This window comes from Silene latifolia, chromosome 3, assembly GCF_048544455.1.
Source record: "Silene latifolia isolate original U9 population chromosome 3, ASM4854445v1, whole genome shotgun sequence".
Classification (NCBI taxonomy): Eukaryota; Viridiplantae; Streptophyta; class Magnoliopsida; order Caryophyllales; family Caryophyllaceae; genus Silene; species Silene latifolia.
This window is the reverse complement of record NC_133528.1, coordinates 13383301-13506126: the sequence shown is the minus strand read 5'-3', so window position 1 is coordinate 13506126 and position 122826 is coordinate 13383301. Positions and strand designations below refer to the sequence as shown.

Sequence of the window (122826 nt, the reverse complement as noted above, 5' to 3'; positions counted from 1 at the left end):
CTCGTCTTCATCATCTTCATCTCGTCACTCGCCATATTAAGGCTTTGCTACCGACCGCCATTACTACCGAGCTCCCGACCGCCATTACTGCCGAGCTTCCGACCTCCATTACTACCGAGCTTCCCACCGCCATTATCCTCCTCAACTTAGGTACTTTCGATTCAATAGGTTTCTTTTCAATTCATCCGTAATTTTCATTTCGTCTTCTCTGATTCATCTCATTTTCGCCATTATCACAGTCCTTTCAATACTAATTACTTTGTTTTCATGCAGGTTGTAATCGTCATTGATCATAATCAAGCACAGTCGATTTAGGTACTTTTGATTCAATAGTATTCATTTCAATTCATCCGTTATTTTCATCCCGTGTTCTCCGATTCATCTCGTTTTCGCTATTATCAGTGTACTTTCCTTCCGTATTTTTCATTCTAATGATATCTTTTCCGAATAAAATCATGTACAACCAAGTAACAATATTTATTTGACACTAGTACTAGATAGTAGATACTCTAGTCTCGCGTGATGTGAGTTTTCGTTACGAACTCTGTTGATGCTCATGTTCTTTTTCAAGAAAATTTAACTTGGTTATGCTTCAAGTAATCAAGATTTGCTTTCTTAATGTCAATGACACGAACAGATATATGAAGCTTAAATCACCAATCAATCGCCCTATTTCATTCGTTACATTCAAGCTCAACTAGTTTCATTACTTATTAAATTGTGAATCCTACAGCTTAATTTGTGAATCCTACAGCTTAATTTGTGAATCCTACACCTTAATGTTTTAAATTCATAATTCGTGAATCCTACCCTTTATTTTGTGAAACTTGGACTTTAATTGGTGAAACTAGAAAGTGTTTTGGTGAAACTTGAACTTAATTTTGTGCAATTGTTTACTTACAAATTTTGTGAATCCTACAGCTTAATTTGTGAATCCTCTAGCTTAGTTTGTGAAATTGGATAGTGATTTCGTGAAACTTAAGCTAATAGCCTAAATGTTTTCATTACTACTAATTGTTTGTAATCCTACAGCTTAATGTTTTCGTGAACACGTCGTTTGAGGAGCAAGGACAATAATCACAACCAAAGAAAGGTTGCCGACTTTGGGTCATCTAGGCTTTTTGGTGATGCTGACAAGGGTTATGTTACTACCCAAGTCAAAGGATCTATGGTTTGTACTTCACCTTCACACCTTCCTCATTTAAATGTCATTTTGCTAGTTACTGAATTAATGGAAGTCGAAATAAATCGACTAAAACTGAACTGAGCATATGGTCTTTTTTTACCGATGTAGGGATACCTGGACCCTGAGTATTTCATGACGAATCAATTAACCGAGAAAAGCGACGTGTTCACTTTGGGGTAGTAATGCTAGAAATGGTAACAGACGAAGGCCAATACAAGGAGGGAAATACATAGTCAAGATAGTAAAGACCGCGATGGATAGAGAAAAAGACATGTATGCCCTTCATGAAGTAACAGACCCAATGCTTATATCATCATCAACAACTCAACTGGTTGGTTTTGAGAGATATGTGGATGTAGCATTAAAATGTGCAGAGGATTCAGGAGTTGACAGGCCGACAATGGGTGAAGTGGTAAAAGAAATCGAGACAATTTTGAAACAAGCTGGTATGAACCCGAATGCTGATTCTATGCCGGTTTCACAGAGTTATGAAGAAGCCGATGGCGAAATTCACATCATCCTTACACTGATGATTCTCTTTTGCAGTATGGTATGAATGTTCCCCTTACAAAGGTTGTGACTGTATGATAGAATCTCGAAACAAAATGAACATGTAAATAGATGTAGATGGTCCTGTATTTTTTATCTCATTTTGAGATTAGTAACTAGACAGAAATTGATACTTCAATTCTTTAGAATGGTTACATTTTTTCGTCACATTCATTTGAATTTTTGCACTCCTGAATATCATGGTTTTAAATATTTCAGATGTATGAACGATTTATCAATGTTTTTCGAGTTTAATGTGACCAAATATTAAAGTGATATTAACCGCATTTAGCAAAAGTATACCATAATAACCAATCTTAAACATTTCAAACAAACTCGCTTACCCCAAAAATATCCAAAAAAAAAAAAAAGATGCAGAGAGCTCCAAACAACGGCACAAACTTCCCTTAATAGTTCATTTAGATTTAGATTTTCACAATGTATATACTCGAACAAAGAGTCTCTTCTAAACATTTATTTAACGAAGATGAGGAAGATCATCAAAAATACAATCAATACGAAGAAGAATATCGTGATCGCCAGCCATCCGTTTGAGGAGCAAGGACAGCTAGATTTTCGCAATTGTTGCATATCTAAAGGCTATTAGCTTAAGGTTCCCCTTATTTAATCTTTGTTATGTACTCGTATATCTTAACGGCTATTAGCTCAAATGGGAGAGCAATGTGCAAATCTTGCACAAAGGTATGAGTTCGAATCTCATATAGCCTAGTTAATTTAAGAATCTAGTGTATTAAACTTAAATACAATAACATTGAGGATGAGTTAGCCAAATCCGTCCTCAGATGTGCAAAATTGCGGATGAGTAGAAGAAGCTCAAACTTAGATGTGCACAAACGGCGTGCATAAGCCAAAACGTCGAGCCACTAAAGGAGCAAAGGATTACAATTTTGAGTCCTTTGTAAAGTCAATGTTAGAAATTATCTAAATTGGGTGCAATTGGACATGACAAAAAAGGCCAAAACCCAAAAGTCCACTACGAAATACCAATTAGGCTTTGAAGTAACACTAGCAATCAATAACCAACATGGGAGTCGAACCCACACCTTGTGCATTGCACAACGCTCTGCCATTTGAGCTAATTGGTTTTAAAATAATTAAATCATTCCACTAGTTTTCATCATGTGAGTTGTTCCCTTACCTTTTTCCACCTTCATGTTGAGGAACAAAATTAATTGCGGTTTTTTTGAATATGTGCTACTTTAGTTCATTCCATCTTGAAAGAATGTGAAAGAAAATCATACCCCCATTTATTTTAACCACTTATGATGACCAAGTTTCACAAAGTAAGGTTTGAGATTCACCAAATAAGGAAAAGAGCAAAAACGTGATTTTAACCACTTATGATGACCAAGTTTCACAAAACAAGCTCTAAGATTCATCGAACAAGGTCTGAGATTCACAAAACAAAGTCTGAGATTCACCGAATAAAGAAAAGAGCAAAATAGGTGATTTTAACCACTTATGATGATCAAGTTTCACAAAACAAGCCCTAAGATTCACTGAATAAAGTATGAGATTCACAAAATAAGGTCTGAGATTCACCAATTAAGGAAAAAAGCAAAAAAGGTGTTTTTAACCAAGGACTGAGATTCCTAACACTTATGGTGACCAAGTTCTAGAAAATTATCTTACAAGTTCACAAAACAAGTTCTAGAATTCACAACACAAGGACCGGGATTCACAAAATAAGGCAAAGAACAAAATAGGTGATTCCTAATACCTACAATGACCAAGTTTTAGAAAATTATCTTACAGGTTCACAAAACAAGCTATAGAATTCACAACATAAGGACCGAGATTCACAAAATCAGGAGAAGAGCAAAACAGGTTATCTCTTATCATATCTTAGGCATCGAGGACAAGCATCCAAATATTGATTAATAAATGAGGAGGTAAGCTGTTATAAGATTCGAAATGCATCAACATGTATTATCTGTGCACATTCTGAATCGAAGGAATTTCCATAATGTCCTGGGAGTAATCAGAACACAGAGCATACCTAGCATCATTCAAAGGCGAGCTGATCCCACAAATACACACAAGCAATTAAGTCACTATGCAGCAATCAAAGCATTGCTTCTTATGAGAAATGAAGCAGGAAAACACGATATATATAAACAAGGCGCAATCGCATCGCAAAAATGGTAGCCTGGAAGCATATACACCATACAATCATTCAATTCCAATAAATGCAAACTGTAAACATGCAAAGATACGCCACTTTCCAGCCAGTGGGGGACTAATAAACCTTAACACAGATGTCACTGTCTAAGATGTGCTGAGAAGTTCTAAACTCGGAATAAACCAAACCTCAAATCACAAACCGCATCAAAACATCACCATTCTCATCTAGAGTAAAATCCTTGAGAAAGTTATGCACAGATACGATAACATAACCGCGATCATACACTTAGATCGTAGAATCCAGTTTGAAGTGTGACATTCTAATGAATGATGGCGCAGCAGATAATAGCCGTATTTACAGATACTAGGCTAATCTGGAAACAATTTGAATCATGAAGGAGCGTGAGCAGAAGAAGGTTATGAATTAAGATGATGAGTTTATAAGATGTGGCAATGTTGCAACCTCGGCATTCATGGCTGGAAACAAATTCTGAAAGTATTTGCTAATATTTGTTGAGCAACTAGTGCAGTGCAGTCATGAGTCAAGTATCAGGTATTTGTAAGTTGTAACTTCAATTTGTATTACCTTAATTAGAAGTCCCATGTGTTGATTTCAAAGGGAAGATTGAATTTGAAAACAAATAGGGAGTAATAATAATAATGTGTGGCTAAAAATTCATGAAAAAGTAGTCAACTTTGCACCTAATTTGTGATCACCATTGGTGGTTCCCTGAATATTAGTCCGTATTATTAAAGATTATTAAGTTTGAGACATAAAAGTAATCTACTTTGCACCTCCCTAAGATATGATATAATAATAAAATAAAAAAAGAAGAAAAAGAGGGAGATAGAGATAGAAAAGATACAGTTGCAGGAGACAGGATTGGAAGGAGCAGAAGGGAAAGGCCATTTGGTTGAATTGAATCGCTACAATTGATCTGAAAATGCTCAATTGATCTAATTGATCGAAAAAACGCCGGAATTGATCAAATTGATCGAAAAAAAAATCTGGAATAGATCAAACTGATTGGAAAATCGCTACAATTGATCGGAAAATCGCTGCAATCTACGAACAATTGCTTCAATTGATTAGGTTATGGAGATTGATTTGGGAAAGATGGCTGAGAGGAGTTTTGATGATGAAGAAAGAACGTTGTTTGTCGTGTGTTTGTAATAATGTAATTGAGTCAATTTTGATCTAAGCCCGCGCAATATATCACAGTCCGGTCAACATGTATCATTTTGGTGAGACCGGCCGCCTCGCCATAATGAGGTGTCTCACTTTGATCCGCCTCTATATATATATATATATATATATATATATATATATATATATATATATATATATATATATATATATATATATATAGAGAGAGAGAGAGAGAGAGAGAGAGAGAGAGAGAGCAAAGTTCTCCTAAGTCCCTTACATCTATTGAGTCCCTTAGTCCTATTATGGGCCTTTGGATGAAAGGGATAGAAGGAGGAGATTGCATCTCAATGGAGGGTTAGAAATTAATCTGGCTAATCTCACTCCATAATCATTCCTAATCCCCTCTCTTTTTCCACTCCCTCATCCCTCACTAATCATTCACAAACACAACTTTCATTTCCTCTCACTCTCTCTCAATAACAAAATCAAAACAAAACAAAACAAAAAAAAAAAACAACCCAACCCAAAAAAATTCCCCTCATCTCACCCTCACCCTCACCCCCAAACCCGACACCCACCACTGCTACCACCAGCCGACCCCACGACACCACCCTTCTGGCCACCCCCCCGACACCACCTTCACCCAGTCATCATCTCGACATCTCCCCCGACACCGCCTCCCGTCTCTTCCACCACCGCACCATTCACGACCACAACCACCATTCAAACACCACCACCACCACCGTCCATCCACGTCAAAAACCGGCACACAAGCCCACCAACCGCCACCTGCCTGCGTAAAAAACGGCACACCTGCCCACGCCTCCCTCCTCTCCTCCACCACTGCCGCCTCCTTCCTTCTCTCATCTGGGATCTTGGTTTTTGGCAATAAATTTGTTGTTGAATGTCGTTGCTGTTGTCTTTTGTTTTCTTTTTTTTTCTTTTTTTTTTTCTTTTTCGTTCCTGTCTTCTCAGATGTACGTGTTTTTTTTTTTGTGGTTCAAATATGGGTTGTTTTGTTTTTTGAGTTTAAATCTGGTTTTTTCATTTATTTTTTTTGGGGTTTTTTCCAGATTTATTTTTTTCGGTTTTTTTTTTTTATTTTATTTCGGTTTTTTATTATTTTAGATCTAGTATTGTTGGTGTTTTTTTTGGGTTTTTATTTTTGTAATTACATATTAATGTTACTATATTTGGGTTTATTTTGGTTTGGTTGGTGTTTATTTTGTGCTTATTTGTTGTTGGTGTTTATTTTCAGATCTCATTTTGGTTTGGTTGGTGTTTATTTTGGTTTATTTTGGTTTGGTTGGTGTTTATTTTGTGCTTATTTGTTGTGTTAAAACTTAAAACAAATCTCGCCTTGTTAATATCCCTTAAAATTACACTTTTTCTGTTAAAATTACACTTTTTTGTTGTTAAAATTATACTTTTATTTTGTTAAAATTACATTTTTTTCTGTTAAAATTACACTTTTTTCTGTTAAAATTGCACTTTTTCTGTTAAAATTACACTTTTGTTGTTAAAATTACACTTTTTTTTTGTTAAAATTACATTTTTTTTTTGTCAAAATTACACTTTTATTTTGTTAAAATTATATTTTTTCTGTTAACATTACACTTTTTTCTGTTAAAATTACACTTTTTTTTGTTAAAATTACACTTTTTTTTTTGTCAAAATTACACTTTTTTCTGTTAAAATTACACTTTTTCCTGTTAGAATTACATTTTTTTCCTTTAAAATTACACTTTTTTACATTAAAATTACACCTTTTTCGGTTAAAATTACACTTTTTTCTGTTAAAATTACACTTATCTCTATTAATGACTAAAGTTACACTCTTGGACTAAAGTTAGACAGGCTAATTTGGAATATTTGGACAATTTGGACTAACTAATTTGGACAATATGGACTAACTAATTTGGACTATTTGGACTAACTAATGGTTATTTACGACTAAATTGAATACAATATTTACAACTAAATTTGGACTAAAATTATACAATTTTGGACTGAAAATACAAAATTTGGACTAAAAATACACTATTTACGACTAAATTTGGACTAAAAATACAATTTTGGACTGAAAATACACTATTAACGAATAATTTTGAACTAATAATACACTATTTACGACTAAATTTAGAGTAAAATTACACAATTTGAACTAAAGTTACACAATTCATTTATTTTGAGTCATTGAGATTGTGCAATTTCAATCATTGTCCACTAAAGTGTAACTTAGTAAATTGATAGTGTGTGTATCTTTTATCATTTTATGAGTGTAATTTTAGTCCACAAAAATGTAATTTTAGTCCAAAAAAGTGTAATTTTAGTCTACAAATGTGTAACTTTAATCCACAAATGTATAACTTTAGTCTACAAAAGTGTAATTTTAGTCCACGGAAGTGTAATTTTAGTCCATAAAAGTGTAATTTTAATCCAAATTGTATAACTATAGTCCAAATTTGTGTATCTTTAGTCCAAATTGTGTAATTTTAGTCCAAATTGTGTAATTTTAGTCCAAAATTGTGTAACTTCAGTCCAAATTGTTCTAACTATAGTCCAAAAGCGTAACTTTAGTCATTGAGAAGGTAATCTTAGTAGAGATAAGTGTAACTCTAATAATAGAGATAAATGTAACTTTAATGAAGACAAGTGTAATTTTAAAAGAAAAAAGTGTAATTTTAACAGAAAAAAGTATAATTTTAAAGGAAAAAAGTGTACTTTTAACAGGAAAAAAACTGTGATTTTAACCAAAAAAAGTGTAATTTGAACGGAAAAAAGTGTAATTTTAATCGAAAAAGTGTAATTTTAACCGAAAAAGTGTGATTTTAACGAAAAAAAGTCTAATTTTAACCGATAAAGTAATTTTAATATATCCTAAATCACACAATACCAAAAGAAAATTTTAAATACGAAATTTGGCAAATATATATAATAAGACGGATATTAACAAAGTGATATCAACAAGAAAAAGGTAAAAAATGAGATTTCATAACTAATAGATTTAGTACTAAAATAAAACTATAATTTGTAAGAATGTCAATAACCGGAAAAAAAAAGACCAAAACATCAAAATTGAAAAAAAAAACGGAAATGAAAAAAAAAAACGGGTCAATGAAAATTGATCTATTTTAGTAGATCTAAGATTAAAATAAAAAAAAACTCACAAATTTGAAACAATATTATATAGCAAAACGATATAAGGAGAAAAAAATAGCAAAAAAATAAAAAGAACACCCAAACATCAAGTTTAAAAAAAAACAAAATTAAAAAAATGACGTCGGGGCGGCGGCGGCGACGGTGGTGGTGGTGGCGGCGGCGGTGGCGGTTTGCGACTGTGGTGGTTTCCGGTGGGTGGTGGTAGGTGGATGGTGAATGAGGAAAAGATGAGTAAATGATTTATTTGGATTTTTTATTTGTTTGGTTTTTTGGGTTTTTTTGTTTCTTGGTTTATGAGGAGATGTGATAATGAGTTGATGAATGAAAAATGAGGAGGATTAATGTAGTTAATGATAAAATTAGAGAAATATGGCAAAATTAGAGCATTAATCTTAATTTTTTTGTTCTCATCTTAGCCCTCCATTTCCAAGATCTAATGGCCCATAATAGGACTTATGGACTCACATGTAAAAGGAGGACTCATTTGATCTTATTACTATATATATCCGTATGTATATTTGTATAATTGTGAGTCATATCCGTATGTATATTTGTATAATTGTATTATGTGGTAATGTAGGGTACTACTTAACAAAGGTGGGTCAATGTTTTACTATTTAATCTATTTATTAATGGTTAGTGAGGTCCAATATATTCAAAATTAATTTGTGCACGCATGTCACTGCGTCCCCGTGTAAACAATTAGTCAAAAATGTGCAATATTGTTATATATAATTTATTAATGGTCATGGTTCTTATATTGAAAGATTAAAGAGAATTTGAACACTTTATAAAATTCAGAATATCTACTTATATTTTCAATTGGTTAAAGATGAAACGGAGATTAACAATGAAAGTACTCAACTAGGACAACACTAACATTGAGAGACGAAAGCTAGGGAAGCGAGATGCAGAGCCGAAGGTGCCATCCACTTCAGGCTTTGATTAGAGGTTTCCGCTTTATTTGAATGATTTAATACAAAGAGCCTCAACGAAGAAAATGCTAGTGAAGCGAGAAAAAAGGAATCAGAAGACGGTATCCGCGGGATCTTAAACTACTAGCATGAAAGTATTGACAACTACGTCCTCAAATTCTTATTTGTGACGGAGATATCCGTCACATCACAAATAAGAGACGGGTCAAATACATACCATATTGCATTAAATGGGTAATGGGTTGGATGTAGAATTTATAATAAAAAATTGTTAGTGGGGCATGATGGGAGAAATTAGTCGGCTGTGTCATCAAATCTCATTACCCCATATACTTCATATATTGTACTTTTTACAATTATTTAATATCCAATTGTTAGATTTTACTTCATGCATTTAATGCTCACATAGACAAACATCATCATCATCCAACATCATCTTCATCCTTCCAAACTAAGCAATTACCATTCACCATAATCTGTGAAACAACACCCTTTCTCTCCATTTTCCATTATTTACCTCTAAAAATCTCTAAAAAACTAATAATAACCATTACCAAAATCAATAAAAGTCCCAAAAAGAAAATAGCGGATAATGCCATAATTGATGATTCCATCATTGATGGTGCTATAATTGATCAAACAATGGAGGACACCAATGACGATGGTGTTATAATTCATGAACCTTTGACGAAAAAGACGAGTAAAGGTATTCTTGGGACATCTATATTATCGAGAATGAGAGGCATCTACATTGTCGAGAAATTAGGGTAGATAATCATATTATTATTATTTTTAATCAATCAATAAGATTCTATTGCATAATAAAGAATGAGATTTTCTATGGTATTAATGTTGTTAATTAGTGAAGTTTTTGTTGTCATCTTATAGAGTATGGTGTTTGATTATTCTTAAGTTGAGTATTATTGTATAAGTTTGAAGTGTAGTAAAATATGTTTGAATCTTATGGAGTATAGTTTTTTGTGCTAATGTCACCTTGTTAACTAATTGTCATCACATGTTGTCACCTTGTTAACTAATTGTCATCACATGTTGTATATCTAATGAACGTTTATACTTTTAATCTTAATGTTACTATGTCAACTAGAGTATAACACATTAGTTAAAAGCACATGTTGAATATCCAATAAATGTCTCCACTTTTTGTCTTAATGTCACCCTGTTAAGTACGACGGATTATGTAAATGCACATGTTGTATAGCTCATCATTGTCTTTACTTTTAGTCTTAATGTCACCTTGTAAACTAGTGTAGGTACATACTATTTAAAGTCACATGTTGTCATATATCTAATGAATATCTCTAATTTTTGCGCTAATGTCACCCTGTCGACTTGTGTTGGTACAGATTATTCAAAGTCACTATTAGGAAAGCAACTTCTCGTAGTGCGAACGGGCCTGGCACACCCGCATATATCATGTTAATGTCTCAGATATTTGATTATTTTGTTCATTGTTTGCAAGGACACTCAAAGATGAAGTTTTTGGTGTTTTAATTTCGTTTGTTCGTATCCTATTACATTTCAACTTAGTTTAATATGGTTCATTATGTTTATAGAATTGGACACTTTGTTACTACTTGTGCATATAACTTAGTTTAATTGATCATTATTAGTGAACATATAACTGAGAATGGTAATATATAAAATTAAACTCTTAATAGAGTGACCAGTTTCGGGAAGTTCTTGAGTCCTATAAAATATATCCAATTATCAACGGTTTGGGACCATTTATGATTTATGCATATGTGGTAACATATTATATCGATGTGATGACAATTTATACTCGTGAAGTGTATTTATGAAGTATATTTTGTGACCAATTTCTTTGAAAATATTTTTAAACTGAGATGGTTCCATATCCTGTTATAAAGGGTACATTTGTTACTACTTCTGGATATAAATTAGTTTTATTGATATTATTAATGAACATATTACTGAGGATGGTAACATATAAAGTTAAATTGTCATCATTTTGAATTGTTTAGTAAAATTGTGGAATACTATAAAATGTAACCAAATATCAACAGTTTGTGACCATTTATTCCAGTTGTACTATGGTAACATTGTTCTCTTGACGTGGTAACAAAATGTATATTTCAATATTTCCTTTCCAAATGAGTGCAGAGTTGAACCTAAACCTGCCACTGAGGATCCCAAGTAGAATCGACGCAACACTGATATATGAATATGTTGTCGTATATCCTAAGAATGATTATAGTTTTCTTCATTTTATCAGACAACAACAAACTACGACAAACTATTAAACTCATGTGTCTATTTGCTAAATTTTATGTATTTGGGACAAATGTGTTATATTTGGTATGATGGGAAAATATGATGACATATTATAGTGATGAATTGTTGAGTTAAACTTTAACATGTTGATTTAATAGTTCAATATTTCACCACTTAACCTACGTTATTAGATTATTCTAATGTCAACAATAATCCAAAATATGATGACATATTATACTGATGAATTGTTGAGTTAAATTTTAACATGTTGAGTTAATTGTTCAATATGTCACCACTTAACCTAGGTTATTAGATTATTCTAATGTCAACAATAATCCAAAATATAATGACATATTATACTGATGAACTGTTGTGTTAAATTTTTAATATGTCACCAAATGAAGAACTTCAGTAATTATTTAAATTAAATGTGAAGTTATAAACATCTGAGCTCGATATGGTAACATTGTCTTATGTCCCCAGAAAGCAGACATAGGCTATGCCAACGGTTCCTCTTTAGCCACATCAACATCTTCCTCTTGAGCCACAACCTTTCCTTTTCCCGCCACAACTTTCTTCTTTCCTTGAGCCTTTTGCTCAATCGACTCATTTGTCACAACTTGCTCAGTATCTAACAACACCAAAAGAATACATCAATTTAACAACATCAAAATACAACAGTTTAAGTCATGAAACATACATAAACTGTAACTGGTAAAATTCAGTTTGTGACCATTTTAACTATACAACAATGAAATTTTAACGAACAGTATAACCTATCTACATTTTTAACAAAATTCACCACATATTAAGCTATGAAACATACATAAACTGATACCATTTTAAGTCAGTTTGTGACCATTACAACTATAAAACAATGAAATCTAAAATGGTTACAAATAACATACGCCCAAATACATAACAAATACCTATTTTAACGAATAATATTACCTACCTACATTTTCAACAAAATTCACCACATATTAGTTTGTGACCATTACAACAATGAAACAATTAACTCTAAAGTGCTTACGAATAACACTTGCCCCAATTAGTTAATCAGTTCTTAACTCGGCTACATTTTTAACCAAACTGATAACATGTTAAGGTAAGAAACATACACCCAGTTTAACTCAATTTGTGACCATTTTATTTACACAACTTTGAATTCTAAACTCGGGACAAATAACACATTTGTCTAATACATAACTTGTACCTATTTTAACAAACCTTGTGACCATTTCAATTATTCAACAAGAAATATACAATTATTAAACCAAGAATCAGAAAAATAAACAACAAAATTGAAAAGTAGACCATTATCAGTTGCATGTACCATTATACTGAAACCAACAAAAATCAATTAAATGGTCATAAATCATCTTGTGTTGAAATATCCAAAAAATAAATGATTAAATATACAATTATTAAACCAAAAATCAAAAACATAAACAATAAAATCGAAAAAACCACCATTATCACTTGCATGTATCCATTATTAAACCATAAACAAAAGCATATACAAAGAGACTGAAAAACAACAACTGATCCATTATATGTCTACATGGATCACTTGCATGTGACCATTAATAAACGACAAACAAAACCATAAACAAATAAACCGAAAATAAGATCTATGAAAATTAGATTACCTCCTCTATTCCCGACATCATCTACTACCTTTGTTGCTCTTGTATTTTTCATAACTGGTTGCCGTCTCGCACCTTGTTTCGTTGGCATTTTCCCACTATTTTTTGATAATGTTCTCGAATTTGGTTGATTTGTATGATGATTTTGAAATGAGAGAGAAGGAGAAATTTAGAGAGAAGGAGAAATTTCTAGAGAGGAGGGAAGATGAAAAAGTGACGGTATTGTTTAGATAATTAGGTTAAAAGTGTGATTCAATTGTGTGTTAAAATTGCAGCATGAGGAATACAAACAATTTTTTATTTTTTTTTAATAACAAAAGGTCCCACATGTCATTAATCACTCTACAGTACCAATGCTCAATCAAATCCATACCCGTTTTACATTTAAATGCTACTATTCGCCCCGTCTCTTGCTTGTGACGGATAACCCGTCACAAGCAAGACTTATTGCAACTACGTCTACATTATTACTAATTTAGCTATGTTTAATTTCATCGCAATTGGCCTAGACCAAGCGTACCATACCAAGTTGTGATCTATAAGAAGGTTAGCTAAAATTTACAAACATTGACATAATAATAATACGGGCAAATAAGCAAGTTTGTGTATTGGGAACTAGCTGGCCATTATATAATTTTACTCGTATAATATTATAAGCATTCATGCTTTTCAGAAATCAAAATCACCTTTACTTGTGATAAGTAATCAAGATAAAGCGTACGACACCGTACATTGTACTAATTCTAACCAATTTTAGCAATTTAAGGCGTAACTTAGCTATCACGATTAATCCCCCATACTACTAAGAGAATTTTGTTTTCCCTCCAAAAGGCATCTAGCTAATTAAGGTAACAAATTAATTTTTTTTTCATTACATTATTATCTTTTCAATTAATATATTCTTATAATTAAACTCTAATCTTTAAATTAAAATTCATATTTATGAGTTATTCATTAAAATCCATAATTTATTATGCAATCATTTATATTTCCATAGATATTATTTTTCATCAGTTACACTCTAAAATTACGCAAACTTCTTCTTATGATTATTGTCATCACTTACACCCTAAAATTACATAACTCTGTTTCTTATATTATCTTTCATCAATATGGTGTATATTTTAAAGGACGTAATAATTTTGATGTATTTTTTTAATTAAAAAAAATATTAGTTTAATTATTCGTAAATCGTCTTTTTAAGTGCGTGGTATACTGTTTTTATCTGTTTTTGTTATAAGGTTTATACGTGTTTTAATTAAATTTTATGTTTTTACATCACTAAATTGTAATTTAATGTCATAAATTAGTTTCAAGCAATGATATAGCATTATAGAGTTAATTTTTATAGTAAAGTAAAAATGGTTTAAGACAAAAATAACTTAACTTAATGTGTCTTTTCATTGTAATAAACTTTTATTTTCTACCTCTTACTAAGATTATATTAGTACATTATTACATTAAAGGTACAGTTAATTTATGCAATTAATTTAATGAGAATTTCTCTTTATAAAACAAAACTAAAAAATACCGTGCTGTAGCACGGGGATCTACGCTAGTTCAGTACTACGTATATAATTGTGACCTTTAAATATGCATCATAGCCACTTTTAATGCTAATTTAAATAAAATATGTGTAGAGTGGACACACCATTATAAGATGCGTAAGTGATTTATTTATACTTTGTCGTAATATTGTCTACATTCAAGGTTGTTTCCATCCAAGAGAATAGATAGTCTCTCATATTGTTGTGGTTGACTATATTTTTTCCACATGTATTATTGTTTTTTTTTATTATTATTAGGTAATAAAACTAGATTGATCCTCCTAATAGGACCAACATATCTCATCATTTCGAATAATAAAGGTAAGTTGAAGCGACCAGTTTTCAAACTACCTCGAAAGAGTTGGACATGAATGTCCAATAAAAGCAATAAAGTTGGCAACTTTGTTGGCTTCACGAAAGCAATGTTTAGTTATCACTTCATCAAAGAACTGAAAATCTAATTTTACATCCTTGATAATACTTGAAATTTCCCAACGAATTTGCCAAATACTACGGATTGAGTTGATAACACATAAATTATCACATTCTACAATTAACTTCGAGATTCATAAGTATTATTGTTTTATTTGAGTGCTTTTTAGGTTTAAAGACTAAATATTGCACAAGTCTTAGAGGTTCCTAAGATTCGAACTTGGGACATTAGGGTTGAGGGGTGAATTAATGTATAGGGAATAGATCATTTGGCTTCTACCATAAATTTAGGCTTTTGGAGGAGACTGTCTTCTAATATGGTATCATAACTTTAATTTCAATGACCCAGAGTTCTCGAGTTCAAATCTTGGTAAGCTCCTATTCTCACATATGTAGTTTCAACAAAGCATACGGTAAACCTATGTATTTTTCACACTTCACGCCCACGAATTTGCATGGCCTACGGAATTTCCTGTAACACCCCCTCATACCAAGGTGCTTTACCAGGACCACCCTACCATGAAAGTGTGTTACCATCTCGGTTGCCCGAGGTTAGTATATATCAAAAACGTCTGAACTGAGCACATTTATTAAAGTACCATAAAGTATAAAAGTTTACATCAACCCAAATCCAAAACTGATTCACTAAAATAAATCCAATGTCTAACAACATGAAATCATAACAAGACTCGACGATGATGCTACAACTGGTGATGACAACTCTCCCATGACTGCCCCAAGCTCACCAATAGCAATACCTGTCAAGCCTGCTCACCATCCCCGAATGAATCACAGGAGATTCCTCAAACAACAACGGGGTCAGTATTACTCAATCAATATAAGACAAACAAATAAGGTAACCAGCTGATCATCCTCCACCCCCAGTCTCCCGATCTCACACAGTAACCGACTACACACCGAAGTGTGTAGCCCTGCCAGATTACCCATCGCAACAGGTAATCCTTGCCGTCAGTGGGTGACCGCAGCCCATCCCACCTAGTCCAGCTCATCAACGAGAGACTAACAATCCTTGTCCCTTAATGTGCACATCCCCTCCCGTGACGGGTTCCACGAAGGCCGAAGTAGGGTGTGAAGCCACTCCCGCAAGTGACTCCACCACAAACACAACATACCCAGCCTCACAGCTGTCACAACCATCACAACACAACCACACCAACACCATCACCTCAACATCCGTACACCGATGATCAACAGATAACGACAATCACAATACAATCAAGTCTTAAATCAATGAACAGTAAACTGAGTAGGGAAACCCTACCTTAGCAATCAACAGCAGTACGGAGACCGAACAGTCAGAAAGGCTCCTCTATGAAGTCTTCTCCTATACAATAACCATATAGCACAATTAAACATTGCACAATTCCCCCCCATATTCCCCAAATTCCATATATACAGTAACCCTAAAAACACAAATGACATGGGGAATGAAACTTACCAACAATAGGATGAGAGATTACACGCAAGGAGTACGACAATTGCACACACAAAGAGATTAAAGAATGATTAGGGAGTGATTAGAGAGTGATTAGAGTGATCGTAAAATGATTAGGGTTGAAATGACGTTTTAGAAACTAACTTTGAATATTAAATAACCCTAAACACTCCCGCATCAAACCGCTGAAATAACACTCGCCAGACCGGATACTCGGTCGAGTAAAGTGTATACTCGGCCGAGTATCCTCAACTCGGTCGAGTATTCTTCATACTCGGCTGAGTATTCCTCGGCATAACCAAAACAGGCTACACAATTAGCACTACTCGGCCGAGTAGGCTATATTCGGTCGAGTATTAAACTTAAGAAAATCCGTAGTATTACAGTCTTCCCCCCTTAAAAAGAACTTCGTCCCGAAGTTCACACACCACCCTAAAACAATACACCACAAAACACAAAAAGACTTCCCAAACAAGCATTTTTCAATGCCAAAGAACTACACAAGACACCACAAGACTCACTAATTACCCGACTCAAAAATAAAGCAAAACACACACGCGACCATCTCCTACCCCCCTAAAAAGACAATGGTTACGTCCCCGTAACCAAACATACCTGATCAAAAAGACTAGGAAAATGTTCTCGCATGGCTTCCTCGGGTTCCCATGTGGCTTCTTCCACATTGTGATTAGACCAAAGTACTTTGAGTAAGACCGTCTCACCATTTCTTGTCTTACGAACTTTGCGGTCAAGAATCTCTTTAGGAACCTCGGCATAGGACAAGGACTCGTCAAGCTCGATGTTCTCCACCTCAAGGATATGCGACGGATCACTCACATACTTCCGAAGCTGGGAAACATGGAAAATATTGTGGACTCTGTCCAAAGCTGGTGGCAAGGCTAATCTGTAGGCTACCTCGCCTATCCGGTCCAAAATATCATAAGGACCTATAAACTTCTGACTTAGCTTACCTTTCTTTCCAAACCTCATTACACCTCGCATAGGTGACACTTTCAAAAGGACCTTGTCACCTACTGCGAACTCAATGTCTCTGCGGTGCAAATCGCCATAACTCTTCTGGCGGTCTTGAGCTGCTCTCATTTTTTGCCGAATCATCTGGACTTGCTCCATCATAACCTGTACCAGCTGTGGCCCTAAAACCACAGCCTCAGAACTATCATCCCAACAAACTGGACTTCGGCACTTCCGACCATACAAAGCCTCCAAAGGTGCCATCCCGATACTCGTATGATAACTGTTATTGTATGAAAACTCAATCAGGTCAAGTCTGTCCTCCCAGCCGCCCCCAAACTCCATGACACATGCCCTCAACATGTCCTCTAAGGTCTTGATGGTTCGTTATGTCTGACCATCGGTTGCCGGATGAAAAGCTGTACTCATCTTCAAGGTTGTACCCATCAATTCCTGTAGTTCTTGCCAAAACTTGGATATGAACCTCACATCACGATCAGAAACGATATCCTTGGGTATACCATGTAACCGTACCACATGCTTCTTGTAACCCAATGCCAGCTGCATCTTAGACCAGGTATCTTTCATAGGAACAAAGTGAGCTGACTTGGTTAACCGATCAACAATCACCCAGATCATGTTATTACCTTGCTGTGACCTAGGTAATCCCACAATGAAGTCCATGGAGATGGACTCCCACTTCCACTCGGGTACCTCCAAGGACTGAATCTTACCCTGTGATCTCTTCTGCTCACCTTTGACCCTCTGGCAGGTCAAACATCTAGCCACAAACTGAGCTACATCCCTCTTCATGTTTGGCCACCAGAAAGTCTTCTTAAGGTTTTTATAAAGCTTGTCACCACCCGGGTGAACCGAATAAGGAGTGCAATGAGCCTCCATCAAGATCACTCTCCTCAACTCTGCATCCTTAGGAACACACCATCTCTCATCAAAACGAACACTCCCATCTGTATGGATAGAAAACCTGGAAACTGCCCCACTCTCCACTCTTGACTTCCATTCCCGAATCTTAGGATCAAGCGCCTGTTTACTCTTGATGTTCTCATATAAATCTGGCTCGATCGTCAAGTCTCCGATGGTATTCCCCTTCCTTATCATGAAGATCCCCATCTTAAACATCTCATCCCTCAGTTTCAGCAAGGTCATGGCCGTACATAGCGAATGAACGCTCTTCCTACTCAAAGCATCTGCAACAACATTAGCCTTACCCTCATGATAGATGATCTCCATATCATAGTCTCCGATCAGCTTCATCCACCATCTCTGTCGCATGTTCAGTTCTTTCTGAGTGTAGATATACTTTAGGCTCTTATGTTCAGAAAACACTTTAAAGGTTGCTCCATAAAGGTAGTGTCTCCAAATCTTAAGAGCAAAAACAACTGCACCCAGCTCCAGATCATGAGTAGGGTAGTTTTCCTCATATGACTTTAGCTGCCTCGAAGCATAAGCTATGACCTTCCCTGCCTGCATCAAAACACAACCAAGACCATTCTTTGAAGCATCGGTATATACCTCAAAGTTCTCGCATCCCTCTGGAAAAGCTAGAATAGGAGCTGTGGTCAAGCGTTCCTTTAAGGTCTGAAACGCCGTCTCACAACTCTCATCCCAAACAAATATGGTCTCTTTCCGCATCAAGGCTGTCATAGGCCGCGCTATAGTTGAGAAATCTTTCACAAACCTCCTGTAATAGCCGACAAGACCTAAGAAACTCTGAATCTCAACAACATTCTTCGGTGATTCCCACTTGGTCACGGCCTCAATCTTGCTAGGATCCACGGACACCCCCTTCTTAGATATCACATGACCCAGAAAAGCCACCTCCTCCAACCAGAACTCACACTTAGATAGCTTGGCATAGAGTTGATTATCTCTCGGAGTCTGCAAAACCATCCTTAAGTGCTCCTCATGTTCTTCCTTAGTCTTGGAGTAGACTAAGATGTCATCGATGAAAACAACCACAAACCTGTCCAAGAACGGTGTAAAGATCCGGTTCATCAAATCCAAGAAAGCTGTTGGTGCATTGGTCAACCCAAAAGGCATCACCACATACTCATAATGACCATAACGAGATCGGAACGCTGTCTTTGGAATATCCTCATCTGCTATCCTCAGTTGATGATAGCCTGACCTCAGGTCAATCTTGGAAAACACGCCCGCTCCACTTAGCTGATCAAACAAGTCATCGATCTTAGGCAAAGGATACTTGTTCTTCACTGTGACGCGATTGAGCTCTCTGTAATCAATTCACAGTTTCATACTCCCATCTTTCTTCTTCACAAACAGCACTGGGGCTCCCCACGGTGACACACTAGGCCTGATATAACCCTTGCTTAACAACTCATGTATCTGCTTCTTCAACTCAGCTAACTCTTTAGGTGCCATACGGTAAGGTGCTTTGGATATAGGACATGTTCTTGGTTTAAGCTCCACACTGAAATCAACATCCCTCTTGGGCGGCAAACTCGGTATCTTCTCAGGAAAGACATCATCAAACTCTCCCACCATAGGTATCTCAGCAGCTGTCTGCGGCTCTACTCGGCGATCTCTCACATGACAAAGAATCAAGGGGCACTTCTTCCTCAAACATGACTTTAAAGTCATGACAGCTATGAACTTACACTTAGGTTTCACCACAAACCCTCTATAGGACACCCTAACCCCCTTAGGCCCCTTTAAGGACACTTTCTTTTGTCGACAGTCTATCTTAGCATCATACTTATCCAGCCAATCCATCCCGACAATCACTTCAAACCCGTCCATAGGAAACTCTAACAGGTCTACCGGTAAATCTACCCCTCCAACCACCATAGACACACCCTTATACAACTTGAGACATGACACAGACTCCCCAGAAGGTATGAACACATCATCCTTTACAACCTCAAACATCCCCAAACCCATGGACAAGGCATGACTCTTAGACACAAAAGAATGTGTTGCCCCCGAATCGAACAAAACAAAGGATGGTACATTATGAACAAGAAAGGTACCGGTGACTACATATGCATCATCCTGCGCTTCCTGTTTGTCCATCATGAAGAGCTTCCCACTGCTTTTCTGCCCTTCTCCCTGGACTGAAGCATTGGAGGTGCTCGGCTTGGCTGCCGAATCCTGGGTGGCGCTGTTGTTCTGACGCTGATAAGATCCACCACCACTGCGGTTATAGCTGCCCTGGTAGCTCTGTCCCCCTCTGTTGCCCCATGATCCACTCGGTCGATTACTAGCAAAGCTCTGAGTCGGCCCCCAGAGAAAATTCCCGATGAGCGCCTGAACCAGACGGGGCCGTAACTCGTGCATTCCCGCCTCCTGTGGCCTACACCACCACAGTTGAAGCATATAAGGCTGGAGTTGTCACTCGACTCTCGACCTCCGCTTTCCCCGACCACGGATCCCCCGAGAAACCACTCCACCGAAAAAAAGCCTTTGCATGGTTGAAGTTTCCCTTCTTGTTGCCCGACCGATCGTTGCCTCCATTGTCACCTTCCTCTTTTTCAAAGAAGAGTCCTCTCACTAATCTCTATTGAGATATCTACCATTCTCTCAGCTTGGCCCGCTCTTAGGTACACTTCCTTAAGGTCAGTAGCAACCCCAGCTGACATACGGCTCACGATTTTGGCAGATAAACCCCTCTAAAAACGGAGAGCCAAACCTCTCTGCCCCAACTGCATGTCCTCAACATAGCGAGATAGCTTTAGGAACCGATGATAGTACTCAGTGACTGTCATCTCCTCCGACATGGTGAAGGAATCAAACTCAAATCTCATCTTGTGTCGGATATACTCCGGCACAAACTGCTCTCTCATAGCGCTCTTCAAGCCTGACCACGGAATAGCCCCCAGGCCCTAAGCCTGGTAGTAGGCTCTAGCATCTTCCTTGACGTTTTGCCACCACACAGCAGCTTCATCTCTCAGGTAGTATACTACCTGCTCAACGATCATGTCTTCGGGACACTTGACCATTTCCATGAGACTTTCAATCTCACGGTGCCATTTCTCGAGCAGCTTTGGTTCCCCAACCCCTTCATATGTGGGAGGGTTGAAGCGGGCAATGATGATGCTAAGCTGAGTAGCATCCACCGGCTTCTCATTCCCTTTTCCCACATTCCTAAGAGCCTCAAGGAGAGCCTCTTGTTGCTCAATCATACGAGCAACCTCATCAACTGTCATCTCAGAAGCTTGAATCATTGTGGCAGTTCTTTTGGGCGGCATTTTGAGCTGATAAGTGACAAGGAAATGTAAGCACAAAAGCCTACGGCTCAAAATGTAAAAATTCTCCGCCAAAGGAACACTCGGACGAGTACCAGATAGTACTCGGTCGAGTAACGACTACTCGGTCGAGTATCCCCGGTACTCGGTCGAGTAGTCGACTCCAGTAGCCGACCTCAAATTCACAAAACGCATACTCGGTCGAGTATAAACAACACTCGGCCGAGTATGCTCTACTCGGTCGAGTACGCCTAAATACTCGGTCGAGTAAACACATCCAAAGAGCAAATCGCTACTTATCGCTAAACTACACTCGGTCGAGTGCCTGGTTACTCGGCCGAGTACTCTCTACTCGGTCGAGTACCCGCCCTGCTCGGCCGAGTCATGCCAAAGACGGTCAAAAACAGTACAGGGTCTCTATCATGCTTTCTATCCCAATCGCCACATTATAAACACATAATCATGCTAATCATTCACATGCTAAATCTGATTCACCGAATTCATCTACCCGTCCCTTCTACTACTTTCCCATTCACCATATTTACGAATTCCACATACAATTTTCCGACCATCACTTATTATCACCATGAACCTTCACATACATGCACAAACATGACACAGCTCTCAACACACTCCCCCATGTGACCGGCTCGAGTTAATGAGGGCCAAATTGCGACTCCGGGATGTCTCCCAAGTCTTTGCGATAGCTCCAAACAACTCACCCCGGGTTCATTTGATTTAGACTCCCTAAGTTCATTATGTTCATTTGTTTTAGGTGCCGGAATCTTCGGCTCTGATACCACTTTGTAACACCCCCTCTGACCAAGGTGCCTTACCAGGACCACCCTACCATGAAAGTGTGTTACCATCTCGGTTGCCCGAGGTTAGTATATATCAAAAGCGTCTGAACTGAGCACATTTATTAAAGTACCATAAAGTATAAAAGTTTACATCAACCCAAATCCAAAACTGATTCAATAAAATAAATCCAATGTCTAACAACTATGAAATCATAACAAGACTCGACGGTGATGCTACAACTGGTGATGACAACTCTCTCATGACTGCCCCAAGCTCACCAATAGCAATACCTGTCAAGCCTGCTCACCATCCCCGAATGGATCACAGCAGATTCCACAAACAACAACGGGTCGATACTCAATCAATATAAGACAAACAAACAAGGTAACCAAATGATCATCCTCCACCCCCGCTCCCGATCTCACACAGTAACCGACTACACACCGAAGTGTATAGCCCTGTCAGATTACCCATCGCAACAGGTAATCCTCGCCGCCAGTGGGTGACCGCAGCCCATCCCACCTAGTCCAGCTCATCAACGAGCGACTAACAATCCATGTCCCTTAATGTGCACATCCCCTCCCGTGACGGATTCCACGGAGGGCGAACTAGGGTGTGAAGCCACTCCCGCAAGTGACTCCACCACAAACACAACATACCCAGCCTCACAGCTGTCACAACACCACAACCATCACAACACAACCACACCAACACCATCACCTCAACATCCGTACACCGATGATCAGCAGATAACGACAATCACAATACAACCAAGTCTTAAATCAATGAACAGTAAACTGAGTAGGGAAACTCTACCTTAGCAATCAACAGCAGTACGAAGACCGAACAATCAGAAAGGCTCCTCTATGAAGTCTTCTCCTATACAATAACCATATAGCACAATTAGACATTGCACAATTCCCCCCTATTCCCCAAATTCCATATATACAGTAACCCTAAAAACATAAATGACATGGGGAATGAAACTTACCAACAATAGAATGAGAGATTACACGCAAGGAGTACGACAATTGCACACACAAAGAGATTAAAGAATGATTAGGGAGTGATTAGAGTGATCGTAAAATGATTAGGGTTGAAATGACGTTTTAGAAACTAACTTTAAATATTAAATAACCCTAAACACTCCCGCGTCAAACCGCTGAAATAACACTCGCCAGACCGGATACTCGGTCGAGTAAAGTGTATACTCGGCCGAGTATCCTCAACTCGGTCGAGTATTCTTCATACTCGGCCGAGTATTCCTTGGCAGAACCAAAACAGGCTACACAATTAGCACTACTCGGCCGATTAGGCTCTACTCGGTCGAGTATTAAACTTAAGAAAATCCGTAGTATTACAGTCTTCCCCCCTTAAAAAGAACTTCGTCCCGAAGTTCACACACCACCCTAAAACAATACACCACAAAACACAAAAAGACTTCCCAAACAAGCATTTTTCAATGCCAAAGAACTACACAAGACACCACAAGACTCACTAACCCGACTCAAAAATAAAGCAAAACACACACGCGACCATCTTCTACCCCCCTAAAAAGACAATGGTTACGTCCCCGTAACCAAACATACCTGATAAAAAAGACTAGGAAAATGTTCTCGCATGGCTTCCTCGGGTTCCCATGTGGCTTCTTCCACATTGTGATTAGACCAAACTACTTTGAGTAAGACCGTCTCACCATTTCTTGTCTTACAAACTTTGCGGTCAAGAATCTCTTTAGGAACCTCGGCATAGGACAAGGACTCGTCAAGCTCGATGTTCTCCACCTCAAGGACACTCACATACTTCCGAAGCTGGGAAACATGGAAAACATTGTAGACTCTGTCCAAAGCTGGTGGCAAGGCTAATCTGTAGGCTACCTCCCATATCCGGTCCAAAATCTCATAAGGACCTATAAACTTCTGACTTAGCTTACCTTTCTTTCCAAACCTCATTACACCTCGCATAGGTGACACTTTCAAAAGGACCTTGTCACCTACTGCGAACTCAATGTCTCTGCAGTGCAAATCGGCATAAATCTTCTGGCGGTCTTGAGCTGCTCTCATCTTTTGCCGAATCATCTGGACTTGCTCCACCATATCCTGTACCAGTTGTGGCCCTAAAACCACAGCCTCAGAACTATCATCCCAACAAATAATTGGAACGGAGAAAGTATATTAATAAATTTTATATTATTATTGTTTGATATTTTTGGTACTTATTATTGTTTGATATTGATATCGATGGTTATGACTTGCACATTTAAGTTTAAGTGCCATTTTTTTTTGGACTTGTATTGTACAAAAAAGGGAGTAAGTAACAACGAAGCCTAGTCCAATAATGTTGTTCGGCCCAATCCAATAACAATTTCAGAACTTCTTATTCAAATTATCATAATCTTCCCCAAAACACCTGCATCCATTACATTACATTCACGGATCACGAGCTACTAAACAGTTTCGCATAAGCTACATTTTGTGAAGGCAGGACGCCAGGACCGCAGGAGGACGTAGATAAAAAAAAATGCAGGCGTGGTGGAACGGCATTGTAATGACATTATAATATGCAATGAAACATGACATAAACCAACATAGATCAGTGAGATCCGCGCTTGCTTGCCTTTTTAGGGTCGTGATTAGGGGTGTTAATGAGACGAGACAGCTCGCGAGCTACTCGAGATCGGCTCGGTCAAAGCTTGGCTCGTGTAAGCTCGACTCGAGAGCTTAACGAGTCAAGCCGAGCAAAGGCGGGCTCGACTCGAAAAGCTCGCGAGCGGCTAGAACTTGTGTGATTACCTAAGATATTGCTATTATTTTATAAAAATATATTATCATGATTATATTTTTGTATCACACATATCAATTGTCTCAATGATTTGCTAAATATTTTTACATATAACCTTCGAGCCTTATTATTGAAAATATTGAAAGGAAAAAAAATAAAAAAAATAAACAGTTTTATATTAAAGCTCGCTAACTTTATAACGAGCACAATTTTTTCAAGCTCAGATAAGCTCGAGATCGGCTCGAGCTCGCGCTCGGCTCGTTAACACCCCTAAAACAAGAAATGGTTCTCAAAAAAGAGGGGATGTGTCAGACGGCCGTGCGACCATCCAAAGCCCTGTGAAGGGCTAGGGAACGATCATCTACTGCAAACCACGCAATCTCCTGATTGCCGGCGGCAACTATTCACGCTCTGATCGCACAGCTATTGGTTCATCAACCACACCACAATTCCTGCCTCTGTAGTTCTCAAGGATACAGAGGTACAACCCTATAGGAAAGATCCTGTTCAAGTAAGGTCGTGGCAAGTCTCCTATTTTGAACTAACATAAATATGCGTTTTCTATACTACTTTGCCGGTGTGGTTAGAATTATAAGTATGTAGACTACTTTTTTTCCTCAATAATCTGAATGTACTGCTTATTAATTAAAATCATACTAAAATCAGTGATATCATTATGAATTTATGATCTTATATACCTAAAAACAGAGAGGAAATCCATTTTAGGCTTCGATATTGAAACGCCATTGTTTTATTATTCTGCGAAGCACTTTATACGGTGCTCAACTAATGGCATTAAACATAGATAATTTCCAGATGATTTAGAAATTAGAACTAAGCAATAACCTAAGTGCGAGTGATTATCACGATTAATTGGGGTTTAATTACAAAATAAAATGGATATAAAAGTGAAATCAAAGCTAAAGAAGGATGAATGAAGACAAAAATTATTACCGCAATCTTTTGATAATTGAGACCGATGGTACAAACTGTAGAAGGGATATGACTATATAAGTTGTTCGAGAAGGACTAGCTAAGTTGAGGTTTTATGCGAGTCATGCTTGTTATCGAGTCATTTTAGATACGTTGGTTAGGAAATTATTATCGAGTCATTTTAGCTAAGTTGACATTTGCAACCATCACTTTCGATGACAATTTTCGTCCAACCACTCCATAATGCTATTTGACAATCTCGAGTCTCCATATCTTGCCGCAACTGCTTCTGCAATTACCAGAGGCCACCCACTCCTCACTCGTTTGGACATCAGCCCCACAATCTCGGCTTTCTTTCATTCTGGCTTCCTTTATTTGTCTGTCATCCCATTGAATTTAATGTGACTGTAGGTATATTGTGTTATTATGTGAGGTAAGCTCCATATATGTAATTTTGTTTTGAACCGGTAAACGCCTTAAAATTAGAGTCCTGACAGTTGGATAAGTACCAGTATCCAACACCCGCACCAGGGTCTGAGTAACATAGATTGTAAATGGGTTTTCTATAATTGCTCCTATCTCAATAAACAGGTGTCCAGTGGCATTAATGGTTTGTTGGTAAGCAAGTTCCTGTCAAGACCAGATGGTTCACATTACACCCCTCTAAAGAGAGCTTGAAATGTTTTCAGTGGCATTAATAGTTCAAAAGATGGACTTAATTTGGGCAAGGGCCGCGCGAACGCAGGCCCCCACAGTAACAAATTATGACGTACGAGCTCCTACGTGAGGAGACGTTAGGCAGGCACCCCTCCAAAGTGCAATGGAGGTCACCAACCTAGGCCATAAGCCTTCTTGATCACCCATTGACCACGTCCAGGTAAGTGATTTGCAAGACATCCATCCTTTCGTATTTATACCAGTTGTATTCTCTTGTTTATGGTACCAGATCGATGTGGGATAACAGAAAGCTGTAGATATAATGCTTATACTGTACAAAAGTGTGGCCTCTTCCAAAACTAGTTTCAGATCACTACCCTTTGTTGGTGGAGTGTGACAAACTCAATGGAGTTAAACGTCCCTTTTAGGAGTACTTGACAAAACATAACCTTTCTTGCACACACAACCTTTGTTGGCTCCGATCCATAGTCCCGGTTTCGAAGACTTGGTGAAATCGAAAATGTACTTGACAAAACATAACCTTTCTTGCACACACAACCTCAAAAGTCTGCCTAATTTCAAGGGCAATCACATAATCTTTTTTGTGCACACAACCTCAAAAGCCGTTGGATATTCAATCATAATCCCAATTGTAATTAACAAAAGTTACAAAATATTGAAGAATTTTTTAACCTGAAGTTGTTTTTTGTTGTCTTGCTTCGCTGGTCGTGCTAAGATTGCGGTTGTCATCTTAAACGCGGTCACTTGATCTATATCGTAGGATCTTACGATACTATGATTCAAAAAGTAGTTACCAACCCGATCATAGATAGGATCTTAATTTTACGTTTATACTTTTCTTAAATTTTTACAAGTAGGACAAACTTTAGTGTAGAAATGAACTCTAAATGTTGATAAAGTGGGAAGAAATGATGACATTGTCTTGAGATGAAAATATAATATTTGACCATATTATAACATTGTAGTTATGTTTTTTTAATTAACTTGTACAAATTCTTATTACTCATATAGGACAGGCTCGAACAGCTATTGTAGAAAGGAGGCAGCTGATCACAAGATAGACTTAATTTGGGTAAGGGCCGTGGTTTATTGCTTTATAACCCATGGTAATTGGTAACATAATGGAGTTCTTTGTTTGGATGATCATCATAACACGTACTCGGTATTCCCTCTATTTTTTGTTATAAAATTAATTTTTGACTTGTGCATACAAATTAAAAAAGTGAATCAAATATAAAAATATTAACTATGCATAATACAAATAGTTTTTTTCATTTTCTAAAGGGAGTCACAATGGGCGATTTTAATGCTGACGGAATTTGAACCCACGTCATGCCTACTATCTCTTATAATTTTACCAACTAGCTTGTTGACATTTGAGCATATGGAAGAATGAGAATTACGGAGTAACACTTAGATAGTTTCATGGTGTTAATGCAATCTCAATAATTTTATATGAAATTAGTGGGAGAGAGAATAAAAGTTTATGGTTGAGTAATAAAATCCAGAGGCTCTTGCTCGTCGTCGACTTGAAACTGGAACTCAGAGTAGTTATTTCTCTGAAACAGGCAGATTATCAAACATCAAGAGCGACTACTGTAAAATCTGAAGGCATTCAAATATCAGGTTCCATGTTTTCATCTTGGTCTTAGTTTTCACAATGCGTATCATATTAAACGCTTTTGTCTTCCAGATGTTAATGTAAGAGATTTTAGTATCTGTCATCTATTGTATCGAAATCATCTATTGTATCGAAATCTAATTAGGTAAAATAGTCAGTCTTGTGTAAAATGCTCTTGCATGAATTCTGAATCTAATTAGGTAAAATAGTCAGATGTTAAAGTAAGTTTTTGTGCTGGTAATATTGCTTTATGACACGTGATTCATTTGCTGCAGAGTCAAAATCTTTTGAAATACATAATACATACGGAGTACTATAACACACTGAAAGCACATTTACATGAATTTCCCTCGGCTCTTCAGGAATGTGGCCAGGATCAACAAGACATTACAAAAGCCTTGATAAAAGACATTACTCATGTCAATGCCTAATTGTAAGCTCGGCTCGTAGATGAAGAGTGTCGTTGATGAAATACAGGCTATCTTCCGCCATAAAAGAGTTTCATGGTCTCCTGTGAATGTGTAGTTGTTGCCTTTGTATTTGCGCTGAAAGTCTTCTGCCGGCTTTCACCTCGCTGCAAACTCATAATCATCTTTGTAACAACACCCTTTGGTCTCTGTCTCTCCGAGGAACTCTGACAGACAGAAATTGCGAATTGCGAGGCACACATGTAAGATAATTTAGTGGGTAAATAGAGTGTGGTTTCACAAATAGTATTGTGCAAGATAGTAAGTATCCTATCAGAACTCGGGTTTCACAAATAGTATTGTGCAAGATGGTATTCCGTTAGAAAAATAACTGCACCAACAAGAACAATACTGGTGTTAGTATATAACAACATAGACAAATACCAACAAAGCCTTCACAAGTAAAAGAAAACCAATGGAGCCTGTTTCCACAGCTAAACATTTCTACTAGGGTATACTCCCTACGTCAGACAACCGTGCGACCATCCAAAGTCCAGTTACGGTCTTGGGAACGATCTTCTAGAGCAAACCGAACAATCTACCGATTGCTAGCAGCCATTACTCACGCTCAGGTTCATCAAGCGAACATCATTACCTGCCTCTATAGATCTCCAGGATACAGAGGTTTGAGCTTATAGAACAAATCCTGTTCAAGTAAGATCGTGCTTGTAATGGTCCACTGAAGGTTTATAAATAAAAGCGTGCTAACGTATTTCGCCGATGTGGGAGATTACTCCTTTGGTTCGCTTTCGTTACTATTTCACAGTATGATGTTATTTTATCCTCTGTTCAAGTAAATTAATAGTCTTCGTGTTATGGAATTTGCCCAAGAAGTCGACTTTGCCAGATATTGTTAACCATTATAATAGCCGGTCCCTGAGATTTCAGGGCCCTGTGCGAGATTGTACAATGGGGCTCTTAATTAGAGTCGTTGACGAAATTCTGAAGGCCTAATGCCATTGTCGAAGCTAAATAGAGATAAAATAATGCTATTGTTTTAGACTAGTATAACATTTTTCAAAATGAAAAACTTATTTACTATGATTATATATGAAATTGGAATAAAAACACTAACGATTAGAGCATAGGATTAGCGGTAAGTCTCCCTTAAGACGGTACTATTCGTCGTAAGTTAAAGACGAACTTTTTTATTGATAAGGCTTACCAATACTATAAGAACTATACTTATACTTAATCATTTTTAATTGAGAATAACTTTTTTAATATTTTATATATCACCTAATAAAAGGCTAAATACACAATTTGCAACCTACTATAATTCTAAGACTCTCAAAGAATGAATATACCGAGTATCAACATGTTCATATCTTTATAATCTTTATAATTATATAATCATAATTAGTATAAATTATATTATAATTATAATTATAATTATAATTATTAGAACTAGCCAGAGTTGTTACAACTCAAATAATACCTAATGACCCTCTCAAAACCCTAATATTAGAATAACCTAACTCTTCACCTACCTATAAAGCCATTCATAACCTCTAAAACTACATAAATTTGTAGCACAAATTTAACATCAAATTAAACTCCAAAACATTCAATTTCCCCTATTTTCCATTATCATTCAACCACCTTTCAATTTCTCCAAAAAATTCAATAAGAAAAAATGGTTGCAATGATAGATGGTCAAATGATAATTAGACTCATAGAAAACCCTGAAGAATTCAACAAATATGTCGAAGAAAGGTTGAAGACGATGAACAACGGAAAAAACGACGAAAAACCCACGTCAACAACGACGGAAGACAATCAAGAAAATACGCAAAATCTTGTTGATTCAGCGGAGACGTATAATGCGGAGCTGAGAGATATGATGATGGCGGTTGCTCACGGAATTGGGAATACTCCGGTTAATGTGATCGTCGAAGAAGGAAGCTTTTTGTTGAAAGCTTATGAAGTCGAGGTTTTGAGAATTGAAAAGGAAGAAATTGAAGAAAAGGAGAAATTGAAGAAGATGAAGATTGAGAAAGAGATGAATAATAATAATGGAAATAATAGGGATGTTGATATTGTTGTTATTCCTAAGAAAAAAAGTTTGAAAAAAAAGGGAAGTTTTAATTTGTTGACTTTTTGTGCGTGTGCTGGTGGTAAACAATTTGTTGACAATAGTTGAATAATATGATTATTTCAATTTAATTCATTTTTCTATTGGAGAAAATTGTTTTTTTGAAGTTTTCTGGTTATAATTTTTATGTGTTTTGTCGGATAATTAGGAACCCGCAATTGTTACCCTTTTCCAAATGCTTATTGTATAAATTTTTGGTGAGTTTTAAGTTAAATCAGATTTACTTGCAGAATCTTTGGACCCCAATTTCGTGAACCGAATTGCACTCTCAAATTCATTCTAGTAAATAATTTAACACCTCAATAAACTGTTTAATTTCGAATTGCCATGTAATATTTTTCTATCTTATTTTAGAACTATTTTAGAGCGGACAAAACAGGCAAAGTCTTGCACATCGTATGATCAAATAATCATTTAGCTAATTAATTAATAAAGTATAAAACAAGTCAACCGGCGCAAATGCGCATGACTGATGACGATTTCAAATAATACTACCTCTTAAAATTAAAATACTAGACGGCATCCCTTATAGTCAACTGTGATTTTATATTGCTATATGAGCTATATCAATATATTATTATGTTTTCGTCGAAAAGTATTTGAAAATGTTTCAATAAGCTCTATTCAAATGATCTATAATCATACTTGGCCAACAAATAGATCATCATTTTCAAAGAGAGGAATTAATATGATACTGGAACAACACAATCTCGACTTTGAATTGAGCAAACGAATACACCCTGATTAAGCAAGACATAATTAATAACCACCTAAAAGTCGGAACACATGAAAACAGTTTCCGGCAATAACCACCTAAAAGTCGGAACACATGAAAACAGTTTCCGGCAAAGTATCTCTGAAAGGGTAGAGCCGATATAAATCCAATAACTAAGCATACTAGATGATATGGGGCAAGGCGGTTGATCATGGATTCACTTCCCTTTCTTACTAAGGAAAATACAATTCGTAGGTTGGAGATAATTTTGCAATGACACAACATTGTTCAATGTTTTGAGTCACCTGAACAAAACACTAAATAAAAGTGGGGTGAAATTAGGAAAGAAAAAAGAGGAGAAGAAGAAGAAGAACCCGGACAAACAGATAAACAAAGAATACGTCAACCATACAAAACCCGATAATGGCCTAGGTCTCTAGGGAGAGATGCTTTACTGCGATCCGGACATTTTGCAAATATGTCGTAGCAAATAAAAAAAAGGTATGTGCTTCAGACAACCATGCGACCATCCAAAGTCCCGTAAGGGTCATGGGAACGATCATCTACTTCAAATATGCAATTTGCAACACATTAAAAATCTAAAAACTCTCAAAGATTATACGGTGTATCAACATGTTCATATTGGTTTGAACTAAGTCACTAACCAAACTAATCCACCATGATTCAACAAGACACGGTTAACCAGCTATAAAAAACGGAAATATGAAAGCAGTTTCTGGCACAAATCCTCTGAAAGGTAGAGCCGACAAAATTCCAACAATCAAGCATACTAGATATATGGGGCAAGGCGGTTGATCACGGCTTCCATTTCTCAAAGACGTATGTTGGAGATAATTTTGCAATGTAAACATTGTTTGGACTTTGGAGTCACCTAAACAGAACACCAAAATAACATTGTTTAGATCATAGATAGTACTTCCTTCGACTTCAATGAGATGCCTCCATGGAAGTTTTAAGCAGGTCCTTCCGCAACAAAAACAAAGAAGATACTCATGCATAGTTTGATTTTTGAATAGCACCAAAAGCAAGAAAGTAGTGGTTGTTTGTCTAATTAAAGTACTTCATTTACATTTGTAAATCAAGAAAAAATGCATACCAATTAAAGGTGTTGAGGTTTTCCCGAGAATGTACGAGGATCGTCCCAAGGAATGATTGCATTTAGAGAAGTAAAGTTGATCTGAATGCTTTGCTTACGAAATCAGGGACACTTTCTATCTTGTATGTGCCTGTTAGCTTCTTTTCACCACATCCCACCGATAGGGAGAGTATTATTATAGGAAACGGATACTGGTAAACACTGAGGATGGACTACAGAGAAACAATTATTTAGCAGAAGAAGTACCTCTGTTCGGGTACTGCTCCAACTAGCCAAGACAAAATCTCTGCATACGAGATCCACCAGAAGAAATTGTAGATTAAACATACAGTAGGTCGTATTTGAAGAAAACTCAAACTAGTTGAATGGAAAAATTCAGGCTCATGCATAAGGTCTTCATTATTTTTATAGTAACATGATGGTTACGTAATCCACTACTGTAACTGTTCACAAACGACTTTCACTCTCCTCTTCCCTCCATTTTCTAACTCGTTTCATAGTGCAAGTATCTAATCTTTGTTGGCAGATACGCACAGTATGTCCAAACATTTATGCCATTGCTGGTAAGCAAGCAAAAACATTGATGACATCTGCAAATTTATCTGACACAGCCCTATCACAAGGTTGTAAATGCACGAGTTTAACTATTTGAGTCGAATAAATGAAATTAACACTTCTCGTAAAGGAAAAAAAAAAAAGAAGTGTGTCAGACAGCTGTGCGACCATCCCAAGCCCAGTAACGGACTAGGGAACGATCCTCTACAGCAAACCGAGCAATCAACTGATTGCTGGCAACCGTTAATCACGCTCTGATCGCACAGCTATTGGTTCATCAACCACACATTGTTTCCTGCCTCTGTAGATCTCAAGGATACAGAGGTACGAGCCTATAGAACAGATCCTGTTCAAGTAAGGTCGTGCTAATAGTTCATTGATGGACATCTATAAACATGAGCAATGATACTTACTTTGCTGATGTGGGAGCTTGCTACTCTGTCATTTCCCTAAGTTTATTTTAGATCTTCTTCATAAATAAACAGCATTTAAAGTTTTTAACCTTTTATACCACTTAAAATATGCAAATTGCAACCCACTAAAAGTGGGAGATACACAGTATGTTCCAAACATTTATAGGTGGGAGATACACAGTATGTCTCAAACATTTATGTAATCACTGGTAAATATGAATAAACAAATATCACATATGCTAATTAATCTGACTCAGCCTATATGACACTGATACTAGGACTAGTTGAGAATTCTGATAGGTGAGAATGAGGTTGTGAATGCATAGGTATAATGACGATTATGACAGGTGGATGTGCTGACTATATTTCCGAATCAGTTCATTTTATAACCCTAAATTTAGACAATTTATCCTGAATTTTACTTGTAGTCTGATGATGTCAAGATAACTGGCCCAAGCAAGATAGTTTATCAGCTCTAGAGTCTGGAACCATTTGCAAATAGAAGCTTTACATTAAGTGATAGCACTGCGCAGGGAAGGGCAGTGTTACACTATCAACAAAATCAAGATTATAAGACACACCACATATTCTAAACAGCAAGTATGCACGTTCTCAGCAACTTACATGACTGTAAAGGGTAGTATTTCAAGAAACGTGCAACCTAGTACGAAATTCGCAATGATATGGGAATTACAAGGGCATTAATACAGGCTTTTAGCAGGAAATGTGTACCTTTTATATATTTTTCAATACAATGGAAGGTTGCTCTAAGAAAGGTACAAGCAATCGTGTGTTCTTGAATACAACTCTGTACCTGAAAAACAAAGACGGTGTCAATTAGGTCATGCAAAAGGTACTCATTATTTTTTAACAAACGACTTTCACTCTCCTTTTTAATCCATTATCTCACCCATTTCATAGTGAAGTATCTAATCTCTGTGGCAGATACACACACAATATGTCGAAACAGTTATGCCATTACGGGTAAATTAGGATATGCATTGATCACATCTGCAGATTAATCTTACTCACCCTATTACACTGATACAAACAAACAGTTGTCCGTCGGAATTTACCCCCTGCATATGAGTGCCACCAGAAGAAATCGAAAATTAACCTACATTAGGACTTGTTTGAAGAAAACTCAAACTAGTTGAAGAGAAAATTTCAGGCTCATACTGAGTCCTAAAAAAGGTACTCGTTATTTTATAGCAACGTGATGGTCACACTGTCTGCTAAGGTAACTGTCCACAAATGACTTTCACTCTCCTTTTTAATCCATTATCGCACTCATTTCAAAGTAAAGTATCTAAATCTCTGTGGCAGATACACACACAATATGTCAAAACAGTTATGCCATATTGCCATTACGGGTAAACGAGGATAAACATTGATCACATCTGCAGATTAATCTGACTCAACCTATTACACTGATAGTAGGAATAGCAAACAAAAAGGTAGATAAAAAAAAAAGAGAAGTGAGACAGAATACTTAGCAACCATCCCAATCCCAGTAATGATTTAGGGAACGATACCAAACTGAGCAAGATAGCAAATACAGTAAAACGGAAGAAAAGGAAAAAGAAAAAGTGTGTCAGTCAGCTGTGCGACCATCCCAGGCCCAATAGTGGACTAGGGAACGATCATCTACAGCGAACCGAGCAATCTACTGATCGCTGGCAGCCCATTAATCACGCTCTGATCGCACAGCTATTGGCTCATCAACCACACCACAATTCCTGCCTCTGTAGATCTCAAGGATACAGAGGTATGAGCCTATAGAACAAATCCTGTTCAAGTAAGGTCATGCTAAGTTCTCATTGATGGGAATTTTTTTTCAAAATAGGGTTATTTTGCAAACTATTTCTCGTTTTAGTGTCGGTTTCAAACTATTTCTCGCCAATGGGTCCACGTCATCACTTTCTCTTTTTTTCTTCAGTTTTTAGCTAAATCGCTAAATCAGGTAGCGATTTACCCAAGTTAAAATTTTCCCCACACAAAAGCTAGAGTAGGATAATAAACAAGAGGCAAATCGCTAAACCAAATAGCGATTTACTCTGATCCCTTTAAAAAAACACAACCTTCTCCTTTCCCTCTCTACCAAGTCGCTCATGAGTCATGACATACATGACCAATTTTGAGATTACTCTACTTCGCAATACACCTCATCTTCCCCGTACTCATCAAAATACACCACCTCATGTCCATTATGATCATGATCATCATGATCATCATCATCATCATAATCAGCAGCGGCGCCCTGAGCGTCAGATTCGGCCCCGGAATCGACAGCTTTAGAGCGGTCATCGTGGAGTCGTGGACGGCATCATTTTCGTCGTCGCTGGCTTCTCTTCGACGCATATTAACCGACAGCTTGACCTCATCAGGGTCACTCTCGTAGTCTAAATGATCTTCTTCATCAGCCATATAAATATATAGTTAGTTTTGAATTTGTATATCTGACTAATTTGAATGGCAGGATACAGTTGTATAATATGTGAACATACAATATCTACACACAACGAGCCTAACAAGTAACAACCAGGAAGGTTAAGAGATACTACTACTAAACTAGTCTATTAATAAGGAGAGAATATACCACATGCTAAGTATAAACTATTCTACGCCTAATTTACATGATGCTTATCATGCGGGATCGGACTGACGCAGCGGCGGTGGAGCGGTTTATTTCGGGCCTACTCTTGGTGGTGAATGGACGATGGTTTATGGTGATGATAAATTGATAATGGTGGGTATGTAGATGAAGGATGAGAGTGTTGATGCAAAAGCAAGGGAAATCGGTGATGGAAATAGCTAAATCGCTATTTCATATAGCGACTTTCCTCTTCACAATACTAAATTCACTACTTGGATCAAAATCGCTACTTCAAATAGCGATTTAGCTAAAAACTCAGGAAAAAAGAGAGAAGTGATGACGTGGACCCATTGGCGAGAAATAGTTTGAAACCGACACTAAAATGAGAAATAGTTTGCTAAATAACCCTATTTTGAAAAAAAATTCCATTGATGGACCTATATAAACATGAGCAATTGTCCTTACTTTGTTGATGTGGGAACTTACTACTCTCTGTCACTTTCCTTGGTTTATATTAGATCCTCTTCAGGAAAATAAACAGCATTTAAACATAACATATGAAAGCAAACGAATGCACCGTAATTCAACAAGACATAATTAACCAGCTATAAAAGACGTAACATATGAAAGCGGTTTCCGGCAAATATTCTCGGAAGGGCAGTGTTACACTATCAACAAAATCATGTTTATAAGGCACGACGCAAATTCTAAACAGCAAGTATGCACGTTCTCAACAACTTCATGACCATAAAGGGTAGTAGTTCAACAAGACATAATTAACCAGCTATAAAAGACGTAACATATGAAAGCAGTTTCCGGCAAATATTCTCGGAAGGGCAGTGTTACACTATCAACAAAATCATGTTTATAAGGCACGACGCAAATTCTAAACAGCAAGTATGCACGTTCTCAACAACTTCATGACCATAAAGGGTAGTAGTTCAAGAAACGTGCAACCTATTACATAATATGGGAATTACAAGGGTATTAATAGAGGCTTTTAGCAGGATATGTGTACCTTTTCTATATTTTTCAATACAATGGAGGGTTGCTCAAAGAAAGGTACAAGCAATTGTAAAGTCGAGACTAACAATCAGAAGCCCCAACTAAAATTAAATCATGAAAAAAGAGAAGAAATGTACCTATTATTATTTGGTGGGTTAGAACAGGACTGAATTGTATAAATCCTCTACAAAATGGAGACTACATATCAATATGAAATTGAACTCTGTGATGAAAAAAATAGATTTTGTTATGTTTTGAAACAATAGGGGAAATGAAACGAGTGAAATTGTTAACTTTATAGTTTGATGTTGAAGAAACTGCTATGTAGGAAGAGATTTCCGCCATTATAGGAGGCTCTGAGCTTGGGTATAAGGGATTTGAGTTCCAACCTCCAACTCGCAGAATGGCAGCAGGTGCTGATTAAGCTTAATACGAGAGCGGATTCTTTGTCCCATTTCTGTATCTAATCTTGTGTCCTACATGAAAATAGGATAGAGAATCCATAATCAGCTAATAAAAAGGTAGATAAAAACGAGAAGTGAGACAGAATACCTTGCGACTATCCCAAGCCCAGTAAGCCAGTAATGGGCCAGGGAACGATCCTCTACCGCAAACCGAGCATAGCAAATTTATAAAGGAAGATAAAAAAAAAAAAAAAAAGTGAAGTGTGTCAGACAGCCGTGCAACCATCCCACGCCCAGTAATGGGCTAGGGAACGATCCTCTACAGCAAACCGAGCAACCAACTGATCACTGGCAGCCGTTAATCACGCTCTGATCGCACGGCTATTGGTTCATCAACCACATGTTGCTTCCTGCCTCTGTAGATCTCAAGGATACAGAGGTACGAGCCTATAGAACAGATCCTGTTCAAGTAAGGTCGTGCTAACTCGTCATTGATGGATCCCTATAAACATGAGCAATTGAATCTACTTTGTTGATGTGGGAGCTTACTACTCTCTGTCACTCTCCTCAGTTTATATTAGATCCTCTTCAAGTAAATAAACAGCATTTATACATATTATGCTATATAAAATATGCAATTTGCAACCCATTAAAAGTCTAAAACTCTCAAAGAATATACGGTATGTCAACGTGTTCAGAAGAAGAAGAAGAAGAAGAAGAAGAAGAAGTGCTACCTTCCTGCATATCCTCTAACCTGCTTCGAAATAGCCAGAGCAATTGTCTCAGCTTCTTGGAAGATTAAATTCTGCGAATAAAATCAAGTGGTCATTGAATATCTTGAGAGTCACAAACAAGTAAGAACATTGAAGAAGTGCCTCATGTGATTATACTCCGCTTCAATAAGCTCAGAAATAGCGTACATCATCTGAGTTCATGCTAGAAAAACACTCCTCAGGGGCATGGTGTTAATGTGTTTTTTCCTCTATGTAACACCCTACACAAACCGATATTTCGGCCACCTTATGCTTTGATAGTGTATTAGTGTCGTTAGTTTACCGACATTTCCACAATTAAAATTGGGTATGCATTGTGAAGAAGAGGTCAAAAGTGTTAAGGAAATAAGCTACCAACATGAAAAGTAACTCAAATATAACATGTCAAAAAGAAGTGACGATCTGGCGCATTCGGCAGATATTTTCAAATTTTGCCCTTTCAAAATTTTCCCCATATGATACGCCCCAATCTGAATGCAATCTACATCCAAGGTCAACATCAGCAGTCCAAATATTGATTCAACAAGATCCAATCCAAATCTGAACATCCCTACTTGGCGGTCTGATCATGATCACCAAATTGATGGTGCCATCATCATCGTTATCACCATCACCATCACTAGCATTATCATTATTATTAAGAACCCAATAATCATAATCTTAAATTTTCGCTAACCTGAATTCAGAGAGCAGGTGTTTCTTCCATGCCATGCTTCTTCATCAGATTAAGGATTCACGGTGATCGAGAACAAGGCTTTGTCATATGATTTGGAGAGCGAGGTGGTGAATGACTGAGAGAAAGATTACGGATATGTCCATTCATAATTTTCATATAGATGAAGGTCTGGGACGATTTTGCAGATGTAACCCTTTACAAGACAAACAGTAACCTGAGTAATCTTTAGATATACAATTTACAGAGAGAACATTCAAGCAGCCATCTGCAGTAGTATCTTATTTACTCCAATGATCTTCTAGAACCAGGAGTGAATATTTGGCCAACAGCTTCAAGTGCAGAAATATTCCAGCTCTCTGCATGTCTGACAATCTGTTACAAGGATCACAGAATATCAAATTGGAGAGCATAACCCTCATTCTGCTCATGAAATCTAAAGTCAAGTATTTGTGCATATAAATAGACTCACTTTATATTCGTCATTTAGATCATAGATATTAGCAATAATACCTCTACAAATAAGGAAAAGATAGCACAATCAATCAACCCCACAAATCAAGCAAACACAATCAATCAGTGATATACTCAATAATGTAATTATAGACAAAATAATGTATAGGCTCCCTTTCCCATCCTTAATTAGACTACCTCTCATCTTATATATACCTAGATCATTAGCATTGTAAATCATCAGTTCATATATACAAATAACACCTTCTTACATGGTATCAAGGAGTCACAAGAAATCCTCTAAAAACCCTCTCTCAACCCGTCCCACCACCACCTTCAAACGCAGCACTCCCTTTGATTTTTCCACCGCACAATCAATCATGACCAACCCAGAAAACATGATTCCCAACCCGCATGAAACCACCAAACCCTTGATTTCACTCAATTTGAATCACTGTGTAAAACTAACGCCGCTCAACTATGTCTCGTGGCGATTTCAACTTGTCAATATCCTCTTCGGGTACAGCCTATTCGGCTACCTTGATGGATCCACCGCATCACCACCACCCACCGTCACAGGTTCTGACAAAACAGAACAACCCAACCCCGCATACCTCTCGTGGCTCAAGCAAGATGGCTTGATCCTCGGGGCTCTCATGAGCACACTCAGTGCCACGGTTCAGGCACTCATCGTGCGTGCTACCTCGGCCAAAGAGGCATGGGACATACTCTCGAGCACCTATAACAACCCTTCTCGAGCCCATGTCCTTCAACTTAAAGAACGATTAAACTCAATAGTCAAACCCGCTGATCAAAAGATCAGTGACTATATGAACACTTTCAAAACTTGTATTGATCAATTGGCTTTATTGGGTACAACCGTAGACCCTGATGACATAGTCTCGAAAATTCTTCGTGGGCTTAATTACAATTTATATAAACCAGTTATTGATGCCGTGAGAGCCCGTGACGATTCGATCTCTTTCGAACTGCTTCACGAAAAGCTACTGCATCATGAAGTTCTATTAGATCAACAACCACAATCCGACCTATTTCAACCTATCGCTAATGCTTTTTTCACAACAATAACTACCGTGGTAACAACCGTCACACCACCAATACACCACAATACAACCCCGCTGCCACCCCTGCTTCCGCATCCACACCAGCAACCCCACGCCCTTTTAAAGGCCGTTGTCAGTGGTGTCGTCAAATTGGACACGTCATTGCTAACTGCCCGTATTTCCGCCAAAAATACCCTCTTATCACCTTCCCTGCTCCACCCCAACGTCAACCTCAGTACACCCCTGCCCAAGCCCACACGGCAACCACCACTCCTCTTCCCAACCAAAATTCCAACCCGAATTATCTACTTGATAGCGGAGCCTCGCATCATGTAACCCATGACCTCGATACCCTTGCGCTCCATTCACCTTACTTTGGCCCGGATGACCTCGTTATTGGAGATGGCTCGACATTGGATATTGCCAACATAGGTTCATTTCAATTACCTTACTCTTCTCTTAAATTTAATAATGTGTTACATGTACCAAAAATTTCACGTAACATACTATCTATCTCGAAAATATGTCATGATAATAATGCTTATGTAGTGTTCTCATCATCTTCTTTTTTTGTTAAGGCAATTTCGACGGGCAAAACGCTTCTCCAGGGCAAGGCTAAAGATGGAGTTTACGAGTTGAGCAACACGCAACCAATGGCCTATTTAACCAAGAAAGGCTCAACTCACCTTTCATGGCATCATAGACTAGGACATCCTACCTTTGATGTAATGAAACATATTAATAAAAATGCACCATTTCCGATTACAAATTTTTCTTATTGCGATTCTTGTCAAATTAGTAAGAGCAAAAAACTACCATTTGCGAACTCAACATTTAAAACCACGGCACCCTTAGAATTAATCTACTCGGACCTATGGACAAGTCCGGTACTATCTCGTGAAAATTACAAGTATTATGTTGTATTTGTCGACCACTTTAGCAAATACATATGGCTATTTCCGATTAAAAACAAGTCCGAAACCACCCAAGTTTTTCTTCGCTTCAAAGCACTTGTAGAGAAATATTTCAACAAACCGATAAGACAATTCTTTTCCGATAATGGTGGAGAATTTCAAAAATTAAATCCCGAACTACTTAACAATGGGATAAGCCATTTTACCTCTCCACCTCACACTCCCGAACATAATGGGTATCTTTGAAAGACGTCATCGACACATTGTTGAAACCGGCCTCGCATTACTCGCCCACGCTGATATACCCACCAAATTTTGGCCATTTGCATTTAGTACGGCCACATATCTCATTAATCGTCTTCCTACTAAAACATTAAATGGTGAAACACCGTACTTTAAGCTACATAATACAAAACCCGACTATCACAAATTACATAATTTTGGATGCCTTTGCTATCCATGGCTAAAACCATACACAAAACATAAACTAGAATATCGCTCTACACCTTGCATTTTCGTTGGCTATTCATCCACCCAAAGTGCATTTCATTGTCTTGATCCCAAAACCAATCGAATTTATACGTCTCGACATGTCAAATTTATCGAGGATGAATTTGCATACCATCGACTACTCCAAAAGGAGCCATTACCACCGACACACAATGATCCCGAAGAATGGTGTTCTCTTGTAATTCCTATATTACATACATCTCTTACTTCGCCACTGTCACCACCACAAGCACAACAATCCCGGCATCCCATTCACTCTACTTACACTCGTCGACCCCACACTACGACACCTACATCCACCACCACGCACCAACCACCCATCAACCCCTCCACTACCACGGCACAGCCGCCAATTACTCTCTCCACCCACACGCCACAATCCGCTTCCACTCCCTCTACTCAATTACCACCCGACAACTCCACTACAACCACTCAACCATCGACCCAACCTAACAGCGAACCCACCCGCACTGTCACTACCCGCTTAACCAATAACATCCGCAAACCCAATCCTAAATACGCCAAACTTGCTTACATTGGGCCCGCTTCCACCTCACTGCCCAAAACAGTCAAGCAAGCGCTCATCCTACCCCAATGGCGTCAAGCCATGGAAACTGAATTTCAAGCACTAACAAACAACAAAACCTGGACGCTAGTACCTCGTCAATCATCCCACAACATTGTTGGTTGTAAATGGGTCTATCGCGTCAAATATAACCCCGATGGAACTCTAAAGCAATACAAAGCACGCCTAGTTGCTAAAGGTTTTCATCAAAGACCGGGAATCGACTTTAATGAAACCTTCAGTCCAGTAGTAAAACCCACCACTGTTCGACTTATACTCTCGCTCGCTGTCACCCAAGCATGGCCCTTAAGACAGCTCGACATTAACAATGCCTTCCTTCAAGGTACACTAACCGATGATGTTTACATGGCTCAACCTCATGGCTTTGTAGACATGACCCAACCTAACTCCGTCTGTAAATTAAACAAGGCCATATATGGCTTAAAACAAGCTCCTCGAGCTTGGTACACTGAACTCAAAACTTACCTTGTCACCTTTGGTTTTAAACAATCCATTTCAGATTCATCATTATTTCTTTTAAAAACCAAAACAACGTGTCTTTACATGCTTGTCTACGTTGATGACATAATAATCACGGGACCAAACCCTCAACAACTTCAACAATTTATAACACAACTTGCTAAACGATTCTCTCTAAAAGACCTAGGACCACTCTCCTATTTTCTTGGAATAGAAGTGACACCAAACAACCTTGGCCTTCACCTCAACCAATCTAAATACATACATGACCTATTACACAAATACAAAATGTCCGAAGCAAAACCAAATACCACACCTATCGCTACTGACCATCACCTCATTCGTGAAGACCACAAACCTATTCACGAACACTCTGACTATCGAGCAATAGTTGGTAGTCTTCAGTATCTCTCCCTCACAAGGCCGGATATTGCCTTCACAGTCAATCGACTAGCCCAATTCTTGCACCACCCCACTACCACCCATTGGACAGCTCTCAAACGTTTACTACGATACCTTCAAGGCACCTCCACGCATGGAATCCAACTATACCGTACCTCACCTCTTTGTCTTCACGCATTTTGTGATGCAGACTTTGCTTTGGCGATAAGGACTCGTTTCTCTCTACCTCTGGCTATGTCATTTACCTTGGTCGTAATCCTATCTCCTGGTCTTCCAAAAAACAACGAGGACTCGCCCTATCTACAACTGAAGCCGAATTTCGCGCTGTCGCTGCTGTTACTACTGAAACACTATGGCTTCGAAATTTACTACTTGAGCTTGGCATCACCATAACAAAGCCACCCGCCGTTTATCAGACAACATGTCGGCCACTTTATATGCCAAAAATCCGGTCTTTCACTCCAGAATGAAGCACATGGCCCTATCATTCCACTTCGTTCGTGAACGGCTCAATTGGGGCACATGCGCATTCAACACATTGCGGAAAGGATCAACTCGCAGACGCACTTACCAAGCCTTTACACAAGCATCGTTTCCTTGACCTGCGCGACAAGATTGGCCTTCGACCCCCTACGTCCATCTTGAGGGGGAGTATTAGCAATAATACCTCTACAAATAAGGAAAAGATAGCACAATCAATCAACCCCACAAATCAAGCAAACACAATCAATCAGTGATATACTCAATAATGTAATTATAGACAAAATAATGTATAGGCTCCCTTTCCCATCCTTAATTAGACTACCTCTCATCTTATATATACCTAGATCATTAGCATTGTAAATCATCAGTTCATATATACAAATAACACCTTCTTACAATAGATAGTACTTCCTTCGACTGCAATGAGAGGCCTCCATGGAAGTTTTAAGTAGGTCCTTCCGGAACAAAAAACAAAGAAGATCGTCAAGCATATTTCGAGTTTCGAATTGATACCACAATTGAAAAAGCAAGAAAGTAGTGGTTGTTCGTCTATTTAAAGTATTTCTTGATTTGTGATGTGTAAATCAAGAGAAAATGCATGCCCGTCAACTTAACGTTACAAAATTGACTTCTAAGGTATTGAGGTTTTCCCAAGGGTGTGCGAGGCATCATCCCACATCAATAAAAGTAGTGGTGTTGCATACTAGGGTTATATGGACTAAATTTTCAGATGAGACCTCAATTGATTTGTCATCTGACTCCCTCACTTGCAAAGTAAGTACGACTCATATAAGAGCTTAAACCCTTAACGGAAGGCACATTCTTGAAGGTTACATAATTACTCGGTACTATTCTAACCTATTGGCAAAAATTTAGGCAGGCCAAGGAATTATTGCATTTAAAGAAATAATTTTATCTACATTGTTTGCTTAAGAGTATTATTACAGGAACCGAGGACTGGGAAACTCTAAGGAAGGAATAGTTTTATAGCAGAAACAAGTACCTCAGGCTCCAAGTAGCCAAGACAAAATCTCTGTCTGAATTAACACTCTGCATGTGTGCCACCAGAACAAATCAGAATTAAACACACAGTAGGTAGTGTTTGATGAAAGCACAAACTATTGAAGGGAAAAAATCAGGCTCATGCAAAAGATATATATTATACTCGTATTATAACAGTGACGGTTCTAAGTGCTTCGCTAATGTCAATGACCAAGTAAAGCTTCCACTCTACTTTTTCCTCCATTCTCTAACTCATTTCATAGTGAGCTAGTGAACTACCTAATCTTTGAGGTAGATATACACACATGTCCAAATATATATGCCATTACTGGTAAACAAGAATATACATTGATCACATCGTCGGATTAATATGACTCAGCTTATTACACTGATAATAGGAATAGTTGAAAGTTCTTATAGGTGGAAATGAACAAGGTAGTGATTGCATGAGTGTAATGATTAGAGTCGGACAAATGAACTTAACACTTCTCGTGTTTTTGCTGACTATATTTCAACATCATTTCATTTTATAATCCTAGATTTAGACAATTTATCCTGAATTTTACTTGTAGTCTGATGATGCCAAGATAACTGGCCCAAGCCCGACCAGTTTATCAGCTCTAGAGTCCGGAGACATCTACAAATACGAGCTTTACATTTTGTGATAGCACTGCGCAAGACTGAACTTGGAAGGACAGTGTTACACTGTCAACAAAATCAAGATTATAAGACGCCATAAAATTCTTCCAGCAGGTAAGCACGTTCTCACTACTTCATGACCGTAAAGGGTAGTAGACTAGTAGTTCAAGAAAAGTGCAACCCAGTACGAAATTCGCAATGATATGAGAATTACAAGGGCATTAATACAATCTCTTAGCAGGAAATTCGTACCTTTTCTATACTTTTCAATACAATAGAGGGTTGCTCAAAGAAAGGTACAAGCAATTGTATGTTCCGTGAGTACAACTCTGTACCTGATTAGCTAAGACGGTGTCAATAGGGTCCTAAATACTTGCTAGTACACATCATAACTCATAAAAGTAGACAATGTAAAGCTGGGAAGTTCCATATGAACAACACCCACTTCCAAAGACAAAGATGGTAATAAAAAAGATTCAATGCAAAGCCAAGAGCGACGAGTTAATATAAAATTACCGCGAAATTTTATGGTTGGATCCTCAAAGAGACAATCACCAGCATAAATTGACGAAGAAAATGTTCCTGAATCGACCAACACGAAGTGATCAGTTCACATTTGGGATCTTTTTGAGTTTTGAGTGTCTGTTGTCCAAGCACGCATTCAAGTGTATACTATCAAAAATAAAACGAGTATGTCCACTCAATCCTATACTATCCAACAGGAGTACCACAAAACTGACAGCGTATAGTCGCGTACAAACATGGCAACTGGGGTTAAATGAAAGACAATGGCCGGAGCATATCGTAAAAAAGAAGATGATCACCTGTAACAAAGTAGGCATTGTCATAATCTGATTTGAGAATGTCCAAAACATCATCCACCCCGGAAACCGAGAATTCCTTTTTCTCTTTAGTCATCACCTTATCCATTCTACATATAATCAACAGCAATGCTGACCATTAAGTAAAGGGCAAGTCTAGGATAATTAAAAACAATCAGTTTGTACAGCAATCGGTCTTGTACCCGGCCATAGGCGAGAGTCTTTGAGATATTCATGACGGAAAAAATAAGTGCAATCAAATGCTTCAACTACTAAACCAAGATTAAAGCATGAAAAAAAAAAAAAAAAAAAAAAAAAAAAAGGAGAGAGAAGTACCCATTATTATTGCCAGAAGAGAAAATTCTGAGGACTTCTGTGACACCAGACACGGCGAATTTGAGAAGCGAGGGTGTTTGATTCTTTGAATTATTAGTTGGCGGGTTCGAACATGATCGAATTGTATTAATCCTCTGCAAAAATGGAGATTATAGATCAAAATTAAATTGAATTGAGTGATGAAAAGTGGGTTTTGTTAGGTTTTGGAAAATTAGGGGAAATGAAATGAGTGAAATTGTTAACCTTATAGTTTGATGTTGAAGAAACTGCTATGTAGCAAGAAATTCCCGCCATTGTAGCAAGAAACTGAGCTTGTGAAGGACTCTCGAGTTCCAACTGCCAAGTTCAACTGACAACTGGGGTTGATCAAGCCTTAATATGGGTGCGGATTCTCCGTCTCATTTTCCGTTATGATATTTACCCATTTATTTTTAAAGTTTAATATTTATGTGTTCAATAAAAAATGCTCGCCCACAAAATGAGACACAGAATCCATAATTGCTTAATAGCTATTGTTCCGGGTGTAATTCCAGAGCAAGTATAGTTACCACCCGTGGCTTGTTGAATGATGTCTTGAGTTGGATTCTCCTTTGGTCTTAATCGTTCCTCTCGGCCTCTCCCCGCAACAATGAACGAACCGAGGGCTTGGCTTTGTGCCAAGCGTACTCACTCCGACGCTCAAGTCGAAAACTTAAAGGATAAGTTGTTACTTGGTCAATGTATATTGTAGAGAGATAAGGAAGATATTACCGGATGAATAGTGTATTTAGGTTTAGTTGTGTTTTGATGATCCTTTCCTCAATGAAGGTTGAGGAGTATTTATAGGCTTTCACCTTTTGTCACGTGGTGGCCAAGTGGCCAAGTGGCTAGCGGTGGAAAGATCGATCTACCCCTCGGAGGTTTCTATGGCGGCCGGCGGGCCTGTGACTCACCGCCGAGGGGTCTTGGATATGAGTACGCGGTATGTGCCCCGGGCGCAAGTTGTCATGCCGAGACCAGTGACCGGCCGATGGGGTCGATCGGCTAGGCTATCTAAGTCGTTGACTTGTTTGTGGATATCTTTGACCTTGCTCAATATGTTGACTTGGTCAGCGGTGCAGAATATGCCCCATCAATTTTCCCCCAGCGTAGTCTATGCCGTGGTATGGGCTCCGATGTACGTTTGAGCGTATATTCTGCGTAAGTATTTTGCGGAAAATTTCTGCATCGGCTTCTTCTGCGGCGGCTTCTTTTACCTCGGCCTGGTCTTTCTTAGGCCGTACCATATCCCCCTCCACATGGATGTGTAAAGGGCATCCGATGTGGAAAAGAAAGTGACGCCGGTCGAGACCAGGATTGAGTGTGCTTGGTTGTTTTTGATTGCCCCGCCGGCGCTACTTAGCTTGGTTGACCATGATGCGGCGGAGAAACGGATGCTTGGGAATTTGTTGAGGAAGGTGAATAGGCAAGGAGATATGAATAGGCGTGTTGAAGACGCTTGGTTCTTTGTTGCATTGATTGACGTCTAACTGTTGCAACGATTGACATTCCGTAATTGCATGCCCGACACGTGTCCGCATCTTTGATTGGTTGACGCCTCATGGGTCATTCGGCGATTGGTCCTTCTTTATGGGCTTTTCCCTATAAATAGGGCAGTTATCCTGTGAAATTGGCCACCAATTTCATTCTCCAAAATTTTCCTCTAAACTTTCAAAGGCTTCTTTGTCTTCGATTTCTCAGAGTTGTTACTCCGGCGAGTGTTTTCTTTAAGGTAAACAAACAAACTTTCCATTTCTTAATTTTGTAAGTCTTTATGGTAAACATGTCTTCTGCTGATGCCGGTCCTAGTAAACCGACGCGGAGGGGTTCCCCGTCGCGCCTTGATGAGGAGGAGAAGTTGGACGTCCTCCTGATAAGGCCTGGGGGCCCTAGGTCTCCTTCCCCTGAAGTCGATCCTCGGATTTTGGAGGAATGGGAGGATGACTCTGATGTCGATGATGACGCAGACGATTTTGGTGATGATGCTGAAGAGGCTCGTCCCAAAGAGGTGAGGCGGTACGTTATGGATCACGGTGACGCCTGCAAGGTACGCGTTGACCGAGCTTGGACACGTAAGTTTGCCAGTTGTTCTGGTGAGAAATTTTAAGAGGGTCACTTCTTCTTTGGCAGGGGGTACAAGATTGTTATCCCTGAGGAGGGCCAGGCCGTCTGTTGCCCTCCGCCGGGCCATACCGGCGTATACATGCGACATTTGGAGTACGGGCTCCGGTTTCCGCTAAATGAGTACGTCGTGGCCATCATTAAAGCTATGAACGTCGTTGTGGCCCAACTGTATCCGTTGGCCATGAGGACGATAGTCGGCTTCGTGTGGCTTTGTCTCTTCAAGGGGGAGGCCCCGACGGTAAATTTATTCCGCCGGCTTCATTATCTCCAGCCGTCAATCTCTGGCCGCGTCGGTTGGTACAGTGTGCACACGGAGAAAGGTTATGTCTCTGTTGACAAACTTACTTCTTGCAAAGACTGGAGAAATCGGTGGGTGTATGTTAAGGTGCTTGGATGACTATCCGCCGCCCCTCTCCTTTCAAAGACCAAGTGAATTTGCGGTGTGAGACTAAGGCGGAGCATGACGGATGGGTCACCGGAAGAAGCTTAAAATGGATGCCAAAGAAGGTCCTTCTTAAAGAGGATGAGAAGCTGGCGATATGGCTTTTTGAGGCGGACAAGGGTGGGGTGTCGAAAAAATGGATTCCCCCAACGCAGATCATTCTTCAGGATGAGCCGCTCTGCCATGTCGGCCTCATACCGGCCCTAGCACAGGGTGAGTGGGGTCGGTGTGAGGCCCATCACCGCTCTTAATGTTCTTGTTTTTCGAACTTCGATTTATTTCTTCTACTTAATTCTTGCTTTTATTTTTTTTATTTTTTTCGCAGACCACTTTGGACGGGACTTGTCTGAGGATATCCTCCGGAGAATGGGGCTGCACAAAGACAAAACCGTTGCTAACCTGCACCCCAAGGCTCTGGCCCATGACCGTAGGACGTCGCCGAATGATCTTATGGACCAGCGGCTGAAAAGCTTGAATGCGGTGGAGGCCCAGGCGAAGGTTGTTAGTAACATGCCGCGCCATACTCGAAAAACAAAGCCTTCGGCGGTGATGGCGTCGACATCGGCTCCACCTTCCATCCCCCCTGTTCAGAAGGAGACGGTGGAGATCGTTTACATCTCTAATGGGGATGACTCTGACGAGGAGGAGGGGTCTCCCCTTGTCCGTAAGAGAAAGCAGACAGCTTTTACCGCCGCCGCGTTGCCTGCTGGCCGACGAGGAGATGCGCCCTTCGGCCAAGAAGGCCAAGCACGGTCGATCTATCCGGTGGCTCGGTTTAGCCGGTTCATCAGCGCTGCCGATGACAGGCTCTTCGGCATGTCGACGTATGTTGATACTGATGCTTTCTTTAAATTTTGTAGATCAGTCGCTGTCAGTCGCCGCTCTTATTGAGCAGCAAGTGTAATACTCCGTATTTATAGTCTTGGGGGTACTCTATCGAGTAGCCCTTACTCTGTCGAGTAAGGGCAAGTTGCGCAGATAAATAGTTTCTGACCTGTTGGGCACTCGATCGAGTAGCTGGGGCACTCGATCGAGTAGGGGTACTCGATCGAGTACCTTGGGTACTCGATCGAGTGTCCCGGTTTATCGGGGAGTTTTCTCGGGTTTTGTTAATTACGCGATTAAGGTATTTAAACCAATTCGTCTTTGTTCTAAATCACTTTTTACAAAACCTAAAACCTGTTTAAGAGAGAAAGCAACTTGTCTTCTTCCTAATCGCGTTCTTGACAATTCCCGGAGTTCAGACGGTCGGTTTGCATCGTAGTTCGTGTCGTTGGATTCCTTGCGTCGAGGGTAAGCTTTTAATGTAATTTATATAATGATTTGTTAAGATTAGTGAAACCCTAATTTAGGAATTGGGGGTTTTTATGAATAGTAATTGAATAGTGGTATCTATGTGTTGTATGGTAGGAGGAGAGTTCATAGAAGAGGCGTTTTGAGACAAATTGTAGATACCGTCTGCGTGTTGTGCTTTCCAGGTAGGATTTCCTACTCGGTATTAGTCCCATAATGGGATATTGGTGATGTCTTTGTAGTTAGTTGATTGATATGATGATTGTAATTGTGATTGTGATTGTGGTTGTGTTTGTTGATGGTTCTCGAGATGCGTTCTCGGCCGAGTGGGGTCACTTGCGGGAGTGATCTCACGCCCTAGTTTCGCCTTCGTGGAACCCGCCACAGAAGGGATGTGCACATTAATGAGCGGGGTTATCGCTCGTACGATGAGCGGGGCTTAGGTGGGAACGGCGGTCCCCCATCGCGGGTAGGTCCAGTGGACGATCGATGATTGAGATGGTTGGTTGGTGGGTGTGTGTGTGTGTGTGTGTGTGATTTCAAATTTGTCTGTTTGTCTTATTATCGTATCTATGTTGATTGTGTGATTAGTACGACCCGGTGTTGTTTTGTAACCTGCGGTGATCCATTCGGGGATGGTGAGCAGATATTAAGCGGTATAGAGATGATATCTTTGGGATAGTCTGGGATGGCCACGACATGACGATAGAGTCTTCCGCTGTAGTCTAGTTTTATTTACATTTCAGTTGAGCTCAGACAGTTTGGAATAATGTATTATACTTTCAGTTTGGTTTCGAGGATTGTACTTATTCATTAAACTATTATAATAAATGTTGTTTCTGTTTTGTCTATTTGATTATCATGCCTCGGGCAACCGAGATGGTGGTGTCTTCATACCTGAGTGGTCCTGGTAAGGCACTCGGAGTATGGGGGTGTCACAAATGGTATCAGAGCGACGATCCTGAAACCTGTAACCAATGAACTTAATGAACATAGAGAGAGTCAATTAAAAAGAACCCGGGGTAAAAGTTGTAGGAGCTAGTGCAAAGGCTTGGGAGACGTCCTAAAGTCGCAAGGGGTCGCCCTACAACTTTGAACCGGTCACGGGGGAAAGTGTTTGTCGAATGTATGTGTGCTTGTCTAACTTGTGCAACAAAGTGATGAAATGTGTTGATTGTTTGGTGTTGAAGTAGGAGGTTGAGCATGTGAAGGAAAAGTAATGTATGGTTGGAATAACATGTTGAGTGTTTACAATGTGGCTTTCATAGCATGATGAATCGATTTTTTTTGCTGATAAGTAGAATAAATGCGTAGCATATAATTTATGATATCATGCGGTTTTTATAAAGTTAGCATGTTAGTATATGACGTATCATGCGGGTAGCCTTTACGTATTAGTGATACTTGATCGAGTGAGACTAACTCGATCGGGTGGGTTTTCGCGATTTTGAGTCCGAGAATCGCGTTTTAGGGGCACTCGATCGAGTAGCTAGGGGTACTCGATCGAGTAGAAAATCACTCGATCGAGTAGCCTAGATACTCGATCGAGTGGGTTAGTGATCGAAAGGTCCGTTTGGTTACGGAGTTTGGGTACTCGATCGAGTACATGGGGGCACTCGATCGAGTAGCCCGTTACTCGATCGAGTGGGTTTGGATACTCGATCGAGTAGGTCCTATGCAGCGCGTTATCGTGTTTTGAGGTTTAGTACGCGTGTTTATGTTTATCCCTTTCTTCTATAGCTTCAAGATGCCGCCCAAGAGAAATGCTTTGTACGCGAGAGCTGAGGTTATGACTACGGATGACATCGTTAAGATGTTGGAACACCGGACGCTCTTACGAGACCCCGAAGAGAGTGAATGAGGACAAGGATAAGAGTAAGGAGAAGGAGGTTGATCATGCTAAAGTCGGCCTCTATATTGCAAGGTTTAACCCGAAGGAGACAAGGGAGTTGAGGAGCCTAACCATCTTGATAGTTGGGTGAGGGAGATGGAGAATATACTAGATTTAGTTCGTCCGATGAGATGAGAGTGGATCAGCTGCATTTTATCCGAGGGAGGCAGTGGCAAGTGGTGGGATTCGGTGAAGGTGAGTGCTAAGGAGTTGTATACCAACCAAGGGTTACCTGCTATACCTTGGGAGGAGTTTCGTAGGGTCATGAGGAAGGAGTTTGTGCTTAAACATGTGAGGAGTAAGTTGAGGGAGGAGTTTGATAAGTTTAAGATGACTCGCCGAGATGTCTGTGGGTGAGTACTACAGCGATTCAATGAGAAATCTAGATACGGCCGAGGACATGGGTTTGAGTGATGAGAATCTGGCTTTGAGGTTTGAGAGCGGGCTAACCACGAAAATTATGGATAAGTTACCCGTGGGAGTCCTTACTGATGTAAAGGAAGCGTATGAGAGGGCTGGGAGAGCTGAGAGACTAGTGGAGATGGCGCAGGAGAGGTCGGGTGGTGAGAAGAGGAAATCGGAAAGCGAGGGTGGTGGCCAATCTAATTACAAGAAAGGCAACCACAATCAGTCTAAGGGGTTTTCTTCGGATCGGGATTTAGTCTTTGGGGCTTCCTTTGGGCGAGGCCGAGGGGTGTGAGTAACAGGGAGAGTGACTGCTTTGGATGTGGTGGCGTAGGCCACAAGAGACATGAGTGCACGAGTGCACCGGATCTTTTCGAGAGACTCGCACAGAGCTTCGCGAGCAACGCACCACCGGATCATGGCCAAACCGGGAGGTCGAGCTACCGAGTAGAGGCAACCGCAACGGCGGTAATTCATATCGAAGACACCGATGAACAACAACAACAATCAAGGGTCGGGTGCTAAGCCGACCGCATCGCCTAGTCTTGTCCGGGGAGGTGGGCGAAAGACCAAATGGCAAGTTATTCATGATGGACAAGAAGGCGGTGAGGAAGATGCACATGTTATCACCGGTACATTCCTTGTTAATGGTATTCCTACGTTTGTTTTGTTTGATTTGGGGGCTTCTCAGTCGTTTGTGTCTTCGAGTCATGTAAAACAGTTGGGTTTGAGAGTATATGAGTCTGTTAATGAGCAAGTTTTTATACCGTCGGTTGAGTCTGTACCATGTGGGAGGTTGTTTAGAGATGTATCCTTGATAGTTGGGCAAGTTGATTTCCCTGTAGACTTGCTAGAGTTTCCTTTTAACGGTTTTGAGATGATAGTTGGGATGGATTGGTTAGGAAAGTATAAAGCTAAGATAGACTGTCATCAAAAGAGAGTGTCCCTTAGAGGTCCAAAGGGTGTAAGTGTGTCTTATCGTGGGTTTCTAGTCAAACCCAAAGTTAAGTTGATTGCAGCTGTCACCTTGAAGTCTTATCTGAGGAAGGGATGTCCTTTGATCTTATGCCATGTGAGAGATGACCGGATAGAGAGTCCGACAGTTGAGGAGATACCAGTGGTGGGAGAGTTTGCGGACGTTTTTCCTGATGAGATTCCGGGGTTACCACCGAGGAGAGAGATAGATTTCACCGTTGAGTTGAAGCCAGGGACGGGGCCAATCTCTAAGGCACCGTACCGTATGGGTCCTAAGGAGATGGAGGAGCTTAGGAAGCGCTTGGATGATCGATAGAGAAGGGATACATTAGACCTAGTGTATCACCGTGGGGAGCACCGATTCTATTTGTGAAGAAGAAAGATGGAACTTTGAGGTTATGCATAGATTACAGAGAGTTGAACCGAGTGACGATAAAGAACAAGTATCCTTTGCCAAGGATAGATGACCTGTTTGATCAGTTGAGTGGTGCAACAGTCTTTTCTAAGATTGATTTGAGGTCGGGGTACCATCAGGTGAAGATTAGAGATGTGGACATACCGAAGACAGCTTTCACGTCGAGGTATGGCCATTATGAGTATGTGGTGATGCCGTTTGGGTTGTCTAATGCGCCGGCAGTATTTATGGATTTGATGAATAGGATCTTTAGACAGTTCTTGGACCAGTTTGTAGTGGTGTTTATCGATGATATCTTAGTCTACTCTAAGACTAAGGAGGAGCATGAGGAGCATTTGAGGATCGTGTTGCAGACATTAAGGGAGCATGAGTTGTATGCTAAGCTGTCCAAGTGTGAGTTCTGGTTAGAGAAAGTGGCTTTTCTGGGGCATGTAATATCTAAAGATGGGGTAGTCAGAGATCCGGCGAAGATTGAGGCGGTGACAAAGTGGGAAGCACCAAAGAATGTTCTTTGAGGTTAGGAGTTTCTTGGGTTTAGCCGGATACTACAGACGGTTCGTGAAAGATTTCTCCAAGATAGCTAGACCGATGACAGCGTTGATGAGGAAAGAGAACAGGTTTCGTTGGGATGAGAGTTGTGAGACGGCGTTCCAAACATTAAAGGAGCGTCGACCACGCTCCCGTCTTAGCATTGCTGAAGGAGCGAGAATTTTGAGGTTTATACCGATGCTTCGAAGAATGGGTTAGGTTGTGTGTTGATGCAGAATGGTAAGGTGATTGCCTATGCTTCTAGACAGTTGAAGCCTTATGAGGAGAATTACCCTACTCATGATCTGGAGTTGGGTGCGGTGGTGTTTGCTCTCAAGATTTGGAGACATTACCTTTATGGGGCGACCTTTAAGGTATTTTTCGATCACAAGAGTCTCAAGTACATCTTCACTCAAAAGGAGTTGAACATGAGACAGAGGAGGTGGATGGAGTTGATTGGCGATTATGACATGGAAATCATCTACCATGAAGGGAAGGCCAATGTTGTTGCTGACGCTTTGAGTAGGAAGAGTGTACATTCCTTGTGTACAGCTCTATCTTTGATGAGGTTGAGGGATGAGGTAGCGAGCTTTGGGATTCATATGATGCAGAAAGGAGATGCCATGGGTGATATGACAGTACATATGGAGTTTTATGATGACATTCGAGGTAAACAGACTTTGGATCCTAAGATAGTGGAGTGGAGAGCGGGAGTAGAGAAAGGGACAGTGTCCCGGTTTTCCATTCATACAGATGGTAGCTTGAGGTTTGATGGTAGGTGGTGTGTTCCTAATGACGAGGAGTTGAAAAAGACAATCATGACAGAAGCGCATTGCACACCATATTCAGTTCATCCGGGTGGAGACAAGCTTTACAAAGATTTGAAGAAAACGTTTTGGTGGCCTGGGATGAAGAAAGAGATAGCTGAGTTTGTGTCCCGTTGTTTGACATGCCAGAGAGTTAAAGGGGAACAGAGAAGACCACAAGGTAAGATTCAGTCTTTGGAGGTGCCTGAGTGGAAGTGGGAATCCATTTCCATGGATTTTATTGTGGGTTTGCCAAAGAGTCAGCAAGGTAACAACATGATTTGGGTGATAGTGGATCGCTTGACCAAGTCAGCTCACTTTGTTCCAATGAAAGATACATGGACTAAGGCACAATTGGCTATGGCCTATCGAAAGAACGTGCTTAAGTTGCATGGAGTCCCTAAGGACATAGTGTCTGACAGAGATGCGAGGTTTATATCAAGGTTTTGGAAGGAGTTGCAGGAATCATTGGGAACGGCTTTGAAGATGAGTACAAAGATTTCATCCTGCGACGGATGATGGGCGGCCGAGAGAACAATCAAGACTCTTGAGGATATGTTGCGAGCTTGTGTGATGGATTTTGGTGGTAGGCGGGAGCGAGGTTGGACTTGATAGAATTTTCTTACAATAACAACTATCACACTAGTATTGGTATGGCACCGTTTGAGGCTTTGTATGGGAGGAGATGTAGGAGTCCAATCTGTTGGGACGATAGTCTTTGAGGCAAAGTGGTTTTAGGACCAGAGATGGTGCATGAGATGGTGGAACAGATCAAGATGATCGGGGAAAGGATGAGAGCAAACTCGGGATCGACGAAGAGTTATGCGGATCTACATCGCCGGGATATAGAGTTTCAGGTTGGGGATAAGGTTCTTCTGAAAGTGTCTCCTATGCGCGGGGTTATGAGATTTGGGAAGAAAGGCAAGCTAAGTCAGAAGTTTATAGGGCCGTATGAGATCTTAGAGCGAGTTGGAGAGGTTGCTTATCGTCTGGCTTTACCTGCTGCGTTAGAGAGAGTGCATAATGTGTTTCATGTATCGCAGCTGCGGAAGTATGTGAGTGACCCGTCACATGTGTTAGAGGCAGAGAGTTTGGAGTTAGATGAGTCCCTATCATATCTTGAGGTACCCAAGCAGATCCTAGACCGAAAAGTTAGAAAGACCAGGAGGGGTGAGACGGTTTTGCTTAAGATCCTGTGGTCTAACCACGAGACCGAGGAAGCTACATGGGAGGCCGAGGACATCATGAAAGAGCGTTACCCTTTCCTTTTTGATCAGGTATGTATGGTTACGGGGACGTAACCTTGTTTCTTTTAGGGGGGTAGGAGATGATCGCGAGAGTTTTTAAGAGTTTTATACACCTTTTATATGTTGTGTCGGGATGTTTGCCTTGGGTTTGTATCATGTTTTGTTTGGCTTTTGAGTCGGGAAGGTCGAGGGAGTACCTTTGTTTTTGTAGTGGTTTGAACTTCGGGGACGAAGTTCTTTTTAAGGAGGGAAGACTGTAATACTCCGTATTTATAGTCTTGGGGGTACTCTATCGAGTAGCCCTTACTCTGTCGAGTAAGGGCAAGTTGCGCAGATAAATAGTTTCTGACCTGTTGGGCACTCGATCGAGTAGCTGGGGCACTCGATCGAGTAGGGGGGTACTCGATCGAGTACCTTGGGTACTCGATCGAGTGTCCGGTTTATCGGGGGAGTTTTCTCGGGTTTTGTTAATTACGCGATTAAGGTATTTAAACCAATTCGTCTTTGTTCTAAATCACTTTTTACAAAACCTAAAACCTGTTTAAGAGAGAAAGCAACTTGTCTTCTTCCTAATCGCGTTCTTGACAATTCCGGAGTTCGACGGTCGGTTTTGCATCGTAGTTCGTGTCGTTGGATTCCTTGCGTCGAGGGTAAGCTTTTAATGTAATTTATATAATGATTTGTTAAGATTAGTGAAACCCTAATTTAGGAATTTGGGGTTTTTATGAATAGTAATTGAATAGTAGTATCTATGTGTTGTATGGTAGGAGGAGAGTTCATAGAAGAGGCGTTTTGAGACAAATTGTAGATACCGTCTGCGTGTTCTTTTTCCGGGTAGGATTTCCTACTCGCATTTAGTCCCATAATGGGATATTGGTGATGTCTTTGTAGTTAGTTGATTGATATGATGATTGTAATTGTGATTGTGATTGTGGTTGTGTTTGTTGATGGTTCTCGAGATGCGTTCTCGGGTGAGTGGGGTCACTTGCGGGAGTGATCTCACGCCCTAGTTTCGCCTTCGTGGAACCCGCCACAGAAGGGATGTGCACATTAATGAGCGGGGTTATCGCTCGTACGATGAGCGGGGCTTAGGTGGGAACGGCCGCGTCCCCCATCGGGCGGGTCGGTCCAAAGGGGACGATCGGTGATTGAGATGGTTGGTTGGTGGGTGTGTGTGTGTGTGTGTGTGACATTCACCGTCTGTTTGTCTTATTATCGTATCTATGTTGATTGTGTGATTAGTACGACCGGTGTTGTTTTGTAACCTGCGGTGATCCATTCGGGGATGGTGAGCAGATATTAAGCGGTATAGAGATGATACTTTGGGATAGTGGGATGGCCACGACATGACGATAGAGTCTTCCGCTTTGTAGTCTAGTTTTATTTACATTTCATTGAGCTCGAGACAGTTTGGAATAATGTATTATACTTTCAGTTTGGTTTCGAGGATTGTACTTATTCATTAAACTATTATAATAAATGTTGTTTCTGTTTTGTCTATTTGATTATCATGCCTCGGGCAACCGAGATGGTGGTGTCTTCATACCTGAGTGGTCCTGGTAAGGCACTCGGAGTATGGGGGTGTCACAGCAAGTGGGAGAGAAACCCGCGCAGGCTGATGATCATGACGTCGCCATTGGGTCTTCATCCCAGAAGGTTTCCCTTTCCCGACCGCAGACTAGTGATCGAAATGTCACCGCCGACTCTTCATCCCGAGAGGTTTCCCCCTCCCGGCTCATGGCGGGAGGTGCGAGGTTGGTCGAGGAGTCGGCGAGGTGGAACGAGCTGGCCGGTGCTCGCATTATAGAGCAAGAGAAGGCCGTGGCTCGATCCGCTCTTGAGCTTGATGTCACTAAGAAGGTGGCCGCGAAGGCGAGGCCGGATCTCCTCAATGAGCAAAGGCTTAGGGAGATGTCGAGAAAGCGCTCTTGGGCCGAGAGAAAGCTTAGGGAGGACGCTGAAAAGGAGGTCCTTGCTGAGAGAGCCAAGGCCGAGGCTGCTGCGGCCGAAGTTGCAAAGTTGCTGGAGAAGTGTGACCTTGTTCAGAGGCACGCCGACCTTTATCTCCAGCAGAGGAATGAATTTAGGGGCAAATTTCAGATCCAGGGGAAGGTGATCCGGAGCAAGGAGGCCATCATCGGGCAAAAGGAGGACGACATTGAGATGCTCCAAACCAAAATGCTCCCGACCGTGTTCCGAATTCCGGGATCCGGCCGAAGCAGTGCCCGGGGAAGTAATTGAGGAGCTCTTTCCTCTTGAAGGTTCCTTTCCGTGGGGCAGATTTGACGAGCTGTTTGACGACAAGCTCGAAGCTAAGGAGAAGGTTGTGGAGGAGAAGGTCAAGGAGGCGGTGAGGGTGAAGATAGAGCAAGAGGCGGCCGAGGAGGCAGCTGCTATCGCTGAGAAGGCTAAAGCGGCCAAGGAGGAAGCCGATTGGGCAAGGGCAGTTGAGGCTGCCGAGGCCAAGGTCAGGCCGCTGAAGCTGAGGCTGCTAAGGGAGCTACTGGGTTGCCCCTCGAAGAAGGTGCTGCTACCGCTGCTGATGGCGAGCAACGGCAGACATAGGGAGATGATATCCGTAGCCTTTTGTCTTTTGGTTTGTCCTTGTAATTTCTTGTAATTCGTTGAACATTTTTAATAAGAGCTCGTTTCTTCTGCCTCCGGCCTGGCCGAGGTTTTTACCTTACTTCTTTTTCTTGCGCTAGTATTTGAGCCTCAACTGTACTTTTAGCGTCTCTGTCTTCGTCTGGGTTGTCTCCTTACGTTATTAATTGAGTGTCTCTTTTGTTTCCGCCTCGGCTTGGCCGAGGCAGTCTAGAGCGCGTATCTCAATCGTGTTAACGCTTCTAAGGCATTTTGATTGCTTTGCGAGTATCAATCTACTGGTCGTGATTGCCGCTCTTGTCGGTGTGACAAAGTGTGAGCCAAAGATCGATTCTTATTCTTGATCGCCGTGGTGGCGTCTACCACTTGTGGTGTCTTGCGACGGCGCCTATTTCTTCATGAGACTGCCGTGGCGTCTACCACTTGGAGTGACTGCGACGGCGTCCAACCTCTTGGGGTGACTGCCGTGGCGTCTACTACTTGGGGTGACTGCGACGGCGCCTACTTCTTCATGGAGACTGCCGTGGCGTCTACCACTTGGAGTGACTGCGACGGCGTCCACCCTCTTGGGGTGACTGCCGTGGCGTCTACTACTTGGGGGTGACTGCGACGGTGCCTATTTCTTCATGAGACTGCCGTGGCGTCTACCACTTGGAGTGACTGCGACGGCGTCCAACCTCTTGGGGTGACTGCCGTGGCGTCTACAACTTGGGGTGACTGCGACGGCGCCTATTTCTTCATGAAGACTGCCGCTCTTGTCGGTATGACAAGAGTCCGACATCTCGCTCGATAAAGACTCGCCGCTCTTGTCGGTATGACAGTGTGAGTCGGCGTCTGCTGCTTCCTAGTGACTATGGGAAGAATGAACATTTTGATGGAAGACTTGGATGATTTTTCCTTTAGGTAAAAACATGCGTCGGGGTGCCCACAGCTGTTTTGGACACCTCCGCCGCTACATAGAGTATTCCCGAGATTACCAGCGTCCTAATGGCCTATCAAAGGCACAACGTCCTAGTCAGCCGCTAGTTACATCCATGAGGTCGCCCTCCTGTTGTAAGGATAGACTTTTCCCTTTCTCTGATTTCTTTGCCACTTTGAGGGATTGCATGTTGCATCCTCCGGCGGCTATCCGGACGTTGACCACCTCGTCGTTCTCGTCTTTAGAGACGAGCTTATGCGCTTCCCCCCGGTCCGAGACATACATCAGTGTTAGGGCCCGGATGGACATCACTGCGTCAGCCTCGCTCAGGGTGACTCGGCCTATGAGAACGTTGTAGGCGGACGAGCCGTCGATGACCACGAACTCAGCCAGACATTCTTAGCCGCATTCTTTTCGCGAACGTCACCGGAGTCCGATCGACCCCGGTGGTACCAGGCCGGCCCGGAGAAGATGTATAGTGGGTTGGTGCGGGGCTCAAGTCCTTGACTTTCGGCCGAGGCTGAGGAAGCACTCCCTGAACATGATGTTCGTGTACGCGCCCGTGTCAATCAGGCACCTCTTGACCAGGTGGTTGGATATGTCCAAATTGACTACAAGTGGGTCGCTGTGAGGAGCGATGACTCCTTCGTAGTCCTTCCTTCCGATGGTTATATCGGGGATGTTGGAAGCGAGGATCGCCGTGTTGGGCACAAAGTTGATGGCCTGATATAGCTCGTTCAGGTGCCGTTTGTGCCCGTGAGCGGACCCTCCGTTCTCGTTGCCCCGATGACAACGTGGATCACTCCTATCCGTTCAAGACGGATTTCTTACCCGAATCCGTTCGGCGTCGGTCTTTTGGCCTTTGGCAACGTACTTGCCGAGGCTCCCCTTCCGGATCGCTCTTCAATGGCATTCTTTAGATGCCGGCATTCGTTGGTTAAATGGCCGGTGTGGCCGTGGTACTCACAGTATTGGCTCGTGTCACCGTCACTTTTTGGCTTGGGGGGTCTCTCCCACTTCTGGCCCTCGCTTTTGCTCAGGGCAAAGACCTCGGCGGCTGATACGACGAGAGGGGTTTTATCACTATACCGCCTCTGGTGGTACGTTCCCGAACTCCACCCGGCGCCCGTCGAGTCCTGTCTCCCTGGCAGTTTGTCCGACCGTGACCTATTATTCTCACGGCGTCTTTCATCGGACCGTGACCCGTTGTTGTCGCGGCGTCTCTCATCCGGGTTGTCCTCCCGGTGACTCTTCTTTTCTGAGTGCTCGGCCTCGCTGGGGCCTACCCAGGTCTTGTGATAGTCCTCTACCTTAATGGCCTGGTCGGCCATCTTCCTAGCGGCGTCCGGTTCGAGCCTCCGCACTTGATGAGCTCATTTTTTAAGTCTCCCCTTGGGAGGCCTTTCATCAGCGTGAAGGCCCGCCACCCGGGATTAATTTCTCGAATCTGCTGGACCTTTCCGTCGAACCTTTTCACATAGCTTCGTAGAGACTCGCCCCCCTCCTGTTTGATAGTTAGGAGGTCCGATGTCTCCATGGCCCTTCTCTTGTTGCAAGAGTACTGGGCTAGAAAGGCGTCCCTTAGGTCGGCGTAGTAGTATACCGAGCCGTCGGGAAGCCCTTTGTACCAACTTTGAGCCATCCCATGCAAAGTTGTTGGGAAGACTCGGCACTGCACCTCATCGGGCCGCTCCCATACCGACATGTAAGACTCGAAAGCCTCAGCGTGGTCGGGTGGATCACTATCTCCTTTGTATGATAGGGGTGGCAACTTGAGCTTAGTTGGCACCGGACTTCTAGGACGTGGCGTTGAGGGGTCTGTCGACCACGTGTCGAACCACACGCGGCGATCGGCTCCTCGCATGCCTAATCCGGCTCCTCTCCTCGTAGCGGGAAGGACTTCTTCTTCGGCTCGGACTTCTTCTCCAACTCTGCTGAGTCGGACTCCTCTGGTTCCTTTGGGGTAAGCCTCGTTCGTGTTGCGGGGACGCTGTCCTCCCATGAGTGCGGGAAGGACTTAGGTCTACCACGCCCACTTTGGGCTCCCCCGCGACTTGGCCGGGTCGCTTCTCCCAGTGCTCCGTTCAAATTTCTCGAGTCACGTTTTGGGCCCCGGTCTCTGGGCGGTTTCCGCCGCTCTTGTCGGCGTGACGGTGTGAGCGTATTACTAATTAGGTCCAGGACCATTTTCGGTTTGCTATGTCAACCACATGTCCCATGATGGTGACTGGTTGGTCGGGCGGCGCGTGTCCGGCATTATTGGCATCCCGAACTCCGGTTGGATTACTCCGCCGGTGGAGGGCCGCACGACTCGCACTGTTGAAAGTGTCATCGTGGTAGAATGCGGTTTCGTCGGTCACACGATCGCGTCTTGTTGTTTTGACATCTTAGCTTTTTGGGTGGGTTTTTGTTGTTTTTTTTGTTGTTGTTTGGGAATGAATGTGACTAGCTTCTAGTGTCTTTCCCCACGAGACGGCGCCAATTGTTCCGGTGTAATTCCGCAGCAAGTATAGTTACCACCCGTGGCTTCTTGAATGATGTCTTGAGTTGGATTCTCCTTTGGTCTTAATCGTTCCTCTCGGCCTCTCCTGCAACAATGAACGAACTGAGGGCTTGGCTTTGTGCCAAGCGTACTCACTCCGACGCTCAAGTCAGTAAACTTAAAGGATAAGTTGTTACTTGGCTGAATGTATATTGTAGAGAGATAAGGAAGATATTACCAGATGAATAGTGTATTTAGGTTTAGTTGTGTATTTGATTGATCCTTTCCTCAATGAAGTTTGAGGAGTATTTATAGGCTTTCACCTTTTGTCACGTAGTGGCCAAGTGGCTAGCAGGTGGAAAGACTGATCTACCCCTCGGCCGAGGTTTCTATGGCAGGCCGGCGGGCCCTGTTGACTCACCGCCGAGGGGTCTTGGATATGAGTACGCGGGTATGTGCCCCGGCTGGCAAGTTGTCATGCCGAGACCCAGGCTGACCGGCCGATGGGCTGCATCGGCTAGGCTATCTAAGTCGTTGACTTGCTGTGGATATCTTTGACCTTGCTCAATATGTTGACTTGGTCAGCGGTGCAGAATATGCCCCATCAGCTATAATATGAGGGATAGCTACCTCAAATATGTATTCACGAAGACCAGGAGGTGGATAATCCAGAAGGATGGAAACGATACTTAGAGTTTACCCGTGATTAGCTAGCCAATCACTAGCTCGATTTGCTTTCAGATATGAATGTTCCAACTTGATAGACCATAAGTAATCCATGATTAGCTCCTTACATTTTTTTTAATCAGAAATTTAAGATTATTGCTTACCAACTAATCTTCTTTCAACAGGTCTTGGTATAGACGGGTGAGGCGAACGGACGGGTAAAGACCTCTAATAAAATGCGTAGGGGGACAAGGTGGGGCACCTCCCATGTGCTTTCCACTTTATGACAAATGGGTATTTTGTAAGGGAAAATGATATTCGTCTATACGTATAGACAGATAGTGTCCATCTATAATGAAAATTTGTGATCTTCTTTAACCAACCGAATGCAAGATTGGTTGTCCATATAAATGATGAACTCACGTATGCGGAGTTCTTTTGCACGCTCCAAACCGGCTAGTAAAGCCAATAGCTCGACTTTCATGAAGGAGCAAACCCTGCCCGAGAAATAGAATGCTGACAAGAAAATTACCTGACTCATCTCTAAATATTCCTCCGCTCTCGAGAAAAAGGATTACGCATATGAGGTAATACCTCAGACCTTGTAGTTTTTGAGCATATACACATTTTTTCTGAGCATATTACCATTTATAAATATAGTTTTTGAGCAATATTATATTTTTTTAGTGTAATGTTTTAGTAAATGTGCTTAAAAACTTTATATTAAAGCAGAACTCAAAAACTTTAAAATAAAACTTAGAAAATAAACAATAAGAGGTACTACCTCAAATGTATAGTCTATGAACTGCTCTGCTCCCTGCTGCTCCGAGACTACCTTTTGATGCCCCATGAGTATTAAGGAGGGTCCAATCGTGTGGAGGAGGGGTCCACCTTATAAAAAGTTCTCTCAAAGCAGTTGTTGGAATAGGGGAAAAAATCGAGAACCTATCAAAAGCTCTCTTCGTCAAGTCGCACTGATTGAATAAAAAACCACGAGGATCCAACGAAATTTCACCATCAGGACTAAAAAAACCACATAATTATGACCAAAAAACCTTAATTATAATAAATATTGTTCTATCATCGAAGCAGTTCGTGCTCGTGACACGCCAATCTCCTTTGAGGCGTTACACGGAAAACTCATCCAACAAGAACTCCGTCTCAAAAATGAACCCGCATCCTCTACCTTTAACCCGTCTGCCCATGCTGCCAATTATCGCTCCAATAACCGTACCAACTATCAGACTCGTGGCTCCAACTATACCCCTAAAACTCCTAACCTTACCACCACGCAATCTGCCTCCTCCAAGCCCTTTAAAGGTTGTTGCCAATACTGTGACACCGTGGGTCACGTGACCTCCGACTGCCCTTATCTACAATCTAAATACCCGACCTTCGTTGCCATTAATATAGCAATACATGCAATGTGAATAAAATAACAACCTATTGACAATATACCTAAAATACAAAGATAATGGCTTGATTTTAGGAGAAATATATGAGATAGAATTATAGAATAATTCTTCCCTTAATAATAGTGTTTGACTATGAGATATTCTTGAGACGCTCTCGGAAGATGGACGGTCGAAGAGTGAGTCCGATCTTGGATGTAACTAGTGAATGGCGTGGCTTAGGAAGTGACTTAGTTAACGAGTCAGCCAATTGGTCATCACCATTAATATGTTGAACTCGAATTGTATCCAGTTGAACTTGTTCCCGGACGAAATGAAAAGCAAGGGCTAGATGTTCCATTCTTGAGTGAAAAATAGGATTGGCAGAGTAATTGGTAGCACCTAAATTGTCACAAAATATCACTGGAGCAATTGTAGGACGGATAGTAAGTTCGGACAATAACGACTTTAACCAAAGCACTTCGGCTGTTGTGTCGGCTATGGCACGAAATTCTGCTTCGGTTGAAGAGCGAGATAGGGCTTGTTATTTCTTGGAAGACCAGGATATCGGGTTTTTGCCAAGGAATACTATGTAACCTTATCAACAAGTCTTGCTTTATGTTGCTTTAGGCTGCCATCCGGATTGTATTTAATCTGATAAACCCATTTGCATCCAATTGTATTCAGGATGGATTCGGGGAACAAGAGACCGGGTTTGGTTGCGGGAAAAAGGCGTCATATTCAGCTTGCATTGCAGCACGCCAAAGTGGGTCAACAAGGGCTTGCTTGAGGGTATTTGGGGTGATGTATGGAGTTGGGACGGTGACTAATTTAGCATATCTAGGGTTTGGTTTCCTATATTATTGGAGAGGCGAGTTATATATCGGGGAGGTGGAGGAGGTGGGGGTGGGGGCGGTGGAGAGGGAGAGGATGAAGGTTATGGGGAATTTTCGGTGTTGAGTTTGAAAGGTGTAGGAGACGAGGCATCAGTGGGCGAGGTGGCTGGAGTTGTGTGGTCTTGGGATGCAGCGGCAGGAGTATCGGTTGCAGAGGAGGGAGTAGTGGTGTTGACAGAGGAGGTCGAGGGTAGGAGTGGTATGGAAAATTGACACCAGTTCGTGGGTGTCATAGAGAAGGGGGTAGCGGCGAGTTGTAGCAGTCGTGTATAAGGGAATTCGTCTTCAATAAATTTAACATGTCGGGATGTATAGACACGGGAAGTAATAGGATCAAGACAAAGGTAGGCACTTGGGTGGGAGAATATCCGACAAACACACATTCTATGGAACGGGGTTGAAGCTTGTGCGTGTTATAGGGACGTGACCACGGGAAGCAAAGACAATAAAAGTTGTGTAGCTTGAGATAATTCGGTTCTTGATTGAATAGTTTAAAATATGGGGACTGATTTGCAAGAGACGGAGTGGGTAAACGATTGATGAGATAGGCAGCGATGAAGAAGGCATAAGGCCATAAGGAGAGGGGAAGACGAGCATAGGTAAGCAAGGAAAGACCAATTTCGACAATATGTCGATGCCGTCGTTCAGCAAACCCATTGTGTTCGGGTGTATGAGGTGATGAGGTGAGATTAGGGATGGCAGTGTCACCCTGACCTTGTGGATATCCATCCACCCGAAATTAAATGGGTGGAATATGGATGACGATTTGTTTTTGAATTTAGGGTGGGATATGGATATGGGTAAATTTAGGGTGGGATATGGATTATAGTCTATCACCCGCTTAATCACCCGGTGGATATACTAGATTAATTTTTATGAAAAATTAATAATAAGTTTTTAAAAATATTAAAAATAATTTTGATATGTGTTTCAAAATAATATGTTAACTGATATGTGAGGTAGAAGTTGAAAATTGAGATATGGTTATAAAATATAAACCTCGTTAGCCTGAGTTTAACTATAGGCTTGTGACTTGTCAATATTTTTCACTTATTATCTAGTTGCTTTACATTACCTATATGAATTAATCTTATTTTAAGGGGCCTGAGTCTAACTTATGTTAACAGATATGTGAGCTAGACTTATTCCTCTATAATCCAATATGTAAGATGATTTATTTGGTGGTGTACGCCTTTTAATTTTATCGTCTTAAGTTTTTTTATGCTCTATGCTCTTTAAATTTTATAAGCGTGAAAATATCTAACGGGTGTCCGCTTCACCCGGTGGATATGGATATGGATATGGATATGGATATGGATGGATGAAAATATATTAAATGGAAAAAGGTGGGATATGGATGATCATAAATTAAATGGATATGGATATGACTTCACCCCATCCATATCCCGCCCATTGTCATCCCTAGATGAAATGTGTGATGTCACCCATCTTCTAAAGTTTTACAATTTATTCGTTAATAGGCTGTTATTCTATTCACAATGTATGTATTGCTATATAATTGTACCCTCCTGATTGTAACATTCATTAATTATCAATTACATCAGTTCTTCACATCTCATCCCAGACATGCCGAGACATGGGACAGAACCTGAGCAAGTGATCATAGTTTCTTCCTCCAAATGACATCTCAGACATTATGGATCATCACCCATATTTCTTCGGACACAATTTACATTAATCATCATGCGTTAAATCATGGAGATAATAATTGATATGACATACTAATCTTCAATATAGTAGTCATAAATCAATCAATTAGGATGCTTTCAGTCATGGAAGGTATATTTTTGGTGTAAATTTCTTTTTACAACGATCTAACGGTCCAATGACATACAAAACTTCGATATAGTAGTCAAAAATCAATCAATTAGGGATACTCTCCAGTCATGGAAAGTGCATTTTCTCTCAATGATGTAGATTTCTTCCTTAAGTATTTAACTATCCGCAATGAAAATGTAGATAAAAAGGTACTCCTTATGTGCTTAGACAACCGTGCAAAAATCCAAACCGTCAATCACGTTATGATAGACAGTTATAAACATTAGCATACTACTGTACTTTTCTGGTGTGGGAGCTTTCACTTTCCTTCGTGATATTAGATCCTTTTCAAGTAAATAAACAGCATTTGAACATTTTATACCACTTAAAACATGCAATTTGCAACACATTAAAAATCTAAAACTCTCAAAGAATATACGGTGTACAATTGGTCTCCCTTGTGACGGGTTACCATTTATGGCGGATATTTTATGAGTTAAAATGGTAACAAAATGGGTTAGTGGAAAAAGGGGACCACATAAATAGTGTTGCAGAGAGAGAAAAAGTGGGTACTTTGTGAGGTAAAATGGTATCCGTCACTCAAGAGTGACGGATATGTGCCGTCACAAATGAGATTTTGTGTACGGTGTATCATGTTCATATTCATTTGAACTAACGAATACACCATGATTCAACAAGACACAATTAACATACTACTATACTAAATATATGATGCAAGGCGGTTGCTCACGTACGGCTTCCATTTCTCAAGGACGCAGTTGATCACGTACTACTACACTGAGGATGGACTGCAGAGAAACAGTTGTTTAGCAGAAGAAGTACCTCAGGCTCCAACTAGCTATGACAAAATCTCTGTTGAGGTAACACCCTGCATACGAGATCCACCAAAAGAAATCGGAGATTAAACATCCTATACGTCGTATTTGAAGAAAACTCAAACTAGTTGAATGGAAAAATTGAGGCTCATGCAAAAGATCTTCATTATTTTATAGTAACGTGATGGCTACGTAATCCGCTACTGTAACTGTCCACAAAAAACTCACTCTCCTTTTTCCACCATTTTCTAACTCATTTCATAGTGCAAGCATCTAATCTTTGTTGGTAAGCAAGAAAAAACATTGATCACATCTGCAGATTTATCCGACAGCCCTATTACAAGGTTGTAAATGCACGAGTATAACTATTTGAGTCAAATAAATGAACTTAACACTCTTGTATTTTTGTTGTCTATACACGTCATTTTATAGTATAACCTAGACTTACAAGAATAAATTTTACTTGTAGTCCGATGAATCAAGATAACAAGCCCAAGCACGACCAGTTAATCAGCTCTAGAATCTGGAACCATTTACAAATAAAAGCTTTACAATTAGTGATAGCAATGCACATGACTGTGCTCGGAAGGGCAGTGTTACACTATCAACAAAATCAAGATTATAAGATCCACGGCGCATACTGTGAAAGGAAATGCCATTCTAATCTCCCAAAATATCCCAGTCAAGGGGAAAAAAAAAAGATTAGTGTGTCAGACAGCTGTGCGACCATCCCAGGCCCAGTAATGGGCAAGGGAACGATCCTCTACAGCAAACCGAGCAATCTACTGATCACTGGCGGCCGTTAATCACGCTCTGATCGCACAGCTATTGGTTCATCAACCACACATTGTTTCCTGCCTCTGTAGATCTCAAGGATACAGAGGTACGAGCCTATAGAACAGATCCTGTTCAAGTAAGGTCGTGCCATTTATTCATTGATAGAATACTTTGCAACCGTCCCAAGTCCAGTAATGATCTAGGGAATGATACCAAACTGAGCAAGTTAGCAAATAAAAAGGAAGAAAAAGAAAAGGAGAGTGTGTCAGACAGCTGTGCGACCATCCCAGGCCCAATAATGGGTTAGGGAACGATCCCAAACTGAGCAAGTTAGCAAATAAAAAGAAAGAAAAAGAAAAGGAGAGTGTGTCAGACAGCTGAGCGACCATCCCAGTCCCAAGGAATGAGTGAATTTTAAGATGTAAACTTTATCTGCTTAAGAAACAGGGATACTTTCTACTCCCTTGTCCAAATCATTTGTTTACTTTGGATTAAAACACCTTTCACAAAGAATATAAAATGAAAACAATTGACTTGTCCCGGGGATCATTTGCGTACCTTGGATTAAATATCTTTCACGAAGAATTAAAAGGTAAACAATTGAAACCACATCCCTGATCCCACCATATGCGACGAGTATTATTACAGGAAACGGAGGCTGGGAAACTCTACGGAAGGAATACAAACAAATACGGAGTAGTTCTTTAGCAGAAACAAGTACCTCAGGCTCCAAGTAGCCAACACAAAATGTCTGTCGGAATTTACACCCTGCATATAAGTGCCACCAGAAGAAATCGAAAATTAACGTACATTAGGTCTTGTTTGAAGAAAACTCAAACTAGTTGAAGAGAAAATTTCAGGTTCATGCAAAAGGTACTCATTATTTTATAGAAACGTGATGGTCACGCTGTCTGCTAATATAACTGTCCACAAACGACTTTCACTCTCCGTTTTAATTCATTATCTCACTCATTTCACAGTGAAATATCTAATCTCTGTGGCAGATACACACAGAATATGTCGAAACAGTTATGCCATTACGGGTAAATGAGGATAAACATAAATCACATCTGCAGATTAATCTGACTCCGCCCTATTACACTGATAGTAGAAATAGCAAACAAAAAGGAAGAGAAGTGAGACAGAATACTTTGCAACCGTCCCAAGTCCAGTAATGATCTAGGGAATGATACCAAACTGAGCAAGTTAGCAAATAAAAAGGAAGAAAAAGAAAAGGAGAGTGTGTCAGACAGCTGTGCGACCATCCCAGGCCCAATAATGGGTTAGGGAACGATCCCAAACTGAGCAAGTTAGCAAATAAAAAGGAAGAAAAAGAAAAGGAGAGTGTGTCAGACAGCTGAGCGACCATCCCAGTCCCAAGGAATGAGTGAATTTTAAGATGTAAACTTTATCTGCTTAAGAAACAGGGATACTTTCTACTCCCTTGTCCAAATCATTTGTTTACTTTGGATTAAAACACCTTTCACAAAGAATATAAAATGAAAACAATTGACTTGTCCCGGGGATCATTTGCGTACCTTGGATTAAATATCTTTCACGAAGAATTAAAAGGTAAACAATTGAAACCACATCCCTGATCCCACCATATGCGACGAGTATTATTACAGGAAACGGAGGCTGGGAAACTCTACGGAAGGAATACAAACAAATACGGAGTAGTTCTTTAGCAGAAACAAGTACCTCAGGCTCCAAGTAGCCAACACAAAATGTCTGTCGGAATTTACACCCTGCATATAAGTGCCACCAGAAGAAATCGAAAATTAACGTACATTAGGTCTTGTTTGAAGAAAACTCAAACTAGTTGAAGAGAAAATTTCAGGTTCATGCAAAAGGTACTCATTATTTTATAGAAACGTGATGGTCACGCTGTCTGCTAATATAACTGTCCACAAACGACTTTCACTCTCCGTTTTAATTCATTATCTCACTCATTTCACAGTGAAATATCTAATCTCTGTGGCAGATACACACAGAATATGTCGAAACAGTTATGCCATTACGGGTAAATGAGGATAAACATAAATCACATCTGCAGATTAATCTGACTCCGCCCTATTACACTGATAGTAGAAATAGCAAACAAAAAGGAAGAGAAGTGAGACAGAATACTTTGCAACCGTCCCAAGTCCAGTAATGATCTAGGGAATGATACCAAACTGAGCAAGTTAGCAAATAAAAAGGAAGAAAAAGAAAAGGAGAGTGTGTCAGACAGCTGTGCGACCATCCCAGGCCCAATAATGGGTTAGGGAACGATCCCAAACTGAGCAAGTTAGCAAATAAAAAGGAAGAAAAAGAAAAGGAGAGTGTGTCAGACAGCTGAGCGACCATCCCAGGCCCAGTAATGGGTTAGGGAACGATCCTCTACAGCAAACCGAGCAATCTACTGATCACCGGCAGCCGTTAATCACGCTCTGATCGCACAGCTATTGGTTCATCAACCACACATTGTTTCCTGCCTCTGTAGATCTCAAGGATACAGAGGTACGAGCCTATAGAACAGATCCTGTTCAAGTAAGGTCGTGCCAATAGCTCATTGATGGACATCTATAAACATGAGCAATGATACTTACTTTGCTGATGTGGGAGCTTGCTAATCTCTGTCATTTCCCTAAGTTTATTTTAGATCCTCTTCAAGTAAATAAACAGCATTTAAAATCTTAAACCTTTTATACCACTTAAAATATGCAATTTGCAACCCATTAAAAGTCTAAAACTATCAAAGAATAGACAAGGAGTATCAACGCACTCATATTCGTTTGAACTAAGCAAACTAATCCACCCTGATTCAACAAGACACAATTAACAAGCTATAAAAGACAGAATATATGAAAGCAGTTTCCGGCAAAGATTCGCTGATAGGTAGAGCCGATATATTTCCAATAACTAAGCATACTAGATATATAGGATAAGGCGGTTGATCATGGATTTCATTTCTCAAGGACATACGTTGGAGATAATTTTGCAATGTCAAAACATTTTTTGGGGTCACATGAACAAAACACCAAATAATAAGTGGACTGAAATTGTGAAAATCTAAAAGAAAAAGAACAAGAAGAAGAAGAAGAAATGCTACCTTCTTGCATATCCCGTAACCTGCTTCTAAATGGCCACAGTAATTGTATCAGCTTCTTGGAAGATCAAATCCTGAGAATAAAATCAAGCGGTCATTGAATATCCCCAAAGTCACAAACAAGTAAGAAAGTTGAAGAAATGCCTCAAGTGATTATACTCCGTTTCAAAAAGCTCAGAAATAGCGTACATCATCTGAGTTCATGCTAGAAAAAACACTCCTCAGTGGCATGGTGTTACTGTTTATTTTCCTCGATATAACGCCCCACATTCGGCCGCCTCAAGCGATGATAGTGTATTAGTGTCATTAGTTTACCGACATTCCCACAATTAAAATTGGGGTATGCTATGTGAAGAAGAGGTCAAAGGAGTTAGGAATAAGCTACAAACATGAAAAGTAACTCAAATATAAGTATATAACATGTCAAAAAAAAAGTGAAGATCCCGCACATTCGGCATATATTTTCAACATTTACCCAATATGAGTACGGCCCAATCCAAATGCAATCTAGATCCAAGGTCCAAATCTAAATTCAACTAGATCCAATCCAAATCGAACATCCCTACTTGGGTGTCTGATCATGATCACTAAATTGATGGTGGCTGGTGCCATCATCATCGTTGTCATCATCATCATCACCAGCATTTTCCTAATCATTAATAACCCAATAATCATAACCGACCTGAATTCAGAGGGCAGGGATTTCTTCCATGCCATATGCTTCATCATCGGATTAAGGATTCAAGGTGATCAAGAACAAGAACAAGGCTTTGTCATATGAAATGGAGCGCAAGGTGGTGAATGAAAGAGAGAGATTATGGATATGTTCACCCATATTTTTCATGTAGATGAAGGTCTAGGACTAGCTTGCAGATCTACCCTTTACAAGACGAACAGTAACCTGAATAAACTTCAGGTATACAGTTTACAAAGAGAAGCTTAAAGCAGCCATCTGCAGTAATTTCTTCTTTATTCTGACGGTCTTCTTAAACCAGGAGTGAATATTTGGCCAACAGCTTCAAGTGCAGAAATATTCCAGCTCTCTGCATGTCTGACAATCTGTTACAAGGCGCACGAAGTATCATATTGGAGAGCACAACCCTCATTCTGCTCATGAAATCTACAGTCAAGTATATGTACAATAAATAGACTCACTTTATATTCGTCATTTAGATCATAGATAGTACTTCCTTCGACTGCAATGAGAGGCCTCCATGGAAGTTTTAAGTAGCTCCTTCGGGAACAAAAAAAAACAAATATGATCGTCAAGAATAGTTTGATTTTCGAATAGATACCACAATTGAAAAAGCAAGAAAGTAGTGATTGTTTGTCTATTTAAAGTATTTCTTAATTTGTGATGTATAAATCAAGAGAAAATGCATGCCCGTTAACCTTAACGTTACAAAATTGGCGAGGTTTTTCCAAGCGTGTGAGAGGCATCATCCCACATCGATAGGGATGCATACTAGGATTATATGGACTAATTTTCAGATGAGACCTCAATTGACTTGTCGCCCGCTTGCAAAAAAAAGTACTACTCGTATAAGCGCCTAAACACTTATTGGAAGCCGCAGCCTTGAAGGACATAATTACTCCGTAATATGTTAAGGAAGCTATTGGCAAAAAATTAGGCAGCCAACGGAATGACTGCATTTAAACTTTGAAAGATCTAATTTTATCTACGTGATTTGCTTTAACAAATTTTTCCATATTTCCAATGGAGCCAAAGACTCATTACTCTTTGGTTATGGATTATAATGGAATAAATCAAAATGGCTCACTAAAGTGGCTGCGCTTCTTTCTTTTGTGAAATAGCGGTCTTTCGATGCAGTTCTCGACGCAATTTTCATCTTGGGTCATTCGGAAACAGCCTCTTTGTGTTGCTAACACAAGGGTAAGGCTGCGTACATCCGACCCCCCCTTACCCCGCAATTTGCGGGAGCCATTGAGGCACTGGGGTAATGTTGTTGTTGTTGTTGATTTGCTTTAACAAATCAGCAAAACTTCTATCTTGAATGTACCTGTTAGCCTCTATTAACCACATCCCATGTTCCTCCCATGTGAAAGGAGTATTATTACAGGAAACGAAGACTGGGAGACTCCTAAGGAAGGAAGACAAACAAACTGTTATTTAGCAGAAACAAGTACCTCAGGCTCCAAGTAGCCAAAACAAAATCTCTGTCGGAATTAACACCCTGCATATGAGTGCCGTCAGAAAAAATCAAAATGAAACATATAGTAGGTCGTGTTTGATGAAAGCTCAAACAAGTTGAAGGGAAAAATTCAGGCTCATACAAAAGGTATTCGTTATTTTATAGCAACATGATTGTCACGTAACCTGCTAATGTCACTGTCCACAAACGACTTTCATTCTCCTTTTTTCTCCATTTTTGAACTCATTTCATAGTGACATATGGAGTATCTAATCTCTGTGGTAGATACACACACAATGTGTCGACTTATGCCATCACCGTAAACAAGAACAAACATTAATCACATCTGCAGATTAATCTGACTCAGTAGGAATAGTTGACAAATCCAAAAAGTGGAAATGAACAAGGTTGTGAGTGTAGGACATCAGGAGTTAATATTCTAAGTAAAAAAAAATGAACTTGCCCCTTTTCGTGTTTTTACTGACAATATTTACATGTCAATTTCATTTTATAATCCTAGGGATCCTTTATACAATTTTACTTGTAACCGGATGATGACAAGATCACAAGACAACTAGGCCAAGCCCGAGGAATTCAATTTATCAGCTCTAGAGTCTGGAGCGATTTACAAATGAAAGCTTTACAATTAGTGATACCACTGCACATGACTGCGCTGGGAAGGACAGGGTTATACTGTCAACAAAATCGAGATTATATGAAACGACACAAACTCTAAAGTCTAACAGCAAGTAAGCACGTTCACAGCTACTCCATGACCGTAAAGGGTTGTAGTTCAAGAAACATGCAATCCAGTACGAAATTCGCAATGATATGAGAATTACAAGGTTATTAATAAAATAGCAGGAAATGCGTACCTTGTCTATATTATTCAATACAATAGAGGGTTGCTCAAAGAAAGGTACAAGCAATTGTATGTTCCGTGAGTACAACTCTATACCTGATTAGCTAAGACGGTGTCAATAGGGTCCTAAATATTTGCTAGTACACATCATAACTCATAAGAGTCGACCATGTAAAGCTGGGAAGTTCCATATGAACAACACCCACTCCCGAAGACAAAGATGGTAATAAAACAGATTCAATGCAAAGCCAAGAGCAAGTTATAATATAATATTACCGCGAAATTTTATGGTTGGATCCTCAAAGAGACAATCACCAGCATAAATTGACAAGGAAAATGTTCCTGAATCGACCAACACGAAGTGATCAGTTCACATTTGGGATCTTTTAAGTTTTGAGTGTCTGTTGTGCAAGCACGCATTCAAGTGTATACTACCAAAAGGAAACGAGTATGTCACTCAATTCTATACTGTTTAACAGGAGTATCACAAAACTGACAGCAAACATGGCAACTGGGGTTAAATGAAAGACAATGGCCGGAGCATATCGTAAAAAAGAAGATGATCACCTGTAACAAAGTAAGCATTGTCATAATCTGATTTGAGAATGCCCAAAACATCATCCACCCCGGAAACCGACAATTCCTCTTTCTCTTTAGCCATCACCCTATCCATTCTACATACAATCATCAGCAATGCTGATCATTAATTTAAGTAAAGGGCAAGTCTTGGATAACTAAAAACAATCTATTTGTACTGCAATCGGTCCTGTACCCGGCAATAGACGAGAGTCTTTGAGATATTCGTAATTGGACAACTAACAGCAATCAATAACCAAGATTAACTTATGAACAAAATAAAATGTCAAGTACCCATTGATAGATGAACCAACTCAACCAAAACCTTAAGGTGATGGTTGAGGCCCAACTATTATAGTTATTTCTATTACGCTCCCTCACTCAAATGCCCGTTGGGCTTGAAGAGTGGTTGGTTGTGCACCGGCTCCCCCGTACCGTGTGCTGGGTTTCCACTTCGAGTTTTTGAGGGGTATTGAGGTTGCCAGGATTTGAACCCGTGACCTCCGGTCACACTGGCTCTGATACCATGATAGATGAACCAACTCAAACAAAACCTTAAGTTGATGGTTGAGGCTCAACTATTATAGTTATTTCTATTACCCATTATTACTGCCAGTAGAGAAATCATGAAAAAAGAAAAAGAAATATACCCATTATTATTGCCAGTAGAGAAAATTCTGAGGACTTCTGTGACACCAGAGACTGCGAATTTGAGAAGCGAGGGTGTTTGATTCTTTGAATTATAAGTGGGTGGGTTTGAACATGATCGAATTGTATTAATCCTCTGCAAAAATGGAGATTATAGATCAAAATTAAATTGAATTGAGTGATGAAAAGTCGGTTTTGTTAGGTTTTGGAAAATTAGGGGAAATGAAATGAGTGAAATTGTTAACCTTATAGTTTGATGTTGAAGAAACTGCTATGTAGCAAGAAATTCCCGCCATTGTAGGATGCTCTCGAGTTCCAATGCTAAATTCAACTGCCAACTAGTTTGATCAAGTTTTGATATAAATGCAAACTAGTTTTAGGCCCGTGCAAAAATATGCACGGGTATATTTCATGTAATCAATACTATATATTAAATCCAGAAACCAAGAAACTTCAATGTAATTAAAGAAAGTTATACAAATTAATTATACTATATAGTTTTAAATCACTAGCACCATGTGATGGACCTGATTAAGGGATCTCAATGCAAATATTATATAGTTTGGGTTAAAACTAAAATATATATAAGCATGGTAATTTTCCTAAACAATTGTAAGAGACTAAAACATGGTCACTTTCCTTAAAATAAAATAATTAATTAAGATGGTCAATTTCCTTAAAATAAAATAATTAATTAAGATAGTCAATTTCAAGGAGACTAAAAGAAAGAAGATGCTTCATAATTAAATTATATAGTTATATGATAGTAATCACTCATTTCAATAGCGAGATTAGTGAAAGTGGTAGAAACAACAACGGGAGTAGTGAAATAATCAATATTAATGCGGCAATAGTGAAAGTAACAATAATTACGGCGGGAGTAATGAAATTATCAATATTAATGTGACAGTAGTGACACTAACAATAATTACGGCGGGAGTAGTGAAAGTAATAATGATTACAGGTAAGTAGTGAAATGTTATTACAATTGTTTCATTAATAAGAGTAAAATATTAATAGCGGGAGTATTGACTTTCTCTCAAAATTTATTTCATCGTAATTTTAGGATATGTCATAGCAAAATAAATTAATGATAAATTAATGGGTTATACAAACTTAAGTAATTTATTTAATGAAAAAAAAAATGGTAAGTAGAGGTAGCCCGGGCGAAGCCGGGCACCAATACTAGTAATAAAATAACACAATATGATGTTTATAATAATAATAATAATAATAATAATAATAATAATAATAATAATAATAATAATAATAATAATAATAATAATAATAATAATAATAATAATAATAATAATAATAATAATAATAATAATAATAATAATAATAATAATAATAATAAGGGTAAATTGATAACTTATACCTAGTATAACTCACTTTTTCAAATTTTATACCTAAGATAATTTTCTTTCAAACCTTATACCTAAAATCCTCATTTTTTACATACTCAATACCAAATCTTACGAATGGACCATTTTACCCTTAGTAATTACCCATCACCTCCCTTATCCCGTTACTAATACCCATCCCCACCACATTAACCCACTAACACCTACATCAACCACATAAGCCTCATTACCATCACCACAACCCACCTCCTCCCCGGCTAGCACCACCACCAGCTGCCACCGCAAGTACCACGTCGGCATCGCTGCCCGTATGACCTCTCCTCGGTGTCCCTCTCAAAGTCACTTGCCATCCCCATCGAATCCCCAAACAATGACCACCATCCCCTATCCAAGAAAACTCTCATACTTAAATACACTAGATCTGATATTTGTAAGGGTGGGGGAGGGGGAGGGGGTGGCGGACTGGCGGGGTAATCATAGGGTAGATAATGGCTGCGTTTTTTACGGGCTCGAAAGGCGACGCGTGGATGGGACGTGGAGGGGGAGGGTGGCTGTGATGATGATGCGACAATGGTGGGCTAAGGCGGGGGTTGAGGGGCTGGGGTGGTTGTGTAGGCGGGGGTTGTACTGATTGTGGGTTTGAGTTTGTGGTATAGAAGGATGTTGTGGGTTTGAGTTTTGAGAGGTTGTGGGTTAGTTGTGGATGTTTAACGGGGTGGCACTAAGAGGACTCGCCGACGGGAGGGCATTTATGGTGGTAGTCTGACGTCGGTGGTTGTGTCGGCGGGGGAGGAGGTAGGTCGTGGTAGGGTGTGTAGTGGATGAGAGAGGTTAAGGGTTAATATTGTGGGGGTATGGATGGTGTTGGTTAATTAATAAGGGCAAAACCGTCAATATATGTTATTATTTGAGATTTGGTATTAAGTTTGGAAAAAAATAGGATGTTAGGTATAAGTTTTGAAAGAAAATTATCTTAGGTATAAAATTAAAAAATGTGTGTTATGTTAGGTATAAGTTATCAATTCACCCTAATAATAATAATAATATATTAATATTTTATAATTATGCCCGTGCGGATAAAATTTTACGGGATTTAATATTTAAAAACTTGAATAAATAAGGTACTAAAAAATTTATCATTTGAAAAATTTAAATAGCTTTGAAAGTAAAATCATAAATAATAGAAGAATTAATGAAATGAAGAAAATAATGTACATATATACCGTAAACACAGAAAATGCAAAGACGGGGAGGAATGTCAATGGCAGTGGGCTCCGGAGCCACAAATACGATTTTGGTGAATATATTTTAACATGGACGAACATGAAAATAAACGACAATATTAGACCTGTTAAAATATGACCCGATTTTTAGGGTTAAACACCCGTAAATCTTGACCCGCGACCCAAAATGACCCTGAATCCGAAATGACCTGTTATTCTAAGGTCGAAAATCGAATCAACCCATTCGATCCAATGAGTCAAAAATAAATGAAGAATATTATTAAAATATTTTTATTTTTATTTTATATTAGAAATAATAAATATAAAATATAGTATATTATTTTTATATTTTTAATTAAAAAATTTATTTAAACGTCAATTTTATATCATTAAATAATAAAATAATTATTAAAATAATGAATATAATGAATATAATATTATTAATATTAAATATAATTTTAAAAAATGTTTTTCGGCTGGAAAATGGTAAAATAAAAGACGTCATAATCTTTTATCTGATCCGTATTCTGACCCTAATCTGACCCAAGACACGTATAACCCGACCTGTAAGGCCCGACTCAAGCCCCGACCCGTTTGACATGTCTACACGACATTATTGTCCACTACGGTAAAACAATAAATGTAAAAGGTATAAAGCACAAGCAAACCAAATAAACCGAAATTAAAATATGGACCAACAATATTGCTAATCTAGGAGATTCCTAACCTATAAGCTCACACTTAGGCCGCCTCAACTCCTTCATGACTCCATCTCACCTCATCTCCCCATCTTGTTCTTTTTTTTCCCTAAACTCTCTACATTCTTTTTTTGGTTTTTGCAATAAAAACTCTCTCTACATCCTCAGATCATTTAATATTTTATCCCTCATATTACTCAACTTAAACAACCTTTTTCATCTCTTCTCATTTAATGCATAAAAAAGCTTTTCGATAGACTAAATTAACAATTCTATTTAAAACTATAGGATCAGAATTGAAGTTTGAAGTTAATTATTAAAGAAAACAATTAGAATAAATTCTTGTATGCATGCTCCAAAACTTATATTGAATTTTTTTTTATATTTACTTGCATGTATTTTAAAGTGTATATTTTTTCAATTTTTATAAATTTTACATCGGTAATTTCAAATTTATTTATTTTTATTGTCGTTCAATATTTTGAAGTGGTTGTAAATATTTTTTTTGGGTATTTTGTAAATTTGTTTCCATTGTACTGTATCTACCTCTAATACAGTATAAAAATGCATTTTCATAAATTGTAGATTTACCTAAATCTGGATACTTCATACAATATCTATATTTGAAATAAATTATCAATTTTTGGGTTTGTAGTGCATTTCATAGATTTAATCTCATTATTATTTTTAATTTTTTTATTTATTTTTATAATAAATAATTGAAATTCTAATATTTTTTAATTTCTTTTTTTGTAGCTAATCAATTGGATATGATGATAATTGTCTTTTTTTTAAAAAAAAACATAAAATTACGAAATTTAATTTGTTCACAATAGTAATTGAAGCCCGAAAATTTCATATTCTGTTTTTTTTTTAATAAATCTCATCGATTTAATGATTTTTTTAATTTTTAAATATTTTTAGTTATGTTCGTTTAGTAATTTTACAGATCTATTTTTTTTTATCTTGTTGTTTAGCACATAAAAATATGCCAGATTTCCCTTTTTTATGCATGTACTATGTTTTAGTTTATGATTGATGTAAATTAAAACATTTTAATATATGCATAGTGAAATTCTGAAAAGGGGAATGGGAGAAATTAAATAACTGAAAGTGAATGCGGGGGATTGATTTGAGAAGAGAGACTAATTAATTGTCATATAAATCATGGCGGGGCCCACATGCAAAATATACCCCTAAATTCAGCAACCAATGAGAAGTCACGAAAAAACCTAGCTTTTATACTAGGTAGATTATCGGTCTCATTTTATGTTAGTGAAAATATACTCATCTGAAATTTTGTTTGATTGTCTTTACGGTACATTAAAATATTCGCGAAAGTGGTAAACGGCCTTTTAAGTTTGTTTTGGAGTAAACAAGCCCCTTAACTTTACTCCAAAGTGAAATCAAGTCTTCTCTATTTTTCCGGTCAAAATCTCGCCGGATTATTAATTTCTCATTAATATCTCATCCTCTATTTTATACTATGTTTCATGTATAAAAATAACATATGTATGTATATTGCTATGTGAAAATAAGAATTATATTCCCTGAAGTCGTTATCAGCATCTACCCTAATTGCCCGATTTCAAGAAATTTGCTAAATCTTCAGAAAATTGCTCACAATAATCATTGAAATTATCCGAAGTTAGGTGCTCTTTTAGATAGTACTACGGAGTAAGATGGTAGCAAACTAGCGATCGATTTATTTTTTATGCAAAAGTTGAGAAAAGGAAAAAAAAAGCCAATATAAGATTGTCAGATGCGGATGGTAGTAAACTAAAAGCAAGTCCAATGGTTTGGATTAGGGACTTGCTTGCAATTTTTTAAAATTGCAAGCTAGTAGACAAACCATTGGAAATGTCTTTATAAATTAGCTTTGTTTAAGCTACTAGCTTCATTAAGCCAATTGCTTAAAATTGCTTGAATGGACCTACCATAAGCAGGGGCGGATCTCCATGGACAAGCACAGGGGCCGCCACCCCCCCCCCCCCCCCCCAAAGTTCTCACTTAATACAATGGATAATAATTGTTTAATAAAAAAATACTACTTCCTCCCATCCAGACCAAAGGTTACAGTTGCTTTATCACACTTGTCGAGGCATGTTTTGTAACGTGCATATCTTTAACTACACATTATTAAAAATTATAAAAATTTGATATTCTTGTAGCATTCATGACGATAAATCAAACAAGATCTCACATGACTATATTTTGCCTTATACATTAAGAATAATAACAAAGATTCCCTACGACCATGAATAGTGTCAAAAAGCAACTGTAACCTTTGGTCTGGATGGGAGGAAGTATTAGCTAGCTATTTGCCCCCCCCCCCCCCTCAAAATCTGCAAAAAATTGTGCAGTGTAACAAAATTTGAAACTGAAAAGTCAAAAAGCCATGACATCACTCTTAAAAAATAATTAAATAATTACCATATTCACCCTTATTCCACTTTTCCGTAAAATACTATCCTAGGAGTCTATAATTCAACTTTTCTATTCTACTACTTTTACATATTCTTAGTATACCCTATGGTTTTTTCTAAAACACACAAAACAATCAATTACTTTTGAAGATAAATAGCCAAAGGCTTAATTTTGATACCAACAACCGACGCAACAATTTAACAGAGTACTTTTGCAGTCCGTCTCTCCCTTCTTTGTTTATCAAATTATCTGAACTAGGATTTGAGATTTATTGGCAGAAGAGCAATTGAGAATTTGGGACTTTTATTTCCGTCTAATTTCTGGTATTTTATCAACAAAGAGGTCGATTTGAAAAGGTCTGTCATTTCATTGTTCTTTAATTATGTGTTTATTCTTTTGTTTGATATCTTTTATATTATAAATTCAAGAATCAAGATAGATTCATATTAATATATTATGCAATTAACTCAGTAGTTAGTACTACTTTATTAGAATTTTGATATATTTGTTTAATGTTAGTTAGTTAATTGTAAAAAGTTATGAATGCAATACTATGCCAAAAAAAAATTACAAAATTGTATACTGATACATACTTCATACTTGACATTATTATATAGGACAATGAGTAAGCAAACAAATCTTTTCGCCTTTCTTAAACGAAAAGAACCAGAGCCTGCTACGACTACGACAAATGAAGAGATTATGCCTGAATCATCGACTCCTGTTATGCCTGAATCATCAACTCCAGTTATTGAGGAAAACATATTTGAAACACATAGAACTGAAACTGACGAGACTGAGGACCTTCTTTTGTCTTTGGAGCGTGATCTGGGGTTACGCGTACCTATGTGGGATTACCCATATGAGAAGCGAGACCAAATATGCAGAGCTTATTTAAAATTGAAGCCTTATCAGCCTATATTAAAAAATTTTCCATTTTCAGGCCCCGATAGTTGTAGATACCTCATTTATGCACCTCTCGCAAACCACCCGGTGATGATTGAGCCGCATGTTTGTTACGCGGAACGATTTGTGACAGTTCGTAAGTTTATCATCAAGTGATTGCTCAAACATTAATATCTACCTCTTAGTTGTCATCTACGTGCCGATACGGTCGTTTTGACAGTAATTAGAGTACATTTGGAGTCCGGGCCTAAAACCGTTTTCATTTTCTGATAACCGTTAAATCACGAGTCAGAATGTTCTGAAATGTTCCGGATATTTCTATTCCATATTTTACAATCTTTATTCTTTGATAAACAATTTCCCGTAATATTTTACATAAGATATTAAGGAAAACCAAATTATTCCGTCCTACCATAACTTAAACACGGAAATATTTCTTCCGCGGGAGGAAATCACTTGGGAACAGACGCAGCAGGTGCTGCGCCTCTTCCAAGAGACGCAGTGGCTGCTGCGCCTCTTCCCAGGTCCTTTTCTGCGTAATTTTCGTATCTTTTTCATATCTTTCCGAGATTCACTTCCAAAGACTCTCCGAAACCCTAATTTCGTCGCGTGATTAGTATAAATAGGAGCCTTCGCTCCTCATATTTCTCACGCGAGTGTCCGCCCTTCTCTTCTCCCTTTGCATTCTAGACCTTTGTTCTTACTTTTTGGCGTCTACGTGCTTGAACATTCGACCACGTAAGCTCGGATCCTTCTGAGTACCAGCCTCGTTTGCATGACCGACCAATTTGACCAACTCCACACCAATCAACTTAATTAATCTAATCGTTTTCCTCTTACGAGGGTACTTTCATATTTGCATTATAGTTCGAGTCGAGCATCGCTAATCGATAACTTAGTCCTTCTCGTTTTGTCAAACATGTAAGTCTGAGGGTGTAAAATCTCTCTTTTATTATTGTCATTTACCTTTTGTACCACTATTGTAAGGTTTATGTCGAAAATACCAATTAAAACCGATTTCTAAAACCGTGCTTTAAAACCTCTTTTTACGGATTTCCAGAAGACAAACCGTCGAGAAAGGACGCAGCAACTGCTGCGCCTCTTCGAAGGAGCGCAGTTCTTGCTGCGCCTCTTCGTGAGGCTGCCGCAGTTCCTGCTTCCTTTCTTCTTCCTTCGTCCTCTGTAATTCGCTCGTCTTTTGTTTGTTTTCGTTTGTTTCTTGTTAATTCTTTGACATAATAGCATATTAATCTCACATGTATATTAGTTATCATCATTGACATGTTTTATTTATCATTAAATCCGACTTAAATCCCTTGTAATCTCATATTTGCGGGTTTTCGTCATTAAATTCAATCCGGGTTATAGAGATTCAATTTGTTCATATTGAGTTTCTGGAATTTGACCTTTGATATATTTTCATCTGTTTATTATCATATTCATCATTAATTTGTCATTAATTCATCATGTTTAGTCTATTTTGTTCACCCATGTCACTAATCAATCATTCTTTCATGTAATTAATTCGTTTAATTCCGTCTCATACATGTTTTATTGCTTTTATGACCATTAATCACATGTAAATAACCTATTAATCACTTCCATCCGAGTAAATATATTAATTGATCCTTAAAATCACCAATTCATATTAACGATTTGCAGTTCCGGCCTCACAGCCAGAACTCACCATTGAAACAGACGCAAGAATCGCCGCGCCTCTTCCGAGGGCGCAGTCACGCGTCTGCTCCAGGTGAGTTCTCTCTCGAATTCCGTTGTTGCTTGACCTAGTTTAATTAGCATACGTATAATTAACTATTATCCGTATTATCACCTTCTGACTTGTTCGTTGATTCTTCTTTTATTCGTTTTCTCAAATTATCCGTTTTAAAGGTATTTTCGACATAAATCGCTAAATCCATTGTAATTATTGTAATTTCTTTATTGTAATTTTCTTTATTTTCTTTGTCATATTTTCTTGTATCATTTGTATGTTTTCACATGTAATTGAGCATTAAATCCTACTTCGACATTAATTGTATGCTAATTTACGTGTTCACCGACTTAGCCTAATTCTCACATGTTAGGATTAAAACTTGGATGTTGCATTGCATGCATATAATCGATGATATATCGAGTATAGATGATGTCCCTAATCATTAGGTGAGGCTGTTGGAGCTGTGTCCTCCAGTTAGTGCGGATAACGTCATTGCACATACACTTGTACGGACAAGTGGGAGCTGGAAGAAACCCCTTGTTGGAGTTAGTCATGCTGAATCTCTCTAGGATCTTGTCTATGTAAGACTCCTGACTGAGAGATAACATCCGTCGTGATCTATCTCGATAGATACGGATGCCCAGAATTCTTTGTGCCTCACCCAGATCTTTCATCTGGAAATGGTTTTTCAACCATACTTTCACCGAAGTTAAGAGAGGTATATCATTCCCAATCAGGAGTATGTCATCGACATACAATATTAGGAAGACAATCTTGCTCCCACTCGACTTGATATAAAGACATGGTTCCTCGACCGATCGAGTAAATCCATTTTCTTTAATCACTTGGTCGAAGCGATGATTCCAACTCCGAGATGCTTGCTTAAGTCCATAAATGGAACGCTTAAGCTTGCACACTTTCTTAGGATGTTCAGGATCGATGAAACCTTCGGGTTGTACCATGTACAACTCTTCCTCCAAAAAACCGTTTAAGAAGGCGGTTTTCACATCCATTTGCCAAATTTCATAGTCATGAAAAGCGGCGATCGCTAAGATAATCCGATAGGAACGCAGCATGACTACGGGTGCAAAAATTTCATCGTAGTGCAAACCTGGCACTTGGGTGAAACCTTTAGCAACTAGTCGTGCTTTATAGATATCTTGTTGACCTTCCACAGAATGCTTTATCTTGTAAAGCCATTTGCATTGAAGGGGACGAACCTTAGCAGGTAAGTCAACAAGATCCCATACGTTGTTCTCATACATGGAGTCCATCTCGGATTGCATGGCCTCAAGCCATAGCTTAGAGTCAGAACTAGTCATGGCACCTTTATAGGTCGCGGGTTCACTACTCGTTAAGAGTAGAATGTCATCTATGTCATGTTCCTCGACCATGCCTATGTATCTGTCCGGAGGAATAAAGACTCTTCCCGACCTCTTAGGTTCCTCAGGAATATTCACCGCAGCCGGGATTGAAGGAATTGGTTCCTCCAATGGTTGCTCGGTATTTGGTTCTGGAACCTCCGACAGCTCGAAGGTTCTATCACTCTTTGCATTCTCGAGAAATTCCTTCTCTAAGAATGTCGCACTAGCCGCAACAAAAACACGTTGTTCGGTTGGCGAATAAAAGTAATGACCAAGTGTTCCTTTAGGATAACCTATAAAGTACGTCTTGACCGATCGCGGGCCGAGCTTATGCTCGTGTCTCCACTTGACATAAGCCTCGCAGCCCCAAACCCGTATAAAGGACAAGTTAGGGACCGTTCCCTTCCATAGTTCATATGGAGTCTTGTCAACAGCTTTAGACGGACTTCGGTTAAGTATTAGAGCAGCTGACAGAAGAGCATAACCCCATAATGAGTCAGGCAACACGGTGTGACTCATCATGGATCGAACCATATCAAGTAGTGTTCGATTTCTCCGTTCGGACACACCATTCAACTGAGGTGTTCCAGGTGGAGTTAACTGTAGGGCAATCCCACAGTCCTTAAGGTGTTGATCAAACTCGTGAGAAAGATACTCGCCACCACGGTCTGAGCGCAGTGTTTTAATCTTTCTTCCCAGTAGGTTCTGTACCCTATTCTGGTATTCCTTGAATTTCTCAAAGGATTCACTTTTGTGCTTCATTAAGTAGACATAGCCATATCTACTTAAATCGTCCGTGAAAGTGATGAAATACCTATAGCCTTCTCGTGCGGTGATTGACATAGGCCCACACACATCCGTATGTATGAGTCCTAATAGGTCAGCAGCGCGCATTCCAACACCTTTGAAGGAAATTCGAGTCATCTTACCGATGAGACATGATTCACACGTGCCAAATGATTGAAAATCAAAGGCCGAGATAGCTCCATTCTTTATGAGCTGTTTTACGCGTTTCTCATTAATGTGTCCCATACGGCAGTGCCATAGGTATGTTTGATCTTTGTCACCAACCTTTAACTTTTTATTCATTACGTGTAATATTTCGGTGGTCTGATCTAAAACATAAATTCCGTTCATGGAGACTGCCTTGCCATAAATCATATCGTGTAATGAGAAAATGCAAGAATTATTCTCTATTACAAATGAAAAACCAAGTTTGTCAAGTGCAGAAACTGAAATAATGTTTTTAGAAAGACTGGGTACATAATAGCAGTTATATAAAAATAACTCAAATCCGCTAGGAAGCTGGATCACGTATGTTCCCCTCGAGACGGCAGCCACTCGTGCTCCATTCCCGACACGCAGGTCCACCTCACCCTTTACGAGGGGTTCGATGTTTCGGAGCCCCTGCACATGATTACACGATGAGAACCACAACCGATCTAGTACCCAAGTTCCATAACTTGCGTGGTTAATCTCAATCATATGAATAAAAGTAGAAGAGGAAGAAGACATACCAACAGGTTTAACGCGACCGCTTTTATGTCCTCATGATAAACAGACATGTGCGCCTCCAATGCCCATCTTGTGGCGGTGATGGCATTCCATGTTTTCGGTTTTGCTCTTTGTCGCGCCTGATGAGTTACTTGCCTCACCAGGCCCACTCTTACCTGATCCCGACTTCTTAAACTTCGGTTTACCTACAGCTAGGTCTGCTTGAGCTTTGCCCTTACCCTTGACCTTGTTTGACACAACGAGAACATCCTGTTTCAAGCTCCCACTGAACTTCATGTCCTTCTCGGTCTGTACGAGAAGGGAGTGCAGTTCATGGGGACTTTTCTTCAAATTATTCATATAGTAATTCGCTCTAAAGAGTGCAAAACCATCGTGGAGTGAATGAAGCATGCGGTCAATAACAATGTTCTCGCTGATTTTACAATCAAGCGCCTCCAGTCTCTCGACATTCTCAATCATGCTGAGAATGTGTGGGCTAACCGGTTGGCCCTTCTGGAGTCTCGCATCAAAGAAGCGAGTGGTATGCTCATAGGTCACGATTCTCGGTGCTTTCGAGAATTCCTTGGTGAGCGTGGTGAAAATCTTGTTTGCACCTTGGGCTATGAAGCGTTTCTGCAAATTGGATTCCATTGCAAAAATGAGTACGTTTTTAATCGCACCCGCTTCCATGACGAAGTCGCTATACGTGGAGACCTCGTTAACTCGAGCCGTGGGGCCTGGGGCTGGCGGGAGGGGCTCAGTCAGATACTTGAGCTTCCCGTCAGTAGTGGCAGCATTCCGTAATGCCGCCTCCCATTCCGCGAAGTTTGATCCATCATTCTTCGCCTAGTAGACCGATTCATCCGATTCATAAAGATCCGAAGCCGGGACTCACGGTCCAATGTGGCACTTGGCATTGGGTCATCGAGGATGCCACCATTATGTTATTAGCGCTTTAAAAAACGTGATCTACGCTGAAAAAGAAAGAAAAACAAAAACGAAATAAGCAACTCATCGAGGTGATTTAAGTCTATTTAAAATTCATTTTAATCGTGTAGACTCATTGCACTTGCATAATTGATCTCCCTCAAGAATAATACAAGTGATCCCAAGACTCAATTTCCGTAAATTGATAAGCCAACTGTTTAGCTAGTTCTTCCGTAAGAACTCTTGGTCGATAGATTTCCGTAAATCCTATCTATAGTCCACCATAATCACAGGATCGTACGAGTGACCATGGTGTTGAGATAAAATAAGTCAATCAGTTCCAACTTACCCGACGTAGAAGGGGTCATATTATGCCTACCGACGAATTGAAGAAGAGATTCATTGGAGTTTGACCTATAAAGACTGTTCTCAATTTTTGTTTATACGAGGAAGATCCCATCAACTTAGTTTTAATTCATTTTAAGTGAACGAATAACTAGCATTACGTGAATGAATTAACTTAGGTGATGGCTTAAACTTGATCGTGTGACATAAGAATGTCATAGAAAACTAACGCGTGACCTCTATATGAGTCAGTTTTCATGCAATTATTAGGTGGTTTGGTTTTTAGGCGGAATATGATGCAATTTATCGTTACGATAAAATAAATAAAAGAATGCAAAACGTAAATAAAAATTCCTAGTGTGGCCTATCCTAGTAAAAAGAACATAATACAACTTTGGAATCCACCGTTGGACCCGAGAAGCTTGTCTTGATGTTCCATCTTTTTCAAGCAGCGGGAGTGAGCATCCGGTCTTCATCTTTGGTCTTCTCAAAAATTACAATTAAAATTTACAAAATATAAACCTATTTACATTCTAAATAAAAAAACTGTAATTACAATGAAAAACCAAAACGGAGATACAAGATCTCAAAATACAACCAAGACCGTGTTCCATCATTACGGTAACACGTTCTACTAAGGCCACACTAAGTTACAACTGATTGTAAAAAAAATAAATAAATACGTAATGTAAGCATTCAAGACATTCAAAATAACGATAAATAAAATGCATCAACTAAAAATAAAATTTATTCGTGACATAATTCCGTAATTATGTTAAATTTATCCAAACCACCAAAGACTATTAAAATTATGTGATAAAATCGCTTTAATCAACTTAATTTTAATTCATTACAATCCGTTACTTTAAATCGCTTTAAAATAACTAAATGGTACGTGAGTGAACCGTTTCACTATCAAGCGAATGCATAAATCCGTATTATGCATAAAACATGGCCGAAAAAAAACAAAACAAATTTTTTTTTCTTCACGGCTGAACGTGAACAGCACCAATTTTTTTTTTTTTTTTTTTTTTTTTTTTTATAATGCTGCTGATTGCCGAGAGCAACAAAAGAACAAAAAAAAAAAAATTCGGCTCAAAAAACGTGAGCAACAAAGATCAAAACAAAACGATTTGTTAAAACCCAATTGCAATTTAATCTAATCCGTATAGAATTGAAACTACAATTGATACATCTTTAACATATTGCAATAATTATCGATTAAAATTACAATATGCAAAGAACGATTGAAAACAAAAGATCGTATGATCTAGCAAAAACGTGTGGCACGCAAATCTAGGCAAAAAAAACAGAAAAACAGGCCGAGAAAGGCCGCACGGTTTTCCAAAAAAAATTTGGCCGAGACAAAAAAAAATTGTGCCGCACGAAATTTTATGCAAACAATTTATCGATTCAAATTCGTTTGATAAAAAACACATAGAAAAATTTACGTGGCCTCGCTCTGATACCACTTGAGGGGTAATATCCGTATAAAACCCTTAAATTATAGGACTATAACGTAAATTTAATATGCGATTTATGGTCATAAACGAAAAACAACAAAGAAACGATAAAGCATTAGAAATAACCTCGGGTCCTTTGAGATGTGGCCTAAGAACAGAAATCAAAGTAGATTTCCTCCTAATCGATACACCCAAGACCGTCTGAGACTATGCCCTTGTGCTAGAAATGTATTCTCTAATTGCCTTGCAATATTGAGAGAATTGTTGTGAGTTTTCTTTAGATGTGAGATCTAGGTTTCAGAGGAAAAAGTTTTCCAAAACCCTAGTTTGTGTAAAAATGAATGCTTAGGTCAAAAATGAGAGAGGCTCTCTTCTTTGTTTGGTTCGGCCGTGAGCTTCAAGAGGAGGGAGTGGGCTTTCCACTTTCTCCTTATTTTTAACTCGTGATCCGACATCATTTTCGCTAAATGTATATGACGCGATTATAAATCGTCATCGGTTATCGGTTATTAAAATATCGTCTAACAACATGAATTAGTCGATATAATAATACGTGTCCGACAAAGACAATATTGTATAATTAATTCAATATACATTAATCAAATATAATCGTTTATATTTAATTTACGAATTAACTGCTTAATTCGCCTTAGCCATTATTATTTAATCCGTATTAAATAATCATCTCAACATCGCGTTTGACTAATTATTAGTCAATGACTCCGACTAACTGCTTAGTCAACTTTGGCATCAACATGACTGTATTTTCATACCGTCACATCTCTCAAACGTATCCTATAGGTGTGACTTTTAGGGACCAGTTGATCACCGCCATCTGTATGACAATAACGTCAAACTTATCTAGCAAGCCAACCGTTATTGATAAACGTGGACCAACTGATTATAATACAAAAGTATACCCTTTGATCCTTTTAGAGATTTATAAGTCCTTGCACTAACTGTAAAGGACACCAGCCCCAACAGAGGCCGCTATCGAGGCGGACGGGATTAGGTGTTCGATCAAAAGAGCTTCCCAATACGCACCCTCACCCCTTACTCCAGATCTCTGTGAACATCCGTGTTCATTGGCATCCACGAGAGTCATTCTAGACATAGAATGCTAAGGGTAACGATTGCTTGGTGTTCATGTCTCTACTTTGTGTCTTGACATGGCACGAGGTATTCGAACGGTTCCAATTTCCCATAAAAATTGGTGGCGACTCCACAAAAAATGCAAACGCTTGTTCTCTTCCTCCCAAGCGCCCCCGTGGGCCCCCCGCTGTCCATAGTTTGGCGACTCCGCTGGGGATAATACACTTACGTGTAGCCAAGGGTGAAACTTGAACAAGGTTAGAGAATAGTTTGTACAAGACAATTGTCGGTTTTCATAACTCGGTCTTCCTAGACCGTTTCATTCGGCCTTCCTAGGCCCAACCCAACCCATTCGACCACTCGTCCCGTCTAAACGGTCCTAATTCTTATTTGGGCCTAAGGATGGATAGCGATTGACGTCATCCATACCATGATGCTTACTCTTGTTTGTATCAAGGGCCTTCACTACTTGAGGAAATGGACTAGGAATCGGCCTTACTCTTGTTTGGTACGAGCCTCTCCACAGACTTCGGGTTTGATGGTTCGGTATGGCAACCCACCCTTTAAACCAAAACCCTTTTAAATGCACTCAGCATACCGTTATAATGCCTGTATATATGTTTGTATAAAAACGTGATCACCATTTTCTAAACAAAACCGTGACGATTTTTGTAAAAATCAAAACCGTGACGATTTTTGTAAAAATCAAAACCCTTTTTTTAAATAAAAATTTCGAAAAAGGCCATGTGATTAGCACAAAACCCAGTCAAAACTCTGTCCGCTTGTCGAGTCAAAATTCGGGACGCAAGCCCATTTCAAAACCTCACTTCGAGTCCACTCCTACAACTACACTATAGTTGACTAGGATACACATTTTCAAAATTTTGTCCTTTCTTCAAAGCCCACTCAACACAAATGGCACACACCCACTTCACGAGTCAAAACATTTCTTCTTTTAGCAAGTGTGTTAGAATGGCCGATCGTGTTTTTATTCGTCATCGTTCTCTTATCCAGTTTTCAAGATGCCTGGAACCAGTGAAACAAACCTCCACCAACTTCAAGATGGTAATTATCGAATCCTAGCCGCGCTAGCCCAAATCCAAGTTACCCAAGACCAAGTGCATGATCGCCTTGAGACCATCGAAGGTCGGATCTACGCCGTAGAGGGGAAATTGCCTCCTCATGAAAGTGAAGTAGTAGGTGACTACGCGGATGAATCCAGGGACGAAAATCCTCCCATGGGACTGACTGTAGCTGAGAAAAGACTCTAATACTTAGAGGAGCAATTGATGTACCTTAAAGGGGATGACATTTATAGGGAGAATAATCGTAAATATGAGGCCGTCAATTCCAAATTGCCAACCAACTTCAATATGACGGATATCTCTAAATTCAAGGGGCACGAAAACCCTTTGAACCACATCCGTGCCTTCAAGGATTACATGTCTATCAAAGGCATCAAACCCGAGATGTTCTTAAGGATCTTTCCTTCATCTCTTGACACCATCCCAAACCAATGGTTCTACTCTTTAGAACACAAGAAGATCGCTACTTGGGAAGATGCCGCAATCGAGTTTGCTAAACAATATGCGGATAATGCCGAGATCCAAGTTAACATGCGCGCTCTAGAGGTTCTTACCCAAAATGACAAAGAAGGATTCACCGACTTCCTAAGTAGGTGGAGGAAGACTAGTACCCAACTAGTTGAACGCCCGGATGAGGCTACCCTTGTGGAGAAGTTCGTGGATAATCTCAAACCCATCTATGCCAACCATTTGAGATATCAAAACAGCAAAACTTTCAAGGACTTAACCGTACTAGGGACAAGGATTGAAGATGACATCCGTAAAGGGCTCTTGCCCAAAACGGTAGGTCGAGGATATCAAGGTTCAACAAGTCGTTCTTACGGCTCCACTAGCAAGACTGATGAAGTTAACCTTCTCGAGCCATCCAAGAAAAGTACCCCACCAAGGAAAGTTCACAAACCTTGGGGACACTTACTCCAATGCTCTAAAGAGGTTAATGAAGCAAGGCAAACTCCAACCCATAGGACCTACTCCCGAACCTGAAAAGAAATCCAAGTTCTGGGACGAGAACTCGTACTGTGAATACCACAGGGGCAAGGGGCATGACACAGAAAAATGCTACAAGTTGAAAAATGTGCTTCAAGACATGATCGAAGATGGTCGACTACCAATACCGCCGGAAGGTAAACCCAACAACACTCAGAATCCTCTTGGAGTTCTAGTGATTACAAGTGACGAATCTACCTTAGATTGTTCACACCTCATTTCTCCAATTGAAGATGAAATCCATGCAATCGAGAATGAAGGGTTCTACTCTACTATCTCCCCTACCATTTCCGACTTCATCACATGGGCAAGGAGTGTGGATAGGCAAGTTTGGGAATTAGAAAATGTGGTGACAACTTTACATGATCCCAACGCAACACCCAAGGAGCATGTGCCACTAACCTTCTCTCAAAACGCTACTATACAAGAAATAGTCGTCGTGGTTGATAAACTAGTCGACCAAATCATACGACTAGAAGATGAAATCATGAGAATGAGGGAACTAGCTACAATCAATGGAGTTTGGGCCGATGATGATGAGGACGAGTACCTCATCGAAAACTCCCTAGTCAAGGAAATAGTCCAAAATGGTGAAGACCAAGATGTGGACAACCTAACTCGTTCGGGACGTCCATATCAAAGCACTACTCAAAATGGTCCAACCAACGTTGTCACACCAAATGATAACGAAGATGACTCCACTGACCATTTGCTCAAGCAATTACGAGACAAAGGTGATCTTTCACCGCAATTAGTAGCAAGCTCATTCCCACATCGCCAAGCTTTACTGCAAGCTTTGGCCAAACTAAATGTAGCACATAACTCGACACCCGAAGATGTAGTCAACTTGGTCTTCCAAGAATCACCGAAGCTAAGTAATCTTATTACTTTCTCAGACGAAGATTTGCCACCTTTTGGCGCTAGTCACAACTTAGCTCTTTACATCACTATCATTTGTCTAAAGAAGAACGTGCCAATGACCTTGGTAGATGATGGCTCTGCGGTCAACGGCATACCCCTCAAAATGGCATACAAATTAGGCATGAAAGAGTCGGATTGGACCCCTACCAATCAAGGTGTTCGCGCATATGATGGTACACGACGAAAGGTGGTAGCACTTGCTAACCTAACCATAGCCACATGGCCAATTGAGCGAAAGGTTAACTTCCAAATAGTGGACATCGAAGCTTCCTTCAACATACTCCTAGGAAGACCTTGGATTCACGCTTCCAAAGCAGTGACATCCACCCTTCATCAAAAGATCAAAATCCCACTAAATGGCAAAGTGGTGACGATCACTTCGTCACCCATCAAAGCAATAATCGAAAAGAAGTCGAACAATCAAGTCCTTGCAGATCCAATATATGAACTTGGGGGCTTCCAAAGCATAAGTGCCATAGAAAGCGAATTGGCACCCTTATACTATGATCCCTACTCCAACTTGGTGGTCAACCACATACTCAAATCCCAGGGATACTTCCCTGGAATGCCTTTGAACCCTATTCGAAGAAACACCTTCGCACCATACAAGGAAGGCAACTCAAAGAGAATACCACTTGGACTAGGGTACAAACCCACTAAAGAAGAGGTTCTCGAGATGCTCACTCAAGTTCAAAACCGTAAGTATGTAGGAGTCCAAATGCGACCTTATCTCCCTACCCTAAATGGGTACTTTGTTAAAGAAGGAAGTCTAGAACTCTTTCACGGATTTCCCGAGCCTTGGCATTATCTCGAAAGGAAGCTAGCCGGAATCGAGATCTTTCACGATTGCTACTTCATCCTTCCAGAAACGGTTCCTACCGTCAAAACCCGTCAAAACCCGTTAAGCACCTTGCTTAGACGAACAAGCTGTTAGTCTATTGTTCGGAGAAGATCGATTTGTTAGAGCCGCGCAGGATGAGATCATTACCATGATACTTCAAGACGATCGCTTCAACCCCACCGCGTTAATCACAGAAACTAACGTGAGTCAGCAGAAAGGATGGAGAAAATCAATCAAGTGGACCAACAATCAAGGAAGACTCTTCAAGCTCACCACTGGAGAAGGAGAGATGTTCAAAGGAGAACCAGAAGACGATGAATTCGAGTCAGAGTCGGAGTCTAGAGAAGTCACTAGGGAGTCTCCTCCTGTCGTCATCCCCATTCCCTTTGTTTCTCCTAGCTTAGCCTCGAGTAGTCACAGTAGTTCGGGAAATGTCCCAACCACTATCCCTTTGCCGCCACTGACCACAGATCAGATGGCTTCTTTGTTTCAACTTTTCTCAAACTTTAATATGAATAAATCAGGTTCTGCTTACTCTTTGTGTTATCTTGAGTGCAATTCTGTTTACGATGATACTGAGGATGACCAAGACCCAGACTCAATCGAAATACCTCCCTACGTAGCCAAAAAAATACTACAGGAAAGGGAAGGGGGACCATTAATAGAAGACACCGAACCCATCAATGTAGGAACCGAACTAGAACCCCAAGAACTTAGGATAGGGACTACCTTGAGCTCAACCGAAAGGGCCAATTTCATAGATCTCCTAAACGAGTTCAAAGACGTTTTCGCTTGGTCCTACAAAGACATGCCAGGGATCGACAGGGATATCGCCGAACATAGAATCCCGATTAAGCCAGGTTTCAAACTCAGAAAAACGAAGCTTCGACGAATGAGAACGGAATGGGCTCTCAAGATTAAGGAAGAAGTTGATAAGCAATTCAAAGCCGGGTTCATCAAAGTTTCCGAGTATTCCGACTGGGTAGCCAACATAGTACCTATACCCAAAAAGGATGGGAGAATCCGTGTTTGTGTTGATTTTAGGGACTTAAACAAAGCAAGTCCTAAAGATGACTTCCCTCTACCACACATCGACATATTGGTGGACAATACTGCAGACCACGCATTACTATCCTTCATGGATGGGTATGCGGGTTATAACCACATCAAGATGGCCATAGAAGACATGCATTAGACTGCATTTATCACTCAATGGGGAACCTATTGCTGTACGGTCATGCCGTTCGGATTGATCAACGCCAGAGCTACATATCAACGCACCGCAACTACACTCTTACATGACATGATGCACAAAGAAGTTGAGGTATACGTAGACGACATGATTGTTAAGTCCAAGGATAGAGAGGGGCATATTGCGAACCTTCGCAAATTTTTCGCAAGGCTACGAAAGTACAACATGAGGCTCAATCCTCAGAAGTGCGCATTCGGAGTAACGTCTGGCAAACTCCTGGGATACGTCGTTAGCCAACGAGGTATAGAAATAGACCCTTCCAAGATCAAGGCTCTGATCGAAATGCCACAACCTCAAACAGAAAAAGAAGTCAGAGGATTCCTAGGGAAAGTGCAATATATAAGTCGATTCATATCGAAACTCACCATGATTTGTGAGCCTATCTTCAAGAAGCTCAAGAAGACAGACCACACCATGTGGGATGATGATTGTCAAAAGGCATTTGATCGAATCAAAGATATATTGGCTAAACCACCAGTGCTCATGCCGCCTCAACGAGATCAACCTCTTGGTTTGTATCTCACAGTAACCGAAACAACCATGGGTGCCATGCTAGCTCAAACCGTAGGAAGTGAATAAAGGGCTATCTACTACCTTAGTAAGAAGTTCTTGGAGTACGAGTGCAAATACTCACAACTCGAAAAGACATGCCTCGCTCTTGTGTGGGCAACGAAGAAGCTACGCCATTACATGCTTAGCTATTCCGTCAAAATATACTCCAAAATGGATCCAGTCAAATACCTCTTCGAGAAACCCGTCCTCAATGGACGCCTAGCAAGATGGACTTTGATGCTCTCAGAATTCGATCTCAAATACGTGCCTCTAAAAGTTATAAAAGGTCGCGCCGTTGCCGAATTCTTCGCAGAAAATCCCATCAATGATGCACAAACAATAGATACTTGGTCATTTCCAGACGAGGATATACTTCAAACTGATGTAGACTCCTGGGACCTCTACTTTGATGGAGCATCAAACTTAAGAGGATTTGGAATATGAGTGTTGCTCATTTCTCCTGAAGGCGAGCATACACCAATCTCTATCAAACTCGACTTCGAGGTGACAAACAATGCTGCAGAATACGAAGCTTGTCTAATTGGACTACAAGCGGCAGTGAGCTTAGGCATTAAGAACCTCTGAGTACATGGGAATTCATCCCTGATCATCAATCAAGTTATGGGATCTTGGAAAATCCGAAGCGAGAGCCTAGCACCTTATCAAGCCAGAATAGACCAAGTCGCCCAATTCTTTGATCACGTGTCCTATCTACACCTACCTCGGAAAGAAAATCAATTTGCAGATGCTCTTGCAAAACTCGCATCTTTGATTAACATGCCAGATGACATGGTGGAAATGCCTTTGTGCATCGAACGACGGTCAGAGCCAGCTTATGTACACCAAATCACCGATGAAGAGGAAATCGCACAGGAACCCTGGTTCCAAGCAATCCTAAATTTCAAGCTCAACGGTACCTATCCACCAGATATGGACAAAAGGGGACAACGTGCTATACGCCTACTAGTTTCCCAATACGTTCTCATGCAAGGAGAGTTATACAAAAGAACACCTCTTGGTGTAATCCTACGTTGCCTTGATCATTCACATGCGCGGAAAGTGATGGAAGAAGTCCACGATGGAGAATGCGGTCCTCACATGAGTGGGCCCATGATGGCAAAGAAAATCACACGTTTGGGGTATTACTGGACCACAATGGAATCCGATTGCATCAAATACGTAAAACATTGCCACAATTGCCAAATCTTCGAGAACGTACAACACGTCCCTCCTTCATTGCTCTATACGATGACATCTCCTTGGCCATTTTCTGCCTGGGGAATTGACATAATCGGGAAGATAACCCCAGCCGGAACAGGAGGTCACTGTTTCATCCTAGTGGCAATCGACTATTTCATCAAATGGGTAGAAGCGGCTTCCTACACTAGTCTCACGGCTAAAAATGTGGTAAAGTTCATACAAAACAACATCATCTGTCGATATGGTTGCCCACATGAGATCATTAGTGATAATGGATCACATTTCCAAGCTGAGACTGAGCAATTGCTAGCCAAGTACAAAATTAGGCATCACCACTCTTCGCCCTATAGACCACAGACTAACGGCGTGGTAGAGGCAGCAAACAAGAACGTTGTCACAATTCTCAAGAAAATGATTGACAATTATCGAGATTGGCCAAGTAATATACCCTTTGCTTTGTGAGGATATCGTACATCTGTTAGGACGCCCACTGGGGCTACTCCTTTCTATTTGACCTACGGCGTGGAAGCTGTACAACCAGTCGAGCTAGAGATACCATCCTTGCGTATTTTACTCGAAAGTCAAATCCCAGAAGCCGATTGGAAGAGGGATAGATATGAAGAACTCATCCTCCTGGATGAACGTAGGCTACGCGCCTTACATAATGTCCAAACATATCAAGCACGTATCAAACGAGCTTTCAACAAAAGGGTTGGGCCAAGAAACATCAAGGAAGGAGACTTAGTACTCAAATAGAATAATAAATAGAAAAATCACAACGGTTTCATAACCATTTAACCTCTTTTATTTCATTAATTTTCTAATAATAGTACGCTACATAATAAAAATAAAAATAGGCTAGGATTCTAAAAACCCCACCTTTTTATTACAACAATAATAATAATAATAATAATAATAAATAATAGCAAAGACTCGGGCTATTCTTCCATCTTCCCTTTGCCCTTGTCGTTCTTATCATATTTTTTGTCACGACCTCGAGCCTCACGCTCTTGCGCCACTTCGGACCAAATCACCAACGGTCTTTCTCGAGGCCTAGACTTCCCATTCTTTTCAACCACTTTGTCCACGACAGGAGAGGTCTTCGGTTTCTTCGAAGGATGAATGACTCGAAACCCGGCTTCCTCCTCTCCCTCAGTCAGATGCTTCTTCTTCTCTTTTTCCACCTCGCGCACCTTGTAGTCGACGGGCTCGCGCTTCCTCAATCTCTCGCGTTCTTCCGGAGTAGTGGCTTTCCTCCATCGCAGATAGGAATCCGACACCCATAAGGCATTAGCAGAAGAGTTCAAGAACCACATGTTCCTTTGGGCCCATTTAATGGTCCACTCTCTTCGGCTCTCTGTAGTAAGCGCCACGACAGTCTGCGGGACGATATCAAGCTTCGAGATCGTCTGCTTTAGTCCAACCTGTCTCATCAGCCTTTCCGGGAAGATGCACACCATAAATTCCAAGCCAGGAATGCGCACAGATCGGGTAGGATCCAAAGAAGACACTCCAGTGACAAATTTGAGGTGCCACCACGGTACAATCCACCTAATCAAAGGGCCATCATCACTCTTCAGTTTGTTCTCCCAATAATTGCAGACTCGGGTGAAGTCCACCATGTAAAGCCTGGTCCTCATTGCAATTGAATGAGCTTGATAAGAAAGAACATGAACTGGGGGCTCGATCAATCAAAGCCGTTCCATAAGCCAAACCTACCAAAAGCAGGTATTAGACATCAAACGAAAAAAAAAAAAAAACGAAAAAAAAAAGAGAAGAAAAAGAAAAAATGTTCTTTTGCCTGCAGAATGACGGGACTTCCCAAATACGGTAGGTCGCGGTTGGCTCTCCTATTATCCAAGCCCAACATGATCTCTCCTAGACATAAACAAGCTGGGCTCCTGCGCAGCTCCATTTGCTCAACAAGGCCTAGAAGACGGGGATCACCTCTCAAGTCTTCATCAACATGCCCTTGGAAGACATACACATGCAGCAAGCAAAACCCAAATGCCCTTCGCCTAGCAACATAAGGAACGGTGGGGTCGGCCCTGTTAATAAATCGATCAATGAAGTCCAACATTCGCACTCCCTTCGAGGTCACTAGACGGTCCACCTCGAGTCTAGTCAACCCAAGCAAGTCTCTAAATTTGCTCTTGTACCCTTGCGAAGTAGAAGGAATGGCAGGCAAGTGTTCAGGGTCCCATCCCCCAATCGCAGCAATTTCTTCAGGAAATGGGCAAATATCGCCTCCAGGGAACGCAAAAACGTGGTAATTCGGGTCCCAATAATCAAGACAAGCATCCAAGAATGGTTTGACAACCTTGATAAGCTTCAAACTCAACAACGATCCAAGATTATAGGCGCCCATATCATATTTCTCCATGTTTGAAAATTCGTTGGTCCATTCTTTTAAGCGAATCTCCAAAGTATTCATGATGAAGAGATTATTTTGAGAATTTTATGTAATAAGACGAAGGAGAGACGGAAGAATTGTGTGAATAAAAGCTCTATCGACGTCTCTATTTATACTAATTTCTGTTTCCAAAAATCTGCCAGAACGGAACCACCTGGGAACAGGCGCAGCACCTGCTGCGTCTCTTCAAAGGGACGCAGCTCATGCTGCGCCTCTTCCTCAGCTAAGCTTCTGTGATTTTCCGCGTTGGATCTTTCCTAATTCCTCGACGAATAATTTCCTATTCCTACGGGCTATTATTTTGGTAAATACGTGGAAGTTACCATATTTCGTGTTTCCTAATTCCGCGGGCACGCATCTCGAGACGACATCGACATTTTCGTCATTTTACCACACTTGCACATTTTCATTTTAGGAAATAATTTTCTTTTTTAATATAATTCATTTTAGGAAGTAACTTTAATTTATTTCATTTATATTTCTTTCATTTCTTTTTTTAATCATTTCATTTCTAACTTATAGGTTTCTATTTTTTTTCTTTTTTTAGAGGTAACCCTCCCTACCGTCCGGTCATTTCCGACAAATTTTTTGCATTTTTGCGTGGTTTCGAGTCATTCGTTTTGCGCTAATTCAGGCCATGTGTATATACAAATGTATGTCTTGCGTGATTTCTATGTAAATTTCGGCAGCATGACGGCGTAAACCGTCATCTACCAAACCTGTTCAAAGCTAACCTGCAGATACAAGCAACACAACCCAGCAGCAAAGGCACTCAGGCCATCTTATATACAACCAAAAAGGAAATGTACAACAAACTGGGGGCTCGAGCCCTAAACAAAGTCCGAAATGTTCAAAATGAAGGTCCAAAATGTACAAATGTGCAAAATACGGCCAACAAACAAACAAAAACTACACAAAACTACTGTCGGTCGCCCTCCAGCTCCGCAACTCTTGCCGCAAGAGCAGCAATCTCGGCGTCTCGAACCTCGAGCTCCCTCAACAAGCGAGCTGTCTCCTCCCGAGACTGAGCCAACTCTCGCTCCAGCTCGCGGTCCCCCTGTAAACAACAAAATTGGCTCATGTCAATCATTTCAAGCAATTACAAGAAAAGTTGGAAAATCAAAATTCAAAAATGAAACAGGCACAAGGTTCATACCTGACGGCCTCGACCGCCGATAAGTGCCTCGACGGCAGTAGCTCGTAGCCGGTTGGCCACCCTCCATAACGCCATGAACCGAAACGGCGCAACCTGCATTTTCAAAAAGAAGTTCTCAATAATTGAACAAACTCAATCAAATGTGTTCCTACACAAAAATTATGCAAAATTAGAGGCTCACCCTCCGAATCAGATGCTGCCAGTCGTCCAGGCCAGCATCCGCCACACCCACGTCAAAATCACGCAGCTCGGAGATCGTCGTCCTCCCAGTCGTGTCAGTGTACTCGAGGGTCTCGGGGTACTCTGGGGGCTCGATGCCCGCCGCCTCAACCTCCTGCAAAGCCAAATATTTCTCATTAATCGATGATCTTTCATCATAATTCTCAAAAATCAAGTAAAGAAGAAGAGTAAAGATGCTCACCACCACCGGTCAGTACGCCAACCTCCCGTAGAGGAACGCCGAGTAGTCCTCGCCAGGAAGAAGGAGGGCGTCACCACTAGCGCCAGCCAAGTCGGCCTCCCTCTCAGCCTCAGAAGGCTCCCTGAACATCGTCCTAGGAGGACCGATGGGAACCGTCAACACGTCCCGAGAGCACTGACGAACCAAACGCTCGCCCAAGTAACACACAGGACCCATCGACGTCCTCAACAGCAGCCGGCTCGAGCTCCTAGGTCGAAGGACCTAAGCCACAAAAGGAGGCGCTCCAGCATACTCCGCCCAAGGCCTGGGCACCCACTGGGACAAAATAAACAAGGAATCATTCTTATGATCAATTTAAAAGCAATATAGAAGCAAATGAATATAAGTGAGATGCTTACGTTGTCTAGCTGAAGAGCGTTCACGTCCCGCCGGTAGACACCGTGAGAAGAACGCTTGCTCTTCGTCCTGCACATCACCCAATCCCTCACCACGGGATAGGCCTTCTCCAGCGGCTCCGTCCTCTTGGGCGCGAGGCCCGGAAAGTAGGAGTACACCCACGCCTGTGAAGCGAGATAGTTAATAACGATCTTTCGTGATTTGATAGAGAAAGGAATTGATTTTGGTCTAAATGAAAGTTCATACCTCCAACAGTAGTCCAGGTCCGACAGCGCCAGGAGAAGTCCCCTTCTCCATCAACTCCGGACGAACCATGGCCCTCATGAAGCGGATGAGGACCGCAAAACCAGCAGTGACCCAGTCCCAATGCCCTAGGAAGCTCAGGTCAGGAAGGAAGGGAAGAAGCTTCGTCGACAGCCTCTCTCCCTTGTCTCCGAGGTAAATCGAAGACAGAAACCACCAGAGCCACAAACGAGCCCTCTGCTCAGCTGTACAGGGAGGAGGAGTCGTCTCTCTCCCGTCAATCGTCACCAGCGCCGGGATCTTTCCCGCAAAGTAGTCTCGAACGTAGGAACTGGGCACTAAACCCGGTACTGTGACAGCCTTAGGCGACAAGTTCCAGCCGATCGACCTCCTAGCCTCGGCCGAGTCCACCCTCATGGCAGTCTCCGGCCACTCCAAACCCTCAGACCCACACGACAGACCAGAAATCATGCCGTAATCCTCCAGAGTGACTCCCACCTCACCAAAAGGCATGTGAAAAGTGGAAGTCGTATCCCAGAATAGGTCCAAGAAAGCGCGGACCAGGCTAAGGTTAGCCCGCAGCTTCCTCTTCGCGATATCCCTCCAGGCCTGCACCAAGGCACCAAACGCTCCACGCTTGATCATGGCGCGCTCCTCCGCCGACAGCCGCTCGTAGCACTCCATCGCTATCGTGTAACCCGAGAACGACCTGATGTTCCCGTCCTCGTATTGTGATTTGAAACAAAAGCTATCTTTAGTTATGAATGAAAATTGGAAGAAAAATGAACAAATGAACGAAAGGACATGAATAATGAGTAGTGAATTCCTATTTACCAAGCTCTTCACCGTCCTGTAGGACAGGTGACCCTCTGCAGCCCAAAGCAGGTGCCTACTCTCCCGTGTCTCGGCCACGCAGAGCTCCCCTCGGTGACGACCTCCTCATCCAACGTTGGCCCGCCTCGGGGCCTCCTCCTCCTCAACACCTCCTCCTCGTGGACCTCGTCCCCAGGCCCCATCACCGCAGCGGTGAAGGCCTGCTCCAAAGCCTCCTCGACAACAGCAGCGTCTATCTCCATGGGAGTCCTCCCAGAAGTAGAAGCCTCATCACCTGCAACATTAAAGCAAATTTAGGCCGCGTCACGTGACGACAAGCCTTGGTTAAGGGATTTTCGAGCCTTCGGAAGCCCTGAAATCGCTCTTTCTCGCCATCTTTGGCCATATTCTCACAAACCCGATCACTCATATGGTAATTAGGGTCAAGTCTAATTTGAAGCCTATTTCCGGGTTCGAGTCGAAATTTCGGCAGCATTTCGTTATAACAGCGATTATGCCCTAGAAAAGTGTCCTGAAAAAGCTGTCACAAACCAAAATTCCGAGATGGTAGGGAGTTTACCCATCATCCAAGGATCCCAAATATCAAGTTTTATCGCAAATGGGCAATCCTAAGGCTATTTTCGAAATAATTTACGGTTTAACTGTGAAACCGTCTCAAATTCACTCAAATGCTCAAAACTCAACGAAAATTCGAAACAAATACATGGTTATGTTCCTTATATTACCAATTATCCGTTTCTAATACCAATTTCACAAGGCAAATGCATTTGGGGAAAAAGCCCCAAATTTTCGATTAATTGGGTCGTAAACCCTAATTTTTTCGATCCAAATTGAACAAATACAGAAGATTAATGCAAGAATGAGACACATACCTCGATTAGTCATGATTAATGCAAGATTTTGGATCAAACCTTGGCGGAAATGGTTAGGATTTGAGAGAGTATTGTGTGATTTGTGTTTCGAAACAAATGAAACAATCCCTCTGTTTATCGCGTTTTTACGCAGAAAATACACCCTTAGGAACAGACGCAGCAGGCGCTGCGCCTCTTCCAAGAGACGCAGCTTTTGCTGCGCCTCTTCCTGGTGTTCCCTCCATACGAGTTTTCAAAAATTCGTTATGAGTTCGTTATTTGTGGGCCCATCTTTGGTGCGCCTCTTCCTCGATGCTATTTTAACCTTTTGGTCCGTTTGACGATTATCTTTCGTTCCGGCCCGTATTTTTAAGCCAGCAGCGGACTATTACACGTTATTTATCGCTTCCAAGACCCTTACTTGTCACAACGAGCAGATATTCCTTCACAGGTGTTTCGACACGCCTTCATTATATTTCCCCAACGAGAGTAAGCGGATAGACTTTCCCTCTCGAGACATGGAGATTAATTCCCAATTATGTTCCCCAACGAGAGTAAGCGGATAGACTTTCCATCTCGAGACATGGAGATCAACATCAGCCCCTATTTCTTCTGAGGTTTGTTCGAAGCTGAACACGAACAGATTTCTCCCAGCAGTTCCCGACTGTGTCCTGCCGTCTTTCCTCAGAATCATCGTTTCCTTTTAATCCTTCAGATACCCCTTTTCAGGATAAACCGTCATATCTTCAGACACCAAGTTATCTTCAGGCCCAAGAGTTTCGCCGAAGCACCTTGATCCCGTTTCGTCCTAAGTCTCGTGTATGGTCTCTTCTTATGGCTGGCGAGCCTCCTTACGTAGTCTAATGGACTTTAAACGACCCTCCCCGATAGTCGACAGACTCTAAAATGTTCCCGACGACAGGTCCTTGGCTCAGACCCCTTGAGCCGCCTCGCGTCGCCATAGTCGTCAGGTTGTAATCTTCGATTGACCTGATGGCTATACTTTAACTTTCGCCTTGTCCAAGCCTCAGTCAAAGTGGGGGCTTTGTAGATACCTCATTTCTGCACCTCTCGCAAACCACCCGGTGATGATTGGGCCACATGTTTGTTACGCGGAATGATTTGTGACAGTTCGTAAGTTTATCGTCAAGTGATTGCTCAAACATTAATATCTACCTCTTAGTTGTCATCTACGTGCCGATACGGTCGTTTTGACAGTAATTAGAGTACATTTGGAGTCCGGGCCTAAAACCGTCTTCATTTTCTGATAACCGTTAAATCCCGAGTCAGAATGTTCCGGATATTTCTATTCCATATTTTACAATCTTTATTCTTTGGTAAACAATTTCCCGTAATATTTTACATAAGATATTAAGGAAAACCAAATTATTCCGTCCTACCATAACTTAAACACGGAAATCTTTCTTCCGCAGGAGGAAACCACTTGGGAACAGACGCAGCAGGTGCTGCGCCTCTTCCAAGAGACGCAGTGACTGCTGCGCCTCTTCCCAGGTCCTTTTCTGCGTAATTTTCGTATCTTTTTCATATCTTTCCGAGATTCACTTCCAAAGACTCTCCGAAACCCTAATTTCGTCGCGTGATTAGTATAAATAGGAGCCTTCGCTCCTCATATTTCTCACGCGAGTGTCCGCCCTTCTCTTCTCCCTTTGCATTCTAGACCTTTGTTCTTAATTTTTGGCGTCTACGTGCTTGAACATTCGACCACGTAAGCTCGGATCCTTCTGAGTACCAGCCTCGTTTTCATGACCGACCAATTTGACCAACTCCACATCAATCAACTTAATTAATCCAATCGTTTTCCTCTTACGAGGGCACTTTCATATTTGCATTATAGTTCGAGTGGAGCATCGCTAATCGATAACTTAGTCCTTCTCGTTTCGCCAAACATGTAAGTCTGAGGGTGTAAAATCTCTCTTTTATTATTGTCATTTACCTTTTGTACCACTATTGTAAGGTTTATGTCGAAAATACCAATTAAAACCGATTTCTAAAACCGTGCTTTAAAACCTCTTTTTACGGATTTCCAGAAGACAAACCGTCGAGAAAGGACGCAGAATCGCCGCGCCTCTTGAAGGAGCGCAGCTTCTGCTGCGCCTCTTCGTGAGGCTGCCGCAGTTCCTGCTTCCTTTCTTCTTCCTTCGTCCTCTGTAATTCGCTCGTCTTTTGTTTGTTTTCGTTTGTTTCTTGTTAATTCTTTGACATAATAGCATATTAATCTCACATGTATATTATTTATCATCATTTACATGTTTTATTTATCATTAAATCCGACTTAAATCCCTTGTAATCTCATATTTGCGGGTTTTCGTCATTAAATTCAATCCGGGTTATAGAGATTCAATTTGTTCATATTGAGTTTCTGAAATTCGACCTTTGATATATTTTCATCTGTTTATTATCATATTCATCATTAATTTGTCATTAATTCATCATGTTTAGTCTATTTTGTTCACCCATGTCACTAATCAATCATTCTTTCATGTAATTAATTCGTTTAATTCCGTCTCATCCATGTTTTATTGCTTTTATGACCATTAATCACATCTAAATAACCTATTAATCACTTCCATCCGAGTAAATATATTAATTGATCCTTAAAATCACCAATTCATATTAACGATTTGCAGTTCCGGCCTCACAGCCAGAACTCACCATTGGAACAGACGCAGCAACTGTTGCGCTTCTTCCAGAGGGCGCAGTTCTGCTGCGCCTGTTCCAGGTTGAGTTCTGTCTCTGAACTCCGTTGTTGCTTGACCTAGTTTAATTAGCATACGTATAATTAACTATTATCCGTATTATCACCTTCTGACTTGTTCGTTGATTCTTCTTTTATTCGTTTTCTCAAATTATCCGTTTTAAAGGTATTTTCGACATAAATCGCTAAATCCATTGTAATTATTGTAATTTCTTTATTGTAATTTTCTTTATTTTCTTTGTCATATTTTCTTGTATCATTTGTATGTTTTCACATGTAATTGAGCATTAAATCCTACTTCGACATTAATTGTATGCTAATTTACGTGTTCACCGACTTAGCCTAATTCTCACATGTTAGGATTAAAACTTGGATGTTACATTGCATGCATATAATCGACGATATATCGAGTATAGATGATGTCCCTAATCATTAGTAGAGGCCGCTATCGAGGCGGGCGGGATTAGGTGTTCGATCAAAAGAGCTTCCTAATACGTACCCTCACCCCTTACTCCAGATCTCTGTGAACATCCGTGTTCATTGGCATCCACGAGAGTCATTCTAGACATAGAATGCCAAGGGTAATGATTGCTTGGTGTTCATGTCTCTACTTTGTGTCTTGACATGGCACGAGGTATTCGAACGGTTCCAATTTCCCATAAAAATTGGTGGCGACTCCACAAAAAATGAAAACGCTTGTTCTCTTCCTCCCAAGCGCCCCCGTGGGCCCCCCCCCCCCCGCTGTCCACAATAGTCATCGTCGTTGATTTCAGGCTTCATGGTATAAAAAGTTTCCGGATTGGCTAGAGTATTCAACTTCCAAAGATGCTGCGTTTTGTTTGTTGTGCTACTTATTTGCAGATAAACCTAATCGTAATACAAAAGCTTTTACTGTGGTTGGGTTTAACAATTGGAAGAAAGTAAATGATGGAGATAATTGTCCATTTATTACTCATGTGGGTGGAGGTCCTTGTTCGGCACATAATAACTCTGTAAGAGCTAAGCTTGATCTTTTGAATGACCGAGGACATATTCGTCATGCTTTGATTTCACAAGGAGAAGAACAAATAAAAAGAAATCGGATACGTCTAATGACCTCAATTGATGTAGTGAGGTTGTTAACCTTACAGTCTTGCCCTCTGAAAGGTCATAATGAGTCGGAAAATTCAGAAAATCGAGGAAACTTCTTAGAGTTTCGGAAAGCTTTTGCTAGATATAATGATGAAGTTTCAAAGGCCATTGAGAATACTGATTATAATGCCAAATATGTTGCACCGTCAATCCAGAAAGAGATATTACAAATTATATCAGCCAAAGTTCGCAATCATATTCGAGAAGAAATTGGGGAATCTAAATTTTGCATCATTGTAGATGAGGCTCGTGATGAGGCTATGAGAGAACAGATGGCTATAGTCTTGAGATTTGTTGACAAGAATGGGTCAATTAAGGCAGAGCCGTCTCAAGAAAAGTGGAGGCCCGGTGTCAAAAAAAAAAAGTGAGGCCTAAAATTTACAAAATTAAAGTGTTTATATAAAATAAAACGCAAACTATAAATTATTTGAAAACCGATTCAAGAACGTAACTATCATCGCGACTGTCCGTGAACTAAAAATCGATAAAACAAAGCCATATGACCTCTGACACTTAGTCCTTCCTAGACTAGCTGCAATGCATTAAAATTTAGACCAATAAAAACAATTCATTCACAAGAAATCGAGATTATCAGATTATCACCCATAACAAAACAATTCAATAAAATTAAGATGAAATGTTACCTATTTCGATCTCTTTGCGACTCAAGTGTAAGTCTGAGATTTTTGTTAAATAATTGGAACCAATTGTAATGCAAGTTTTGATTCTAATTTCCTTAATTATAAATTATAAATTTGAAATGATTTGGATTTATCATATTTAAAGGTTATAAAAGAAATGTTAGATAGGTTTATGGAGTGATTGAAGAGCAAATTCAATTATTTTGGGAAGGAAATTATTTACTCTATATTTAGGGAAGGAAATGGTTTTGTAATAAGGAATTGAGGATTGGAATAGTCTCGTCTATGGCATGCTTCATGCTGACTTTCATTTTTTTTTTATCAATCATATGGTTAATTTGAAGTTTTGGGTCCCAAAAAATTTGAGGCCCAGTGCCAATGCACATAGAGCGCTATGGGTTAGACGGGCCTGAATTAAGGAGCGATTTTTGCAACTAGTACGTGTAAACGACACCTCAGCGGCGACGCTTAAAAAGGAGTTGTGCTTAGTTCTGAAAAAACATAATCTTCTTGTTGAAAACATTCGTGGTCAAGGATACGACGGTGCCAGCAACATGAGAGGAGAATGGAATGGCCTTAAAGCTTTATTTCTACTTGATTGTCCATATGCTTACTATGTCCATTGTTTTGCTCATCGTTTGCAACTCGCATTGGTTGCTGCATCTAGAGAGGTAAGTTCAGTTCATCAATTTTTTTCGAATTTAACTTTTATCATCAATGTTATTAAGTCCTCTCCAAAACGGCATAATGAGTTGCAAGCAAATAAAGCGACTGAAATTGAAGATCTCTTATCAAGTGGTCAACTTGAAACTGGTCGAGGTGTTAATCAAATTGGTACATTGAAACGAGCCGGTGACACTCGTTGGAGCTCACATCTTCAATCAATTAACAACTTGCTTAATATGTTTGATGCAACAATATCAGTCTTAGAGCGCATTATGGTTGATAAATCATGCACTTCTAATCAACGTGGAGATGCCGATGTTGCTTTAAATCTTATGATTTCCTATGAGTTTGTGTTCATTGCACATTTAATGAAAGAATTGTTGGGAATTACAGATGTTCTTTGTCAAGCATTGCAAAAAAAATCTCAAGACATTGTTAATGCTGTGAAATTAGTTTCAACGACAAAGTCTCTCATTCAAAATTTGAGAGAAGAACGATGGGAAAGCTTTCTAGAGGAGGTGAATCTATTTTGTCAAAAACATGATATTTTGGTACCTCAAATGGATGCAATGTATATAGCTCGTAGAGGTCGAGCTCATCATCAACAAGATCAAATAACAGTGGAGCGTCACTTTCGCATTGACATTTTTTATATTGCAATTGATAAACAGTCACATGAATTGGATAACAGGTTCAGCGATAGAGCATTGGAATTGCTAACATTTACATCAATGTTGGAACCTAAGGATGGATTTAAAAATTTGGAACGTGATCAAATTTACACCCTTGTGGAGAAGTTTTATCCATCAAATTTTACATCACAAGAGCTGATTCATTTGGGATATCAATTGCAACATTTTATTTGTGAAGTTCAAAATGATGATAAATTGAGAAATATGTCAACTCTTCAAGAGCTTTGTCAGTACCTGGCTGAGACAGGAAAGTCAGATGTGTATTTTCTTTTTGATAGATTAATACGACTTGTTTTGACTCTTCCTGTTTCTACCGCAACAACTGAAAGAGCGTTTTCTGCAATGAAGATCATGAAGACAAGACTACGCAGCAAGATGGAAGATAAATTTTTTGCGGATAGCCTGGTTATTTATATTGAGAGGGAAATTGCAAAATCTTTTAGTTTAGAGACTATTATTGACGATTTTAAATCTGTCAAAGACCGTCGAGTATTGTTTGATTTGTAGGACTTTTTTTTACTAATATACTCGTATTAATTTTAATAAATTAGTTTACAATTTACATGTTTCTTTTTAACAAGTCGGAATAGTACTAGCTAGTTCTCTTCGCCCCCCCTCATAAATTCATCCAAGATCCGCCACTGACCATAAGGGAACAACCAATAAAAAGTTAGTATCTTAAAATGTGGGTCCAATTTGGCTAGTGAAAAATTAAGCCAAACCATTGGAATGTATTCTTAGCTCAAAAATTTTTTAGCTTAAAATTTCATATGACAAAGATAAGCTAGTAGGTACTAGCTTACCATTGGACTTGCTCTAATAAATGTCGCCTAAATGTTGGTGTTGGGTGAGAGACTAAGGAGATAGGTTTGTCAGATGGACCCTAGGAATTGTTGAGAGTGTAATAAAATGTCACTTCACAAATTTTTCAGTACAAATTTGATGCGTAATATGTCTAATAGGATGAGATATTGGTGAGAAATTGATAATCCGGCGAGATTTTGGCCGGAAAAATAAAGGGGGCTTGATTTCACCTTGGAGTAAAGTTAAGGAGGTTGTTTACTCCAAAAAAAAAGTTATATGGGTTAATCTCACATTGAAGCAAACTTAAGGGGATCGTTTACCACTTTCGCGTTAAAATATTTAACATTTATAGTTTTGGAGGAAGTATTTTAATGTACTCCGTAGGAGATTGACAATTCTATTAGTTAACTAAATCAGGTGGTCTTTCCGAGGCGGAAGCTTAGAGCATGCCTAGAGTCTTCAATTGACACTATAGGGCTTCGCTATTAACATTAACATTCTGCTTGAAATGGGCAAGGTTCGCGTAAACATGTACCCATATAATAAAAATTACTCCCTTTTATCCAAACCAAAAATCAAAGGTAACACTTGCTTTATCACACTTGTTGAGACACGTTTTGCAACGTGAATATCTTTAGTTACATTATTAAAAATTATAAAAATTTGATATTCTTATAGTATTCATGATGATAAATCAAACAAGATCTAAATCAAATAAGATCTCACATGACTATATTTCCTATAACCATAAATAGTGTCAAAAGGCAAGTATTACCTTGGTTTGAACAGGAGTATGATGTACGATCTCCCACATGGGGAGATGTTAGGCTGGCGCACCTCGAGGTCGCCAATCTAGGGCACGACTCTTAATCATTGACCCCATCCAGGTAAGTAATTAATTTTTAAAAGTTACCCATATATAGTAAAGTAGATGGATTGGTAATTAATTTGTTTATTATTTTCCTTCTCTTAACTTATACGGAATTTTTTAAGCCAATAGATACTCTAGTTTTGGAAAATTTTCGCTTTGATGGTTGAGACTTAAAGATCTAGTGCCGAGAACTCGATTTTTTATCATATCCTTCTCTCTACATATTTTTGAAACAACTAATAAAAGAAAAATCTTTGTCTTAAAAAAAATTATTAATAATAATAATAAAAGAAAATGTTTCAAGCAATATAGCCATGTTATTGTAGTGTTTAAAGACAGGGTGTCGCTTATACAGCTACTAAAGGCTACAGCCTACAAACTCATCATTCTGAAGGCTTTTGAGCTGAGCTAATTCTAACTTAACCATCTAAAAGGGGTTGTCCCGTTTTCTCTTCTTGGGATGCCTTGGCTACAGATGTGGTAGCTCTTGTTGGTATTCTGGAAGATTATTTGTATGACGATGATGACTTACTTGATGACGAGGATGCATTGGCTGAATGCTCCTTCAACTCTATTAATTCATCCAACTCTTTTATCAAGAAGATTGGCTACCTTGATGTGAATAATGCCAAGTGCACTACTTCATCCAAAGATTCGGGGTCATCCAAGAGAAAGGTAGAAGATACGGAGGAAGTTGACTCGGCTTCAACTTCTTCCAAACGCCCAAGGGCCTGATGTCTTTAGTTTTCTCCTTCTCTCCCTTTCATTTTTATTAATGATAGTACTTTATTTTGCGCGGTTGAACGACAAGAATCCGATTTATAGAATAACCGTCTGTAAAAGTCTTGCATTTTGCCTTCCTTTTTTATCAGTTTCCTTTTGGCTATTGATTTGGGGAGTTGACTGGGCTATATCAAAGGAGAGAAGTTTATTTTGTATTACGCTTTTTTTAGAATTTGGTTTTGTAAGGGTGCATCCTGGTTATGCAATTCCTTTCCTTGGAGTTCTTCAGATTATAATTTATGGTTTCCCAAGGGATTTCTACTTGTTTTGTTTGCCTCATTTCTTCTATTTTGATTTCCTTTGCATAGAAGCGATGTACTGTATTGATTGTGCCCTTCGAGTCTTTTCTTATCCAAGAAGTTGGGTCCAGGTGAGTTTTTCAAACATGAATCTTTTGTGGGGAGAAAGGTCCGTTGAACCATTACCCTCCTCGTTTTTTCCTTTGTTGGATACTCCTTCTGCATTTTCTATAGCAATTGATGGGAACATTTTTTCGTTTTGGTTTCTATTGGGTTGCTGGTGTTTTGGATATACACTTCTAAGTGTTAGTGTTCTCCTTGACTATCCGTTTGTTGGCTGCCTGCTTTTAGTATGGCTTATGGTCTTTGTTGAGCTTTTTACCTCCTCTTCTTGGTGGTGTCTTTGTTATTACCTCTCTTTCTTGAGCATTTTTTAGTTTCAGTTTTTTGTTTTTTATGGGAGGTCTAGTGCCTCGTTTAGAATAAATTTTAGCTCCAATGATTGTAAAATTATGATAATAATCCGCTACACAACCCATGTAGATCATGATTTTGGTTGGGTATTTTGGTCTTTATCGTTAGTAAATAAAGCATATTGTGACATGGCCATGTCGCTTGTGCATTTTTTCTTCTTAGTATATTTTTCATGAATATTGCCTTCTGGAATATTAGGGGCACTAAAAGGAAAAATTTTGCCGAAGAACTTAATTTCTTTAGCTCGTCTAATGGAATTAAAATCTTAGCCATTTGTGACACCAAATCAACCTCTAAGCCTGAACCTCATTTACTAAATATATTTGGGTTTAATAATTGCGACTTTATTCCTAGTGTAGGACTATCGGGTGGTATCTGGCTTTGCTGGAAAGAGTCTATCTCCATGACTTTTTCTTTAAATGTCACTTTTAGATCGACTAGATTCATTGCGTGTAAAGTGTGTGACTTAGCTAATAATGTCACTTTTTGCCTCATTTTTGTTTATGCTCCAGCTCAACCAGCTGAAAAGCCGGAGTTTTGGAACGAGTTTCAAAATTTTATCCTTAGTCTTGATTTGCCCTTTTTACTTCTAGGGGATCTTAATGAGATTAAAAGTCCTACCGAAAAAGAAGGAGGTGCTAAGGTCACTAGTGCGCGTTGTGTAAGGTTAAAAAGCTTCTTAAGTAATACTAATTGTGTAGATCTCCCTTTTTCTGGAAATTTTTTCACTTGGAGACAAAAAGAAAACTGGTTCGGAAAATGTTTTTGAAATCCTTGATAGAGCCATAGCCTCTTCTAATTGGATGAGTTTTTACCCAAATATGGAGTTTATTCACCATGCTTTCACTAGTTCTGACCATTGTCCGATCTCTGTAAAATTTCATAATCAAAACCTCGTTTACAAAAAAGCCCCCCCATTCCGGTTTGAACTTGTGTGGACTCTCCGGAATGATTTCAGTAAGATGGTCAAAAGCTGTTGGCAATATCAGTTTCAAGGATCGTACATGTACTGTTTGTCTCAAAAATATAAATTTTTAAAACAAAAGGCTAAGAAATGGAACGAGTCTACTTTTGGTAACATCTTTAGACAACTTTCAATTGCCGAAAAAAAATTAGAAAATATTCAAAATCAACTAGGCACTTCTCACATTGCCGATTTAGAAAACGCGCAACTGAGATGGCTGAAAAAGCGTGACGCTCTTCTTGATTATAAACGTGTCTATTGGCAACAAAAAACTCGCATAAACAAAGCAAACTTTGGAGATAACAATACCAAATTTTTTCAAAGCTATGCCACGATTAGACGTAGTAGAAATGGGATCAAACAATTTTTTAATAAAAATGGTGCGTGTATTACCGATAAAGACCTTATTAAACAAGAAATATCAGATGAATTTAAAATTAGGTTTACAAAAAACCAATCTTGTATTTTCGATAAGGATGAAGATTTTAAGTCTATTAAGGGTTTAATCTCAACTGAAGATAACAATTTTCTTACGAGTGAGATTACTATAGAAGAGGTTAAACAAACTGTGTTTAGTTTAGCTGCAAATAAAAGCCCGGGTCCCGATGGATTTCCCACATAATTCTTTCAAAAGTATTGGGACGTTGTAGGAAATTTTGTGACTAAAGCAGTTTTAGCATTTTTTCCATTCAGGTAAATTACTAAAAGAAGTAAACCATACTTTCATAGCATTGATTCCGAAGATTGATAATCCTCAAACAGCAAACCATTTCCGCCCTATTAGTCTGTGTTCAACAGTTTATAAGATAATCTCAAAAATCATAGCTACCCGACTTCGCAGTGTCTTACATAAGATTATCCACCCTTTTCAAGGTGCTTTTACACCTAATCATTTCATTCAAGATAATATCCTTTTAGCACATGAGATTTTTAACTCTTTTAAACGTAAAAAAGGTAAAGCAGGTTGGATTGCAATTAAACTTGATATGGAAAAAGCGTACGATCGACTAGAATGGAACTTTATTGAGGAAACCTTCAAACAGATGGGTTTTAATCATAAGTGGATCTCATGGATCATGGAATGTATTAAAACTACGTCCTTCTCGGTGTTAGTAAATGGAACACCAGGAGACGTCTTTAGGCCCACCCGAGGTATTCGTCAAGGAGACCCGCTTTCGCCGTATATCTTCATTATGTGCGCCGAACTTCTTGCAAGATCTTTAAAAAATAATAGTGACATGAGCTCTACTGATATTGGCATTCGAATTGGACCCGGGATGGGAAAAATTCCATTTCTCACCTTTGCGGATGATACTATTATTTTTGCAAAAGCCACTAAACAAAGTTGCAAGACCATTAAGTCTATTTTAGACAAATTCTGCACGATTTCAGGACAGTCTGTTAATTTTAACAAATCTACCTTTCAATGCACTAAAAATATTGATCGTTCTCTTCGTGAATCATTTAGGGGTATTCTCCAGATGAACGAGGAAGCCCACTTAGGGAAGTACTTAGGATGCCCTATTATTGATAACAGAGTGACTAAAAATACTTTTGAAAACATTGTTCAATCTTCTTGTACACAATTATCCAAATGGAAAGCGAACTCTTTATCCCAAGCGGGTAGACTAGTCCTGGTTAATGCTAATCTAGCCTCGAAGGGAACTTTTTAAATGCAAAGCTTCCTTCTTCCTTCATCAATCCATAATAAGTTAGATAAGATTAATAGAGACTTCCTTTGGAATAAGAATCCTAACCAGCAATCCCCTATTTTGATTGGATGGCAAAAGGTATGTTTACCAAAAACAGCTGGTGGACTAGGCATAAAACCTTCCCAAGCAGCTAATAAAGCTCTTCAAATGAAACTATTATGGAAAATTCTTACTGACAAGGAAAGTGTTTGGGTTAAAGTAATATCTAAGAAATATTTGAGAAACTGCTCACTTTTTTACCACAAGCCAACTTCAATAGCGTCTTGGCAATGGCATAAACTTATGAGTCTTCGGGCTCTTTTTAGAAAAGGCTTGAGATGGCAGGTAGGTGATGATAGCAACATTAAATTTTGGTCTGATAATTGGGTCTTTTCTCACCCACTTACTAGCAGTATAGGTGATGATGATAGTAACCGTGATCTTAACCTGTTGGTTAAAGATTTTATAACTTCTGATAAACAATGGGATGTTTGTAAATTATCTAGCTTAGTGAATAACGATATTGTTAATCAGATTACTAACATATCATTGCCACATAATGATATTCCGAATACCCTCATTTGGGGGTTGTCCGTAGATGGAAATTTCTCTACCAAAACAGCAACTTGGTTAGCGCAAGTTTTGTTCGATCAAACTCTTGACAAATGTGAATTTCAGTGGATTTGGAAATTAAATATTCCTCCAAAATTAAAATTTTTTCTTTGGAAAGCCTGTGTTGACGGCCTACCAACGAAAAGTAGACTTCTCAAGAGTCATATTGATGTCCCACCTCATTGTGTTCTATGCAACAATCCTATTGAAAACAAAGATCATTTCTTTTACGAATGTCCCTTGATTGGGTCTGTCATCCAAGACCTGAACATTATTAGTTTCAACGAGTTTTTGTCAAATTATGATACTATTACAAGTCAAAGTTTTCTAACGAAACTTAATTATCTCAAGGATTTAATTCCAAAAGATGACTTTATAAAGATTATCTTTATTTGGTGGAATGCATGGTTCCATAGAAATGATATTATCTTTAATAATGTTAATTTAAGTATCAGCAAACTTATTACTTTATGTAATAATAGCACTAAGACATGGAATGTGACTAGATTTAAGGATCTCAACAATCCCGAGGTAGAAGAGCCAGCTAGAAACAATTCTAGTAAGGAAGAGATTTGGTGGGAAAAACCTACAAACGGTTTCCTAAAGCTAAATTTTAACGGATCGAGAATAGAAGGTAATAAAGCTGCTTTAGGATACTCTATAAGAGATCACAATGGTAAAGTCGTTTTGTTGGGAGAAAAAAGGTGCGGATCCAATAGTATCCTTGTTGCGGAAGCACTTGCTTTAAAAGAAGATATTTTAGCAGCTAAATACTTAGAAATCTCAAAGTTAATTGTGGAGGGTGATAACTTATGTGTTATTAACTCGATTCGAGGTACTTGGCAAATTCCGTGGGAAATTTCTAGTATTATTAAGGGTGTGAAATTAGACCTTCATTTTTTCGATGAAGTGGTAATTAAACATTGCTTTCGTGAAGCCAACAAGGTTGCTGACTTCATGGCTTCAGTTGGACAATCATGTCCAACTCTTTCGAGGTGGTTTGATAGCCGGTGGCTTCAACTTACCTCCCTCATTCGAAAGGATGAGATAGGTTGGTCCTACCCTAGAGGATCAACCTAGTTTTCTTATCTAATAAAAAAAAAAAAAAAAAAGAATCTAAAAGGGGTTGTCTAAAAGGCGACGATATCCGTGATAAGACGCCCAACTTATTTCCATGCCTCATTGTTGTTTGACTGATGTAAATATACTATTCAAATTTGTTACTCCCTCCATTCAACTCCACTTTATATGTTTGTTTTATCACGTTTGTCAACGCGACTTTTACGCGGTAAATATATTTAGTTACGTATTTGCAAAAATTATAAAAAATAGATATTTTTAATGTACTCTTAAAGACGAATCAAATAAGATCCCACATAAATCAATACTATATACTAAATCCAGAAACCAAGGGATTTCAATGTAATTAAATAAAGTTATACAAATTAATTATACTATATAGTTTTAAATCACTAGCATCGTGTGATGGACCTGAATAAGGGATTTCAATGCAAATATTATATAGTTTGGGTTAAAATTAAATTATATAGAAGTTTGGTAATTTTCCTAAATATTGCAAGAGACTAAAACATGGTCAAATTTCTTAAAATAAAATAATTAATTAAGATGATCAATTTCCTTAAAATAAAATAATTATTTAAGATGGTCAATTTCAAGGAGACTAAAAGAAAGAAGATGATTGGTAATTTTCCTAAATATTTATAGAAGACTAAAATAAAGATGGTCAATTTCCTTAAAATAAAATAATTAATTAGTATAAACATGCACACTTATGATATTAACTATTATCATCATAAAATTATATATTAAATTTAAAATCTATGTAATTTTATTAAACTTTTTAGTTTATTAGATGTATAGAGATGTTAATTATAAACATACAAAAATATAATATAATTAGGTTATAAATAATTCAAGTTAGATTCCATAATATATAGTATTGCATAATTCTTTCGATTTGATTTAATGCATATATGTAATATATTTATATAAATATATAATCCTCTTAAAATTGCATGCCTAAGTAGTAAACGTAATTTCGTCAGTAAGGAAAAGAATTGTAGTAATCACTCATTTGAATAGTAAAAGTAACAATATTATCAGCGAGAATAGTGAGAGTGGTGGAAACAACAAGGGGAGTAGTGAAATAATCAATATTAATATGGCAATACTGAAAATAACAATAATTAAGGCGGGAGTAGTGAAAATATCAATATTAATGCGGCAGTAGTGACAGTAACAATAAATATGGCGGGAGTAGTAAAGTAACAATGATTACGGGCAAGTAGTGAAATGTTATTACTATTGTTTCATTAATAAGAGTAAAATATTAATAGCGGGAGAATTGAATTTGTCTCGAAATTTATTTAATCGTAATTTTAGGATATGTCATAGAAAAATATATTAATGATAAATTTATGGGTTATGCAACTTTAAGTAATTTTATTTAATGAAAAGAAAAATTTAATGATAAGTAGAAGTAGCCTGGGCGAAGCCGGGCACCAATACTAGTATAATTTAACTTATGTATCGAGAGAAAATTGAAGTTGAATGACCGCTTGTGAATAGTGTGCAAAAGAGAAACATGCGAAGTGGAGTTGAATGGAGGGAGTATGTTAGATTTATCAAAATAACTATTCTCACATTATTATTTTTTCTTCGTCGGGCATCTAATGTGCACCTACAACACTATAGGAAAGACTTGTTCAAGTAAGGTTGTGCCTACTAAATTGATCTAATATAAATATGCATTTTTATACTACTTTCTCGGCGGGGGTAGATTTAGAGGGAGTGAACCCTCACCCCATTAATTTTTAGAAAAAAAAATTAAAATAGTTAAAAAAAATGTTGCAAATCATATACAGAATGTGCTAGCATGGTGGGGGAGTGAAGGAACGAAGAGGGAGACGAAGGAGGAGAGGCATATGGGTAGGTAGGGTTTTAACCTTTAATTCAAATGACATCTTTGTCCTTTAAAAAAAGTAAGGCTGATAATTTAAGTTACTTTTTTAAGGGATAGATTGGTCCTTTGCAAACTATTTGGGTAAGCTGACATATGACACGTCACTTTATTTGACCTTTTTTTTCTAATTCGTGGTAAACAAATACACAACTTTCGATGACGGCTGTTTTTATTTTCAATATTCAGATACTCCGTATCTAATTAATTAATTTTACAAACCAAGACTAAATGCTTAAGTTTCGAACTTCAATTATAGACGGTTTATTTACCCTTCAAACTCAATTCACTATTTAATTAATTAATTTTACCTTTGGCCCTTTCTGCATTATTAATGATAAGTATTCACACTTACATGGGAAATCCTATGACAAACTAGTACGGAGTATATCTTCTAATAAGATTAATATTGATACTCCGTGTCAACTACAAACATGGAATGAGTTTTTTCGGCAATGACGTCTTTGAATAACAAATTCAGAAATAACATGGGGAATCAAGTATTGAATGATTGTTGAGTCACATTTATAGAGAAATATGTTTTTTCATCTAGTTCAAACCGATGATGAACTAGATTGCATTGTCTTGCCTTGAAGCCCTTTACGTAAATTGTATTATGAATTATTTGAGTAATTATATTTTGGTGTTCTTTGATGCTACATAAATTTTATTAAAACACTCCCATTCCATAAATCCTAGATTCGCCGTTGTGCTAAATATGCGATCGATGGTACAAAATATAGAAGGTATATGACTATATGAGTTTGTTCGATAAGGACTAGCAAAGTTGAGGTTTTATGCGAGTCATGGTTAATATCGAGTCATTTTATATACGGTGGTTATAATGTCACTTGTAAATTTATAATGGCACACGCAAGATATTTTAGAAGAAAAAAACTATGGAGTATATTATATTAATGCTCGTTATTAGAAATATATTAGAATAATATATTCATCATACTATTCTATAAGATATTTAGGAAGGTTATTAGTGTGATCCCCAAAAACACTCTACTATATATTGTATCCTATTTCATTAATATTAATCACCTCGTATATAACAACTATGATTGTGTGTTTTATCATCGAGGTTATCACTCTCCTTAAAGTATGGGTTAGTTGTGACACCCCCATACTACAAGTGTCTTACCAGGACCACTTAGGTATAGGAACGTCACCATCTCGGTTACCCGAGGCAATGATAATCATAAGACAATAAATAAACGTACTTTAAAAGTAAATATAGTTTAAGTGATTACATGTCCAAAACCAAAACTGTTAAACTGAAATACAACCAATCCAAAACTGTTTACTAACAAAACTGAACAACTAAAGGACATCGTCTGACACAGTGGAAGACTCTTCTAACAACCTCGTGAGGACTCATCCTAGCTATCCCATATGCGTCATATCATACCTGCTCAATAACTGCTCATCATCCCTAAATGGATCACCACAGTTTTTAAGACAATTAAACGGGGTCAGTACTAATTACACGATACAAACCAACATGAAGCAAATGCCAAGCAGCTCAATCAACACATCAATTCCCAGTCTACATCATCAATCTCCACACAAGTGACTACACACTAAAGTGTGTAGTCCTGCCAGAGTACCCATCGCAACAGATACTCCACACCGCCAGTGGGGGACCGCAGCCGTACCCACCAAATTCCCGCTCATCAACCACTGAGCGAATAACCCAAGTTTCCTTAATGTGCACATCCCTTTTGTGGCGGGTTCCACAGGAGGCGAACCAAGGGCTTGAAGCCACTCCCGCAAGTGACTTCACTCAGCCCACAGACAGTTACACAACAACAATCAGCAAAGTAAATCAACAACCGTCACAATTACCAACAATATAACTAATCAATGATCACAACACAACCACCACACACATCATGTAATTAATGCCGAGTAGGGAAACCCTACCTGGAAAGCAATCACAGAACCAGCCGATCTAAGCAGCTACTCAGAATCTCTCCTCAACAAAGCCTCCTCCTATACATACATACATATAATTACTACCTTAACCATATGATCATAAAAATCCCCAAATCCCCAAATTAGGGTTTAACCAATATTAACCAAATGCTATAAAAATGATATGTAGAACTTAACCACGACGCAAGGATCACAACGGTACAAAGGACAAAGGAAACCGTCACCTCTAGCTCCGGGATTTGCTAATAATGCGGAAGAACAAGGCAACGTAACTTGAAATCTCTCTTAACAGTGAATTAGGTTTTGTAAAAGTGTTTAAAGAAGATGACGAAACTTATTATATATTAATCCGCATTATTAACAAAACCCTGTGGGGTAATATCCGTATAAGACCCTCTAAATTTAGGACTATAACGTAAATTTAACATGTGAAAAAAGGTCATAAACGAAATACAATAATGAAACGATAAAGATAAAGAATCAACCTCGGGTCCTTTGATGCACGGCGTAAAGAACAGAAATCAACAGAGATTCCCTCCTAATTGTTGCACCCAAGACCGTCCGAGAAATGCCCTTGTGCTAGAACGTGTTCTCCGATTGCCTTGCAATATTGGGAGAACTTGATGTGAGTTTTTCTCGAGATGTGAGATCTCGGTTTCAGAGAAAA

At 39.6% G+C, this 122826-nt stretch overlaps 4 protein-coding genes, 2 long non-coding RNA genes and 7 other non-coding genes across 15 annotated transcripts; 2 read left to right on the top strand and 11 right to left on the bottom strand.

Moving 5' to 3' along the window:
• Positions 1–25546: 25546 nt before the first annotated feature.
• LOC141650427 (small nucleolar RNA U3) lies at positions 25547–25765 on the bottom strand. The gene has a single exon (XR_012546462.1). It is a non-coding gene; the product is annotated as a small nucleolar RNA U3 (small nucleolar RNA).
• A 1137-nt stretch (positions 25766–26902) lies between these two features.
• On the bottom strand, positions 26903–27062 carry LOC141650754 (U1 spliceosomal RNA). The gene has a single exon (XR_012546770.1). It is a non-coding gene; the product is annotated as a U1 spliceosomal RNA (small nuclear RNA).
• A 6508-nt stretch (positions 27063–33570) lies between these two features.
• Positions 33571–33789, bottom strand: LOC141650412 (small nucleolar RNA U3). The gene has a single exon (XR_012546448.1). It is a non-coding gene; the product is annotated as a small nucleolar RNA U3 (small nucleolar RNA).
• A 1637-nt stretch (positions 33790–35426) lies between these two features.
• Positions 35427–35646, bottom strand: LOC141650421 (small nucleolar RNA U3). Its single transcript, XR_012546457.1, has one exon. It is a non-coding gene; the product is annotated as a small nucleolar RNA U3 (small nucleolar RNA).
• A 2457-nt stretch (positions 35647–38103) lies between these two features.
• On the bottom strand, positions 38104–38322 carry LOC141650419 (small nucleolar RNA U3). The gene has a single exon (XR_012546455.1). It is a non-coding gene; the product is annotated as a small nucleolar RNA U3 (small nucleolar RNA).
• A 254-nt stretch (positions 38323–38576) lies between these two features.
• Positions 38577–39792, bottom strand: LOC141645935 (uncharacterized). Its single transcript, XR_012545231.1, has 3 exons — positions 39762–39792; positions 39293–39664; positions 38577–38648 (listed from the first exon to the last, which is right to left on the bottom strand). It is a non-coding gene; the product is annotated as an uncharacterized LOC141645935 (long non-coding RNA).
• A 3517-nt stretch (positions 39793–43309) lies between these two features.
• Positions 43310–47389, bottom strand: LOC141645934 (uncharacterized). Of its 2 annotated transcripts, none has more exons than XM_074454082.1 (7): positions 47202–47389; positions 46959–47092; positions 46626–46732; positions 46318–46383; positions 46054–46136; positions 45164–45210; positions 43310–44346 (listed from the first exon to the last, which is right to left on the bottom strand). In XM_074454082.1, exons 1-7 carry the CDS (start codon positions 47250–47252, stop codon positions 44256–44258), a joined length of 579 nt encoding a protein of 192 aa, XP_074310183.1. In that variant the 5' UTR covers positions 47253–47389; the 3' UTR covers positions 43310–44255. The 2 variants fall into 2 exon arrangements, with proteins under 2 accessions (XP_074310183.1, XP_074310184.1); XM_074454083.1 differs by having other exon boundaries at positions 44254–44615.
• A 20938-nt stretch (positions 47390–68327) lies between these two features.
• LOC141645933 (uncharacterized) lies at positions 68328–70715 on the bottom strand. Its single transcript, XR_012545230.1, has 3 exons — positions 70174–70715; positions 69124–69198; positions 68328–68728 (listed from the first exon to the last, which is right to left on the bottom strand). It is a non-coding gene; the product is annotated as an uncharacterized LOC141645933 (long non-coding RNA).
• On the bottom strand, positions 69380–69598 carry LOC141650414 (small nucleolar RNA U3). The gene has a single exon (XR_012546450.1). It is a non-coding gene; the product is annotated as a small nucleolar RNA U3 (small nucleolar RNA).
• Positions 70716–70831: 116 nt separating the features above from the next.
• Positions 70832–77133, bottom strand: LOC141647250 (uncharacterized). Of its 2 annotated transcripts, XM_074455373.1 has the most exons (9): positions 77028–77133; positions 76785–76918; positions 76126–76232; positions 75835–75900; positions 75572–75654; positions 74692–74738; positions 73699–73777; positions 72547–73602; positions 70832–71200 (listed from the first exon to the last, which is right to left on the bottom strand). In XM_074455373.1, the coding sequence occupies exons 1-8, from the start codon at positions 77076–77078 to the stop codon at positions 73513–73515; spliced, it is 657 nt and encodes a 218-aa protein (XP_074311474.1). In that variant the 5' UTR covers positions 77079–77133; the 3' UTR covers positions 70832–71200; positions 72547–73512. The 2 variants fall into 2 exon arrangements, with proteins under 2 accessions (XP_074311474.1, XP_074311473.1); XM_074455372.1 differs by lacking the exons at positions 70832–71200; positions 72547–73602 and having other exon boundaries at positions 73726–73777; positions 74692–75654.
• Positions 71776–71994, bottom strand: LOC141650418 (small nucleolar RNA U3). The gene has a single exon (XR_012546454.1). It is a non-coding gene; the product is annotated as a small nucleolar RNA U3 (small nucleolar RNA).
• A 32860-nt stretch (positions 77134–109993) lies between the features above and the next one.
• LOC141648698 (uncharacterized) lies at positions 109994–111304 on the top strand. Its single transcript, XM_074457420.1, has one exon. It carries the CDS (start codon positions 109994–109996, stop codon positions 111302–111304), a length of 1311 nt encoding a protein of 436 aa, XP_074313521.1.
• Positions 111305–112532: 1228 nt separating this feature from the next.
• LOC141648697 (uncharacterized) lies at positions 112533–116605 on the top strand. The gene is made up of 7 exons (XM_074457419.1): positions 112533–112540; positions 112907–113147; positions 113564–113625; positions 114167–114339; positions 114481–114611; positions 114670–115468; positions 115626–116605. The coding sequence occupies exons 1-7, from the start codon at positions 112533–112535 to the stop codon at positions 116603–116605; spliced, it is 2394 nt and encodes a 797-aa protein (XP_074313520.1).
• Positions 116606–122826: the final 6221 nt, after the last annotated feature.

Excerpts from the sequence above, each read along its gene's own strand:
- LOC141648698 (XM_074457420.1), top strand. The coding sequence starts at position 109,994 with ATGAGAGGAGAATGGAATGGCCTTAAAGCTTTATTTCTACTTGATTGT.
- LOC141645934 (XM_074454082.1), bottom strand. The coding sequence starts at position 47,252 with ATGGCGGGAATTTCTTGCTACATAGCAGTTTCTTCAACATCAAACTAT. Across the intron at positions 47,093-47,201 it reads CTTCAACATCAAACTATAAG|AGGATTAATACAATTCGATC; the intron begins GTTAACAATTTC and ends CCATTTTTGCAG. Across the intron at positions 46,137-46,317 it reads TCCAACCATAAAATTTCGCG|GTACAGAGTTGTACTCACGG; the intron begins GTAATTTTATAT and ends TTAGCTAATCAG.
- LOC141648697 (XM_074457419.1), top strand. Across the intron at positions 113,626-114,166 it reads ATCCAAGAAGTTGGGTCCAG|GGGCACTAAAAGGAAAAATT; the intron begins GTGAGTTTTTCA and ends CTGGAATATTAG. Across the intron at positions 114,340-114,480 it reads TAGTGTAGGACTATCGGGTG|CTCAACCAGCTGAAAAGCCG; the intron begins GTATCTGGCTTT and ends TTTATGCTCCAG.
- LOC141647250 (XM_074455372.1), bottom strand. The coding sequence starts at position 77,078 with ATGGCGGGAATTTCTTGCTACATAGCAGTTTCTTCAACATCAAACTAT. Across the intron at positions 75,901-76,125 it reads CAATGCTTACTTTGTTACAG|GAACATTTTCCTTGTCAATT; the intron begins GTGATCATCTTC and ends TGGTCGATTCAG. Across the intron at positions 75,655-75,834 it reads TCCAACCATAAAATTTCGCG|GTATAGAGTTGTACTCACGG; the intron begins GTAATATTATAT and ends TTAGCTAATCAG.